Below are 131464 nucleotides of genomic sequence, written 5' to 3' on the forward strand. Positions count from 1 at the left end.
TTGCCCAAATGGCCAGCGCTAGGCCAACCTGAAGCCAGGAGCTTCTTCCAGGTCTCCCACACAGGTGCATGGACCCAACTACTTGGGCCATCTTCCACTGCTTTCCCAGGCCATAGCAGAGAGCTGGATTGGAAGAGGTGCAGCTGGGACACAAACCGGTGCCCATATAGGGTGCTGGTGCTGCAGGTGGAGGCTTAGCCTACTAGGCACATATACAATTTGAAAGCTACTTCACCAAGACCTAAAAGGAAACTAAGGCAGAACTCAGCAGGATCTTTCCTTAAGATTGTACTCTGCTGGGAAACAGTGATGACCAAGGGAGGCAGTGGTGATGGCTCAAGTACTTGAGTCCCTGCCACCCACGTGGGGATCTGGATCAAGTTCTCAGCCCCTGCTGTTGCTGGCATTTGGGGAGTGAACCAATGGGTGGGAAAATCCACATTGAGGAACAACAGAGCAAAGCTTCAGATCACCAGAACCCAGGAAAGGATCCTAAAAGGCACCACAAAGAACTGACAGATTGCTTCTAAGGAGCGATAGTCAGCCTGACATCTCAACAGCGACCATGGAAGCCAGGAGGTAATATGCTAAAAAGAAAATAGCTGCCAACAGAATTCTATGCCCAGAAAAATAAAGACATATTCAGATAACCAAAAACAGAACTTGCCTCCAAGAGGCTCACTAAGGGAAATCCACAGGAAGTGATCCCGACAAGGCAGAGAAGCAAGGAAGAACAAAGGCGAATGTGGATAAATCCAAATGAACATTGACCATATAAGACAATGTCTTATGATGTAACCTAGAAACTAAAATTAAAGTACATGTTAACAATAACACACAAGTAAGAATGAAGTCCTTCCGTAATCTGGGAGGAGGAGAACTTGAGATTCCGTGATGCTATGTATAAACACTGTGGTTGGTACAGTCACCCCTAGGAGAAGAGAAACAGAAAGCAACATCCAAACAAAGGGAAATGGGATGATGATAAATATTTTCTCCAAAAAGGGGCCCAAAAGGAGAGATAAAAAAGGCATAGCAGGTAAAGCCACTGCCTGCAGTGCTGGCATCCCATACGGGCTCCGGTTCAAGTCCCGGCTGCTCCACTTCCATTCCAGCTTTTTGTTATGGCCTGGGAAAGCAGAAGATGGCCCAAGTCCTTGGGCCCCTGCACCCACGTGGGAGACCCGGAAGAAGCTCCTGGCTCCTGGCTTTGGATCAGCGCAGCTCCAGCAGTTGGACCAATTGGGGAGTGAACCAGCGAATGGAAGACCTCTCTCTCTCTCTGCCTCTCCTTCTCTGAGTAACTCTGTCTTTCAAATAAATAAATCTTAAAAAAAAAAAAAAAGAAAGAAAGAAAGAAAAGAAATAAAGACCAGCAGGCCAATGAGAAGGCACAAAATGAGATATAAATCTAGCCTTTAAAAAATGCAGATGGACTACATGCTCTACTTAAAAGGCAACTATTTTCAAATTGATTTTTAAAAAAGATTTGTTTACTTATTTTAAAGACAGGGAGAGAGAGAGATTGGTCTTCCATCCACTGGTTCAATCCCTAAATGGTGGCAATAGCCAGGTCTTGTCAGGCCAGAGCTGGTCTCCCACATGGGTGGCAGGGACCCAACTACTTTGGGCCATCTTCCGCTGTGCATTAGCAGGCAGCTGGATAAAAGAGGAGCAGCCAAAACTGGACTCTCTAGGATGGGATGCTAGTGTCACAAGTGGTGGCTTAGCCCACAAACCACATTTTTTTAAAAATGTAATGATAGGTTGTCTATACAAATTTCTTTCTTTTTTTCTTTTTTCTTTTTTTTTATAGCCAGAGTGGATAGTGAGAGAGACAGAGAGACAGAGAGAAAGGTCTTCCTTTTTGCCGTTGGTTCACCCTTAATGGCTGCTGCAGCCGGCGCATCTCGCTGATCCGAAGCCAGGAGCCAGGTGCTTCTCCTGGTCTCCCATGGGGTGCAGGGCCCAAGGACTTGGGCCATCCTCCACTGCCTTCCCGGGCCATAGCAGAGAGCTGGCCTGGAAGAGAGGCCACCGGGATAGAATCCGGTGCCCCAACCGGGACTAGAACCCGGTGTGCCGGCGCCGCAAGGCGGAGGATTAGCCTGTTAAGCCACGGCGCCGGCCTATACAAATTTCTACATAAGACCTCAGGATTCAAAAAGGCTGCAAGTAAAAGAGATGAAAATATGTATCATGCAACTATTAACAAGAAGGACATTTGCATGACTATATTCCTAATAAAGCTAAAGAATAAAAATTATGACTAGAGGATAAAAAGTGTCCTTTCATAAGAAAATATTTCCAATATATCAATAACAATTCCAATGCATACGTACCTAATATTAAAATGTATCAAGCAAATATGATAACATGTAAAACAGTAATGAGAAGAAATTAGACTAATTCCACATAGTAGAAGATGTAAAAACACCTCTTCCAGTAACCATTACAGTTGGAACAGTATGTGGCTCTGCAAAATCATGCAGACCTTAAACCCCAAAGCCTTATGTTTACAAATAATGGATAACATCAGTGGTTGATAGCTTAGGGCGTAGGCTTGATCCAATCCCTGTATCTGAAGGTGGGGCCACTGGAAAGTGATTGGATTTGACTACATTGCTAGGGTGGAGCCCCACCGTTACAGGAATTCGGAGTCTGTCCTTTGTCTCACAGTAATGAAGAATTACCACAATGAAGAAGGGTGAGCAAAGCAAATCAAAGTAGGAACAAGACTCTTGTTTACCAGGCGGGGTGCCCAAGGGAAGGGACCGTTGAGGTCCTGGCACTGGGAGCTTACACAGAGGATGCATATTGATCGATCAGATCTTTTACATAGTTTCAAAATGTCAAGGGTTATTTGTTTCTTCTGTTCTGTTGCACAGTGGCCATGGTTCCTGACTAGTTAACAAATGCAATTATGTTGACCATTTGGGAGATGTGAAAGGATGAGTTATTAGGGTTTTTTGTTTTTTGGGGGTGTTTCTATTTTTTAGATAATTAGTGTTGGAACAAAGAGTATCCACATTTTAAAAAGGTAAAAAGTGAATCCTACCATACATCAAACTTGAGATCAATTCCAGGTTAACAAAAAATGCAAGGATGAAAGGCAAAGCTATAAGGGTTTTAGAAGAAATACAGAATATTTCCTAGATCAAGGTAGAATGTCTTTGTTGATATCATATGAAAGCAAAAAAATTGATAAATTTGACTATGTTAAAGTTAATAGTTTCTGTGAATGCCAAAAAAAGAGAATGAAAAGTCACAAGGGGAAGAACATATGTGTAACACACATAATTGGCAAAAAACTAGAGTCAAGAATATGTAAAGAATGCCTAAAAATTAAAGAGAAAACAATAGATTACCTAATGTTTAACCTAAGAGATATGATCAAACACTTCACTAAAAAAGCAATCAATAGACATACGAAAAGATGCTCAACTCATTAATAATCAAGGAATTATAAATTGAAATTGGAAAATAAAATATTCATTTGACAAAAATTAAGAACATAATACTAGTTGAATTGAAAATTGTATCATATAATTACATGTGACAAATTTCCATGACTTGTAATAAACTTTCATGAATTTGTAAGTAGTGCCTTTTTATGTGGTTAAATAATAAAAATCTGCCATTTTGGCCACTGCAAAGTATACAATTCAGTGGCAATAATTACATTCACAATGTTGTACAATCACCACCATGTATTTTCAAAAATTTTTCATCAGTCCAAATGGAAACTCCGACCCATTAAGCAATACCAATCCATTACCCTCTCCCTCTGGCCCATTAACCTCCAATCTACCTCCTGTCTCTTTGAATTTGCTTATTCTAAATATTTCATGTAAGTTGAATTTTATATTTATTCTTTTGTCTGGTTTATTTCACTTAGCATAGTTTTCATTATGTATCAGGACTTTATTCCTTGCCATTTTCACAGCACTGAAAGTTTTCCACTGTCCTTGTTCCCGTTGTTGTAATTGGAAAATTAGCTGTCCAATTTTTGACTCTGTGCGTGGTATTATCTTTCTAGTTGCTTTTTTGTTTAAGATTTTATTTATTTGAAAGAGTTAAGAGAGAGAGACAGAATCATCCATACACTGGTTTACTCTCCAAATGGCTGCAACAGCCACAGCTGGGCCAAGCCAAAGCCAGGAACCAGGAGCTTATTCCAGGTCTCCCATGTGGTGCAGGGGCAGCTGGGCCAACTTCCGCTGCTTTCCAGGTGCACTGGCAGAGAGCTCGATCAGAAGTGGAGCAGCCAGGTCTTGAACTGGCACCCACAACAGATGCTAGTGTCACAGGCAGCAACTTCACCTGCTACGCCACAACGCTGGTCCCTCTTTTTTGTTTGTTTTCTAAGATTTATTTGTTTGAAAGTCAGTCAGAGAAGGAGAGGAAGAGGAGGGAGAGAGACATCTTTCATCCACTGGTTCATTCTCCAGATGGCAACAGCCAGGCCAAAGCCAGGAGTTAGGAGCTTCTTCCAGGTCTCTCACATTAGGTGGCAGGGGCCTAAACACTTGGTCCATCTTCTGATGCTTTTCCTAGGCCATTAGCAGGGAGCTGGATCAGAAATGGAACTGCCGGGACATAAACTAGCACCTACACTAGATGCCAGCATTGTAACCAGTAGCTTCATCTACTATGCCACAATGCTGGCCCCTATGTGAAAATTCTTTAAAATTTTATGGAAAGTGCATATTCTGAAAAAAAATTTAAAGATTTTATTTGAAAGTCAGAGATACATACAGAGAGGGAGAAACACAGAGATCTTCTATCTGTTGGTTCACTCCCCAGGTGGCCCAACAGCCAGTGCTGGGCCATGCCAATGCCAGGAGCTTCTTCCAGGTCTCCCAGGTGGGTTCCAGGGCCCAAGCACTTGGACCATCTTCCACTGCTTTCCCAGGCCATTAGCAGGGAGCTGGATTGGAAGTACAACAGCCTGGACACCAACTGGTGCCCTTATTGGATGCTGGCATTGCAGGTGGTGGCTTTACCTGCTATACCACAATGCCAGCCCTTGACCAAGTGTCTTGTTAAGATTAACAACTCATTTTCCAATTCTTACTCCATTCATCCAAAAGTCAGTCATTTTCAATTCTGCTTGTTTGGTTTCAAGGTCATTGGTAGAGTCACATTAGGGATGACTGAAATCATTCCAAAGGAGCTATGCTGGAGTAGCTACAGATAAATGCATTTGAAATAGTATGACATAAAACTGCAATAAAATGGAATCTCATGTACTTACAAAAATTCTGAGTTTGTAAGTTACCTTCATTTTTTTGTTTTGTTTTATTTGTTAAGATTTATCTATTTGAAAGTCAGAGTTACAGAGAAGGAGAGGTAGAGGCACAGAGAGAGAGAATCTTCCATCCACTGGTTTACTCCCCAAATGGCCACAACGGCCAGGGCTGGGTCAAGCCAAAGCCTGGAGTCAGGAGCTTCTTCTGGGTTTCCCACATGGGTGCAGGGGTCCAAGCACTTCCTCCCCTGCTTTCCCAGACACATTAGCAGGGAGCTGGATCAGAAGTGGAGCAGCCAGGACTCGAACCAGCACCCCTAGGGGATGCCAATGTCACAGGCTACATTACATCACAGTGCCGGCCCCAAAGTTACCTTCATTTCCTTAGCATCAAATGCTTACATTAGTCAGATGCTGTTTTCCCACTGGAAAAAAACAGAAACAAACCTGAAACATCAAGCCACAGTGCTAGCAGATCCTCTCCCCTACCTAGAGGCAGCCTTTAGCATCTGTATCTGTTACCTTTCTAGTGCTTTCTTACTTTCCGCTTCTGTTAAATCCTTTATTTCTGTACAACTCACCTACCTGTCTGCGGTCAGGCAGTCCTTCTCAGTTCTGAAGAACTCTCCTTCATTCCTGGGTCCAAAGCAATCTACACAACTCTCCCTGCTCAGAAAACAGCTCACAATAATTAAATCAGTAATGTTGTGTCAGTGAATTCCGGATTCTCAGGCCAGCGTATTATCTCACTTCACTTAAAACACAAAAACAAAACAAAACAGAAAGACTTCATGTGTCAAGAAATTTCAAAATTAACTTTTTTTCAAACAAAGAAATGCTTTCAACTTTAGTCACAACACATGGGTCCAAGTTAACAACCAAGAACAAAAGATGGGAATTCCACAAAGATTTCTCATAGTTCCTAGGTTTCTACACAGCAGCAATGAGAATAAATTAAAATCAATATTCAGTTTTCATTTTTATTCAAAGGATAAATACAAAATTAAGAGATAAAATTCAAAGCAAATATGCTCAACATTTCAAAACAATTGTACATACAAAAGCCAAAAGAAGAAAAAGCAAAAGCCCCCATAAATCACACTAGCTAGACACAGTCAAGTCCAACAACAAGGAACTCAAATTGAATGCATTACTATTTCTCTTGCCTATAAACAAGACTTTATTACCTCAGATAATAATTCCCCCATCCCATAAGGGTCTTGTTTGAAGACAATGGATCAAGGCTTCTAGTGAGTTAATCTCACATTTGACTTGCCATAGAAACCACCGATTGATGCACTCATTGTTTACAAGCTCCATTTCTGGTTCTCTATTTTCAACTACACTTCCATGCCTCATATCCAAAATCTCTTAGAAAATACGACTCTATGACAGCTTTCTCCGGGAGAAAATACCTAAGTGAGCCTTGGAATCTGAGTTACTGAATCATGTTACTGTAGCGCTCACAAATGTGACTTCCAACCTTGGAGATACTCTAGTGTGGACACACTGACCAAGGAGGGCATGAACCACTCTTACTGTACCTACACTGCCTGGGAAGGGCTCAGCTGATAGAACAACTAAACTTGATCACCTTTCTGTGAGTTATCCCAAGAGTAGTCTACAGCTCCAGGATGCTCGTTAACTAGCAAAGTTCCTAAACCATGTAAAAAAGATTAAGGAAGGGGCTGTTACTGTGGCACAGTGGGTTAAGCCACAACCCGTAATACTTGCATCCCTTATGGGTGCTGGCTCAAGTCCTGGCTACTCCACTTCTGATCCAGCTCACTATTAATGCACCTGCAAAAGCAGTGGAGGATGGCCCAAGTGCTTGGGCCTCTACACCCATGTAGGAGACCCAGATGGAGTTCCAAGCTCCTGGCTTCTGCCTGACCCAGCCATAGAAGTTGCGGCCACTTGGCGAGTGAATCGGCAGATGGAAGCTCACATGCACTCTCTCTATATGTATCTCTGCCTTTTAAATACATACATAAATCCCTTTAAAAAAGAAAAAAGGTAAAACTATTTACCATTCAGATTAATGGTAGAAATTTAGCCTTTACTTCTTTCCTGCATCCCCCCCCAAAAAAGTTAAAAGAATGTATTTTTTTCTAAATGCCACAGCAATAAAAAGTGATCTCTTAATTTTTAGGGAAATTATTTCTTGGTCTTTATTTAGGAAGCACTCAGTAAATTCTGACAACCAACGGAAGATAATTTGCTGAGAACTGTTCACTAGAAGTAAGGCTGAACTTTATGTCAAAAATGCAGCCTGAGAAACAAATACTCCATGCTGGTGGGGCAGCCCAGGCTTTGCTGCAGAGAGCATGAGCAGGAGCCAAAGGCAAGGCAGTGGGACCTGGGGCTGGGGGCAGGTGTCACCGCGGCTTGGGGTAACAGCAGTTCTACTCACTCAAACCGCCCTGGTCTACACATTTCCTGCAAACCCAGTAAGTGCTACAAGCAGCAGGGACAGGAATCCCACTGCTGTTTATAAAGGACATCCGTGAAGGGATTCTGTGTCCTCTATCAGCAGGTGGCCAGACACAAGAGAACTTCAGGCTGTCTTGCTAGTCACTCACTTCAAGTATCTTTCTTCTGCAACTATCACTGCATAGCCTGGAAATGTACCACAAACTACACATGATTGCAAAAAAATGGTAAAAGACTTGAGAAAGTGTCTGACCTCTGAGCTGTGTTAGCAGCTTTTCTCTGATGACCCTTTGTGAAAGCACGGCAAGTATGGTTAGAGACTTGTGGCTCTGGGACTAGTTCTCTGGTCATTTCCTCCGTTTAAAAGCAACAATAATGAGTAGGCTTTTGGCATCAGCAATGTTCATTAACAACTACCGCAAACACTGGCTACATTCTGATCACAGTACCACTGCTAACACAACTATACACAGGACATGCTCCAAACACTGGCACACTGCTTCAGAATGAAATTCTCAGCACGTTTTTGGTAATTTATTCACAGTTCAGGCTTAGAGACACTGGACTTAACAACACATGAGGACAAAATGACAAAGTGGCTCAGGAAACTAAACATTCATTTCAAAGAACCAAAACTGAAACAGAGCAAGGATGATTCTAACATTTCCACCTCACGAGAAGTATAATTTAAACAAATACCAAAAGGCTTCTTTAAGCAAAAACACTTTCAAGAACAGAACATTCAAACAGCTAACAGGATCATTTCTATATTCATTCTGAAAACTAATACAGTAAGAAAGGTAATCTGAGAACGTCCTAAGATATTCTCATTAGCCACTATTTATGGTATATTACATAACATTTTGATATCAAGCTGGTATAATTTTACAGTCTTGCTAGTTAACTGACTCTTATTTTAACCCTGGATATCACTGGTTTGAAGCGAATGTTTTCAGTCTGACTGGGGGTCACTGCCACAGATTTGGAGATATGTTTAAATTAATCAGCCTAGGAAGATATTGAAATATTAACAATCTCTAAATATAGTAGGGAAAATCTGATTCATGTGTTACGATTTCTATACTTGAGACTCTAATAGTAAAAACAAAGTAATCTGAACTCTGTTTCCATGGGTAAAACACTCCAATCAGTATTCTTGTACACAAAATTTACTAAATGTGTGGATATCATGAAACTAAAATACCTTCACCATTTCCTTCAATTTTCTTTGGTCTTCACAAATTCAATGTGAGCTATGAAATCTTTTTCAATAAATAATTTTCAATGACATTGTGCTTTTTTAGGAAAAAACACTTAAGTTGTAGCATGCAATAGTTAACAGCAGTCTTTCTCTTTTATTGCTATAGTATATCCTAATTTTAAAAAACAGTAAGAGAAAAAAACTGACCCTAACAGACTTTTTAAAAAATATGCTTGCTAAAGAAAATACTTCAGCTGGTTTTCTTATTTGAAGAGAAACAGAAATAAATGTCAGAGGCCAAGAAGTGAAAACCAGTACCAAGAAGCCAAAAACAGGCTCCTTTCCTCCCAACACAGACCTAACTAGTGCCAAAAACACCTGTATTCAAACAGATAAGACAACTAGTCGAGAGGATTTTGAATGAACTCAATACAAAGAAACAATGAATGAGGTGATGGGTGTGTCCCAATTACCCTGATCTGATCACTGCACACTGTACACTTGTAACTGTCACAGTGGACCCCATAAATATGTACATATTGTGTCAATTAAAACTTTTTTTTAAAAGGATAAGACAATATCATGTTAGAAATAACCTTCCAAGAAACCTAGGAGAGAAAGCCTGTACTGGCTCTCTTAACCAACAGCCCTACTGGCATGCCACCGTGTGTCAGTTCCCTTTCAGGAGCAGCAGGTTTGATTGGTTTTCAGCTTCACACATTAGTCAGCAACAGCCAGGGCTGGGCCAGGCCAAAACCAGGAGACTGGAACTCCATCCAGGTCTCCTACATGAGTGTTAAAAGCCCAAGCATTTGACTTATTACTTGCTGCGTCTCAGGAAGCTGGATCAGAGGCAGAGTGGCCAGGACTCAAACCAGCACTCCCATTATGGGATGCGGGTGTTCCAAGCAGCAAACAGCTTAACCGCTGCACCACCATACCCACCCCCGCAGTACCACACATGTATGTATCTGTGCAGTCTGTGAAACAGTATACTTTGCAAACATTTCACTTTTAATGAACATGGTTATGCCTCCAAATCTGAGCCATTATTTATGTAAACAAATGCATTCACCCAAAGCACACCCCAGCTCCATTCCCTCTCTTTCCACTTCCTCACCTTGTGTCTTCCCAACAGACCTCACCCCCTCAAGTGACAAGTCCACCTGAGGATAGACAGAGAGTGCTCTGAGGAAGATGGAATTTTCAATGCCTAGCACAGTGACTTGCCTGTAATGCGTATTAATAAGCATTTGCTGACAGTTATAAAAACTGTTCATTTTTCTCTTATCCTTTACTCCTATGGCACAGGTGATTTCTTTTCAAAAAGACTGAAAAGCTGATCCCAAAGTAACAATCATTTACTGGGCCATGTGTCAGATGCTGCACACACCCCCTGACCAAGAAAGGCTCAGGTACGAGGACCTCTAAGCTCATGAGTGAAATCTGAACTTTAAATGCACTACTAGAAGTTTACATAAATGGCCGGCGCCGTGGCTCAATAGGCTAATCCTCCGTCTATAGCGCCGGCACAGCGGGTTCTAGTCCCGGTTGGGGCGCCGGATTCTATCCCGGTTGCCCCTCTTCCAAGCCAGCTCTCTGCTATGGCCTGGGAAGGCAGAGGAGGATGGCCCAAGTCCTTGGGCCCCTGCACCCGCATGGGAGACCAGGAGAAGCACCTGGCACCTGGCTCCTGGCTTCGGATCAGCACGATGCGGCGGCCATTGGAGGGTGAACCAACAGCAAAAAGGAAGACCTTTCTCTCTGTCTCTCTCTCACTATCCACTCTGCCTGTCAAAAAAAAAAAAAAAAAAAGTTTACATAAAGGACTCTTATTGTAGAACATCTATTCTGAAAAATCAGATTCCCTTACCCTATATTATTTTGGTTTTAATTGGATATGCTCACTTATTGGTCTGCATCACTGCGACAAGATTGTTAAGAATTTATAAAAGTATTTAAAAATTACTGTACCAAATGGGGTAAAGAGCAAGAAAAAGAAGAGGGAGGAGAAACCATGTTGGCTCAGAAAATATCACTTTGTTCTTCATTTAGGCTTTCAATATTCAGCTTAGAACTTACCTAGTCATGTGTATGTGTAAGAGAAACAAGGAGAGAAGGAGAGGAGAAAATGCAGTAATGAACGATTTAGCATATTATTTTAACGTGGAACGCTGAACCAAACTATAGAGTGAGAAATGCCACATGATCTCACTCCTGTGTGCAATCTATTCCAGCTGAGCTCACAGAAGGAGAGCAGTGCAGTGGTTACCAGAGGTGGAGGAGAGGAAAGCAGATGAGGAGATGGGGAGATACTGGTGAAGTGGCGCAGTCACAGCCAGATAAGAGGGACGAGTTCTGATGTTCAACTGCACAGAAGGGTGAGCACAACCAACAATATTGTATAATTCCAAAAAAGTACATAAGAGGATTTTGAAAGTTCTCATCATGAAGAAATGATAAACATGTGAGATGAAGGATAATCTAACTATCCTGAGTTGATCATTAGACAACACATAAACGTACCGAAACACACTGTACCCTACAAAGAAAGATGCACAATTACTATCTACTAACTTCAAAAATAAAAAGAAATGCTACAAACCCATACAAATCATGTGTGTAAAATGCTAATATACTGAACATAAGCAATTATACTACACACATACTAAATCTAGCAGGCTTACAGAAAGTATTCTTAGAAACTAAGATAAAAACCACCAAAGTAATTATATGTAAATAGTGACCGCATTTTACTTTTGAAAACGGGTTGCTAGTCAGCATCTGTAAGAGTCCTTCCAAATTCCTCAAACTACGCCAATCTTTCTGTAACCCTAAAACACACACAGAACACTATGCACGTCTTGCAGCCATCACAGCTGTTCAGAAAACCTTAACCTAATTAAGAAGTTCGAGCACAAATAAGGAAGGAAAAGACTGGATTAAAAAATTACTGCTGAACAGCTCACCTTCACAATTGCAAAGTGAAAATTTCTAAAAGAGAAGGACTTAACCAAAACATACACACACTCTCCTACAGCTCACAAGACCTGTCCCAAAAAACTCTGCAAGGAAATCATTATTCACAATTTTTTGGGTATCAAACTAATATTTTACTTTAAATATTTTAATCCAAATTGTCAACTTCTATTTCTTACACTAGCCAGCTGAAGGCACGTCAATACCCTTTTATTTATAACTTCTTCATTTGTAAATAAATTTCAAGGGTAGAGCACAGAAAACACAGACAGGAAAAGTGATCTGAGGTGACCCTAGATGATGCCATCTGTCACCCATAGGGGTAGGAAGCACCCTGTTCTTGCTAACCAGGCCCTCCTTAGACATCGGGAGACATAGAATTAGACAAAGACTTGCCAGTCTTCCCAACGACTGCAAAGAACTTCCAGACTGGCAGTAAGGGTGCCAGTCTTATGCAACAAGGCCATGAAGGAAAGCTTGAATTAACTGCAGGAAATTCTCCCTTCCTTGACATACACTGAGCATATCAAGATTGATTTTATTTGAGACCTATGACAGCAACTCTCTGCTGTGATTTCAAAGAACAAGATAAAAGATGTGCTCCACAGTTAAGAAATAAAAAAGACTACAGATACAAAGAAACAGAAACCACTTTTAGGAGAGCAGAACACAACTTCCATCTCAACTTTCCAACTTCAAATTTAAAATCTTACTGTCAGTTGTCCAAAGCAGCTCAAATGTAAAGTTTATCTACATAACTGTGCAAATTACGTTGTTAAAGACTGGAGAACACTTATGCCCTATTATAATATTTTGCCTCCTAAATTAGCTTCTCCTACAGAAAACAGACAACAGGTTTGAGAAACTAAGACTAACCAAACTTAGAAATAAATTCCACCAAGAATAGTGTTCAGCTTTTTGTTGTACAGTTTGATGTAAAAACAAAACAGAAGCAGGCTTCAAAATCAATTACAGCATCTTCTATTTATATGTAACTTAGCAAAGCCTTCAGTAAATATCCAAGTATCAGCAAACTTTGCCACGGGCTTTAGAGGCTACAACTAAATGCACTACTCTTTCATTGGTCTGAATGAACAAAGCAAGGTAAAACCAATGCCAGTTACTTTTAAAACACAATCCTCTTGGACAGAAGTAGAGGACCCAGAAATTCAACACCCAGCATTCTTTACAGAAAACAACAGCTGAAATCTTCTGCATATATTCCATTATTTAAAACACCCCAATGATTACTGGAAAAAATTTAAGAGGTAATTTCACAAAAATCACAAACTGAGTAGACTAATCATAACTGATATATAAATAAGGATTTACTAAAAAAGGCTTCAAGGAGTGATATTTCAAATCAAAGTTTTAAATACAAAAGGTGTCTTGTGTTGCTTAATCGTCCAGAGTTTCTGATGTTCCTTACTCTACAGTTACAGATTTGGCAAGATTCCGTGGGAAATCAACCTGCAAAACAAATTTTAAAAGCACAGGAATAAGGGAGAACCGCTATAAGCAAGTTATTTTTGTTTATAAACAGTAAACAGTATGTTCATTAACCACCTTTATCACAGACTACAAAAAGTTAGATAATATAATCCTATAATACAACTTAAAAAAAACTGAAATAACTAGGAAAAAGAATTCTCAAGGCAGCAGTTCACACAGGAAGACCTACCACGGTCCTCTACCAAGGCAGCAGCCCTTGGAGGGGATGCTAGAAATAAAAGAGCCATGTGTTTTGGGCGCCACAAGTGCTGTAATGTGGGCGATAGTTCCTTATGAGAATAAATTGGCCCTCTATCCCACCCTAATGCCAACAGCTACCCCATTTAGAAACACGGGGTAATGCTAAGAAAACAGATGGAGATTCCCCTAAGCGGGTCATGTCTTATGGGTAAGATGTTGTGAGGAACTACAAATTTGGTCATGAAAATACAACAGGTGTCAATCATGTATCTAATGGGTTTCTCAAATGCTCCTGTTAAAACTTTAGGGGGAAACTATCAGAATGTGCCCAAGGAAGAAAGCATCCCAAGACTTCTGTGGATTCCCGATGCCCACTTACATCATAGCCTCTCAACACAGCAAGGTGGAAAGCCAGTAGCTGCAAGGGGATCACGCTGAGGATGCCCTGCAAGCAGTCCACCGAGTGGGGCACCTTGATGGTTCTCTTGGTGTTCTTAATGGTCTCCGTGTCCTCCTTATCACAAATCACCACGGGGCGCCCCTGGAAAGACGATCACACACACATACACACAATATGACCGTAAGCAAAAGCAGAGCGACGGCACATGAACATTAAACTGTGGGGCGACCTGTGCACACGGCCTCCCTGACAGACCAATTTAAACTCACAGACCTGGGGGTGAGTCTGATTGATGTCACTTAGGTAGAGAAGGAAATCGAAGTTTTTGGAGATTCGGTAATTTTTTTAAAACTCAGGAGATTAAGAAATTCCAGCCTGAGTTTGTGAATTCAGCTATGCCTATCTTCAAAGCTCAAGTTCACTACCACTACATTGTACTTAGGAAGCAGTACCTTTTGGAATTTCTATAGATATCCAGTGGCTCTAAAGAAAACTCCTATTGATGTAAAATCTAAATGTTAGGTTTCTCCTGAGCTATATTTAACAATCTAAGTTTAGAAAGAGCGGCATAGGTTAACTGATAGAAGACAGGATCCAGAGACCAAGAGCTCAGTTTCAGTCTTGGTTCTGTCTAACCTCTGAGCTGGGTCCTGTCAAAACTCTGCAGATATGATTTCTCCCCTGTGAACCACGATGTCTATTCTACAAAGCAAATGAGTTAGTGAGTTTCCCAAGTCAGATCCCTAGCACCAGTCTATCACTTTAAGTGTCACAAAATTCAAATAAGCTCTAGTAAGTAGGCTCCTAGGTTCCCAAGGTGTCCTCATGGCTGCTCCTGACTTACCTGCCGAGCAACCACCTGCTGGAGAGCATTCTGACACTTGGCGTAAGTGTGGTCTCTCATGATGATCATGATGACGGGCATCAGCTTATCCACCAAAGCCAGGGGCCCGTGTTTCAACTCACCAGCGAGGATGCCCTCAGAGTGCATGTAAGTAATTTCCTTGATTTTCTAATAGGAAAGAACAAGGTGAGTCTTCAGTACATTTTTCAAAAAATCCATATCCTTAAGTCAATATTACAGAAAATATCTGATATGTTAAGTTACTGTCTACTTATCTACAAGTAGTAAAGAACCACTGATCTGTAAATACAGCTAAGAAGTTAACAGATCCTGATTTCTGTAATATCAACAATTGGACATTTAAAGTCCCACAAGAACCTTCTGTCTAAGACTTTATATTATCAAGAATACATGCATATTTCTTTTAAGTTTTTCCTATTTGCTGCATGTTTTACCTCAAATTTCTTATTATCTAAAAAACTCACTATCTTATCCATAGACGGACAACAAATTAACACCAACACTAGATAAACTCAACTTATCATGCTAAACCGTATCATATTCTTCTTGGTTTTCACCTTTGGACTAAGTTCTCTGTTGTACTTTATCAAGATAAACAAAGTACACTACCCACTTCACTCATTCAACCTGAAAGCAAGACTGTGTGTCAGGCCCAGAAGTCAACAGACCAGAATTCACTGCACGTGAGCCAACTTACCAGCGCCCCTTCAAGACAAGTGGCGTAATGGTAGCCTCGCCCCATGATCAGGACTGACTTCTGATGATACAGTTCTGTGGCCAGCTTCTGAATCTCATCGTCCATGCTGAGTACCTCCTTAATCAAATCTGTGAGGAAGGAAGAGCAAACTCGATGACAAAAGACAATAAACTGAACTGGTGGCAATCTACTGAATATTAAACACAGTGTTCTGTGCTTCTGTGGTATCAGCGTGAGATTTCTTACCACATGGATCAAAAGCAGAAAGATCTTACAAAACAGCTACACAACAAACTTCAAGGCTAAGAACAGAATGTGACCCAGCATCCACCCCTTTAGAGAACAAGGACTGATCCGTGAGCATCTTCGTACCCGGCAGCCGTTTCAGGCCAAGCATGATCTCTTTGCGTCTCTCTTGCATGGAGATCCTGTCATCGCACATCATGAGAGCGAACATCACAAGCGACACAAACTGGCTGGTGTAAGCCTGAAACACCAGAACAAGCAGCAGAATGAGGTGCAGTTGCAGTTTGGTAATTTAAATTAAAACAAAAAAAGATGGAACGAAATTAAAATTAAATTAAAACAAAAAAAGATGGAACGAAATTCTCATTAGTTTAACAGTACATGTCTTATAAACACTGGTAACAATAAAACAAACCAGTACTTGAAAAATTATCACTATTCTCCTTTACTGAATCTTGAACAAATGACCTAATCTTTACTTCCCACACAAAAGCTAATACCTTATCATCATAGGATGCTTATGAATTCTCTAATAAATCCAAGAAATGAAGGAAAAGAAATATGCCAAAGGAAAGAGAGCAGACAGCAAATCTGCATATGCTAACCAAGTTAAGTTCCTAGTGTCTCAAAAAAGTCAAGGGCTAGAAGGACTTGCACTGGTATTGCCGGATTTATTTCTTTTTTTTTTTTAAAGATTTAATTATTTATTTGAAAGTCAGAGTTACACAGAGAGGAGAGGCAGATAGAATATTTAATTTCTTTAGATTTGATTTTTCAGCCTTGCCTAATGCTTGTTCCTCATCCCCATTTTTCTTTTATAAACAAAAATTTTGCTAAAATTAAAAGAAAGTTCAACTGTAGAAAAATGAAATGGAAATGAGAATAATCTCCAATCTTATTAATAGGAACAACTGTATTACTAATATACTATTAATAACATTTGTGAACACTACCTCTGAGTTTTAACCTTGTTTTCTTTCTTTACCTTGTTACAAAAATTAATTATTAACAGGCATAATTTTATAACTTGCTTGTACTCCTAATTAGCATGGTAAGCACTTTCCTAGGAAGGAATTCTCTCTTTCTAGTGTGTGACCTTCAACAATTCTCTTTAGGCCTCAGGTGCCCCTCTGGTAAAGGCACATGGGACTTAGAAAACCATGATGAGAACTGAGACATCAGTCAGCAAAATACTTGATATATAAATTTCAAACATACAGGATTTTATTGACACATGAACTAAAAGACATTTATTTTCCTATGTTATACAACTGTGAATATTTTTAAATGTGTGGTCATGTGGCCCAGACTATTTTCATTCTAATTAGCTATATACAACTTTAAGATGTACCTGTTCTGCCACATTCTATGAAATACGAAAAATTATCTTTTTAGCAAATATTTACCACTTTGTAGGACAATGGGCCCTCGGCGCTACTATACAATGCACATTTTTAATCCAAAAAATTAAGATTATTTTCATGTTTGTTCAGCATTTGTTTGCTCTTCTGAGAATTGGCTTTGATGTTCTTCATCTGTTTGTTTTCTTTTTAAAGATTTTATTTATTTATTTGAGAGAGAGAGAGTTACAGACAGTGAGAGGGAGAGACAGAGAGTGAGGTCTTCCATTCTCTGGTTCACTGCCCAAATGGCTGCAATGGCCAGAGCTGTGATGATCCGAAGCCAGGAGCCAGGAGCTTCTTCCGGGTCTCCCACGTGGGTGCAGAGGCCCAAGGACTTGGGCCATCCTCCACTGCTTTCCCAGGCCACAATAGAGAGCTGGGTTGGAAGAGGAGCAGCCAGGACTACAATCGGCACCCATATGGGATGCCGGCGCAGCAGGCGGAGGAGTAACCCACTGCACCATGGTGCCAGCCCCTTCACCTGTTTTACCTGTTTTTTAATTTGGGTTTTTACTGATTTGGTTGGTTTAAAAAGACTTTTTTTTTTTTTTTTTTTTTTTTTTTTGACAGGCAGAGTGGACAGTGAGAGAGAGACAGAGAGAAAGGTCTTCCTTTGCCGTTGGTTCACCCTCCAATGGCCGCCGCGGTAGGCGCGCTGCGGCCGGCGCACCGCGCTGATCCGATGGCAGGAGCCAGGTGCTTCTCCTGGTCTCCCATGGGGTGCAGGGCCCAAGGACTTGGGCCATCCTCCACTGCACTCCCTGGCCACAGCAGAGAGCTGGCCTGGAAGAGGGGCAACCGGGACAGGATCGGTGCCCCGACCCGGTGTGCCGGCGCCACAAGGCGGAGGATTAGCCTAGTGAGCCGCGGCGCCGGCCTTAAGAAGACCTTTACTGTTATGCTTCAAATAGTTTTTCTCGGTTTGAGAGGTAGAGTTATAAAGAGAAGGAAAGACAGAAAGATCTTCTATCCTATGGTTTATTCCCCAAATGATTCCAATGGCTGGAGCTGAGCCAATTCAAAGCCAGGAGCCAGGAGTTTCTTCCAGGTCTCCCACATGGATGCAGGGGCCCAAGCAATTGGGCCATCTTTCACTGCTTTCCCAGACCATAAACAGAAAGCTGGATCTGAAGAGGAGCAACCAGGACACGAACCAGCACCCATATGAGGATTAGCGTACTATGGCACAGTGCTGGCCCTGGAATACTTTTTTTTTTTAAGACTTATTTATTCATTTGGAAAGAGTTACAGAGGGAGACGGAGAGACAGAGAGAGAGGTCTTCCATCCACTGATTCAGTCCTCAAGAAGCCAGAAACCAGGAGCTTCATCTGGGTCTCCCAGGTAGGTGGCAGGGGCCGACACTTGGGCCATTCTCTGCTGCTTTTCCAGGCAATTAGCAAGTAGCTGAATCAGAAGTGGAGTAGCAAGGACTCAAACTGGTGCCCACATGGGATTTACAAACTATACCACAACACCAGACCCTTAGGTATACTTTTAATACTGGTGTTGATTGGAACAGAATTTTTACTTTTTAACTTTTATACAGAAGTTTAAGACATTTTGTATTTATTTGAGAGGCAGGCAGACACACAAACACACACACACAGACACATATACAGTCACATAGAGACTTCCCATTCACTAGTTCACTCCCCAAATGCCAAGAAACCAGGAACTCAATCCTGTTTCCCACGTGAGTGGCAGGGACCCAACCACTTGAGCCACCACCTGCTGTCTCCCAGGATATGCATCAGCAGAAAGCTGGATTGAAAGCAGTCAGGACTTGAACCCAGGAACTCTGACATGAGACGCCAAGCATCTTAACTGCTGTGCCAAACACCCAATACTTATAGAATTTTTAACCTTAACCAATCCTTCCACATCCTAACATCAGTTATTATTAAATTTTCTGGAGCCAGCATTGTAGCACAGCAAGTTAGGCAGCCACCTGCAATGCTGGCTTTGGTGCCAGTTATTATGGGTGCCAGTTCGAGTACTGGTTGCTCCATTTCCAATACAGCTCCCTGCTAATGTGCCTGAGGAAAGCAGTGGAATTGGCCCAAGTCATTGGGACCTTGCACCCATATAGGAGACTGAGATGAAGCTCCTGGCTCCAATCTGGACCAACCCTGGCTGTTGTGGTCATTTGGGGAGTGAACCAACAGATGGAAATCAACCTCTCTCTAACTCTGCCTTTCAAATAAATAAAATAAATCTTTAAAAAAATGCTTTTCTTAGTTTTTTTTCATTGCTCCTTTTTGCTATTTTTTCAAGGTGTTAACTTCTGTTTTTATTTTTATAAAGTTTCTGCCCATTCTTTCTCTGTTGGTTTGTGACATTTTCTACAGTCCAAGTTCTTTGATGTACTAGTTATATTGCAGGACTACTAACTCTGTCTCAAAGATATGTCATTTCTTTACAAAACAATACTCTCATCCCCAAATGTGGTATTTTCACTAATCTGTGCTAAGAATTTAAGTCAATAAAGTTAGAGTTTTCATCTACTCAACAAATATTCACATTCTATCTTACATATTTTTTGCTAAGGCTATTTTTATAGCTATCGAAAACAGAATTTCCTTTCTGGGGCCGGCGCCGTGGCTCACTTGGTTAATCCTCCACCATATGGGTGCCGGGTTCTAGTCCCAGTTGCTCCTCTTCCAGCCCAGCTCTCTGCTGTGGCCCAGGAGGGCAGTAGAGGATAGGCCAAGTGCTTGGGCCCCTGCATTTGCATGGGAGACCTGGAGGAAGCACCTGGCTCCTGGCTTCGGCACGGCGCACTGGCTGTAGCGGCCATTTGGGAAGTGAACCAACGGAAGGAAGACCTTTCTCTCTGTCTCTCACTGTCTAACTCTGCTTGTCAAAAAAAAAAAAAAAAGAATTTCCTTCCTAAAACACACCCCCACATAGGTATTTTCCACTTACAGAGAACTCTTATATGTTTTATGTAAAGCATTGACTAAATTCCTATACCAACTAGGTCTTTTAGTTAAATAAAGAGAATTTTGTGTCATCTTTTCCCATTGTTTTACTCATTAAATTGGATAGAACTTCTAGAACAGGGATAGCCAAAACTTTTGGGGGCTTTTTGTAAATTTATTTGTTTACTTATTTGAAAGGCACAGTGAGAGTCAGAGTGAGTGGAAGTTGAGAGTGTGAGAGAGAGATGTACATCAATCTTCCATCTACTTGTTCACTGCCTAAATGCCCATAACAGTCAGGGCTGAGCCAGGTCAAAGCCAAGAGCCAAGAACTCCATCAAAGTTCCCCACATGGGTGTCAGGAAGAGGCTGGGTCATCAGCTGCTGCCTCCTGGCCACATTAGCAGGAAGCTGGATTGCAAGAGGAATAACTGGGATTCAAACTGGCACAATAATCAACACCCACCCAGCAAACATGTTATGTAGAGCCAGCACCAGCCATCAGAAGTCACAGTAAAACACATCATGTTGAGCAAGAGTCTAAGTCCATCTTGTTTGCTTCTGTATCACAGATAAAAATTCTTGGAAGGTTTCAGAAGAGTAGCTGAGGCCCACTGACATGAAGGTCTTAAAGTTTTCTGTTCTGTTTTTTTGTTTGTTTCTTTGTTTGTTTTTTCCCATTTTTCTCTATCTGTCACATTCTGTTTCATTAGGTTTCTACAGGCTTGGCTCATTTTCTCTCTGAGAATAAAGGATTATAGAATTTACCTCTTGGAGTAGGTGTTGGGACACCTACATGCCACATTGGAGTACGTGGGCTGGAGTTATGCTCCAACCCCAATTCCAGCTTCCTGTTAACTATGCATCCTGGGAAGCAGGAGGTGACGGCCCACACTCCATGTGAGAGATCTGGATTTAGTTCCTGGCTCCTAGCTTCAACTCTGGCTCAGAATCAGACAGGTGTTGGGGAGCAAAGCAGCAGTTAGGAGACTGAGATCTCTGTCTCTGTCTCTCTCTGCCTTTCAAATTAAACATTAAAAACATTTTTAGGGGCCGGCACTGTGGCACAGCGGGTTAATGCCCTCGCCTGAAGCACCAGCATCCCATATGGGCACCCATTCTAGTCCCAGCTACTCCTCTTCCAATCCAGCTCTCTGCTATGGCCTGAGAAAGCAGTGTAAGATGGCCCAAGTCCTTGGGCCCCTGCACCAGCATGGGAGACCCAGAAGAAGCTCCTGGCTCCTGGCTTCAGACTGGCACAGCTCCAGCCGTTGTGGCCATCTGAGGAATGAACCTCTTTCTCTGTCTCTACCTCTCTGTAACTGTCTTTCAAATAACTAAAATAAATCTTTTTTAAAAAAGCATTTTTAAAAAGGAGTTAACTATTTATCCTACAACCACACTGTGTAAATTTTTATAATACTGTTCATAATCTTTTGTAACACAAACACATCTCATTCTTAATGGTACTTCTAACTTTCTAACCCAATAATATATTTATGTTTCAAGCATGAGGCTTTACTTACATGTTTATTATTAAATCACAAGAATTACTCTGCTGTGATCAGCTACATTGTTATGTATAATTCTAACTTTAGGAACTTTATTGTTTTGTGGCTACTTGCTGACTTTCTATTACTTTTCTCTGGACAGGGATTGCTTCATTAATGAATATTTCCTTATCATAATGTGGATGAGACCACCTCTATAATAAAATCACAGTCTGACAAGGCTCCTTACCTTCCCAACAGTTATGTGAAACTCCTGTTTCCTCTGGCTGGACCCTCCAACTTTCAGCTGCCCATAAGCTCTCCCCTAGTACCTGTCCCCACACTCCTGTGATGGTCCACTAGCAGACTGGAGATGTTCCCTTATAATGCAAGTAGATTTGGACTCCCTTGCCTCCAAGTCTGATGAACACATTATATTCCAACTTCCAGTGGCTCTCATTCTACTTGTTCCTACTACAGTTTACCTTTCAATAAACCAATTAATCACAAAACATACTATCAGTGCAGAGGGAGAGACCCAGTACATTCGTTTCCTAGGATATCCAAACAGATCAATCAGAAAACAAGTATTCCAGGTCCTCCAGCCCTTAACAAAAAATGTTATTCTGCAAACCAGTGTCTCTTGGTTCAGACTGAAAACATCTCAAAACCAGTCACATATAAATATTAAAAGAGAGCAATGCAGGCATTTTTCCATTGCATTGCTATTACAGCTTAATTTCCAACTTCAATTTGATATTTTTAATTTCAATATCAATAGATACCAGGAAACCAATTATAAGAAAAATAAGTTATACCACACATTTAGAATGTACTGAGGCTTGAAAGAATTTAGCAGGAAAATGTTGACTCTGAACTTTTAAATTTGGTTCTTTTTTATTCAGCAAAAAACAAAGTTATATTGGTTTATTTTTAAAAATCAACAATAGTCAGCACTGTGGTTAAATTCTAAACACCTGCAATAACATACAAAAATTGCTGAATTTGCACACTTATGCCCATCAACCCCTGCAGAAATATCAAATTGTCCATAGTCTGGTATTATGAGCAAGTCTACAACATCCCTCTAATCATGACAGTTTTTCAGGCAAGGTTGGAATTCATAAACAAGATCATCACTGGGCCATGGGACCAGGATCAAAGATCTTTAAAGTAAGTAGCATAGGGGCCAGTGCTGTGGCGCAGCGGGTAAAGCCGCCGCCTGCAGTGCTGGCATCCCATAAAGGCGCCGGTTCAAGTCCCAGCTGCTCCACTTCTGATACAGCTCTCTGCTATGACCTGGGAAAGCAGTAGAAGATGGCCCAACTCCTTGAGCCCCTGTAGCCATGTGGGAGACCCAGAAGAAGCTCTAGGCTCCTGGCTTCGGACAGGCCCAGCTCCAGCCGTTGCAGCCAATTGGGAAGTGAACCAGAGGATGGAAGACCTTTCTCTCTCTGTGTGTGACTCTGGCTTTCAAATAAATAAACAAATCTTTATTCAAAAACTATTTAAAAAGAAAATAAGTAGCATAAAATGATGTCTACTTTCTCATATAAGATTTAACCACTGGGGGAAACTGAGTGAAGAGTCCATGGGGCATCTCTGTACCATCTTTGTAATTTCTATAAATCTATATTTCAAAATAAATATTTTTTAAAGGAATACAAATAAAGAACTACTGATACAAATAAAAATATGAATGAATCTCAAAAACTTTATCCTTTGAAATGAAAAAAGCCAGACAGAAAAGCCATATATAATTCCATTTGTAAGAAATTTCTGGAAAATGACATAATCAAATATGAGAATGCAATAATCACTAGGAGTAAGGGTGAAAGGCAGGAGTAGAGATTCACCATAAAGAAGCATAAACAAATGTGCAGGTGACTGAAATGTTCTAAAATTGAATTGTGGCCATAGATGCACAGACAAAAAAAAATTTTAGCAAAACTATATACATGGGGCCGGCACTGTGGCGTGGCGGGTAAAGCTGCTGCCTGCAGTGTCGGCCTCCCATATGGGTGCCAGTTTGAGTCCTAAGTGCTCCATTTCTGATCCAGCTCTCTGCTATGGCCTGGGAAAGCAGTAGAAGATGGTCCAAGTTCTTGCACCCCTGCACCTATGTAGGAGACCAGGAAGAAACTCCCGGCTCCTGGCTTCAGATCAGCCCAGCTCCGGCCATTGCGGCCTTCTGGGGAGTGAACCAGCAGATGGAAGACCTCTCTCTCTCTCTCTCTCTCTCTCTCTGCCTCTGCCTTTCTGTAACTCTCCGCCTTTCAAATACAAATAAATCTTTTAAAAAAAATGTATACTTAATATTGGTGAATTCTATGGTTTGGAAATTGAACAACTGAAAAAAAAGTTAATGGTAGAATCCAGGTGGTGGCTATATATGTTAATGTAAAATTTAAACACTGTTGTATGTTTGAAAATTATAATAACAAAATGTTGAAGAAATTTTAAGTTCTCACAAACAAAAGAATTAGAAATCAAAAGAAGGAGCTGGTGCCAAGGCACAACAGGTTAAAGCCCCGGCCTGCAGCAATGGCATCCCATATGGGCACTGGTTCAAGTCCCGGCTGCTCCACCTCCAATCCAGCTCCCTGCTAAGGTGCCTGGGAAAGGATGGAGGATGGCCCAAGTGCCTGGGCCCCTGCAACCAGGTAGGAGCCGAAGAAGCTCCTGGCTCCTGGCTTTGGATCAGCTCTGGCCATTTGTGGAGTGAACAAGCGGATGGAAGACCTCTCTCTCTCTCTCTCTCTCTCTCTGGCCATTTGTGGAGTGAACAAGCGGATGGAAGACCTCTCTCTCTCTCTCTCTCTCTGGCCATTTGTGGAGTGAACAAGCGGATGGAAGACCTCTCTCTCTCTCTCTCTCTCTCTGGCCATTTGTGGAGTGAACAAGCGGATGGAAGACCTCTCTCTCTCTCTCTCTCTCTCTGTCTCTACCTCTCTCTCTGTAACCCTTTCAAATAAATAAAATACATCTTTAAAAAAAAATCAAATGGGCGCCGGGTTCTGGTCCCAGTTGTTCCTCTTCCAGTCCAGCTCTCTGCTGTAGCCCGGGAAGGGCAGTGGAAGATGACCCAAGTGCTTGGGCCCCTGCACTCACATGGGAGACCAGGAGGAAGCACCTGGCTCCTGGCTTCGGAATGGCACAGTTCTGGCCGTGGCGGCGGCCATTTGGGGGGGTGAACCAATGGAAGGAAGACCTTTCTCTCTGTCTCTCTCTCTCTCTTACTGTCTAACTCTGTCTGTCAAATAAATAAATAAAAAAATATCAAAAGAATATCTCCCATGACAGCTCACAGTTCAAGATTTTATAAAAAGGTAAGTCAACAGCATGCATTCAGTTGAGTGATCCCATAGCCCACATATACCGTCCTGAAGCCCTTGTTGCACAATGTACTGAGAATAAAGGGGCCTTGGGACTCCAGACCCCCATCAAAGCTGTCTCTTTCCACAATGATACAGACACCCACGAGCTGCCACCAGGGAGGGTGGCTGGTTATTCTTTCAACCACAGGAATGGGAACCCTCATACTAACATCTTACAGATTTTGATTACTATATAAGAAAACTCAAGTTTCAGCTACCTGTAAATTATGACGTTAGCAATATCAAAATACCCAAGAAAGAAAAACCTCACTTAGGGCTTCTAGAGAAAAATTACAAATTTTCCACACACACACAAATTTCTTTAAGGAAAAAAATTCGAATGTGCTTACATACATATTAACATCATCTTCCACAAATTTTTAATTAGACTCAAATCCACCAATACCCAAATATCTTATTAGACAATCAGCAAAAATGTTAAACTTAAGCAGAAAAACAGATAATGTGGAACTGAAACTGAAACTTAAATCCTTAAAATACATTCATAGATAACATCTTTTTCATTTATACAACTTTCTAAGATTCTAAGTGTCTTACTATAATAAATTCATGCATATTCTCATTTAAGAGTAATAGTCTCACTAAGCCTTTTTTAAAAACGGAAAACACTGTTTTCCCAAATATCTATTTATTTATTTGAAAGGCAGAGTGACAGAGAGGGAGAAACACAAAGAGAGATCTTCCATCCACTAGTTCCTTCCTCAAATGCCCCCATTAACCAGGGTTGTGCCAAGCTCATCAGGAATCAAGAACTTTAACCTGGTCTCCCACATGGGTGCAGGGACCCAAGTCCTGGGCCATCTTCCACTGCCTTCCCAGGTGCATTAGCAGGAAGCTGGATCAGAAGTGGAATAGCCAAGACTCAAATCAGTACTCCAATAGAGGATGCAGGTGTACCAAGTGATGCCACAATGCCCATCCCATTTGAAAATACTATTAAGTATTAAGCCACTGCAATATCCAAAGAGAAACACATATTGTCACACAATACTCATTAAAAAAATTTTTAATCCTTCTTTATAATGCCAAATTTTACACCAAAGTGTACTACTCTTCACCAACTTTCAAAGGTAGTATGTATATTCTGATATATTTATAAGAAGTCAGGAATGTGTAAGTAAAAATAAGTCCAAAATTATTAGAATTTAATAATTTGTTACTTTTCTAATTGCTGACTTTACTTAATAAAAGGAGACGTTATACAGTTACCATGAATCCCACTGTACCTGGCAGGAAGATTTGAAGTTAAGATGCCAGGAAAGACACTTGCAATCCCATAACAAAGTACCTGGGGTTAGCATCCAGCTTCCTGCTATGGACACCCTGGAAAGCATCAGTGATGCCTCAAGTGAGTGGGTTCCTGCCACCCATGTGAAAGACCTGGACTGAGTCCCTGGCTCCTTGCTTTGCCCCAGTCAGGGGCAGTTGGGAGCATTTGGGAAGTAAATAAGTGGATGAGAACTCTTTCTCACTGCCTCTCAAATAAATAAAATGGATGAATGGGGGTAGCCAGCAGAGACTTTTCCAAGGTGAACTTACGTTATAGACATTTGTCCTTTTAAACTTAAAACTCTATGAGTAGGGGGAAGGAAGGGAAAATAAGTCTTACTTATTACTGACTCGTAAGTCTTACAATGATTATATTTGAGTAGATGTTCTACAACTGCTAACACACGAAAACTAAGTTGCAAACTAGTCCATGGACACCACGATTAAATAATCACCAAAGAAATAAGCCAAGACGTCACCTTTGTACTGGCCACGCCAATTTCAGGACCAGCATTGATGTGAACTCCACAGTCTGTCTCCCTTGAAATAGAACTGCCAACTGTATTTGTGATTCCCACAGTTAAAGCGCCTCTCTCCTTACAGTACCGAAGACCCATCAGGGTATCTGCTGTCTCACCTGTGCAAAAAAGACCACAAATGTAACACACAGAGCACTTTCCATGTAAGCCATTTCTTAAATGCAAAAACAAACTGACCACATTGTATTTTTTATTTAATCAATTAATTAAGTTTCGTTTTATATGAAAGACAGATAGAGATCTACCATCTACTGGCTCACGTGCTAAATGCCCACAATAATCAGGCCTAGGGCCAGGATGAAGCCAGAAGCCTGGAACTCAACCTGGATCTCCCATGCAGATGGCAAGGACACAGCTACTTGGGCCATTTCCTCCTGCCTACCAGGGTAAGCATTAGTAGGACACTGAACTGGGAGTGGAGGAGCCATGACACAAACCAGACACTCCAATACGGGATGTGTGTGTCCCAAGTGACATCTTAACTGCTGCACCAAATGCCTGCCCCAAATTGCCACACTTTCAATAGTATCACTTTTTATATATAAAGCATAAAACATGCATTTAAAATTGGCTTTTTAGGATCTCTTTTCATACTCTACCTTTGAAAATTCAGCTCTTTTCTACTAATTCATAAAGAACTAAGTAATATTAAAATAAATGTCATGTCATTTGCAATACCAGTTTATCTTTAAACATCAGTTTTTGATACTCTAGAATAACTACAAATAATGACTTCCCTTCCCTTCCAGTCTTTAAAATTAATATACCTCTGGGCAGATGCTTGGGCTAACAGTTAAGACACTACTTGGGGGGCCGGTGCTGTGGTGGAACAGGTTCATGCCCTGGCCTGAAGAGCCGGTATCCCATATGGGCGCTGGTTCTAGTCCCAGCTGCTCCTCTTCTGATCCAGCTCTCTGCTATGGCCTGGGAAAGTAGTAGAAGATGGCCCAAGTCCTTGGGCCCCTGCACCCACGTGGGAGACCCAGAAGAAGCTCCTGGCTTCAGATCGGCGCAGCTCCGGCCGTTGTGGCCGTCTGGGGAGTGAGCCAGAAGATGGAGGACCTCTCTCTCTCTGTCTCTACCTCTCTTCTGTAACTCTGTCTTTCAAATAAATAAAATAAATCTAAAAAAAAAAAAAAAAAAAAAAGACACTACTTGGGATACTCATGTCCCATACTGAAGTGCCTAGATTCGAATCCCAGCTCCACTTCCAATCCAGTGCCCTGCTAATGTGCACCCTGGGAGGCAGTGGTAAAGGCTCAAGTAGTTGAGTCTCCTTCACCCACGTTGGGGAGCTGGATAAGGTTGCCAGTTCTCAGCTGTTGTGGGCATCTGGAGGTGAACCAGTAGACAGCAACTCCATATCTCTATTTCAATCCTGGCCTCTCTCTCTGTATCTCTGCCTTTCAATCAAATACGTTTTCAGAAATAAATTTAGGGGCCAGCACTGTGGCGTAGCGGATACAGCTGCCGCCTGCAATGCCGGCATTCCATATGGGTGCTGGTTCGAGTCCCAGCTGCTCCACTTCTGATCCAGCTCTCTGCTAGGGCCTGGGAAAGCAGCAGCAGATGGCCCAAGTCCTTGGGCCTCTGCACCTGCGTGGGAGACCCAGAAGAAGCTCCTGGCTCCTGGCTTAAGATCGTCCCAGCTCTGGCCATTGTGGCCATTTGGGGAGTGAACCAGCAGATGGAAGACCGCTCTCTCTCTCTTTCTCACTGCCTCTACCTCTCTGCAACTCTGCCTTTCAAATAAATAAATAAGTCTTTAAAAAAATTTTAAAAAATGAACACACCTGACTGACTAATGAAAAAGCAAACATCATCTCGAAAGACTGGTGTGTTTCTATCCAAGAAGTCACTGGCCAGTTCCACCATCACAGGCAACTCTGTCAGCTCCTCCAGAACTTGACGTGTCTGCAGAGAAAAGATGACTTGGTCACACAACTTTCCTTTAAATGCTCTTCTTCACCAGCCCTCTTTGGACTTAACATATAGTCTTCACTGTCTGATCATAAAAATGATACATGAGTAATGTCAGAAAATACAATGTAGATTAAAGCACAAAAAATAAAATAATCAAAATCTTCACACTCAAGACAGAAGCAGTTAACACTTTAATGCTGTGTAGAAAACAATCAATGCATACATTCTTACATACAAACACATCCACACATGTAAAACAAGTTGAAAAAGACACTGTGTCAGCTGGTTTGTTATCTCTAACATCTCAATTCCAAACTTGACAATGAAGATTCATTTGATACCAGAGTCACTGAGGGATTTAATTGAGATGATAGGTGAAGAAATATTCAGTGAAAATTTAAATACTGTAAAAATGTACCATATTCATAAAAAGTACCTTTTTCTAAAACAAGTCAATGCATTTCAGAAACTCTGTTTAACAGGGTATACAGGGGCTGGCATTATGGTGTAGTGGGTAAAGCCACGTCTGCAGTGCCAGCATCCCCTATGGGTGCCAGTTCTAGTCCCGGCTGCTCCACTTCTAGTCCAGCTCTCTGCTGTGGCCTGGGAAAGCAGTAGAAGATGGCCCAACTCCTTGGGCTCCTGCAGCCATGTGGGAGACCTGGAGGAAGCTCCTGTCTCCTGGCTTCGGATCAGCACAGCTCCAGCCGTTGGGGCAAATTGGGGAGTGAACCAATGGATGGAAGACCTCTCTCTCTTTCTCTTTCTGCCTTTCCTCCTCTCTCTGTGTAACTCTGACTTTCAAATAAATAAATGAATCTTTAAAAAAAAAAAAAAGAGGGCATACAGTTTTCAAATTCTGTAGCATAGGGAGGAGGGACTGAGGTAGAGGCGAGTGTGCTTCTGTTCAGAGGGCTCTTAATATTCACTTCTTTAAGTTTCTACCTAACTAAATTTTTTCTTTGAACTCTAAACATCAGAAATTTTAAAACAGCAGAAAAATACACTGAGAGAGCAAAACCTTCATGCCCCATAGACGTATACAGCTGGTGCTGCTCCCAGCGTTGGAGACGGCCTCTCCTGATGGCCTTCTGCCAGTCTCTCCAGCCAGACAGCCCCACCCATCTCCACCCACTCTGCTCTCCTCCTTCACAGCCCTTTAACTGCTGCCTGCACACAAACATAAACAGAGCTGTTTTATTCTAGATATTAGGTAATTGGTTTGGCACTTTTTAAACAACTATATATACCTTCATGTACAGAAAGTCTTTTTTAATAGAATCCTATTTTTAATTATCCTTTTCCATTGATGCATTTTATCTACTAATCATACATAAGTTATTGACATTAAAATATTAAATGCTCTCCCTTAAACAAATGTAAATAGCCACACACACACACACACACACACAGAGTTTATAATATAACTTTTACACTGGAATTATACTCTTCAAAATAAAAAAAGAAAGATACAAATCTGGCAACTTACCAGATATCTTAAAATAATACACTCCAAAAGTGTCATCTCAAGATAACCTATGCTATTGAACAGTTTTTTCTTTCAAAGGAAACTACTTGTTATAAACACACAAAATGACACATTTTCATTGTAACAGAAAGCAATGCTATAAATTCTATTGCAGGCTGCTGTAAAACTCAGAAACACACTTTTTTTTTTTTTTTTTTTTTTTTTTTTTTTTTAGGATCTTAATAACAGTTCTTTATTGAGTTAAGCAAACAAAAGCTTAGAAAACAACATATGGGCAAATGCAGTTTAAAGCACAGTAACACAGAATGCCACAGCAATACAACCAAGACCAAGCTCCAGCCTCCTGGCTTCCATAATTCCAGAAAAAAAAATCCAGTAAATGTCTGAATAAAATGACTTGAGTGCAGGCAGTTATCAGGATACAGAGGATATACTAGAAAATGTCATGCAAGTCTGTCATTCACACTTGACTCCATCAAAAAACAAACATGTAGGACAGAATTAATGAATTAAATGGCACCATTTTGTATGACAAATGGCAGAGGGGATTTCTGATCTTTTTTAACTACAGTAGTCTTCTCATCCACGAAATACAAAACAAACTTTTATTACATCATATTCAGACATGATATAGGAATTAGAGAATTCTAACGTATCATATAATTCCTGCCCCAAAATTTAGGCCTAGCATTAGATGAAGCAAATAATGAATTTTTTAATTTCTGAATAGAGGGCTCATTCAACAACAGATGTATGCCACCACTGAATGAGCTCATCCTTTCCTTAGTTTGCACTCAAGTCTTCTACTCATTCTGCTTCCCATGCTCTCAACAATAACCTCCTTAGACCTCTCCCTTCAATATTGTACAGACTTTCCTTTTAGGACCATGTAATTTGGGGGCAGGGGTGGCCTCAGAGAAGAGCAAAGCTTGTTGGGATGCAAGGGTGGATATCTACACAGTTCTACAACTCACTAGTTCAATGACTGGCTCCTACAAGGGTATGATAATAAATATTTATGCCCCAGCAAATAAAAAATGACTATGTCTGAACTTTGGGAATCAATCCCAGAAGCAGAAACTGAATGAAAAGGTCTTCTATCAACAGCACAGAAACTGGCTCTTTATAAGGAGATTACATGTGATCTGATTCATTGGACTACAGATGATCATATTCCAATGCTTCTGCACTGACAATCAATACACATCTTTGATACAGAATTTCAGCTACTAAAGTAACAATTTAAGAACAAAGCCTGACAAAAAGCAGGCTTCTTTTCTTTGCCGAAATGCACCCATGATCCTGTTGAGGATCACACGTTACTTGACCATCAGTCTGGGGCAAATGAACAATGCCCAGCAAAATGCAATGACTGCTCTTACACAAGCAGGCATGCTCTGCAGGCCGTGAGTCTAGGATGGAAGATGCAAAGGCTCTCCCTTCCAGAGCTCCCGTGAAGTCAGCTGCACTGGTCCGTCTGCGTATCTAAGGACTTCTCCACAGCAGACCTGCCACTGTTGATCACTCTAAGCCGCTCTTTGCATTTCTCCCCCTCCCTTCCAGATTTCTGTCTATGCAAACATGAAAAGATAACTTTCAACAAACAACAATATTACCCGGCATGTTTCTAGAGGTACTATCAGTATCAGACTGCAGACATCTCCGAAGCCCCAACACAACATAATTAAACTTCCAGGAAGCCACTTACCGCGACTCCAGCATGGTAACTCGTTCCACAGGCAATAAGGATCAGACGCCGACACCTCTGGATCTCCTTAATGTGATCCTTCAAACCACCCAGATTCACTAAAATAGAAGTAAAAGTTTGTGTATATAGTTAGTTAGGAAAGAAACATATGAAACAGGCAATCGCTTTTCATGAGTTCCACTGTCAATACAAGAAATTACACTGCCATTTTAAAGACTTCAGATTCCTTTTAGGAAACATAGTTCCTCACAGTTTTGAACAGGTCACAACTTAACAGCCTCCCCCACCAAAACATGTAATTAAGCTTTCTCGCCACCACAAAATCACCCTCAGTTACTGTATTTTTGACATTCCACTTTGTTTAGTGATTTTTTTCCATCCTTCTCTTTGGATTAAAGGTTATCTTAAAGGCAAAACAGACAAAAGATAAACAGATGTGGAAGGCTGGAGTGGGGAGCAGTGGACACAAAGGGGCAAGGAAATGGCTGGCCAGATGCAGGTGCTGCACAGCTCGCCTGGGAGAGGGCACCACCTTGTGAACACCCACCTTGTGGTTATCCGGGTCAAGCACTGAGTGACTAACAGGGTTCCAGACTCGCTCAGTTCAGGGCCTGGCTGAGCAGAAGGTCAAGTCCAGCCTCAAGGATGTCCTCCTCCACCTCTCTCACCTCACCCTATCTACTCTGCCCCCGCTCCCTTCATCTCCCTACCCCTTTTTCTACCCTAATTAATTAAACTATTAAGCCATGGTAGATGTTCTATTTTTTATCTTCTCAATAATTTTATGTTCTCCATTTTAAGTTTAAATAGTAAGAAAGGTCATATTTCTTTTTTTAAAAACAGTAGCAAAGTGGAAAACAAAATAAAACAATAACAAGAAGTGTACTGGCTTCCCAAATTACTTCAAATCCAACCCAAAATCTTTCTTATGACCTTCAAGTCCCTCATAACCTGTCTTTTGCTTAATTCTGACCTAATCTCCTATATAGCCCCTCTACCAGGCCACGCCAGTCAGACTGGCCTTCTGCTGTTCCTACACTAGATAGACCAAGCCTGATTTGCATCTCTGTCAACTTTCCACAGAGCTTGGCCCACACTGCAAAGGTTTAGGAACAAAGGAAATAATAACAGTAAGAGGTTCGGTCAGGGTCATACAAAGGGAAACCATTCTGAAATTGACTCAGGATAAAAGCAGACTTAGAGGGGTTGGCGCTGTAGCACAGCGGGTTAAGCCACTGCCTGCAGCACCGGTGTCCCAAATGGTTCAAGTCCCAGCTGCTCCACTTCTAATGTGCCTGGGAAAGCAGCAAAGGATGGCTTAAGTATTTGGGCCCCTGCAACCACATGGGAGACCTGGATGAAAACCCTGGGTCCCAGCTTCTGCCTGGCCTAGTCCGGGCTGTTGCAGCCATTTGGGGAATGAACAAGGCATGGAAGAATGATCTCTCTTTATATCTCTTCTCTTCTCTCTCTTTCTCTCTCTCTCTCTCTCTCTCTCTCTCTCTCTCTCTCTCTCTGCAACTCTTTCAAATAAATACAACTTTAAGAAAAAAAAAAAAAAAAAGCAGGCTTAGAAGAAGAGAACCCTATATTGCAGATGATGAAATGAAAGGGAAGCAAAATGGTGAGATGAACTAGCCACAGGTTCCCCTAAAATCAGTACTAGAAAATTCCCTGGTGGGCAAGGGGGTTTGGGACAGTTTTGGAAGGAGAGGCCCAAGGTCTGAACCGATGAGCCTTGCAGCGAAGTCTCATTTTGGTAAGTTTGGTCCTAACCACCAGAGAAGGCAAGAATGCCTAATAGATGGGGGAAGGGATGGAGAGAACTCGGGAACAGCACTGAACATATGCAGGTTAGTCTAGCTCCACAAATGACTACCAGTGTGACCTCAACTCATTCAAATCAACAAGAGCTTTGACTGCCTCACTTTAACAACAAAGAAGAGAATGGTTATCCTGTTTTATATACTACTTTTACACACATAATAGATAAAAGTGTTTTTTTAAAACCATGAGTTTTTTAAGGTTTATCTCATCCTCTCCCCCCTCTTACAAAACCTGACCTCGGGGCCGGCGTTGTGGCATAGTAGGTTAAGCCTCTACCTGGGGCACCAGCATCCCATTTGGGTACCAGTTAATGTCCCCACTGCTCTTCTTCTAATCCAGCTCCCTGCTAATGGTCCTGGAAAGCAGTGGAGAATGGCCCAAGTCTTTGGGCCCCTGCACCCATGTGGGGAGACCTGGAAGAAGCTCCTGGCTCCTGACTTCAGATCAGTACAGTTGTGGCCTTTGCAGCCACTGTGACCATATGGTGAGTGAATCACCGGATGGAAGATCTCTCTCTCTCTCTGTAACTCTGGTTCTCAAATAAAAAAATAAATAAATCTTAAAAAAAAAAAAAAAAAAAAAAACCTCGACCTTATTTTCACAAGTAACATAAATGACTTTTACTGCTTACACTGTTCCTGTTGCCCTCCTGGTCCTCGCCTCTCTCCTCGACCCCCACTGCTGTACCCCAAGCAAGACAACATCTGGACAACTGCGCCTCAGTCTCTCCTCCTGGCACACTGGAGACGGGGGCCACTTCACCACAATAAAGCACAGCTACAATCATCACTGGCTCCTAAGGCTTCCATTATCTCACCATTTCTACAAAAGGAGGCACCCCAACCCATGTCAGAATGCAGTCACGGCCACCCACAGTAGTTTCTGTCACCTTCTTTCCCAACACATCCCTTTCATTTCTCTTTAAGTACTAGACAGACATAGCAGACAGATTAGACAACATAATATTCCATATAGAGCTTTCTAATGGTTTTCCTACCACCTCCCCTTATTTAATGCTCCTCTACCCAAATAAGATGCTCCCATCTGTTCTTCGCCAACTGAAATCTTCCAGACCTTTCCAAACCCATACCTACCTACTTCACCAAGTCTTCCCTAAACCCAAAACCCTTCCCTACAGATTCATTCTCTAAAGCTGACAGGAAACTTTAAGCACTTTAACACTGAAATGTGTTCTAGTGCCATTTATAATATTTTACCTTTCTTTGAACAGTCAACGATCTATTCACCCCCCTCTTCTGGATCATTAGAATCCCAACAGCAAGACTGTATCAGAGATAACTTTCCTATAGCCCACTCTTGGTTGAGAGATGGGACTGAGATTGACAGTGTGTGGTCACAAGATGTCCACAAACTCCTGTGACACAAGGTCTAAACAGAATGTCCACAAATACAATTAGTGTCGCACTCTCACCTCCACCTTAAAAATGCAGAAAGATACAGGTTAGCCCACATGGTATCAGCATCCCCCGAAAGACCTGTGGGGAAGTTCACGTCTTTACTTACCCTATAAACGAGAAAGAAAACCTAGGCTGGGCAGATGTACACAAGATTCCCAGCAAGCACGGAGGTCTCATTCTTAGAATCCAGTGCCCAAGACAGTCCCTGCCTGGTATACAGCAGGAGACCAATACAGAAAACTTACCATGTTAACTATTCGAAAGCATACAACACAGTGACACTAAGCACGCTCACAATGCTGTACTACTACCACCATTATGCATCTCCAGGATTTTTAAATCATTTCAAACTGAAATTTTGTACCCACTAAATGCTAGCTTTTCATTTCCCTTTGCCCAGCCCCTGAAAATCACTAATCTATTTAATCGACTTTCTGTACCTATAAATCTGACTATTCTATAAATCTCATAGAAGTGAAATCACACAATGAAGGCTCTTAAAAGATGGTTGGTGGGGCCAGCACTGTGATGCAGTGGGTTAAAACCCCAGCCTGCAGTGCTGGCATCCCATATGGGCACTGGTTCAAGTCCTGGCTGCTCAACTTCCAATCCAGCTCTCTGCTATGACCTTGGAAAGCAGCAGAAGATGGCCCAAGTCCTTGGATCCCTGCACCTGCATGGGAGACCCGGAAGAAGTTCCTGGCTCCTGGCTCCAGATCAGCTCAGCTCTAGCTGTTGTGGTCATCAGGGGAGTGAACCAGTGGATGGAAGACCTCTCTCTCTGGCTCTACCTATGTAACTCCATCTTTCAAATAAATAAAATAAATCTAAAAAAAAAAAGAAGACGACGACAGCTGGCCTCCACTGATAGCTGGCAGCCACAGTTGCTCTACAAAGCTATAAAGGATCAGGTGGATAATGGTATTCCCACAGGAGACTTTGAAGTAATAAAATAACTCATACATACTAACCAGTATAGTCATCAAAGTTGACTCTTCCTCTCATTGTGTTCACCACGGACTCTGGCTGCTCAAAAATTTCCTTCTGCATAAATGAACTGAAGTTGCCTAGAGCAATGGAAATTATATTAATGAAACAAAATTTAACAAACCAGAGAATAAGAAATTTGCATACTACAAAAAGTCTACCTCCAAAATAATCCCAGTAAATTAAAGGAAACAAAAGGCACTTTTATTTTATTTGCAGTTATAGTAAAACAGATAAATAAGACAAGCTCAAGTTCTGGAGTCAGATCTAGGTTTGCACTATAATTCTATCCTTTACTATATATGCTGTGAAATAAAAATAGCAATTACTTCACGGTGTGGACTATGATATGGGTTAATATAGCAATGAACATGACGTTATGCAATACCATTAGCTTTTATTCCAACCACAGTCCCATCAGAAAGAAAGAGAATAAATATCAAAGTCATAAAATTATAATAGTTGGTAGCAGCAAACATGATGGGAAGTGCACTAAGTGTCAAACACTGTTCTACAGGCTTTAATACACAGCCTCTTAATCTTCAAAACAACCTTAAAGACGAAGGTTCCATAATTCCCATTTTATATTAGAAAACTAAAGCATACAGATAATGAGAGAGGAATAAGGAACAAAATACAAACTGTTTATAAATATCTTAAAAATATCATGTACTATTGGGGCCGGTGCCGTGGTGCAGGTTTATCCTCCATCTGTGGCGCTGGCATCCATATGGGTGCCATATGGGTTCCGGTTCGAGTCCTGGCTGCTCTTGTTCCAATCCAGCTCTCTGCTATGGTCTGGGAAAGCAGTAGCAGATGGTTCAAGTCCTTGGGCCCCTGCACCCATGTGGGAAACCCAGAAAAAGCTCCTGGCTCCTGGCTTCAGATCAGCACAGCTCTGGCCACTGCGGCTATTTTGGGGAGTGAATCAACAGAAGGAAGACCTTTCTCTCTGTCTCTCCCTCTCATTGTCTGTAACTCTACCTCTCAAATAAATAAAATCTTTAAAAAATATATCATGTACTATAAAACAGGGGATCTCATTTTTTATAATGTCAGAAATAAACAACCATGAATTACTTTGAGATTTGAGTCCCAGCTGCCCCACTTCTGATCCTGCTCTCTGCTATGATCTGGGAAAGCAGTAGGAGATGGCCCAAGTGCTTGGGGCCCTGTACCTGAGTGGGAGACCCAGAAAACTTTCCCGGCTCCAGACTGGCCCAGCTCTGGCCGCTGTGGCCATTTGGGGAGTGAACCAGCAGATGGAAGAACTCTCTCTCCCCCTTTTTCTCTCTCTAACTCTGCCTTTAAATTAAATAAATAGATCTTAAAAAAAAAAAAAATTATCCCTTATCTGGGGTTGTCTCCTCACTAATCATGTGGAAGACTGCCCTCAGCACCATAATTAGACTCACTAGCGCAGGAAGTAGAATGGCTCCCTTCCTTTAAGTCAGGGGTGGAGGACTTTTTTCTGCCAAGGGCCATTTTGATATTTATAACATCATTTACAGGCCATGCCATTTATCACCTTAAAAACTAGCCTGCTATATAGATTTATTAAATTTCAGGTCCCACCTTGTGGTTGCCTGGGCAGGGCCATACCTAATGCAGCCTGCATGGGCTGGATGTTCTCCAGCCCTAAAAAAGGACACTAAGCTGTAACATGACAAAAACATTCACCCTTCATGATCTGCTGGAGTTCCATCTGCAGGGTTTGCACAGCTCGTCCAGGGTGATCTCCTGCAGTCCGTTTAATTCGATGGATAGAAAGACGGCCATCCACCACTGCTGCGACATCATCATCTTCTAGAAAGATGACGCGGTTGGTATGTTCTATGACAGCACTACAAAATATTCAAGGATATATTACCATAAATAATCAAGGATCACTGTTAAAAATTAAACTATCATTAGAAGACAAGGACCAAATTTAAATGCAAACTCCATCATGCTGCAGTATCCTGCAGATGACTTTCTGGTCATCAATGCCAGCCCCTTCAGAGAGAAGGGGGAGGTAGTCACTGCAAACAATAAAGGAAAAGATCTCTGTGCAGTGAGCTAAACCAAATCAGGTTAGATCAGAAAGCATAGCATTCCCTTCTCATTCCATCCATCACCAAATCCTAACATTTCACATACTAAACATTTCTCAAAGCTTCTCTCCATGTCCACCATCACAAACCAGTTCAAGCTGCCGTCAGCTCTTTGGCTGGACTACTGCAGAACCGAACATGTCCACCACCTTCTCTCCTACCTCCCTCTATCCATTCTCCATTTCTACCAAAATGGTTATCAAAAGGCAACTCCAATCAAAATTTCTCCCTCACCCAGCATGCCATTTGACAGCTTCCCTTTGGCTCTAAGGAAAATGATCAAATGCCTTATCCTGACCTCTATCTCTGTTCCAATCTCCCTATCCAAACCTCCTATTTTCTCCAAACACTCATAGGCTAACCACTGAGAACAAATGTTCTTCCCTCCACTACTTCATAGTTCCTAAACTCCCCTTAAAGACATTTATCCACAAGAAGGTAAATCACGCTGTTGTAAGTGTTCTGTAGCTCTTGTCACAGCTGGAATTCTACACTTATATGGTTACTGTTTCTAACTTGTCTCCTTCATTAAAGAAGAGCTCATTGAGGGCAAGCAGTATTTTTATTTTCTCACCACAGTCCCCTGAGTTAGCTAATGGCTTTGCTCAGTGTTCAATGTGAATACATGAATGAATGAAAGATGGGTGCTGTTTTTCTGCAACTCCCAGTTTATTTAAGCATAACTGTCAGCTCTGTAACAAATCTACTTTATGCCAGCAATGACCCATCTGAGCACTGACTACACATCTTATCTCTCCACAGAAATTGAAAATAGAGAAGCTTATTTGCTTGCTGAGAAATAACATTCCCTGAAATCCAAACGGCATCATCTTCTCATTTGGATTACTTTCTCTTATTTACTCAAATATTTGTTGGCAATTTGAGTGGACCCATTTTACCCTCATTCCTATTAGCATCTCATTTATACATGCATCTAAAAATCTGTTGCATTTTCTCTCAAAAATGTCTTAACCTAATACTATTCTTTTATAAAAGTGATTATGCTACAATTAATGATAAATGTAAAACATATAAGTATTCACATTAGAGTATAATTCTAATGTTTTAGCAACAACAATAATGCCCCCCTTATCTGCAGAGGTTCTGTTCCAAGACCCCTGGTAGATAGTAACTGGACAGTAAAAATACTACAGACACTACTTTTTTCCTGTATGTGCCTAGGAAAAAGTTTGATAATTAGGCATGGTAAGAGATCACAACTAGTAATAAAATACAACAATTTAATATAATAAAACTGATTCATAACAAATTCATTTCCAAATCTTTTTAAAATTTATTTTTTAATTGACATATAATAAGTATACATATTTATGAAGTACAGTGTGATATTCAAAACATGTATACAATGTGTAATGATCAAATCAGGGTAATTATTATTTCCATTTCCTTAAGTATTTGTCATTTCTTTGTGTTGAGAGCCTCCAACCCCTATCTTTTTGTTCTTTATGAAACATAATTCTAAGTTATTGTTATCTATAGTTGCCCTGCTGTACTGTAGAACATCAGGACTTTTTCTTCCAACTTGACTGTATTTTGGTATACATTACCTACCCTCTCTATCCTCCTATCCTTCTCAGCTTCTACTAGAATGTGTGACTTATTCCTAGAACTTTCCATTTAATATTGTCAGACCTTGGCTGACTACAGGCAACTAACACTGCAGAAAGCCACACCGCGGAGAGGGAGACGACTCAACACTGTAACTCGCAGGATGTTAAAACCTACTCTGCAGTTGAAATCTCTCTCCCTACAAACCTGGTGAGGCTTCTGAAAGGAGGAAAAAAATATTAAGAGCCCTAATGTAAATACACTGAAACTGGAAGGATCTCAAGGAATATATGTTCTTGTGACCTACGTGGTTTAAAGTAAGAGAAAAAGTGATCTTCTAGCTCAACTCCAAAAAGGTCACCTGCATTTGCTTAATTTAGAAAGTTCTATTACACAGCACGACTAGATTCACAAAGATGACTTCTTGGCCCCTATACATGAAAAGTTTTACAAAACATTCTCTTTGAATCAACTAAGGAAGCTTACCTTGCATCAGAAGCAAAGTAATATTCCACTGCTTTTTCTTCAACAGGGAAAAGGCAAGTTGTGCTGTCCACACGAGAGAGATTGCAGCTCCCCTTCTTGTCTTTGCCTAGAGCATCCAGTTGACATGAATCAGCAAATGCAGAAGATCATGAATACAGAAATATACGTAACTTTATAAAACCAACAAAAAACCATAGCAACACAAAATAGTTTCAGCAACTTTAAAATGCCAGGTAAATCACTTTATTTCCATGCAATAAGCCAATAAAAACAGACAGAAAAAGTAGAGTGAAACAGCAACTATCATGAGTGCATGGCAGATAATAGTGCTATATTATTAACTTTTTTTCATTAAAAACTTCTCTATGTAATATTTATTTGCCAGGTAAAAATAAACTATTTTGTGAATATTATTTTTTATCTGAAAGTATGTATAGACTAGTCTGATTTTTTTAATTTTTTTAAAAAAGATTTATTTATTTGAAAGGCAGAGTGATAGAGTGAGAAAAAGAAGGAAACAGAGAGAAATATTGCTGGTTCATTCCCTGAATGGTCACAACAGCCAAAGCTGAAGCCAGGAGCCAGGAACTCCATCTGAGTCTCCCATTAGGGCAATGGGGCCCAGATACTTGAGTCTTCATCCACTGCCTTCCCAGGTGCCTTAGCGGTAAGCTGGGTGGGAAGCACAGCAGCCGGACTTGACCCGAAAAGCAATGTCTTAACCCACTGCACTACAAAATGCTGGCTCCATACAGACTATCTTAATTTAACTTTATACAAAACTTGATGGACTAACCCATGTAAGTTAGTGTACCTATAGTTATCACCAAAAAAAAAAAAAAAAAAAAAACCATTTAAAATATCAAAATTGTGCAAGGAAAAATAAAATAGATTAATGGCAAATTGATCATCTCCTAAAAAAAAATCTCTAGATTTTAACAGCAAATCAGCATAACAAAGGAAGTTGTACTCTTCACTAATTCTGACTTAAAGACAAAGATACATAATACATTCTACCTGGTATATCATATGTGGCACTAATAGCTAGAGACAAGGATTACTATAAAACAGGAGTATCTGCTTACTGAAAATTAGGTTTTCTTATATTTCTTTTAAGCTAGAATTAAGGTCACTCCTTTTGCAATAATTTTTTTTTAAAGATTTATTTATTTATTCGAAAGTCAGAGTTACACAGACAGAGAGAGAGAGAGAGAGAGAGAGAGAGAGAGGTCTTCCATCCGATGGCTCACTCCCCAGTTGGCCACAACGGCTGGTACTGCGCCGATCAGAAGCAAGGAGCCAGGAGCTTCTTCTGGGTCTCCCATGCGGTTCCAGGGGCCCAAGGACTTGGGCCATCCTCTACTGCTTTCCCAGGCAACAGCAGAGAGCTGGATCGGAAGTGGAGCAGCTGGGACTAGAACCGGCGCCCATAAGGGATGCTGGTGCTTCAGGCCAGGGGGTTAGCCCGCTGCACCACAACGCCGGCCCCCTTTTTTTTTAATTTTAGCATTTCAAAATCCTGGTATCTCTAGTTAATAATTATCAAGTCACTGATGAATAATTTTTTCTTTTTGCTCAATCACAACTAAAATCAAACCTGGAAAGCATACTGAATTATGTCAAATTAGTCAAATATAGAAAAAAATCGATTAGCTGAAATCTATATAAATGTCCCAGAGACAAAAAAGCATTTTTCTCTAAGGCCAGGATACAGCAGTTCTTACAGACACAATAGTCAGAGAATATTATAAATCTATTTACAAAAATTCTATACTGTATCTATCCTCTAAAATGCATATGTAGGTCTTGGTAACAATTATTCTTAAAAATGTACATCCAAAGTTCTCCACCATTTGTGATTATCTGATATATTTTGGACATGAAAACAAAATAGCTCTTCCCATCCAAAAACAGTAGTGAAGATTCTGAACTTTAAAAAGTAACTGTAAGATGACACCTCCAAAAAGGTGACACTCCAGAAAAAATCACAGATCAGTGTTTGCTTGGGCTAGGAATAGAACAAGGAAAAGACTACAAAGGGAAGCTTGAGGGAACTTTCTTAGGAATGGAATTGTTGGGTATCTTGGTAGTGAGAGTGCTTATACACCCATTTTTGTTTGACAAACTCATGAAAACTGAAAAACTGGCAAAGAGTAAATTTGGGGAATGGGTATTTGGCTTAGCAGTTGAGACACTGGTCAGGACATCTGTGTCCCACATCAGAGTCTAGGGGTTCAATATCCAGCTCTGCTCCTGAATCTACCTTCCTACCAAGGCAGACTCTGGGAGGTAGAGGTGATGACTCAGATAACTGAGTGCTGCCACCCACGTGAGAGGCCTGAGTTGAGTTCATGGCTCCTAGCTTCAGCTCCAGCCACAGGTCACTGCAGGCATCTGGGAAAGTGAACCAACAGATGGGACCCTTCCCTTTCTCTCTCAGCCTCTCTTTCTGCCTCTCAGAATAAATAAATAAATTTTGTTAGTGTATCAAAAAAAGGGGGGGGGAACTAAAAATAGGTAAAAGCACCTATATTTTTAAAATAAATAGAACTAGCTTTTGTCATAAAATGTCCTAATTGGGTTTAGTTTCATTCCAAATAATTGATAATTTTATTCTTCAAGTAACAAAATATATTTAATTAAAATATTTAAAAGATTTTGAGGTATCACTGCTATTTAAATGAACACCATTACCTGACACTAGTACAATCTACAAAATATTATCCTAGGCCGGCTCCGCAGCTCACTAGGCTAATCCTCTGCCTGCAGGGCCGGCACCCCGGGTTCTAGTCCCAGTCGGGGCGCCAGATTCTGTCCCAGTTGCCCCTCTTCCAGTCCAGCTCTCTGCTGTGGCCCGGGAGTGCAGTGGATGATGGCTCAAGTGCTTGGGCCCTGCACCTGCACGGGAGACAGGAGGAAGCACCTGGCTCCTGGCTTCGGAGAGGTGCAATATGCCAACCGTAGCAGCCATTTAGGGGGTGAACCAACAGAAGGAAGACCTGTCTCTCTCACTGTCTAACTCTGCCTGTCAAAAATAAATAAATAAATAAAATATTATCCTATGTATAGACTATCTCATTTGACTTGACCTGAGTGGAACACAGGTGAACAGCCCTGTCCCACAGACAACAGACTTCATTTTGTCAGTGGCCACATCTAGAGCACATAGAAGCTTGAAAGTCCAGAGTTCTCTCCTTTACAGCGCATCTTCAGTAACAGACTATTTCTTCTAAGGAAACTTCACTGAGCTACACATTACCTACACAGTAATAGCTATAAAATTGAGGACTCAAACACAGTGCTTCATCTCCAAAAGCTCTAACTCACACTGACAATTTTTCCTCCAACTTCATAAGGTCTTAGTCAATGTTTTTCCATTATTTCTAAAAGTAGCCCAAGACAACATAAACGTAATGTCAAAGATAATTTGAGCAGAATTATTAATAAAATATAATATATATTTTAAAAGATTTATTTGTTTATTTGAAAGTCAGAATTACAGAGTATAATAAATATATATAAATATATAATAATATATTACATATAATATATAATATGAGCAGAATTGTTAACAAAATCTGGAACTCTGAACATAAAGTCTATGTTCTCACTGAGGATGAGTTTTGAAAAGAGGAGATGGGATAAGAAGAAATTCTCACCTCTTAGGATTGAAGGTTGTTTACAGAAATAACTTTCTGCTCTGGATAAAATGGTGAAAGCAGTCACCATCCAAAGATAGATAGGCTTAAAGCACTTTGCTGAACATTTTTCAAGAAACCAAGAATTACATATTTATAATATGGTTTTCAACTTCATGAGCCTATTACTCCCTATCTTTCAGGTAGAAAGCTTTTAGTAATAAGTAAAAAGAGTACACAGTTGTGGGTTTTTTTTTTTCTATGTAATTATATCAATAAAACGATCTAGAAATTGTGTAGTTGAAAGTCCTATTAAAAAAGAAACTTCAAAAATGAACAAAAACACAGATTCCAAATTCAAATAAAGCCAATGAAGATATTACGTGTCATGTGTAAAATAAAATATCATGCATAAAGACTACTTAAACATTTTTCAGTTAAAAGTTAACCTAAATTATTCAAATAATTAGCATTTAGTTCAATCTACAATAACCTAGCATACAATGCTTTTTTGCTAATCTAAGCATGTATCCTACATGATTTTAAAACAAAGAAAAACAAACTTTACAATTTCAACTATTTTCTCAAATCTGAGATTTTAATGAAACAAATTATTAAAAGCAGTTTTCTAAATGGCAAAAGCAGACAGACAAAATATACTCTGCAAATTAGAAAAATAATGTGAAAATATATTTCCCCATAAAATAAGCATATTTTTAGAGGCCCAGCACATTCATTCACTCCAAGAACAAAGAATTAGTAACAAACAAAAGAGGCTAAAATTCCTCCCCACCCATGCACAGTGCATTTCCCACCTCTTTCTCCCTGTGATCCCCACCGTGTGTATTTTGATCCAATCTGAGTCCTAGCTAAAGATATACAACAGAAAAAAATTCTACTTGTCAGAGAACTCACAAAAACAAATCTTCCCATGTCCAGACAGAACTATATATGCACGAGGATCTGACCAAAGGGGCATTTATTCCAACATAAGGGAAATCATTCTTTCTATTTACTGCACTCAAGTTGTACATTCTCCCCATGGCATGATGTAGCAGTCGTTTTACCTGTTCTGTACAGTATTGGAATGTGATCAGTAGAAAGTTTATGTTCACTCCGTACACCAATCAGCAGAGGGCTACCTCGCCTGTAAATGCAAGATCAATCAAAATTAAACCATTTTAATAATGGTTAATTTTTAACCTTTATTTAATTAAAATAATTATTCTAATAAATAATGTACTAACAATATAAAATTTAAATTTAATGAGCCAATTCTATTCAAATAACGTTTAAATTTTCCCTCCAGGGATGGCTACTGTGGTACAACAGGTTAAGGCTTCCAAATCCATATAGGACTCCCAAATCCCATATTGGGGTGCTTGTTTAAGTCCCAGCTAATCTGCTTCTGATCCAGCTTCCTACAAGGCAGCAGAGATGCTTGGCCCCCTGCCAACTACATGGGAGACCCAACTAGAAGTCTGGGACTTTGTCCTGGCTTAGCTCTGGTTGTTGTGGGTATTTGGGGAGTAAACTAACACCCAATTTAAAAGTCACCACTGTCCATGCAACCAAGGTTACTCAATAAATACGCTTAGTAGGTAGAGGACAGAATTAGAAAAAATGCTTAGTATCAATATCTTCTCTGTCTCTCTCTCTGTGTCTCTGTTTTGCGCTTTCAACTAGATAAAAATCAATAAACATTAAAAAAAAAAAACCTCTTAAAATTCTTCCTCCTAATTCAACTTCAGATACACAAAAGAACTGTACTCAGAAACTAAGACCCATAGGCCAGGCTATCTATTTTTGTGAATTAACTTTTTTATCATTATTATTTCTTTTACTCAACAAATTAAAATTGTATCAAATAATGTTTTATTGAAATACACCAGGCTCATTTTTTTACATATGTTCTACAGTTGCTTTTACACTGTAACAGGAAAGTTGAGAAGTCACTAGAGAGGCTAAATGGCCCAGAAAGCCTAAAATATTTATTATCTAACCCATATCAGAAAAACTTTGCCAATCCCTGTTCTATACCAATGCATTTAAAATTTTTTTCCCTTTTAATACCAAATGGATACTCTTAATTGCACACAGAATATCAATGTGTGAATGTTTAACAACTTGGCCTCTGTCAGTTATCTTTAGCTTTATGGTATCTCTCTTTTACCAGATCTTAAGGAGCCTCACCACTCTTCAAAGTACTTCATAATCAGGCCTAGATACCCAAGCAAAAGTAGTGATGCTACAATTATCTAGGAATCTGCCCACAGTAAGTTCCCAAAAAACAGAAAGATAATGTTTGGGGCCTGAAATTAGAAAATATCCAATAAGCAAATTCACAAAAAATGTCGATCCCTACCAGAGACAAAAGGCCAATTATAAATGCCAAAATGGACTTGTTTTATTCAGGGATTCTGTTAAATGGAAGAGTGCTAAATCCATAGACGAGAAAGGGCAGACCATTTACAGAAAAGGGTCATGTACAGTATACAGAGAATAAACGTGTAGCTCAAATATTTCAAAAAATGTGTTAAGTATTAGTCATTATTAGATTTATATGTACCTTGTGCCAACTGCTTGTCCAGGAAAATGAACGCTTTTAAACACAAGCGCAAAAGCACCTTCCTATGGAGAGAAAAAAAATGCATTACCAATATTTATTATAATCAATTATCAAATGTGAAACGTCAAAAACATACTTGCCTCAGCAAAGAAACTTTTTGCTCACACAGTGCTCTTTTGCATTACTTTCTTAACAGGTGTAAATTTTAGGTAGACACTCCTGAGCTTTGGTATAAACAGGATTCAATTTTTTAAACCAAGCCCACTCTCAAAATACAAGTATGTTCAACAGATAATAGCTACAAAAACAGACCACTTTCTTTAAAGCTTATTTATTTTTATTTATTTGAAAAGAAGAGTGAGAGAGAAATCTTCTATCTGCTAGCCAGGATCCTGGAACTCTATCCAACTCTCTCGCATGGGTGGTAGAGGTTCAAGTACTTGAGCTGCCTCTCAAAATATGCATTAACAGGAAGGTAGATCAGAAACAAAGTACCCAATATGGGATGCCGGCATCCCAAGGGGTGGCTTAACTCACTCTGCCACAACACCCACTCTCAACCATCTAATTTGTCACTATGTACATGTTACCATGATTTCTCAGCAGACTTTTTTTTTTTTTTTAATTTTGACAGGTAGAGTTACAGAGAGAGAGAAAGAGAGAGAGAGAAAGGTCTTCCTTCCATGATTCACCACCCAAATGGCCGCTACGGCTGGCACTGCGCCAATCCAAAGCCAGGAGCCAGGTGCTTCCTTGTGGTCTCCCATGCAGGTGCAGGGGCCCAAGCACTTGGGCCATCCTCCACTGCTCTCCCAGGCCACAGCAGAGAGCTGGACTGGAAGAGGAGCAACTGGGACCAGAACCCAGAGCCCATATGGGATGCCGGCACCACAAGCAGAGGATTAACCAAGTGAGCCACGGTATCAGCCCCAGCAGACATCTCTTAGACTATGAACTAGTTACGGTTGAACAGAATTAGAAAGGATCCCAAGCTCAATATCTAAAATTCATTCTGTGCCCTTGTAGTTATATTCCATTTATATTATATATTCCATTGTTATACTCCATTCTTTTTGACCTTGACATCAGAAATATAACTATACAAAACCATAGTCATGCATACCATACCACCCCATCAACCCAACCTCTTAGAGGACAAGGCCTAAGGAAATCAAGAATGGGTATAGAAAGAAAACAAGTTAAGAAAGGAAGACACAAACTGGATTACAAAATGAAGAGAACAGAAAACCAAGTAGAAACTAGACAATGCTTGGAAGGCACACTACTCTGATGTGGCTAAAGAGAAGGCACTGGCCTTTACATTCCGCAGCTCCCTACCTCCTTCTGCTGCAGCCATCATAAGACTGGGGTGCATATGGGAGTTGAGGGTTATACCTTAGTAGGAAAGTAAAGAGCTTTTAAATGGAAAAATTGTGGGGCTAGCATCATGGTACAGCAGGTTACACTGCCACTTGAGATGGCCGCATCCCATATCAGAGTGCCTAGCTTGAGTCCCAGCTGCTCCACTTCTAATACAGCTTCCTACTGATGCATCAGATCATCAACAGAGGGAGGCAACAGATGAGGGCTCAAGTACTTGGGCTCCTGTCGCCCATGTGAGAGACCCAGATGGAGTCCCAGGTCCTGGCTTTGGCCTGGCCCAGCCCTGGCTGCTGAAGGGATTTGGGGATCAAACTAACAGATGGAAGATCTCTCTCTCCCTCTCTGTTACTCCGTCTTCCAAGTAAAATAAATAAACATTACAAAAAAATAATGGGAAAACTAGTGTTATGAGTGGAGGTGGGAACAGACATCACTATGAACTTAGAATTTTGTGGATCTTTAATGTCTTCAATCTTTAATTCTGGCAACTGAGATAGGATGAGAAAATTGTTTTTCTCTTGGGATGGAAAATACTTTTCTGTACAAATACTTTTCTTAGCCAAGGAGGAGTCACCAAAAGGAAAAATAAGGAGTAGATTAGGCTGGTTCAGAGACATGCAGGTATTATACCAGAGTTTTTAGATAAACCTCAATTTTGGATTAGTTTTTGTTCCCATGACACTAAATTACAGTGAAATAAGTAGAATTTTAAGTGCACGTGGGTGAATAAGTTACATAATCATTATTAAAGGTGAACAGTTACATATATGGAAAAGAAAAGCTAAAAATACTCAGGAAATTAGCACAGCTCCTGCTTATGAAACTTAATTTCAATAAAAATTTCTTATAATTAGCATTGCCATGATTATGTTTTAAAATGTAGTTTAATACCAGTTGTTGGATAACTCTCTCCACCAAGGTAGTAAAACTGATATCTTGACTTTCCCGATTGTCATACATATACTTAACAAGCTTGGCAATTGTCTCTGTGTCTGTTTCAGATTCAAAATCATAGCCTTTGCTCTCCTGTAAGTAAAAGAAAAAAAATGGCACACTTAAGGAGATATTCATGCTATTCAAATATATCCCACAAAACCTTTTCCCTCAAAACTCTCATTAATTTCTAATATTTTTTGAACATCATATCCCATTATCCATTGTCTATAACTAAGAACACCATCTGATTATAGTAAAACCAAAAGTATGGTATTCTATGAAATGAAACATTCACTTAAATATAATTTGGGGCTGGCATTGTGGCACAGAAGGTTAAACTACTGCCTACAACCATATTAGTGCTTCTTTAAGAGCCAGCTGCTCCATAGCCAATCCAGCTCCCTGCCAATGTACCTGCAAAAGCAGTGGAAGATGACCCAAGTACTTGGGCCTCTGCCACCCATGTGGAAGCCCTGAATGTAGTTAAGCTCCTGGCTTCAGCCTGGCCCAGTCTCAGCTATTGCAGCCATTTGGGGAATGAACCAGTGGATAGAATCTCTCTCTCTCTCTAACTAAAAACCTTACATAAATCTATATATGCCACATATGAATAAACTTTAAATAATAACACACAAAATACTAATACAATGAATATAATGATTTGCTTTGATAATAATACTTCAGTATCCAATAAAATATCCATTAACTGTGTGTGCCTTTTTAAATTCAGTTAAAATTAAATAATATCAGAGCTGGCATTGTGGCGTAGCAAGTAAACATGCTACCACCTGCAGTGCCGGCATCCCTTATGGGCACTGGTTCGAGTCCTGAAATCCAGCTCTCTGCTATGGCCTGGGAAAGCAGTAGAAGATGGCCTAAGTCCTTGGGCCCCTGTACCCGCGTGGGAGACCCAGAAGAGTTCCTGGCTCCTGGCTTTGGATCAGCGCAGCTCTGGCCATTGTGGCCAACTGGGGAGTGAACCAGTAGATGGAAGACCTACCTCTCTCTCTCTCTCTCTCTCTCTCTCTCCTCTCTGTATAACTCTGACTTTCAAATAAATAAATCTTTAAAAAATTTTAAATAATTTCGTCCCTCAGTCATATTAATTCAACTGTCCCTGTGGCAATGGCGACTTGCACTGAACAGCAGACAAGCAGAATGTTTCCATCACTGCACGAGGGTCAACTGCAACAGCCTGAGGTGCACTCACTAAGATCACCAGTTCCCCCTATACAGTGTACAGCTACACAGAGCCTTCACTTACTCCATCCTGACTCTTCTTACATGTCCTAGAAGCTGACAACTGACAAACAGGATCATTAACAACATAAATGATGTCTCCCCAAATTCCTATTTTATTTGGTCTTTTGGTCACCAGTAATTTAATAAAATCAAGTAATGATCTCCTGGGGCCAGCTGGCGCTGTGGCGTGGTGGGTAAAGCCGCTGCCTGCACTGCCGGCATCCCATATAGAGTCCTGGCTGAGCCACTTCTGATCCAGCTCTCTGCTATGGCCTGGGAAAGCCGTGGAAGATGGCCCAAGTCTTTGGGCCCCTGTACCCGCCTGGGAGACCTGGAAGAAGTTCCCGGCTCCAGGCTTTGGATCAGCCCAGCTCCAACCATTGCAGCCACTGGGGAGTGAATATCATGGGATGCAAGACATCTCTCTCACTCTCTCTGTCTCTCCTTTCTGTATAACTCTGCCTTTCAAATAAATAAATAAATCTTTAAAGAAAAAAAAAGTAATGATCTCCTTTCCATACGAAAAAGAAGTATCCTATGTTAATAAAGAGAAGTCCAATATACCACTCTCCTCTCAGAACTGCTTAGGAATTCCCTCATCATAATTACATGGTGCTACACATCCCAGCAAAAGGCCTCAGCACATCAGAAGTATCCCCAAGGACCAATGTCTTGAGGTCACTTTACTTACCAAAAACTTTTTCAAGTCTTTGTAGTTAGTGATGATTCCATTGTGAATAACAATAAATTCTAAATGAGATAAAAGTATGGATGACAAAAAATTAGAAGTCTGATAGATGCTGTAAATTGTTACTATTGTGAACAGGTTTTTCTCAGGTGAAAATAATATGCAACATGCTAAACACTTCCAGGTATAATTAAGCATCAAGTATTTCTCATGAGGTTTTTAGCAACAAGTAGAGCAGCAGTATTGTTTATGCAGCTTAGCAGAAGCAAACAGTTCTAGGGAAGTGCAAACTGGGAGGAAACACAATAAAATCACAGCCTAGAGACACCAATTCCAGCTGTGGTTAAACCACCAACCCAATGGTACCCGATGCAGGGAGCATCTTTACAGGGCCTGAGTCCTCTTCGGCAAAATGAAAGAGCTAAAATAAATAGCTACTAACCTCATTTCTCTATTCACTCATTCCTGAGTATCAGTCTAAAGAGAGGCCTGTCAAACTGTAACAGTGATCCTCAGGTGCACTAAATGAATTTAAGAACTAAAATGGGAGCCAGCGTGGTGGCGCAGTGGGTTAAGCAGCTGCCTGTAACACTGGCATCCCATATGGGTGCTGGTTAGTGTTCCAGCTGCTCCACTTCCGCCCAGCTCCCTGCTAATGCCTGGAAAATGAAGAATATGGCCCAAGTACTTGGGCCCCTGCCATCCACATAGGAGAACCAGATGAAGCTGCTCACTTCAGCCTCGTCCAGCCCTGGCCATTGCAGTCATTTCTCTCTCTCTCCCCTCGTCCACCACTACTGTCTGTAACTCTGACTTTCAAATAAACAAACAGATATTTAAAAAATAAATAAATAAACTGAAGGCATTTACTAAGAAAAAACCACAGCTATTCAATGTACAAATTCCCTTGCTTGAGGTCCACATAATTCCTAAAATGTCACATAAATGAATGTTAAAATATAATTCCGGCATTATGGCATGCTTCGCTAGGCATCCACCTGTGACACTGGCATCCCATATGGACACTGGTTTGTGTCCCAGCTGCTCCACTTCCAAACTAGCTCCCTGCTTGTGCATCTGGGAAAGCAGTGGAGGATGGCCCAAGTGCATGGCCCCCGCCATCCATGCAGGAGACCCAGACAAAGCTCTTGGCTTTCACTGGCAGCCACTTGAGGAATGTACCAGAAGATGTAAGATCTTTCTGTCTCTCTCTCTGTAACTCTGACATACATAAATACATAAATCTACTATATGTAATTCCAATAGCAAATGAATAAGATCTTGGGAATAATTTTCATCTTTTATAATTAAATTCCTTTGAAAAAATGCAAAAATTGGATAATCAAGAGTTAATAATGCTATTATTTGCAGTCAACAATGGTATATACAAAACTACCAATGTGAGTTGCTTTAAGGCTCAGTTAACTCATGAGAAAAATTATTACTAAATGAAATTTTACATTAAATTATCAAAATGTTTTTACTTAGAGACCTGCATAGCAGGTTAAGCCACTGCCTGAAATGCCAGCACCCCATATGGGTACAGTTTGAGCTCTGACTGATCCACTTTCAATCCAGTTCCCCGTTGATGTGCCTGGGAAAGCAGTGGAAGATGGCTCAAATGCTTGGGCCCCTGCACCCATGCAAGAGATACGGACAGAGTTCCAGGCTTCTTGCTTAAGCCTGGGCAAGCCCCAGCCACTAAAGTCATTTAGGGAGTGAATCAGTGGATGGAAGCACTCTCGCTCTCGCTCTCTCTCTGTGTCACTTTGCCTTTCAAATAAATAAATAAATCTTTAAAAAATATCAAAAGGGGGGACAGCTTAGTGGTGAAGCTGCTGTCTATAGTGCCAGCATTCCACATGGATGCCAGTTTGAGAACCTGGCTGCTCCACTTCCAATCTAGCTCTCTGCTACGGCCTGGGAAAGCAGTAGAAGATGGTCCAAGTGCTTAAGCCCCTGTACCCATGTGGGAAGCCTGGAAGAAGCTTCTGGCTCCTGGCTTCAGATTGGCCAGCTCGACATTGTGGACATTTGGGGAGTGAACCAGCGGATGGAAGATCTCTCTCTCTGCCTCTGCCTGTTAACTCTGCCTTTCAAGTAAATAAATAAATCTCTAAAACAAAAAATCAAAAAGGGAGTATACCCACATTATACATATATGCATATTCAAACATATGTATTTGCTTATTTTTTAAAAAAATTTATTTATTTATTTGAAAGTCAGAGTAACACAGAGAGAGGAGAGGCACAGAGAGACAGAGAGAGGTCTTCCATCCAATAGTTCACTCCCCAACTGGCCGTAACAGCTGAAGCTGTGCTGATCTGAAGCTAGGAGCCAGGAGCTTCTTCCAGGTCTCCCACGTGGGTGCAGGGACTTGGGCCATCTTTTACTGCTTTCCCAGGCCATAGCAGAGAGCTGGATCAGAAGCAGAGCAGCCAGGTCTCGAACTGGCGCCCATATGGGATGCAGGCGCTTTAGGCCAGGGCGTTAACCCACTGCACCACAGCGCCAGCCCCATTTATTTTTAAAGTTAATTTATTTCTATTTATTCCAAAGATAGACAAAGAGAGGCAGAAAAAGACTTTCCATCCACTAGTAGACTTCTTCATGTGCCCACACCAGGGGCAGGAGTTGTGGCATAGCAGGTTAAGCTGCTGCTTAAGACGCCTACATCACGTATCAGAGTGCCAGTTCAAGTCCCGGCTGCTCCACTTCTGATCCAGCTCCCTGCTAATGTGCCAGGGAAGCAGCAGATGATAGTTCAAGTACTTGAGTTCTTGCTTCCTATCTAGGAGACCAAAATGGAGTTCCTGGCTTCTGGCTTCAATCTGGCCTAGCCCCAGCTATTACAGACATTTGGGGAGTAACCAACAAATGGAAGATTGCTCCCTGTCATCCTGGCTTTCAAATAATAAATAAATAAGTCTTTTTTAAAAAATGCCCACAATATTCAGGGCTAGGCCAGCTGAAGTCAGGAGCCCAAAACTCAACATGGGCTTCCCACGTGGGTGGCTGGGACCCAGCTGCTAGAGCCATCACCTGCTACCTCAAGGAAGCAGGAATTGGAAGCAGGACCAGGACTCAAATCCAGATACTACGATATGAGATGCAGGGTCTTAGCCACTGCACCAAATACTCGCCCCATTTGCTTGTGGAAAAACAGACCCCCAAAACTGGTTAAATGATATATATAGGGACAGATGAAATAATAGAAAGCAAAAGGATAGAATCTACATCCAGCTCTCTGCTATGGCCTGGGAAAGCAATGGAAGATGGTCCAAGTCCTTGGGCCCCTGCACCCACCTGGGAGACCCGGAAGAGCCCCTGGCTAGATCTCTCTCTCTCCCTCTTCCTCTCCCTCTCTCCTTCTCTGTCTTTATCTCTGCCTTTCAAATTTAAAAAAACTTAAAAAAAAAAAAAGCGAGGTATTAATATGACACTGGTTAAATTAATAATTAAAATAATGAAAATGAAAGCGTCTTCCCTGTTCTCCCATCACCAGCCCTTGGCAATCATTCCAAAGCATGTAGAATCTATGCATACCATTATTTTTATCAGAGCGCTGTGGGTGGCTATTGACAGGATTAGGTTCTCCATGTGTTGCCCAACGGGTATGAGCTATTCCAAGGTGCACATCAAATTCTATATCCAAATCCATATCCTGTTGTTCTGAGAAAATAAAATGAAAAAGTCCAATTTTAAATCATACTATAAGCTATATTTAAATATAATTACAATAACCCCACACTTTTCAACAGAGGATACATTCCAAGATCCCCATGGATTCTTGAAACCCCAGATAATACCAAGCCCTACATGTGCTATGATTTTTCCCTGCAGTATTACAATGCTGCTCACCTGGAATATACAAGAATTAAAACTAAAGATCAGGCATATAAATATCCAAAATAGTAATTAAAAGACTTAGAAGTTAATATAGCTGAAATATTTAGGGCAAATGGTTTCAATAACAACCAAAAGCAGTACATAAAGAACATACATTTGCTTTAAATGTGACATATTAACAATTGGTAAACCTAGATGATGTTTATGTAGGTAATTAATGTATGTATGAGTCTTTCAAATTTACTAGAGGGTTGAAATTTTTCAACCTCAAGAGTTGAGGACAAAAAAGTTAATCTAGTTTTTAAAGTCTGTATTTTATTCTTGCCTGAAAAAATTATAATCATTCATATTAGACATGTGAAAATAAATTCATTTTCTTAATGCCACAAACCTTATGACTGAAATTTCTCCTGACTCCAGTGACTATAAACACATTTCACAACATAAACTGCAATTAAGGCAAACTTCCAAAATCAAACATGCTCTTCAAAACAGAACAACACTAAATGTATGAGGTTACTGGGAAATAGGTGTAGGCAAATGTTGAAGAGCAACTGATTCTTTTTTTTTTTTTTTTTTTTTTAACAGGCAGAGTGGACAGTGAGAGAGAGACAGAGAGAAAGGTCTTCCTTTGCCATTGGTTCACCCTCCAATGGCCGCTGCAGCCGGCGCCCTGCGGCCAGCGCACCATGCTGATCCGAAGCCAGGAGCCAGGTGCTTCTCCTGGTCTCCACAGGGTGCAGGGCCCAAGGACTTGGGCCATCCTCCACGGCGCTCCTGGGCCACAGCAGAGAGCTGGACTGAAAGAGGAGCAACCGGGACAGAATCTGGCACCCTGACCAGGACTAGAACCCAGTGTGCCGGCGCCGCAGGCAGAGGATTAGCCTATTGAGCCGCAGAGCCAGCCAGAGCAACTGATTCTTAACTTCTTTGCCCTATACGCCATCTCTTCTTGCCTTCCACAGCGAAAAAAAGGGAAAGCTCTAGTTATTAATCAGTAATGCCCTCCCGCTAAAACCAGCTACAAAGCTTATCAGAATTAGGTCTAAATTAACAGCAAACTGTTCTGAAGTCTAAACAGGAAAACCCACGCACTTTAGCATATCACAGTCTTTAGCAGTGTAGACTGACCAATCAGAGGTCTTTCTAAAACACAAGTCAGACCAAGAAACAATGCTTAAAATCCTTGACTAGACTTCCATTGCATAAAAAGTGGCTGGCTACCCTCCCACACATATGAATCAGCCTAAACCTTTTCACAAGGATTTATAAAAAGATTCTCCTACTCAAACATATACCCCAAGAACCATTTTCTCACAAGATAAAGCCCCAAAGCCTTTCCCGGCATATGAGGCCCTTCATTATTTGGTCTCCGCCCACATTTCCAACCTCATCATACTCCTCACATACTCCTCACAGCTCACAATAAACCTTTCACAGAAAACAACAGATTACTTCCGGCTTCCTACCTCTCTACCTACCACCGCAGCCCAAGCCACCACCATCTCCAACCTGGACTACTTCAACAGAAGCCTAACGGGTCTCCCTACAGTTGAGATTTTGCACACCAACCCAAGCAATCCTTTCAAAACAGAAGTGACATCATAACACCCCCCTAGGCAAAACTTCAAGTGGCTTCCCAGGATACATACGGTGAAATCCACTATTCCAAAGCCACCATCCTAAAGCTCCTGGCCCTGTCCCCAGACACCTCTACAGCCTCATCTTCTCCAAGTCCACCCCTTACCCCGGCCTCAGTGCTCTAGCCCCACTGACTCTCTGCCACAAACAGGCCAAGCCTACACCAGGTCTTTGCATTTGGCATCCCTTTGCCTAGAGCCCTTCCTTCAGATAATTACATCGTGTCTGCTCAAATGCCACTTCCACACTTTTTCTTCACAGTACTAATCACTATCTAACATTATACTTGTGTTACTAGAAAGTAAACACAGGCAGAGTGTGTGTCTGCTATGTCCTCAAGACATAAAAATATGCTGGTGTGTAACAAGTACTCAATAAATAGCCATTTTATTATTGAATCCTCATACCACTCTTTGAGAGGAGTATCAATGTTCCCATTTTACAGATAAAGAAACTGAGGTACAAGGAGATCACTGAATCTCACAGCCAACAGAAGTCAAAGCTATTAGTTAAAGCTAACAGGAGGAAACAGAATTAGAATCCAAGACAGTTTGACTCCAAAGCCCAAGATTAAAATCACAACAATAGGGGCTGGCGCTGTGGCACAGCGGGTTAACGCCCTGGCTTAAAGCACCAGCATCCCATATGGGCACTGATTCGAGACCTGGCTGCTCCACTTCTGATCCAGCTCTCTGCTATGGCCTGGGAAAGTAGAAGATGGCCCAAGTCCTTGGGCCTCTGCACCCGCATGGGAGACCTGGAAGAAGCTCCTGGCTCCTGGCTTCGGATCGGTGCAGATCCGGCTGTTGTGGCCAATTGGGGAGTGAACCATCGGATGGAAGACCTCTCTCTCTCTCTGCTTCTCCTCTCTCTGTGTAACTCTTTCAAATAAATGAATAAATCTTAAAAAAAAAAAAATCACAATGATATACACTGCTGAACTACTACATACTGTCAAACCAGCTTCCATCAGAATTTGAGTTCTACAGAAGCAGTAATTTACCTTGAATCCTCAGCATTAAGAGGCTATACAGCAAACATTTTTAATCATGGCTCAATCAATCAACAAAATCATGCACATGGGGATGGGTATTGTGGCACAGCAGGGTAAGCTACCACTTTGGACACCCACATCCTGTACAAGAGTCCCAAGTACTCTAATGCTCCAGCTTATTAACACATCTAGGAAGGCAGCAGATTACGGCCCAAGTACTTGGGTCCTTGCCACCCACATGGAGTTCTGGCTTCAGCCCAGCCCAGCTCTGACTGCTGCAGGTATTTGGGGGTGAACCAGCTGAAAGATTTATCTTTAAAATAAATAAATAAATAAAATTTTTTGGGGCCGGCACTGTGGTCTAGCAGGAAAAACCACTGCCTGCAGTGGCGGCATCTCATATGGGCACCGGTTCAAGTCCTGGCTGCTCCACTTCCAACCCAGCTCTCTGCTATGGCTTGGGAAGCAGTGGAAGATGACCCAAGTCCATAGGCCCCTGCATCTGCATGGCAGACCCAGAAGAAGCTCCTGGCTTCGGATCTGCTCAGCTCCAGCCATTGCAGCCATCTGGGGAATGAACCAGTAGATGGGAAACCCCTGTCTCTCTCTCTGCCTCTCTGTAGTTCTGCCTTTCAAATAAAAAAATCTTTTAAAAAAAAACTTTTTAAAAGGTGTGTATATGTTGTTTCCTGGCTTAACTATGTTCAGAATATTTAAGGTGATCTGATAAATGACCGCCAAGAAATTAAGAATTACAGTTCACCGTTAATTAATAGGCTAAGGCAAATAACGAAAACATTTCTTCAACTAACTTATTTATGCTATAATTGAAGCAATATCTTCCTGAACATGCTGGCAGGCAATACTGAAGACAGGCACAAGATTCTGTAAATTCAATGCATTTCAAATTCATGGTAATTACCATACCTATTTCACTGCTGCCTAAGGAACATTACCAAATGTCTAATAAGATAAAAATCACCACTATGATAACGAGCAAAACAAACCTTCATGTCAAGTACATAAATTAATCATGAGTTCCAGTGCTTGACTGCTTCATTCGTTGTTGGTCTGCTACCCTTCTTCTAAAGTCCTGTTGTCAACTTTAAGCCTAGATATCCCTATCTTCAGTTTCTATCCCGTCTCTCTGCCCTGCCAAGCACTCTGAAGAACAACACAAAATTCTGTGAATTAAGTCCCTTTCAAATTCACAGTAATCAGCATATCCCTACCACTGCTGCCATTTAAGGAACATGTATCCCTACTCTTCCATTAAGCCAATATCCCAGCAGCTCATCACATTTTTTCTATTCTTCTTAAGCTCTGATCCTACAGAGAGCCCCTCAATGTCCACTTTACTCGATTTTATTTAGCTTTTCTTTTTCTTCGACTCCTAGTTGGTAACCTTCTCCAAAAAGGTTAACTGCCTACCTGATCTTCCTGAGCTACCAGCCTTTTTTTTTTTTTTTTTTTTTTTTTGACAGGCAGAGTGGACAGTGAGAGAGAGAGAGACAGAGAGAAAGCTCTTCCTTTTGCCATTGGTTCACCCTCCAATGGCCGCTACAGCCAGCACACAGCGGTGATCCAAAGGCAGGAGCCAGGTGCTTCTCCTGGTCTCCCATGGGGTGCAGGGCCCAAGCACTTGGGCCATCCTCCACTGCACTCCAGGGCCACAGCAGAGAGCTGGCCTGGAAGAGGGGCAACCGGGACAGAATCCAGCGCCCCAACCGGGACTAGAACCTGGTGTGCCGGCACCACAGGCGGAGGATTAGCCTAGTGAGCTGCGGTGCCGGCCAAGCTACCAGCCTTTAATAATCTACTGTGTGGTGGGCCAGCACTGTGGTGCAGCAGGTTAAGCCACCACCTGCAATATCAGCATCCCACATGGCTGTCACTTTTGTGTCCCAGCTGCTCCACTTCTGATCCAGCTCCCTGCTAATATGCCTGGGAAAGCAGTAGAAGATGGTCCAAATGCTTGAGCCCCTGCACCTGCATGGGAGACCAGGAAGAAGCTCTTGGCTCCTGGCTTCAGATCGGATCCAGATGTTGTGGCCAACTGGGTAGCGAACCAGCAGATGGAAGACCTTTCTCTTTCTCCCTCTGCCTCTCCTTTTCTAACTCTTTCAAATAAATCTAAAAAAAAAAAAAAAAAAAAAAATCAGCAAGGTGATGTTGGACCTATAAAGGCATTAAACTATTACCTGCAGTTTTACTGTCAATCTCAAAACATATCCACTGGATCACACCCTAATCGGCCTCAACAGCCAGATCTGTGCCAATCCGAAGACAGAAGCCTGGAGCTTCTTCCAGGACTCTGCACGCAGTGCAGGGGCCCGAGCACTTGGGCCGTCTTCCACTGCTTTCCCAGGCCACAGTAGAGAGCTGGATCGGAAGTGGAGCAGCTGAGATTCGAACCAACGCCCAAAAGGAATGCCAGTGCTGCAGGCAGCGTCTTTACCCACTATGCCAGAGTGCCAACCCCAACCAATTACCTCTTAATCTACCAATCCAAATGCCTTTTTTCAGATGTCTTCTTCCCCTTTTCAATAACTCAAGCATACTAAAGATTTGTTGGGAACCATAAAATAACCACCACAAATATCCAGATTCCCAAACCCACAGTTAACAAATAATAACATCTGATAGTTTGGGTTCTAGGTCTTCTTTAAGCTCCACAATGTAAAACAAGCAGTTGATGCCTCCTTTGTACACTGCACCATCCCATTCACATCCTTCCCAGAGGATTTTCAAATGGATGCAGAGCCTTCCTACTCATGCCCTTAAACTTATGAGGACATGTCCCCATAAATGATGGCACTGGTTTTTCAAACAGCCCTATAATTTACACTCCAGGAGTCACCCACATGTCCAAATACAAAACAAGATCTATTTCACTCCTTTCAAAAGTTGCATACTGTCAATCACTGTCATATATACTATTCTTCTTTTATCTTATTGCAGTTAGGATGTTTCTCAATTTTGCCAGAGTAAATCTGGCTGTCATGTCTCCTCAGCATAGTCTTTCCTACAAGTACATGCCCAAAAGTAGAAGTGCTTTCCTCTGGCCACAGGGCTGCTACCTACACAATGCCAAATTGTTCTTAGAAGTAGTTTACCAGTTATAAATTCACCAGCAATGTCTACAAGTTCCCATTTCTCCATTATTTCCCCACTTCACTGCAGAAGGAGACACATTTCAGTACGTTGATCATCAAAGATGGTAGAGGGGGCATTAGACCTAGTGATCAGGATGCTTGTATCCCACATTAGAATGTCTGGGTTTACCCAGCTCCTCTCCTTAGTTCAGCTTCCCCCCACCGGTACAGGCTCAGAGAAGCAGCTGTGATGGCTCTATTAACTGGGTCCCTACCACACACATAGGAGACTTGGACCGAGTTCCTGGCTTCCTGGCTTAAGTCCTGGATATGGCCACTGCAGGCATTTGAGAAGCGAACTGGCAGGTGGCAGCTCCCTCACTTTATCTCTCCATCTGTCTGTCTCTCAAATAAACAGAGGCGGATACTACAACACAGTGGATTAAGCCACTACTTGGGATGACTGCCTCCCCTATTAGACTACCCGGTTCAAGTCCTGATTACTCCGCACTCCGGATCTAGCTTTCTGCTAAGGTACCTGGTAGATGATGGCAGATGATGGCCCAGATACTTGGGTCTCTGCCACCCATATGGGAAACTCAGATGGAGCTGCTGGCTGCTGGCTACAGCTTAGCCTAGCCCAGGCTGTTGCAGGCAATTGGGGAGTGAACCAGTGGATGGAATGTATCTATCTATATCTTTCTTTCTACCTGTCTCCCCCAACTCCAGACTCCTGACACTCTGCTTTTCAAATAAATCTTTAAAAAAATAATAAGTTTTTTGATGATGATGCTGGGGTCAGCACTGTAACAAAGCAGGGTAAGCATGCGTGGGAGACCAGGAAGAAGCTCCTGGCTTCGGATTGGCGCAGCTCTGACCATTGCAGCCATCTCTCTCTCGCGCGTGCACTCTCGCTCTCTCTCTGCCTCTCCTTCTCTGTGTAATTGTGACTTTCAAGTAAAATAAATAAATCTTTAAAAAAAAAAAAAAAGGCAGGTAAGCAGCCAATGACAATGCAGACATCCCATATGAGCACTGGTTCAAATCCTGGCTGCTCCACTTAGAATCCAGCTCCCTGATAACATGCCTTGGAAATCAGCAGAACATAATCCAAGTGCTTGGGTCCCTGCCACCCACAAGGAAGACCTGGCTCCTGACTTTGGCCTGGGCCAGCCCTGGCTGTTGTGACTATTCGTGGAATGAATCAGCAGATGAAGATCTTTTTATCTCTCCTTCTCTCCCTTTCTCTCTGTCACTCTTTCAAATATATAAAATATAAATCTTTAACAGTAAATAAATGATGAAGCTGGTCACCATCTGCTTCTCTAGCCTCGCATATTCATCTGACAATAAAGCAGACAGAAAGGACCACTAACCATTTCATCGCCAATCCCGCTTTCCCTACTCTTCTCTTTACCCAAGTTGTTCTACAAACAGTCCTAACTTCTCATCATTACTGCCCAAAGATAATCAGCAGCCTTTCCCTACACAACCCCAATCTCCCCAACCTGTAGGATCTCTCTCTCCCTCTCTCTTTCTCTCCTGAATCTCAGCAATTTGTTTGTTCTCTCTATAGAGCTCATTCTCATCAGCCTGGGATACAGGATGTAGAATTCACAGTAAACTGATTATTGATACCATGGTTTTCTAAGTACAATTATTTGGGTATCTGTTTTATCCCTAGCTTATCTTAACCACAATACATACAAGTAAGTACTGACTGACTGTGAAAAAAGTACTACAGAACTACATGTATGATTTATTTCAAAAGAAAAACTGACAAAATCCCATCCTCTTCTGCCTATGCTCCTGCACAACAATTACAGTGGCAGCCATTTGAGTTGTTGCATAAACACCAGGTCTTTGTGGAGGATTTTAAAAATACTTTTTTGGCCGGCACCGTGGCTCACTAGGCTAATCCTCTGCCTGCAGCGCTGGTACACCGGGTTCTAGTCCCGGTCGGGGCGCTGGATTCTGTCCCGGTTGCCCCTCTTCCAGGCCAGCTCTCTGCTGTGGCCTGGGAGTGCAGTGGAGGATGGCCCAAGTCCTTGGGCCCTGCACCCGCATGGGAGACCAGGAGGAAGCACCTGGCTCCTGGCTTCAGATCAGCACAATACGCCAGCCATGGCGGCTATCTGGAGGGTGAACCAACGGAAGAAGACCTTTCTCTCTGTCTCTCTCTCACTGTCTAACTCTGCCTGTCCAAAAAAAAAAAAAACCCTTTTTCAATCAACCTACTTTGAAGTGTCTGGTTTTCAATTTCTTCAGAAAAATAAGCTATATAAGCATAAAACTCTGAACTAAATACTGAGAAGTAAATTCTCTTTAATAAAGCATACACAGGAGTGGGGGTGGGGGTGAAAAGTCCATGGAAAATTCATATTATCCTGTAACTTCATCTGCCCATGTTCTGAAACCCCGGCATATCTCTGAGTACTCTGTGCCCAAGAAGAAAAGAGTGAGGAAAAAACACACACTTACCTGACTGTCCGACATTCTTAAAGGGCAACATCTAGACCAGCTGCACATGCAAGCTAGCCATTCAGTCCAGAATGAAGACCACCAAGTGAGACACAGGAGCAGGAGCGCCAGTGAGCAGGCAAGAGCGGGGGCTCCACAGCTACTGCACTCTAAGGCACTGAGCTTTCTGTGAGCGCAGTACACCTACCAATTACCCTGGTCTACTCGCCATGATCAGTTTTTCAAAGCTCAGATGCCTTTTAAAACCAGTCTACACAGCAACAAAACTACTTTTGTTCCCTCCTTTCAACTTCCAGAATCATTGTCCTAAAAATGAGCCCAAAACACAGGATTTGGGGAGGGTGATCTGATGAGGAAGGGGAAAAAGAGGAGAGAAGGGGCTGGGGGACAAAAATCAACCTAAGTACATTACTGTGGACTTCTTCATCCAGTGCCTTAACTTTTCCTTTCTTCTTAATGAGCTGGATTTTGCAGGCATTGGCTTCCCAGTCTTTGTCGTTGCCTCCATCAACTCCCACACCTAAATTGTCAAGATAGAAAAGCAAGATTGTGAAACTGGCTATTGCTAAAATTACCAACGTGAGACAAAAATTTCCATTTAAAAAACTGTACTTTCATCTAATTAATCAATTCAACATTTACTGAAAACCTACTATGTATGAAGAACCTCAAGAGCTGCTACAGATAAAAATGAAAACAACTACCTCTTTGCCTCAAATTTTATTTCTAACAGTCTATTAAAAAGACAGACGGGGAAGGGGCTGACATCATGGCATAGTAGGTTAAGCTACCACCTATAACACTAGCATCCCGTATGAGTGGCAGTTCGAGTCCCACAGCTCCACTTCCCATCCAGCTCCCTGCTAATCCAACTGAGAAAGCAGTGGAAGATGGCCCAAGTACGAGGACCCCTGCTACCCATGTGGGAGACCCAGATGAAGCTCCTGGCTCCTGGCTTTAGGCTAGCCTACCCCGGCCTGGCTGCTGCAGCTATTTGGGAAGTGAAACAGCAGATCTAAGATCTCTCTCTCCCCGCTCTCTATAATTCTGCCTTTCAAATAAATAAATAAATCTTACCGAAAAAAAGAGGACAACAATGACAAAGAAGGCTGGATGTTTAGCACAGCAGTTAAGTCACTGCCCGTGACACCCACACCCTGTACTGGAGTTCTTAGATTGAGACCTGGCTCCACCACTTAATGAGCCAGCTTCCCACTAATGTGTACCTTGGGAGACAAGTACTTGGCTCAAGTACTTGAGTCCCTGTCACATATGTGGGAGACCCAGACTGAGCTCCAGGCTTCAGCCTGACCTAGTCCTTGCTATTGTGAATATGTGGGGAGTAAACCAATGGATAAAGATTTGTCTTTCTCTCTTTCAAATAAAATGAAAAATAATAAGTAAAAACACATGTATGAGAACTATGACATGGGTCAAGACAACATTTTAATAAAAAAGGATATAGACAAGGAAAACAAAATTGCAATACAGCATGATTACAAATTATAATAAAGTGTTAAATACTTTTGCAACTGCAGTACAATGGAAAAATGCAGAAGATGGGCACTCACCACAGGAGGTCAAGGAGGAAAGGTCAGGGATCATATCTCTTGAGATTCTACTGAAGTTGCTTAGGAATTTGAAAAAGTTACCCTGAAGATACAGGGAAAACACCAAGTCGTTTCATGCAGAAAGAGACTTGGTAGAAACACTGAGCAAGCTCTCTGCAAGCAGTGTCTAGGATGGACTGGAAAAACCAGCTGTCAACAGCTACAGCTAAGCTAAAGTAAAGAGGGCTTGAACTACACAGTGTAATGAAAACAGATAGGTGATGGGGAACACAACCTGCTGGATGTGAAGTGAGAAAGCAGAACAAGGCTGGGATACTCCTAGGCTCAATGGACTTGGTGAATGACAGTAGAAAAAGGGACATGGAAGGAACATATGGGGGAGTGAGTGAGGACTGCAGTGTAGGTAGTTTAATGCCAAATATGCAGTTTATAACATCAAGGCCTATTCAGAAAGAAATTTCCAGAGGCAGAGGAAAATATGTAACTTGGGAAATACATCTGGACTAGAAACACATCTAGATTTTAAGTCACCAACACAGAGGAAGTTGATGAGTTCCAGAGCTCACCTATGAGGTAACAAATCAGAAAAGTGGGCCTAGGGAAGAATACTGAAGAATATTTCAGCAGCAGGTAGAAGAACATGAGCCTCCAAAACTGACAAAGAAACCAGAATGGGCCTTTGGTGCAGGGATTAGTCATCACTTGGGATGCCTGCATCCCATACCAAAGCACCAGGTTCAAATCCCAATTCCTCCACTTCCAACCCAGCTTCCTGCCAGCGCACACCCTACTTAAGTACTTGGGTTTCTGTCACCCATGTGAGAGACACAGATTGAGTTACAAGTTCCTAGCTTCAGCCTGTCCCAGCCTCAGCTGTTGTGGGCATTTGGGGAGCAAATGGAAGATCTGTCTCTGTCTCTCTTTCAAATAAAATGAAAATAAGTAAGAATTTTAAAAGGAAGAGATTGAGAAGATGCACTATCATAGAAACTAAAGGAGAGAATTTTAGGAACAAATGATCTGAGGAACTCACTTTCCATTACAAAGAAAAGTCTGGGAGGATAAATGCCCTTCCGGTGGCAATGTTAGGCACACAGAAGAGTTACACAGCAGGTCTGACATGGCTAACCTTAGGCCTCTCTCCAAGGTTGGCCCTAAGCTGGCATCTCAGAACTTGGACGCTGGGAATATTCCCACCACCCTAACTGAATAAGAGTGGCTTATGATGCCTATGCTGTGCAAACAATGGGACTGAAGTTGAATGCCTGCTTTTCCCCTAAGAGTCTGGAACTTTGGTAGGTACTAAACAGACAGTGCCCACACGACCAGACTCAGTAAAAGCCGCAGCCTCCGAGTCTCTACTGAGCATTGCTGGGAGACAACACTTCACAAATGTCCTGACGTCTCACTGGAGGCGTTAAACACATCCTGAATGACCACCAGGAGGGGGCTGGTAGAAGCTCATGCAGGCTTTCTCCAGATTTCACCTCATGCACCTCTCCCCTTTGCTGATTTTGCTTTGCACTGGAATCCATCGTAGCCCTCGTGTAACACACAGAGTCTCAGGAGTCTTCCAGCCTGAGGGTGGTCCTGGGGAACCCTGACACAGGGCAGCCAGAGCTCAACACAACACTGCCAGAACATTATATATTTTTATTTGTTTAACAAATATAGTAGACTCTCAGGCAAGTTTCCAAGCCAAAAGCATGGAATTCAAAGAGAAAAAGAAAATAAGCTTACAGGAAAGAAAAAAGAACTCATAAAGCAGGACCTTCGACATTCTACCATGAAAATGCCCTAAGTGTCTTACATTAGCAATGTTCTTCATACAAGCTGACTGTTACAAGAAGCAGTACTCCACTTAAATGGTAATACTGTTGAAATTTCATAGACAAGCCCTTTAAACATAAGACAAAAATTCTTTAGATTTAGATTTACTAAACACCAAGACAGACATTACTAAAAAGTCCAACCTCCAAAAAGAAAAGAAAAACGTTCTCTATTTCGGTTCAAAAGTCATACAAAATTCACAATATTTTTTAAAAGAAAATACCAGCAGAATCGTATCCTCTATATTCCAGTCTCTGAAGGCCTTTGATTAGAGTCTCCAAGATTTCTCGTCTTGTGCGCGGAACATGGTAGTTTAAGTAAGCAAAAATACCTGCAAACAAACATTTAATGAGAAACTTCAATTAAATAATTAAAATTGATCTAGAGTGTGCAAAAATCTGACAGTAGATTAGATTCCCTCTTTAAAAAAATTCCTTGGCCAGCACCATGGCCCTGCCAATTAAGCTGTTGCTCGAGATGCTGGTATCCCATACCAGAGCCCCAGTTCAAGTCCCAGCTGCTCTACTTCTGATCCAGTTCCCTGCTAATGAGCTGTGGAAGGTAGAAGAAGATGGTCCAAGCACTTGAGTTCCTGCTACCCATGTGGAAGACCAGATGGAGTTCCTGCCTCCTAGCTTTGGCCTGGCCCAATCCGGGCCATTGCGGTCACTTGGGGAATGAACTACTAGATGTCTCTCCCTCTCTGTCATTCTGTCTTTCGGATAAATAAATAAATCTTTTAAAAAAGAAGAAGAAGAAAGAAGGAGGAGAAGGAGGAAAGAGGGAGAAGGAGGAGGAGGAGGGGCAGGAGGAGAAGACAACGAGGAAGAAGAGGAGGAAGAGGAAGAAGAAGAAGAAATAAAAGTATTCATATGATGTAAACTGAACCTAAAAAGTAAAGAGGTAACAGGAGATGGTAAGGGAGTCCACATTTATGACCAGCAGCATAGACATCAACTGAAGTCCTCTATGACTGTGTTTCAGTAACGGTGGAGTCAGCCCACCTGCAGAAAATCCAAGACCACGAAGATGTAAATTCAAACTTATTTGTGAAACAATTGTCCTTTCACTTAACTACATTTCACTATGATTCTACAGACTCATAAAAATTTAAGTCAATTCTGTGGAATAGAACTCCAGAATGACTACTCTTCATTTCCTTCTGAAAAAAGATTTTCATTTCTATAAAAAAGCATGGTGCTATTTAAACATTTCAGCATACAAAAATACCACACTGTTAATATCCAACATAAAAGCCATCAGAGGGGCCGACGCTCTGGCAAAATAGTTAAAGCCACAGCCTGCAGTGCTGGCATCCCATATGGGTGCTGGTTCAAGTCCTGGCTGCTCTACTGCTAATCCAGTTCCTTGCTAATGGTCTGGGAAAGCAGTGGAAAATGGCCCAAGTCCATCATGGGAGACTGGGAAGAAGCTCCTGGCTCCCAACTTCGGATCAGCCCAACTCCGGCCGTTGCAACCATTTGGGAAGTGAACTAGTGGATGGAAGACCTCTCTCTCTCTCTCTCTCTCTCTCTCTCTCTCTCTCTCTCTCTCTGCCTCTGCCTCTGCCTCTGCCTTTGCCTTTCAAGTAATAAATAAATAAATCTTAAAAAAAAAAGCCATCATAATGTATACACTGATCACCATGATCAGTACAGTAACATTTCCTCAAATAAACCATCAGGTCCCAAGAAAAGAAAGAAAATCTACACTTTAAAAATCAAAATCCGGCCGGCACCACGGCTCACTAGGCTAATCCTCCACCTGCGGCGCAAGCACACAGGGTTCTAGTCCCTGTCGGGGTGCCGGATTCTGTCCCGGTTGCCCCTCTTCCAGGCCAGCTCTCTGCTATGGCCCGGGAGTGCAGTGGAGGATGGCCCAAGTGCTTGGGCCCTGCACCCCGTGGGAGACCAGGAGAAGCATCTGACTCCTGGCTTCAGATCAGCGCAGTGCGCCGGCCGCCGCGCATCAGCCGCGGCGGCCATTGGAGGGTAAACCAACGGCAAAAGGAAGACCTTTCTCTCTGTCTCTCTCACTGTCCACTCTGCCTGTCAAAAAAAAAAAAAAAAAAAAAAATCAAAATCCAAAACAACCTGAAACAACTGTTTGAACATCTCCCCCAAAAGGGAGTATCAAGCCAAAGATTTATAGAAATTGTGTATTTCATTCATTTGAAAAAAAAAAAAAAGGCTTATACTTGGAATTTTTTTTTTGATTGTCATGTGTTGTGCAATCATTTCATTTCCATAGTACCACAATCCTGTAAGAGAGGTAGAACATCTATTTTATAGATTCAAAAATAGAAACTGGGTTAGTCAAAATCCCAGAGATAGTTAGGAATAGCAATCTCAATCTCCAAGCATAGCAACTAAGATAAGGATACAAAACTACACTGGTTAACTGTTTCTAGGGTTAGAGTGGCAGCAGCAGAGCAGTGTGCACTTCATCACCTCTAGAGGGCAGAAGACGAAACTCCAAGACCAATTGTCTACTCAATCTAGATGCATGAGGTCTGGGTTTTATTATTACTGCTGTTCCCTCGAAAAGGACTGGCAATATGCATCAACTAAACCAACAACCAACATGCAACTTAAACTTTTTTTTTAAGATTTATTTTATTTATTTGAAAGGCAGAGTTCAGACAGGGGGAGGGAGGGAGGGAGGGAGGGAGGGAGGGAGGGAGGGAGGGAGGAAGGAAGGAGGGAAGGAAGGGGGAGAGAGAGAGAGAGAATCTTGATATCTTCCATCTGCTGTTTCACTCCTCAAATGGCTGCAGCAGCTGGGGCTGGGGCTGGGGCTGGGCCAGGCCAAAGCCAAGATCCTGGAACTCCAAAGGGGTCTCCCACATTGGTTACAGGAGCCCAGGTACTTGGGCCACCTTCCACTGCTTTCCCAGGTGCATTAGCAGGGAGCTGGATTGGAAGCAGAGCAACAGGAACTTGAAATGGGATGCCATACTACAGTGCTCGAGTTCCAGTCCTAGCTCTGATTCCAATGCCAGCTTCCTAATGATGCATACTCAGGGGGGTAGTAAACTGATGGTTCAAGTCCTTGGGTCACTGCCACTTATGGGAAAAACCCAAACTGAGTTTCAGCCTCCTGACTATAGCTTGGTCCAGCCCCAGATGTTGTGAGCATCTGGGGAACAAATCAGCAAATGGAAGACCTCTCTATTTCTCTCCATCTATGTCTCTCTTTCAAATAAAATGAAAATAAAAATTTTTTAAAATATTTTTTAAAGATCAATATAGAGACCAGCATTGTGGCACAGCAGGTTAGGCTCCGCTACGATGCCAGTAATCCATATCAGAATGCCAGTTTGAGTCTCGGCTACTCCACTTCCAACCCAACTCCGTGCTAATGCACCCAGGAAATCAGTGGAAGATGGTCCAAATACTTGGGATCCTACCACTCAGGTGAGAGACCTAGATTGTGTTCCTGGCTTCAACCAGGCTTAGCCCCAGATGTCATAACCATTTGGCGAGTTAACCAGCGGATGGAAGGTGTCTTTCTGTCTCTCCCTCCTTCTCTGTCACTTTGCCTTTAAAATAAATAAAATCTAAAACAGAAGAAGAAATGTAGAGCAGGTGTTTGACACAGTGGTTAAGACACTGCTTAGGACCACCACATTTCACATCAGAGTACCTGGATTCAAGTCCCCGCTCCACTCTGAATTCCAGCTCTCCACCAGGGTAGCCTCTGGGGGCAGCAGGTGATGACTCAAGTAGTTGGGTCTCTGCTGCCCATATGGAGAATATGGAGACCCACAATGAGTTCTGGGCTCCTGGCTTCCGCCTATTGCAGGCATTTGGGGAGTGAACCAGAAGATGGGGTATATCTCTCTCTCAATTTTCAAATAAATATTTAAAAAACAAAATAAATTTAAGTCTGACAGAAGTAATACATTCGGAGATTTAAAGATTAAGGATAGTAATATAATGCCAGTTTTTAAAAAAGATTTATCTATATATTTATTTGAAAGCCAGAGTAACAGAGGGAAAAACAGAAAAAGAGAGAGAGAAATATTTTTCTGTGTGCGGATTCATTCCCCAAATAGCTACAACAGCCATGTATGGGCCAGGCCAAAGGCAAGAGCCAGAAACTCTATCCTAGTGTCCCAATGGTAGCAGGGGCCAGAGTATTTGGGCCATCTTCTGCTGCCTTCCCAGGTACATTAACAGGGCACTGGATCAGAAGCAGAGCAGCTGGGACTCGAACTGGCACTCTGATATGGGATTCCAGCATCACAAAGAGCAGCTTAAACTGCTACACAATGCCAGTCTAAATCTAACACCAATTTTAAAAACAATTTAAATGCTAATGATATAAAACAAATTATTCTTAAGATAAATTATAGATTCAACACTTCTGATGATTCAGAATGACGCAAAACAGACACGCTGTTTCTGATACATTAACTCAATAACGTTCCGCTTGACATTGCTCCTAACTTCAATCTCCCGGGTTTACACTGGCGCACTAGTGGAGCAAATTTTGAGATCCTGAGTTCATTTCTACAGAAAGGAAAGAGATCTTCTAAACCAATACTCCCCTTCAAAGTTATATATTCGTAACCATCTGATAAACTAACAAATTTACACACTAAACATGTGTTAGCTCATAAAAAAGCACTCTTGTGTGAATAAAATCCTGTAAACTCTTAATTCCTGTGTACCTTCAAAACTTTCCACTATAGCATCCCAGCTCAGCCTCCTCTTCTTTTTTTTTTTTTTTTTTTTTAATTTTTATTTTTGACAGGCAGAGTGGATAGTGAGAGAGACAGAGAGAAAGGTCTTACTTTGCCGTTGGTTCACCCTCCAATGGCCGCTGCGGCCAGTGCATCTCGCTGATCTGAAGCCAGGAGCCAGGTGCTTCTCCTGGTCTCCCATGCGGGTGCAGGGCCCAAGGACTTGGGCCATCCTCCACTGCCTTCCCGGGCCATAGCAGACAGGTGGCCTGGAAGAGGGGCAACCGGGATAGAATCCGGCGCCCCAACCGGGACTAGAACCCGGTGTGCCGGCACCGCAAGGCGGAGGATTAGCCTGTTAAGCCACGGCGCTGGCCAAGCCTCCTCTTCTATGAAAAGAACGGCTTTGGCTGAGATGGTAAAACAGATTTCCCAGCAAGCACCAGTGAATTATTAGTTGGTAGTGGCTGTAGAACACCACTGAAAAGGATTCAGGGGTCCCATTTCCTAAAGAGAAAAGAAAACCATGACTGCTCAGCACCATCTAATTCACGTGGAGGAACAAAACAAGGGTCAAATACCTCCTACCTCCAACACTGGAGGACACCTACAGTCCCCCCAGCTCGTCATTCTACCATTCCTCACGATTCTTCTGCTTGCTCAGAGCCATTCCTGACAGGAGTGACATTTTTAAACACCCATACAGGGGCCAGCCTTATGGCCCAGCGGGTTGAGGCTCTGCCTGTGATACCAGCACTTTATAGGCACTGGTTCAAGTTCTGGCTTCTTCGCTTCTGATCCAGCTCCCTGCTGACCTATCTGGGAAGGCAGTGGAAGACGGCCTGCGTGCTCGGGCCTCTACCACCCATGTTGGAGACTAGGATGAAACTCCTGGCTTCATTGCAGCCATTTGGGGAGGGAACCAGCAGATGGAAGACCTCTCCCTCTAACTCTGCCTTTCAAATAAGTGGACAAATATTTTAAATGAATAAATAAGTACCTCTACAGACTATAATTGTCTAGGTCTCATTTCTTTGTTACATTTACATGATTTTGTTTTGTGTATACTATATCAAATTAAAACTGGAATCCTAGGGAAAAGCTTTATTTTCAAAGTATATTATTAAGAATAGGGACGGCGCCACGGCTCAATAGGCCAATCCTCTGCCTTGCGGCGCCGGCACTCCAGGTTCTAGTCCCGGTTGGGGCACCGGATTCTGTCCCGGTTGCTCCTCTTGCAGGCCAGCTCTCTACTGTGGCCCGGGAGTGCAGTGGAGAATGGCCCAAGTGCCTGGGCCCTGCACCCGCATGGGAGACCAGGAGAAGCACCTGGCTCCTGCCAACGGATAGCGCAGTGCGCCAGCTGCAGCGCACCGGCCACGGTGGCCATTGGAGGGTGAACCAACGGAAGGAAGACCTTTCTCTCTGTCTCTCTCTCTCACTGTCCACTCTGCCTGTCAAAAAAAAATATATATATATATACATATATATATATATATATAAAGAATAAAAGCAACGAAAGCATGAAATATTCAAGACATTTTTCTTTTTCTTTCTTTCTTTCTTTTTTTGAAAGATTTATTTACTTGAGAGGCAGTTTCAGACAGAGAGAGGTCTTCCATCCGCTGGTTCACTTCCCAAATGGCCACAATGGCCAGCGCTGGGCAGATCTGAAGCCAGGAGCCAGGAGATTCTTCCAGGTCTCCAACGTGGGTGCAGGGGCCCAAGCATTTGGGCCATCTTCCGTTGCTTTTCCCAGGCTCACTAGCAGGGAGCTAGATTGGAAATGGCACAGCCAGGACTCGAACCAGCGACCATATGGGATGTCAGCCAAGCAGGCGGCTTTACCCGCTAAGCCACTGTGCCAGTCCCCAGGATGTTTTTCTACAAACCATATTATCACACCTATGAAAATAATGGTGCTCTATCATCACCTAATACAATGTCCACATTCAAATTCTCCCTATTATTTTTTTTAAAGTCTTTCACAGATAGTTTGTTCATTCTAGCATCCACTTAAAGATCACACCTCACACTTGACTGGTATGGTTCTTGGGTCTCTTTGAATCCAGAATGGTATCCCCACTGCTTGAGCTACCTTTCTTGTTTAATGCCTCACTTTCAGGCTGGGTCTGTTTCCACCTAGCATGGTCTTATCAGTTCCTCTATCCTATAAGCTGGAAAACAGAGTTAAGGCTTAACTGAGTTAGGTTAAAAATCTGGGGCAATAATAGGCATTTAATCTAGGAGTTAAGCCAGTCTTGCATTCCATACCACAGTGCCTGGGATTGATTCCCTTCTCTGGCTCCTGACTTGAGCTTCTCACCTATGGAGACCCTAGGAAGTAGAGGCAATGGCTCAAGTAACTGGGTTCCTGCCACTCATGTGGGAGACACAGATGGAGTTCCCAAGCTCTAGCCCTTTGGGCCCAGTGCAGCCCCAGCCATTGTGGGAGAAAGAAACTCAGTCCCACAATACTCCCTTCCCTCTGTCGCTATCACATGCCACCCTCCTCCTTTCAACCTTCACATACGCAACTTCTCCAATGACTTCTTTATAACCAAAGGCAATTAACTTGTCTCTGTGATATTAACATGAATGATCCCTTTCTACTTTTGCAGACTTCCAAGGCAATATACTACCCTGGAACTCTTGCCTCTAACCATTGTTCTTTGATCTCTCTTCCTGGCACTTCTATTTCAACACTACTGGCAGTAGTATTCAATCTATTTCTGCCTCCATCCAGTGATGAGTAACACATGCCATGAATGCTCACCTCTCCTCATGCACTAATTCTCTACCAGCTGACACTACTCCTCCACCTAAGAGAACTGTCCCATCATCCTAACCCAGACGCCCAGCCCAGAGCTCTCTGGTCTCTGAATTTCTACTCATTCCACTTGTGGTTTATGACATGGCAATGAACAAGGACTGTGAATTATCACCTATAGCTATTGCCTGTGCATTCATTTTATTTCCTCTGACCAGACAGCAATTCCTTAAAGGTAACTCCCTTACTTTAGTTGTCTCTTCAAAGGAAGAGTGCCAAGTATAAAACCATCACTTTAAATATCTCCAAGTATCCTCTAACACTTTCTAGACACCTTAAATATATTCAAACAAAAATTCCCAAATCACAGAAACACAACATTGTTTCACAGGATGCCAAAAAGGGATGAGGTAAAGAAATGTTTCATAACTAAAAGTTTAAGAAATACTGGGGAGAAGTTAACATTTATTTTTAGAACTTCCTAGAATTTCTGATCTTGCTAATTGTCAATCTCCAGCAGCAGAATTTCCCAAACTTGTGTTACCAAACCCCTTCCTACCTTCTATTGCTCATTAGCAAAACCTATTAACTTCTTCCTTTCCAGGGAGTACAACTGCGGAAATGCTTATTAAGCAATTAATTATTTTCTCTCACACTTCTTTATATCCAGTATGAGTTCTAAGGATATATTAACATTACTGGTTTTATGACTAATCCTAGCAGCCAGTCTTGGCACCCCTCAATTATCCCCAAAGCTATTAGACAGTATTATGACCCCCTCAAAAAAAAAAAAAAAAAAAACTTTCTTAAGGACTTAGTTCAGGATTTTAAATTGAAAATTCTCCTACTGCTTTTAAAAAGGACCTCATTTACAAAAATCCCATTTATATACACCATCAGATCAAAAAGGCATAACTCCATTATAAAACAGCAAAATGTGCTAAACTTGCAGTATAGCTTAAGTGCCCTGACACCCTCTCAGCTAAACCAAAGATATCACAAATAAAAAGGATACAGTGCACTCCAAGAATAAAAGGAAGATAAAATAAATTTGGAAAAGAAACACCTAATTTTCTGGGAGATTCACAATGCTTATTATTACCACATTAAAGAGTGCAAGAATCCTCCAAGTTTAAAAAGAAAAAAAAACACTATTTAATCTGTTGCTGCTGGGATTTACCTGACTACAGAAAAATTTATGTTCCAATAAACTGATAAACATTGTAGCAGTTTTATCAGTATATCCAGATGTTAAAAAGCACATCACAAAACAAGTTACCTATCCCACCCTTCTGAATGGTTTTTTTGTTTTATCATGAGCAAGCCAAACAGGATAAAGGATTATAAATCAGGTCTTTTGTTGGGTTTTGTCTCTGCCTTATAACTGAATGTCAATCAAAATTGTGCTTAAAAAGTTGACTGCCAAAGACCACTTCCGGTTTGTTCCTCTCTTGGAAGCCCCATTCCATGCCACTCTGCCTGGAGGTCTTTGACTCTAATAAATCTTGCTTTTAAATCTTAAAAAAAAAAACACACACATCACAGTAACTTCAGTCCTCATTCTCTGCTTCAACATTTTGCAATGTTCAAACAAAATAATCTTTTAGGAAAACGACTGGCAGAAGGTAATCAGGAGGTAAATCTTTAAATTTTTCCATTTAATTTCATGTCCACTCCATTTCTCTACCTAGAAATGTTATTTCAATTATTATGATGTGGGAAAAAAGTAACAAGGATAAAGTCACCTTCTCAACTGCTAACTTCCAGAGTTTACATTACATTAGAGAGGAAATAAATTATGATCACCATTCTTGGAATCATGCAAAAGTCCAGTCTGGATTAAAAACAGGATCTCAGAAATGCCTCAAATACTGGGCTTTTTAAAATTTATATTCTATAACCTGTTTGTTTTTTTAAAGACTTATTTATTTATTTGAGAGGCAGAGTTACAGAGAGAGAAGGAGAGACAGAGAGAGAGCTCTTCCATTTGCTGGCTCACCACTCAGATGGCCTCAATGGCAAGAGCTAAGCTGATCCAAAGCCAGCAGCCAGGAGTTTCTTCTGGTCTCCCACAACAACTTGGGCCATCTTCAACTGCCTCTCCAGGCACATTAGCAGGGAGCTGGATCAGAAGTGGAACAGCCAGGACTCAAACAGGCGCCCAGATGGGATGCCAGCACCGCAGGCGGAGGCTTAACCTATTATTCTACAGAGCCAGCCCCTATAATCTGTTTCTTTAGCAATAAAATTCTGTGGAATGGAGCCAGCATTATGGTGCAGTGGGTTAAGCCACTGCCTGGGATGCCAGCATTCCACATGAGTGCCGATTAAAGTCCCAGTCCTCCACTTCCGATCCAGCTTCCTGCTAATGTGCCTGGGAAGGCAGCAGAAGATGGCTGGCCCAAGTCCTTGGGCCCCTGAACCCATGGAGGAGAACCAGATGAAGATTCTGGCTGTTGCAGCCATTTGGGGAGTGAACCAGTACATAGGAGATTCTCTCTCCCTCGCTCTCTCACTCTTACTCTCGCTCGCTCTCTGCCCTTCAAATAAATACATTTTTAAATAAAAAAAAATACCCTCTGGAATGGATATGCTATATTGACTAAGGGAAAACTCCCAACATTTGGCCTCTACCCTAAAAGTCTCACCCTTGTGTGTTCCTTTTTGAAATCGGATCTGCTTTTTTAACTTCACAGTACTTTGACTCCCCTTTTTCCTGGACGAGATGAGGAAATGAACTGCAACAAGAATGTCAGGTACTTGACTAGGCACATACCTCATCATTTAGGAACAGCTAATTACCAAATAAAGCACACCCGGGGTTAACTGGTTTGCAAATTCAGTATTTCACAGCAATAAAATAAATGATGTGCTTTGTGGAACCATTCTACTAACTAGACATAGGAAAAGTAATAGATTCTGAAGTCAGCTCTCCTCTAATAATTTCAGTAAGCTATTTATAGGTGTTTCTGTTTTTATGTGGGTTTTTTTTTTTATCTAATCTAAATTTAAACCAGCTCCTCATTTTCAGAAGCTGAAATGAGCATAAAGTTAAACACAGGAAAAATATACACCAATGAGTACAATTTACCTCCTGCTCAGTTCCTTCACGCAACAGGCTGCAAATTAGCGTCCAAACAGCCTGAACTCCACCACAGTCACATTGCCCTTTAAAAAGTGTTCATTTTTCCAGGGGTAGAGTCAGTTGTGAACTTCAATAAGAAAAGTTAGAATAAAATTCTTTTTCTTGACAATGGCCAAGTTAATTCCAATTTTGGAGTCCATCAATCATACCAGACATAATACTCACAATCCCTTTTACTAACACTTCCAGGTAACAATAAAACGACTAACCCTCAAAACAGGGAATAAAAGGACCGATTTTTTAACTGTTTCATGAAAGACATTTGTTAAATTTTTCATAGCTAGTATTGTAAACGGCGGCACACGCAAGTGACAAATGATTAACATTTTTCATAGCATTTTTAAAGAGCGCACAGGCAAGTGATTTGCGATGTAGGATCTAGCGCCAGGGGCATTTCCCGGCCTTTTTCACCAAAGGACCATTCACCAAGATATTGATCAGCAATGGTTTCTGTTGGGGGGCGGGGGGGGGGGGAGTGACAGGAAGTAAGCTTCTGTATAACGTTACTGTACTAGCTCTAGCTTCAGTCTGAGCCCAGAGAAAGCAGCTAAATATATGCACGTATACTGAAAAGTAAATCCTAGAAGAATGCAAGGTAAGTTCAAGAGACTGGACCCAATGTTCCACAGGTGGCCTCACTCACCTGGCGCAGGGCTGAAGGCACCCCTGCGTGCCTCAGTAGCTTCAGCTCTCCCCTCCTCCTTCAATACCGGCAGCTCTCGCCCCCCGCCCCGGGCTTCTTCTCCGCCCAAGGCGCCCCCGGGCGCTCCCGCTCCCCCCAGGGCCCGCCCTTCTCTCAGGTGCCCTCCTCGGAGCCACCCCCTTCCCCGGCCAGCACCCGCAAGCGCCGCCGGACGCCCCCCTGCCCATCACGCAGACTTCACACTCTCCACACCCCGCTCGCCACGGGCGCCTCGGGCCTCCGCGGCGTCCACACCGCACCCCAGCACCGCCCCGCAACACGCCCCCCGCCCGCGGCCCCCTTACCGCACATGATGGAAGAGGCGCGCTCCGCAAGGCAAGAGACCAGCTGCTGGCGGGGTCAGGCACACAGACACGAGCTCCGGGGGGCGATCGTGGGCTCGGGGGCCGGGGCAACGGCGACACGACTCCCTGGGGGATGCGACGGCCGAAGCAGCGACAGGCTTCTCCACCTCCCTGGCTCGGCCAGCAACCGCCGCCGGGCCCCGCCCCGCGGCGCGCACCGCGCCGCCGCCGGCACGCCCCATTGGGCCGCGTCGGCGCCGCTCACGCGTAGGTCCCGCCTCCCAGCGCCGCCCCGCCCCGCAGGTCCACGCAGGCGCTGGTCGGCTGGCGGCGGAGACGTGGCAGCGACTCGTGGCTGCCTGCATCCGCCTCAGGTTCCTGGAGCCGCCCGCTCTGGGGCGAGCCGTGGGAGGGACCGGACGGTGCGGGAGAACGGAACTCTGAGCCTGACAGGGGAGGGAAAGAGGAGAATGGAAAGGTTATCAAGCTCCGGCCCCCCCCCCCAGGAGATCCTGGGGCGGGGCGGGGATCAAGTCAGGGTGGAATAGAGAAAGACGGCTGAGGAAAGACTGCAAAAAATTGCGTGAGGTTGGGGAGGAGGTGCGCAGATTCTCGACGGCTCAGCGCCCTGCAGGCTCGGGGCAGCCCATTCGCTCCTAAGCCCTAGGTAGTGTGCCTGGCCTCCCAGGGCCCTCCGCACCCGTCCCCACCCCCACCGTGGCCTTCCTAACCCCAAGGACGGGGAGGGAAGGAATGCGAGGCTTCCAACCCTGCCCCTGGGCTCGGGAAACTGATGGCCCCAGAGGACTAGGAATTGCCCAGCTTTGACAGTCGTGCGCGTGACTCATGAACGATTAATTCTCTGAATTAAAGTACCACCCTGCCAAGACAGACGTGATTAGAGAGGGATGATGTTTCCCAGCATGTATTACCTGCCTGTTTCCTTAAGGAAGGTTTAAACGGCATCGTTAGTCTAATGTAGATGGTTATCAGAGCCCTATCAGCAACTCTGCACTAGGCTCAAAACGCTTACATGCCATGCCGGGGCTGTGGCATAGCGGTTAAGCCGTCACCAGTGGCCTGGCCATCCCATATGGACACCGGTTGGAGGCCCGGCTGCTCCACTTCCGATCCAGCTCCTTGCTAATGCGTTTGGGAAAGCAGCCAAAATGGCCCAGATCCTCGGGCCCCTGCACCCACCCACGTGGGAGGCCCGAAAGAAGCACCTGGCTTCTGCCTGCTCCAGCCCCCGCCTCTGCGGCCATTTGGGAAGTGAACAAGTGGGTGGAAGATCTCGCTGCGTCTCTCCCTCTCTGTAACTCTGCCTATCCAATAAATAAATAAATTTAAAAAAAAAAAAAAACTTCTTACATGGTGCACAGAAATCCTGGAGCTGTGACCCTTCTTAGACTAGCGCTGTACTGCACCACCTTGCAGCTGTGTCCACTCCAACAAGGACCAGGCAGCTCCTCAACAGGGCCGACATTCCAAGTTTTAACATTGTATGGGGCCGGCACTTCCCATCCTGCCAATGCGCTAGGGAAAGCGGCGGAAGATGGCCCACTGCCACCGACTTAGGAGACCTGTAACTCTGCCTTTCAAATAAATAAGTCTTTAAAAAAAAAAAAGTAAATGCTGCCTCTTCTGGAAAACTTTAAGTTTCCACCTGGGGCAGATTTAGAGACATGCATTAAACTTTTTTATTGCGCTGCCCCATTCCAATCAATATGCTTTGACATTTTATGAGTTTTATAACTATTTCTCTGGGCCAGCGCTGTGGCTCACTAGGCTAATCCTCCGCCTTGTGGCGCCAGCACACCAGGTTCTAGTCCCGGTCCGGGTGCCGCATTCTGTCCCGGTTGCCCCTCTTCCAGGCCAGCTCTCTGCTATGGCCCGGGGAAGGCAGTGGAGAATGGCCCAAGTGCTTGGGCCCTGCACCCCATGGGAGACCAGGAGAAGCACCTGGCTCCTGCCTTCAGATCAGCGCGGTGCACCGGGTTCTAGTCCTGGTTGGGGCGCCGGAGTCTATCCCGGTTGCCCCTCTTCCAGGCCAGCTCTCTGCTATGGCCCGGGAAGGCAGTGGAGGATGGCCCAAGTCCTTGGGCCCTGCACCCGCATGGGAGACCAGGACAAGCACCTGGCTCCTGCCTTCAGATCAGCGAGATGCGCCGGCCGCGGCGACCATTGGAGTGTGAACCAACGGCAAAGGAAGACCTTTCTCTCTGTCTCTCTCTCTCTCACTATCCACTCTGCTTGTCAAAAAAAAAAAAAACAAAAAAACAAAAAAACAAAAAAAACCTATTTCTCTGGCCGGCACTGCGGCTCACTAGGCTAATCCTCCGCCTGCGGCGCCGGCCAGCTCTCTGCTATGGCCCAGGAGGGCAGTGGAGGATGGCCCAAGTCCTTGGGCCCCGCACCCACATGGGAGACCAGGAGAAGCTCCTGGCTCCAAGCTTTGGATCAGTGCAATGCGGTGGCCATTGGAGAGTGAACCAACGGCAAAAGGAAGACCTTTCTCTCTCTCTCTCTGTCCACTCTGTAAAAAAAAAAAAACACACACACACACACAACTATTTCTCTACTAGATTTTAAGTTTCTTGAGGCTAGAAGAAGTCTTTGGATGCCCAACACAAACCCTAGCACAAAGTCAGGTGTCAAAACATATTCAGTGACTGAAAAAGCCCTGTATCAGAATTGACCTCTGACTGGTTACATAATGGAGTGAGCAAAGGACTTAAGAGTTTTTCTTGGGGGAAAAAATTGCCTTTTTTACCACTTGTTTTAGAGAACCTGAAAAGTTCACCTTTAACTATCAAATGTATTTCTCACTGAAAAGCCCTTTGATATTTCAAGCTCTTATACAGGAACCTAGATGACTCTGAGCAAAGTTAAACAGTGAGCTGTTTGTTATTAGGCAACACATTTTTTAAAATTTATTTTTAAGAGAGATTTTCATCTGCTGTTTCATTCAACAAATACCCTCAATGTCAAGGGCAGAGCCTGGCCAAAGCCAGGAGCCCATAACCTAATCAGGGTCTCTAATGAGCCATTGTCTGCTGCCTCAAAGGGTATGAAATCAGCAGGAAGCCAAACACAGAAGAAGATCCAGGACTCAAACCCACACACTCTAAAATGGGATGTGGGCATTCAACTTCTATGCCGAACATAGAGCAATACATTTGTTAATTTGAAGAAGTAAAGCCTTAATCCAGTCTTTTTGCTATGTGCACCCTGGGAAGCAGCAGGTGATGAGTCCTTGAGACCTTGATGGAGTTCTGGACTCCTGACCTTGCCTGGAAGCTCATTTCTCTCTCTCTCTCTCTCTCTCTCTCTCTCTCTCTCTCTCTCTCATTTATTTACTTATTTGAAAGGCAGTTTCAGAGAGAAACAGATCTTCCATCTGCTTGTTCACTTCCAAAATTGCCACAACTGCCAGGGGTGGGCAAAGCTGAAGCCAGGAGCCTGGAATTCCATCTGGGTCTCCCACAAGGGTGGCAGGGGCCCAAATATTTGGACCATCTTCCACTGCTTTCCCAGGAAAGCAGTGCAGGGAGCTGAATCAGAAGTAGGGCAATCTGGGACTTATATGGATTTATATGTCAGTGTCATAGGCGGCAGCTTGACCCACTGTGCCACAACACCAGCCCATTTCTTTGCCTTTCAAGTAAAATGAAACAGGCCAGTGCTGTGACGTAGCAGGTAAAGCTGCCTTTTGCAGTGCCAGCATCCCATATGGATGCAGGTTTGAGTCCCAGCTGCTCCACTTCTGATACAGCTCTTTGCTATGGCCTGGGAAAGCAGTAGCAGACGGCCCAAGTCCTTGGGCCCTGCACCTGCGTGGGAGACCCGGAAGAAGCTCCTGGCTCCTGGCTTCAGATTGGCTCAGCTCTGGCTGTTGCAGCCAGTTGGGGAGTGGACCAGTGGATGGAAGACCTCTCTCTTTCTCTCTCTCCTCTCTCTCTCTCTGCCTTTCCTTCTCTCCCTGTGTAACTCTGATGTTCAAGTAAATAAATAAATAAATCTTTTTTTAAAAATGAACCTAAATATTTTTTTAAGAAAGAAAAGAGGGTCAGCAATGTGGTGTAGCTGGTAAAGCCCCTGCCTGCAACAGCAGCATCCCTTATTGGAACGGTTGTGTCCTGGCTGCTCCACTTCTGATCCAGAGCCCTGTAATGACCTGGGAGAAGCAGCAGAAGATGGCCCAAGTGCTTGGGCCTCTGCCACCCACGTGGGAGATCAAGAAGAAATTTCTGGCTCCTGGCTTCTGTCTGGCCCAGCCCCAGCTGCTGTAGCCATCAGGGGGGTGAACTAGCAGATAGAAGATCTCAATCTGTTTCTCTCTCTCTCTCTCTCTCTCTCTCTCTGTGTGTGTGTGTAACTCTTTCAAATAAATAAATCTTTTTTAAAAAAAGAAACAAAAGCCTTTGTGGGTACATCTTAGCCCAAGAGCCATCACCTAAGAGGTTCAGGTAGAACTTCAGTGATATTGCCAAGGAGTTGACGTAAAATTCCAATGCATAAGCAATACCTCTGTGCACTGGCAGCACATCTGTCGATGCCACAGAGAAAATGCCAGCAGTTCCACCAACGTTCTCATGCTCCAACTATAATAATCTGCTGAAGCCTTCGCTTTCCCTTTCTGCCTGCTACTCCATTACAGTGACTATCAATCTGCCTTACCCACCTCCATTCTACAGCTATTTTGGAAGGTACTTATGCACCAGTTGGGAGGAAGAAACTTTAAAAGGCTAGTATTTTCCCAACCCAGCCTTGAACAACCTGATTAACCCACCACAACAAAGAACCCTTTGTAACCATGTGCCAGTCAAGAACTAATATGGAAGAACTTTGTCTGACCACCGTCTACACAGAGCTCTGTCTTAAATGAAACCTTCAGGAATAAAGCCTGCAGGAAAAATAAATAAATAAATGATCTGCAAAGCAAAGGAGGCATCTGGGTCTAATTTGAACATCTGAGGAAATACAAGAGTACTTCAAGAAGTTCATAGGAAAATAGAATTAAAAGTTCATTTCAGTGCAATAAATTTTGAAATTTATGCATAAGGTTTTTCATAATATGCATTTTAAAAATATTTATTTATGTGTTTGAAAGTCAGGGTTACACAGAGAAGGAGAGGCAGAGAGGGAAGGAGAGGCAGAGAGAGAGAGGTCTTCCATCCAATGGTTTACTCCTCAATTGGCTGCAATGGCCGGAGCTGTACCGATCTGAAGCCAGGAGCCAGGAGCTTTTTCCGGGTCTCCCACATGGGTGCAGGGGCCCCAGGACTTGGGTCATATTCTACTGCTTCCCAGACCATAGCAGAGAGCTGGATCAGAAGTGGAGCAGCCGGGACTCAAACTGGCGCCCATATGGGACACCAGCACTGCAGGCGGTGGGTGGCCTTACCCGCTATGCCACAACACCAGCCCCATAATATGCATTTCCGTGTACTTTTTGAAAATCCCTCATATGCATGGATTTCAACATTTGTTGGCACCAAAATCAATTCATCTTTTAATTCTATTTTTCACGAGCCCATTTGAAAGAATTTTCCCCTCTGATCAAAAAGTTTTGAACTACCTTAAACAAAAGGGGGAAAAAAACCAGTAATGATGGTAAGGGAGTATCATTCATCATCTCCTTATGTCATCTACTTCCCCGTTCAGAGGTTTAGCCTGGTCAGTTCAGAAAGCTCTCAGCACCCACCTTGCCTTGCAACCTGAAGGCCTAAAGTCCAGCAGGGTTCCAGTTGCCATTCCTAAAGAAATCAAGAACCATGGCTAAATCAGCTTTATAAGACTTCTAAACATTCCCATGCCTGTGATTTTTGTTACTCCTTAATTCCAATAATACATATCAATAAAATTATTAAAATCATAAAAACCTATAAATAATACAGGGGCGGGGGGAGGGGACAGGCATTTGCACAGCAGTTAAGACACCACTTTAGAGGTCCACATCCCAAATTGGGGTGTTTGGATTTGAGTTCCTGTTCTGATTCCAAGCTCCAGTTTCTTGTTAATACACACTTTGGAAGGCAACATGTGATGGCCTGCTTGAATCCTTGCCAGCCATTTAGGAGAGCTAGATTGAATTTCAGGATCCTGGTTTTGGCCTGTCCCAGCTCTGACTGTTCCAAGCATTTGAAGAGGAATCATCTGATGGAAAATCTGTGTCTTAGATATATGAAATATAACAAATATATATATATACACATATATATATCTGCCTTTCAAATAAGTAATTTTTTAATAGTAAAAATATGAGAACTTAGGGTATGTATGTATACCCTGCTTTTTAGGGTGTTTTGTGGATAAATATACCCCAACAGAGAAGATCCTGGCAAGCAAAGGAAAAAAAAATAGGTCAAGTCTCTAAGGCATATGAAAAGGAAGAAATGAAGACAATAATAGAAGGCATCAATCATTCTCTCTGAGACGCCTTTAGTGAAACTCTGTGGTTCCACCACCACTCCAATTCATGCTATACACCTTCACACCAAAATAATCTTTCAAAAATACAAATCTGCTCCAGTTTCTTTCTGCTTGAAATTCAGTGGGTACCCTTCACCTGCAAGATGAAGCCCAGACTTCCCGGCGTGCACCACTGTCATTCAGGATCTCCTGCCAGTTTGGTCAACCCATCTCCCATCACTCTATTCCAGAATCTTAGGGTCCAGCTATAATCACCTAATGAAAATTCCTGAAAGCAGAGTATCATCTCAAACTTCTATGTCCCTATATTTGCCCTTTTTGAAAAGAAACATTAAACAGGGAACAAGGTGAATGGTTGGGGCTTGATTATTGTAGACTAGATAGCCATTTAGGAAATGGGACTGTAAGAGAACAAGAAAGTTATCTTGTCAAAAATTATTTCCATTCCCTACCTACCTATTGCCTACCATGGGTGTTGAACATCTGGACCACGAACACCTGGTCCATGAACCCATTTGGTCTGGCCCCACCAAGGCAACTGCAGGTGGGACTCAAAATTCAATAAATCTACAGCAGGCTAATTTTTAAGTTGATAATGTTGTACAGCCCATGAATTATGTTATTAATATCCACATGGCCCTTGGCAGAAAAATCTATCTGTATATTTAAGGCAGAAAATTCTCCCATGACTTCATGATAATGACTTCATTAAGTCATTATCAACTATTAACACTTTTGAGTTAATAGTTTAATTAATACTATAAACTATTTATAGGATTACTTTTCATTTGGATAGCAATTATGAAAAGGTCACTGGGAAATGGGAGTTTTGTTGGGGATGAGATTAGACAATTCTGAAATCAGGAGAAGGGCAGACCTGAACAGACTGCCTGGAGAAAGGGGAAATACAAATGCATGTGGAATTGAGTACGCCGATGTGGTGAGGGGCCCCAGATGCAGAACTTCATGAGGCTGATGGTGTGGCACAACTGCTGCTTATGGCACCAGGATCCCGGATCAGAGTTCTGGCTGCTCTGCTTCCAACACAGTTTCCTGCTAATGCACCTGGGAAGGCAGCAAATGATAGTTCAAGTACTCGGGCCCTTTCCATCAATATGGGACATCAGGAGGGAGTTCCTGGTTGCTGGCTTTGGGCAAGCCTTGCCTAGGCCACTGCAGGCATTTGAGGAGTAACTCAGAAGATAGTAGATTATGTGTGTGTGCGCGCATGCTCTCTCTCTTTCTCTCTCTCTCTCTCTCCCTTTCAAATAAATAAATGTTTTTTTTTTTTTAAAAAAAGGGAAATTGGTAATGAAAGCTGACTTTATGCACTGTGGCAGTTCATTCTAATATGTCAACTTGATTGGGACATGGTGACCAGATATTTGGTCAAATATTATTCTAGTTGTTCCCAGGAGGGTGTTTTTGGATGAGCTTAACATTTCAATTGGTGGATTTTTAAATGTTTATTTCCATCTACTTGACAGAGAGAGAAAGAGAAAGACAGATCTTCCATCCGCTAATCTACTTCTCCTCCAATGCCTACTCCTCCTCCAATGCCTGCAATAGCCAGGGCTGGATCAGGCTGAGGTCAGGGACTCCATCCGGGTCTCCCACATGGGTGACAGGGATCCAAGCACTTGAGCCATCATCCATTACCTTTCAGGATGCATTAGCAGGAAGCTGAATCAGAGAAGCAGAGAGATTGCCCTTCATAATTTGAGTAGGCCTCATCCACTCAGTTCAAGACTTGAATAGAACTAAAGACTGCTCTTCCTCAAGCAAGAAGACATGGTCTTCAGCTTTGAACCATAACATGCAACAGCGGTTCTTCCCTGGGTCTCCAGTCTGATAGCCTACCTTGTAGATTTTGAACTTACCAGCTTCCATAGTTGCATGAACCAATTCCTTAAAATCAATTCCTCTCTCTCTCCCCCTCTCTCCACACATACAAATATACACAGTCATGCATCACTTAATGATCAGTATGTTCTGAGAAATGTATCACTGGCTGATTTTGTCCTTGTGAAGAAGAAATCACACAAATCTAGATGGTGTAGGTCAATCACTCGACATGGCCTCTTGATGCAATCAAGAGATGTTGTCTGAGACTGCTGCCAGTGTAACATGGCAAACTTTATTTTTAATAAGGAGTACATTCTAAACTGGTGCTAAAAAGTTAAGTAAATACATAAACCAGTAACACAGACCATCATCAAGTGTTATGTACTGTACATAATTGCATCTGCTATACTTGAATACAACTGACAGCATAGGTTTGTTTATACCAGCATCACCATAAACACATGAGTAAGGTGTCCTCTAGGCAATGGTGTAGTTTTCAATTCCATTTTAATCTTACAGGACCACAATCATATATGTAGTCCATTGATAACAGAAATGTTGTTTTGCAATACATGAACTGTTATGCATGTGTATAATAGTTTCTCTTTATCTATGGTGGATATGTTCCAAGGCCCCCAGTACATACTTGCAACAGTGAATAGTACTGAATACTATATATATATATATACTGTATTTTTCCCATTCATCCATCCCTTTAATGACATTTAATTTTTAAATTAGGCATAATAAAAGATTAACAATAAACTAATGATAAATAGAACAATTCTAACAATATGTTGCAATAAAACTTTTATGTGAATATAGCCTCTCTCAAAATACCTTATTGTATTGTACTCACCCTTCTTGTGATGATATGAGATGAATGACATAGGCACTGCGACAGTATTGGGTTACTACGGACTTTCTTTTTTTAAAGATTTATTTATTTGAAAGGCAGAGCAACAGAGAGACAGACAGACAGAGACAGAGAGATCCTCCACCTGCTGGTGCACTGCTCAAACAAGGGCTCAACAACGGGAGATAGGCCAGGCTGAAGTCAGAAGCCAGGAACTCACACAGGTGGCAGAGGCCTAAGCACTTGGACCATCATCAGCTTTACTAGCCATATCAGCAGCTGGGAGCTGAATCAGAAGTAGAGCAGCCAGGACTCAAACCTAAATACAACATGGGATGTCTGTCACAAGCAGTAGCTTAACCAGCTGTGCCATATGCCAGCCCCTACTACTGACTTTCTGACAATGCCAGAAGGATGATAAGTCATGATGATGCCAACAGACTTCAAGTAACTAAACCAGAAGAAAAGGAAACTGAGGATAAGGGAGAACTACCATACGCAAATGAGAGGGTCTTGAAAATTTTCATGAAAAACTATGCATGGATTTCAATATTTTTTGTACCAAAATAAACTTACCTTTTAACTCCATTTTCCATGAATGCTTTCAAATACCTTCATATATATCACACACACACACACACATATCCTATTGTCATTATTTCTATGTTAATTCTGAATACATTAATGTATTCATCAATAATCAATACACTTTATTTCCCCAACATTCATTACACCTGTTTTAAATTTCTAAAGGGCACAGCTTTCACTGACAAATAATAGAAATCCACTTTACCTGGATGAAGAAGGGGATTCATTGGTTCACTCGAAAAGACAGGGCTGCAGCCAGCTTTAGATACATCTATACCAGGAAGCAGCTCTAGAGTCACATCTTCATGGCACTGCAGAAGAGGCAGAAGCCACTCCTCCACCCCCACTCTATATTCTAGGTGAGGACTCTGAAGAGTCAAGAGTAAGGTACATGCCCCGTCCTGTGGCAAAGAAGGTGGGCACAGGGACTGGACAGCTCCACAAGAGCCATGTAGAGTCGGCGAGGGGAAGCAGTTTTTCAAAGGGGAAGGTGTTGCTAAAAGAACGAACACCACGAAGGTTCAAACAGAAGGTAAGTGCTACATGAGGTGAACATGGCCTCTATGTCCCACAGGAAACCTCAGGCCTGAGGACAAATGATAACTCCAGGTGGAAGCAGGACTTTCTCAGCATGCCGCTCCCGGATGGTTCCAAGTTTTCCCAGCAGGTAGAAGCTGGGGCAGTTTCCAGGCTAAAAATTCATTCTACTGCCAAGAAAGTCAACAAATTGAAAACCATGAGATTAACTGGCCCTATCTTTAACCTACTATTTCTGTCCTGTAAGACATGATCAGGGCCAGGATAAGGGGTGGGCCATTCAGAGCTACCTAGAGTTGAAAGGTCACTAGAAACTGAAGATGACAGAAAAATTCCTTGTTTCAAGGTTTCCTTTCAGGGGACCCAGAAGTCGTCCTGGATGGCCTGTAAACGCCTGTGGAGTTACCACAGATAAATCTGATGTGGGGAAATGGAGTATAAGCCTGGGTTTCCCAAAAAGCACGTAGATTCCCCCCAGGCTGAGAGTAGCCAGCTTCACATTCCTGAACACAAAATGGACACAGGTGCACACACAGCGTTTTTGGCCTACTGTGGTTCTGGATTCAGTAAGAGATGGGAGCCTCCTGCCCACTGGAAAGCACCTACGAAGCTTCTCTCCTCTCCGAGGGAGGAATGCTCAGGAGGTGCACTCGGCCTGGGCCTGAAAGCACAGCGGTATAAACAGCAGCAAGGAGGTCTGTGGCCAGAATTCCAGGCTTGGTGTTCTCAGCTTTTCCGCTTAAGCTGAATGGCAACAGAAAATGTATTTCTCCTCCCTGTGCCTCTATCTTCCAATCTATAAAAATAGAGACAGTTACCACTCACACAGGATATGGCTTCATAAATGTAACATGCTACAACAGAGTGTTTGTTATATAGTGAATGATCAATGAAAGTTTCTGATTTTATATATTTTGGCCCATATAACCTTACCATTGTGCAGGGCTTCATTCTAATTTTTTTTTTTTTTTTAAGGCAGAGTGACAGAGAGGGGAAGGCAGAGACAGAGATCTTCCATCTGCTGGTTCAATTCCCAAAACGGATACAACATTCAGGGGTGAGCCAGGCTGAAGCCGGGAGCCAGCAACTCCATCTAGGTTTCCCACATGGGTGGCAGGTGCCCAGATACTTGGGCCATCTTCCACTGCTTTCCCAGGTGTTTTAGCAGGGAGCTGGATTGGAAGCAGAGTACCCAGGTTCAAACTGGTGGTCTGACATGGAGTGCCTGTGTTGTAGGCAGCAGCTCAACCCATTGCACCACGCCCAGCCTCTTCATCCTAAATTTTGCTTAGTGAAAAATCCTCCAAGTCCTTGGTTTCTTCTTTTTTGTTTAAAAAAAAAAAAAAGTATTTACATGCGAGGCAGAAAGAGATAGACAGACATAGATCTCCCATTTGCTGGTTCACTTTCCAAATACCTGCAACAGTCAGGCCTGGGCTGGCACGAATGCCAGGAGCCAGGAACTCAATCTGGGTCCCCTATGTGGGTGGCACAGAGCTGACCACTTGAGCTACCATCACTAAGGTACAGATTAGCAGGAAGCCAGAATCAGAAGTGGAGCCAGGACTTGAACTTAAGCATTACAACATCGTGTATGGGCATCTCAACTAGAATCTGAAGGACTAAGCCAAATGCCTGCCCCCATATTTATTTTTATTTTTGAAAGGCAGAGAGACAGATCTTCTATCCACTAGTTTGCTCCCCAAGTGCCTGCAAGAGCTAGGGCTGGGCCAGTCCAAAGCCAGGAGCAGGAAACTCAATCCAAGGCTTCCAAGTGGGTGGCAGGGGCTCAAGTATTTGAGTCATCATTGCTGTCCCCCATGAGGCACATTAGCAGGAAGCTGGAATTGGAAGCGGAGCCACAACACAATCTCGGGTATGGGATGTCTGTCGATATTCCAAGTAGGGTATTAACTGCTACACCAAATGCCTGCCCCAGTGCCTTTTTCTTGACCATTAATCTTAGTTCCAATTATCTGTTGAAAGGGCAGGTATTGTGGTATAGCAGGTGAAGCCATTGCCTGGGACATCTGCATCCCATATAAGCACTGGTTTGAGACCCAGCTGCTCCACTTCTAATCCAGCTCCCTATTAATGGCCTGGGAAAAACAGGAGAAGATGGCCCAAGTGTTTGGGCCCCTGCCACCCATGTGGGAGATATGTATGAAGTTCCTGGCTCTTAGCTTTGGCCTGGCTCAGCCCTGGCCACTGCAGCCATTTGGGGAGTGAACCTGCAAACGGAAGATCTTTCTCTCTAACTCTGACTTTTAAATAAATAAATAAATAATTTTAAAAGCTTTATTTATTTATTTGAAAGGCAGAGTTGGCTGGCGCCGTGGCTCAACAGGCTAATCCTCCGCCTAGTGGCGCCGGCACACCAGGTTCTAGTCCCGGTCGGGGTGCTGGATTCTGTCCCGGTTTCCCCTCTTCCAGGCCAGCTCTCTGCTCTGGCCCAGGAGTGCAGTGGAGGATGGCCCAAGTCCTTGTGCCCTGCACCCACATGGGAGACCAGGAGAAGCTCCTGGCTCCTGCCTTCAGATCAGCGCGGTGCGCCGGCCGCAGCAGCCATTGGAGGGTGAACCAACGGCAAAGGAAGACCTTTCTCTCTGTCTCTCTGTCCACTCTGCCTGTCAAAAAAAAAAAAAAAAAAAAGAAAAGAAAAGAAAAAGAAAGGCAGAGTTACAGAGAGGGAGAGGCAGAGAGAGAAGTGTTCTATCTGCTGGTTCACTCCCCAAATGGCCACAATGGCTGGAGCTGGGATGATCTGAAGTCAAGAGCCAGGAGCTTCCTCCAGGTCTCCCATGTGCGTGCAGGGGCCCAAGGACTCAGGCCATCTTATTCTGCTTTCCAAGGCCATAGCAGAGAGCTCGATAGGAGGTGGAGCAGCAAGGGCTCAAACCAGCACCCACACAGGATGCCAGCTTTACTATTACGCTGCAGCGCCAGCCCCAATAAATTTTTTTAAAGTTATCTGTTGAAATGTCCTATATTTATAAAGCGTTTTCAAGAATGTTTTCTGTAAAAATATTCTGTATCTTTTGGGGGAGTTAATTTCTATTTTTGTTTTAGAATGACTATTTTCTTTCTTTGGGATCACACACTGGAAATGAATTAGAATTTTTTTTTTTTTAAAGATTTATTTATTTATTTGAAAGTCAGGGTTACACAGAGAAGGAGAGGCAGAAAGGGAAGGAGAGGCAGAGAGAAAGAGGTCTTCCATCCGATGGTTCACTCCTCAATTGGCTGCAACGGCTGGAGCTGTGCTGATCTGATGCTAGGAGCCAGGAGCCTCCTCCGGGTCTTCCCATGCGGGGGCAGGGGCCCAAGGACTTGGGCCATCCTCCACTGCTTTCCCCAGACCATAGCAGAGAGCTGGACCGGAAGTGGAGCAGCCAAGACTCAAACCAGCACCCACACAGGATGCTGGCACTGCAGGCGGCAGCTTTAGCCACTAAGCCACAGTACTGGCCCCTGAATATAAACATTTAGAAATTCCAACTATTACCTGATTAAACTATCACTAATAATCTTTGATTGAACAAGGTTTAATTAATTGAAATACATGTTAACTTGTTTTAAGATTGATACCTGGCAGTCTGCCAAAAATAAAAAGGCAGTAGGAGTAGGCATGTAGCCTATCAGTTAAGGTGCCTGTGTTCCACATCAGAGTACCTGGATTCAATTCGCAGCTCTAGCTCCTGAGCCAGCTTCTTGCCAATGCAGACCCCAGCAGGCAGCAGTGATGGCTCAAATGACTGATTCCTACCACCCTCATGGGAGACTTGAATTGCGTTCCTAGCTTTTAGCTTCAGCCCAGCTCAGCCTCAGCCTTTGGGACATTTCAAGAGTAAAGTGAACCAGTGATGGGAGACCTCTGTTTCTCTTTGCCCCCCAAATAAATCAAATTTTAAAAAGCAGTAAGATCAGATGGATCTTTGGTGTAGTGATTAAGTTACAACTTGGAATCCCGTATTCTGTATTGGAGAGTCTAGTCAGAGTCCTGACTCCCAAGCTTTCTGATCCAACTGCCTGTATTTAATGCACACTCTGGCGCTATGGCGCAGTGGGTTAATGCCTTGGCCTGAGGCGCCAGCATCCCATATGGGCACCAGTTCTAGTCCCAGCTGCTCCTCTTCCAATCCAGCTCTTTGTTGTGGCCTGGGAAAGCAGTAGAAGATGGCCCAAGTCCTTGGGCCCCTGCACCCATGTGGGAAACCCGGAGGAAGCTCCTGGCTCCTGGCTCCTGGCTCCTGGCTTCGGTTCGGTGCAGCTCTAGCCATTGCAGCCAATTGGGGAGTGAACCACCGGATGGAAGATCTCTCTCTCTGCGTCTCCTGTCTCTGTGTAACTCTGACTTTCAGATAAATAAATATTTTTTAAAAAATGCACACTCTGGGAGGCAGCAGATGATGGCTAAAGTACTTGGGTCCCTGCCACCTACATAGGAGACCCATTTGAGTTTCAGGCTTCTGGCTTCAGCCTGGCCCAGTCCTGGATGTTGTGTGAACAGCCAATATAAAATGTTTGTCTCTTTGTCTCTCTTTTTCTCTCCTTTCAAATAAAATAAAAATTTAAAAAAATAATAATTTGGGCCGGCGCCGCGGCTCAATAGGCTAATCCTCCGCCTTGCAGCGCTGGCACACCAGGTTCTAGTCCCGGTTGGGGCACCGATTCTGTCCCGGTTGCCCCTCTTCCAGGCCAGCTCTCTGCTGTGGCCAGGGAGTGCAGTGGAGGATGGCCCAAGTGCTTGGGCCCTGCACCCCATGGGAGACCAGGAGAAGCACCTGGCTCCTGCCATCGGATCAGCGCAGTGCGCCGGCCGCAACGCGCCAGCCACGGCGGCCATTGGAGGGTGAACCAACGGCAAAAAGGAAGACCTTTCTCTCTGTCTCTCTCTCTCACTGTCCACTCTGCCTGTCAAAAAATAAAAAAAGAAAGAAAAAAATAATAATAATTTAAAAGCATCAAAATTACTTACCAAGTCCTTTGCGATTTACAAGTCTCTGCTAGAATGCAATCAGCTTTAAGCTTTAGAATATCTAATAGTAGCTAAAACAAGAAAAACATTTATCTCACACACTGTAAACTCTGAAGGTGAGTGGATCCTGGGCTGGCTCAGAGGTCAATGAAGTCCTCAAGGTCCAGGCCCTTTCTTTCTTCCTTACAACTCTCAGTGGCCAGGCTTTTGTCATAATTATTAATCAATTGTCATTGCTCTGGACATCGCACACTGCAGTACACCAAAGCAGGAAGAAAAGGAATGGAAGAAAAGAGCCTTCTTTCCAGAGATTAACTCTCAAGGAAGAAAATCTTTCTAGAACTCTCCAGCAGGTATCTCTTGCAGTTCACTGGCCAGGACTGGGTCATATTTCCACCCTCTAGACTTACTGAATGGCAAAGGGAATTGGAGTTGGAATAACTGGCTTAGCCAAGCCACAACGAAGCCCCTGGTACAAAGGTGGGACCTACCTTCCCTGCAATCAGCTGACAAGTGAGAGGGCCTCTTTCAGTAAGAACTGAGGGTATATGCTGGGTGGGCAGCCAAGAGTGTGTGCAGCACTCCCCACTTCTGTACGATTTCCAACCAAGCACATCCACTTTCCACTCAAGCCACACTTAGCTTCTTGCAGTTCTCACATACATTTCACACCTTTGATTCTGAATAAACTGCTCCTTATGCCTAGAATCTCCTTCCCTCACCATTCCTCGCTGTTCTTCACAGATGCTTCCTTTTGCTGAAAATCTTCCCAAAACTTTGGCATCTCAGTCCTATGATCTCCTTTCTTCAAATAGTCTAATACTCTATTCACCTCAGCTACTTATTTCATGGCCATATCTAAGACTTATCATTAATTGCATTTCTTCCACAATCTCAATTACCTGTAGCTTTAACTAAAGGACAAGTTAAGGTATCTACCTTGCAGAGCAACTCCCAGTGTCTAGTCTGAATCTATTATAGCTCAGGGAAATAATTCTCCAATCCTAACTGCTGGTGCTGTGAATCCCAGGATAAAAATATGCCCAGCACTCACAACTGCTGAAGCTGTTCCTGTTTCCATTTCTCTCTTGGTCTTTGGAACTAGGACTGCAGAGACGCTGGGTATCGCTGCTATTTCCTCAACTTTCCTTTTCTGGGATATTCTGTCAAGAGCTGTCTCCGCATTACTATGAAAAATGAGAAAAGCTTAATTTGCTATTGTGGCCATTTGAAAAAGCAGTATCCTGATTGTATAAAGATAACTGTCCAAATGCCTGGCATGGCTCAGAAACTAGTGTCAACTAACATAACTTAAATTTTTAAGCAATTCTAATTTAAATAAAAAGAACATGTGCATAGATGATTCAGGTGTTATAAATAACTCCCATGAGGAAAAGCAATATGGATCTCTGAGTTAGTAAGAACCAATGGAAAAAGGACTAAAACAACCTTTGATCTGTTTTTTCAGACTCGGTTTCATGAAGTAAAGTCTTAAAAGCATGCTGATGCAATGGTTTTCTATTTAATTGTCTTACAACCAACTGCATTTCTGTAGATTCTGAAACATACTTCTTGGGGTTTTAGCATTGCTATTACTATTTTTATCTTTCAGTGAGAAGTTATGTGCTACGACATTGGGAACTACTTCTCAGTTCCCACCCTTAAACCTAATTGCTTTTTTTTTTAAAATATGGTGAACACATCAGTAAAAAAGTCTCAGACATCTCACAAAAAGCTAAGCCATTTTAGAATATTTAAAAAGCATTCTCCCTATTTGCTTCTATATTTAATGAGAAAGTAAATTATATGGGGAAAATGTATTTTATAATGTTTCACACATTAGGCAAAGAAGGAATCATGAGAAATGAGGAGCAAAAATAAAAATATCCCTGGATAAAATCCACGTGTACAGAAGATGATTCAGGATGTTATAAATAACTCATATGAGGAAAAGCAAACATGCAGTAATTATATATCATTCTCTGAAGAAAGGACGCTTTATTAATCCTTAAGTTCCTGAACATATTAATAATAAAGGCTTATTATATATTATTAGCAAGTCCAACTTCTGTACCCAAAAAAAATCCAGGGTATTTAAGGTGAGTTTGCTTCTTTTTCATCTGATTCATCTTCCATAACCTAAAACCAAAAGATGAAGAGAACTTAAGAATTAGAAATTGCTGTATTTCTGATTTTCATGTTACTTGTTTAAAAACGCTACTCCAGAACAATGCATGGCAATCTAATAAAAATAAATGAACAGTCCAAAAACACAAAGCTTGAATCACAATCTTGGTATCTCAATAATGTAAAAGCAAACTAAATATTTGCAAATTTATTAAAACCTGGCTCTCTCTTCCTTCTCTTAAAAGATGCTTCCAGTAGCAGAGCCTCAGTTGAGAGAGAATGGAGCTGACTTTTTTTCAAAAGCATCTTATTTATGTAAACACATCTGAAAAGCTAAATGAAAGTATTATTATAAGAATATTTATTAGAAAAATGAATCCCTAAAAAGAGTAAAGAACAAAATACTATATAGTAACTAATTACTTTGGCTTTATTCAGATAAAAATAATTTTTTATCTTAAAAAGTGTTAAGACTTTCAGTTAAGAACAATATTAATGAATACTTGAAAAAAAAACAAAAAGATTAATATCTTTTCATGAGTTAATGTATTACTCAGATAATAAAGACCAACTCCTTTAGAGAGGAAAGAACTTTATAAACTCAAGAATGTTTTATTTCCTCACCACACCTTCTGCAATTAAATACCAATTCAAGTTCATAATCTGACAGCCAATTTCTTGCTCCACCCTGGCCAAGTGAAATGATCCTTTGTCAATCCACCAAAGTGTCACCTAATATAATTTTTTAAAAAGCTATAAGGAGATTGGGTCTACACTGTGGTGTAGGGGAATAAGCTTCCACCCGTGGCACTAGAATCCCACATGGGTGCCAATGAAAGTAACAGCTGCACCTCTTCTGATACAGCTCTCTGCTATGGACTGGGAAAGCGGTAGAAGATGGCCCAAGTCCTTGGGCCCCTGCACCCTTGTGGGAGACCCGGAAGAAGCTCCTGGCTCCTGGCTTCGGATTGGCATAGCTCCAGCCATTGCGATCAATTGGGGAGTGAACCAGCAGATAGAAGACCTTTCTCTCTCTGCTCCTCCTTCTCTCTCTGTGTAACTCTGACTTTCAAATAAATAAATCTTTAAAAAAAAACTACATGGCAGCAATGGACATTTAGCCTAGTGGTTAAGACCCGAGTTAGGACACTCATGTCTGACGCAGGATGCCGGGGCTCAAGTCCCAGCTCCTGATAACAGCTTCCTGCTAATGTAGACCTTGGGAGGTGGCTGGTAATAGCTCAAGTGGTTGAGTTCCTGTCACCCATGTGGGAGACCTGGATTGAACTCCTGGGTCCCAGCTTCAGCCCCCTGGCCATCTTGGGCAGCTGGGAGCAAACCAATGGATGGGAGCTCTCTCTATCTGTCTCTCTCTCAAATAAATAAAAACAAAAAACTGCATGATGTTTTAAGTCTTCTGTTTTAAAAAGATTTACTTATTTATTTATTTGAGAGGCAGAGTTACAGACAAGGAGAGAGAGGGAGAGGTGGGGGAGGTGGAATGAGGGAGGGAGACAGGGAGGGAGAGATATGTCATCCATCTGCTGGTTCACTCCCCAAATGGCTGCAACAGCCAGAGTTGGGCCAAGCTGAAGCCAGGAGCTTCCTCAGGGGCTCCCATGTGCGTCCAGGGGTCCAAACACGTGGGCCATCTTCCACTGCTGTCCCAGGCCACTAGCAGGGATCTGGATTGGAAGTGGAACAGCCGGGACTTGAACCGGTACCCATATGGGATGGCAGTGTCACAGATGGAGGCTTAACCTACTACACCACGGGGCTGGACTCAATCCTCTTTTCATAATTTTTTACGATCAAGCAGCCATATCCCCTGAGTCTGTTTCCTTATGCATTGTGGCACAATAGGTTTAAGCTGCTGCTCTGGACACCCACATACCCTATCAGAGTCCTTGGTTTGAGTCTTGGTTATGCCACTTCCAATCCAGCTCTCTGTTAATGTGCCTAGGAAGCAGCAGATGATAGCTCAAGTACTCGAGTACCTGCCACCTGCATGGAATTCCTCTCCTAGTGGCTGTTGCTGTCATTTGGGGAATGAACCTGTGGATGGAAAAATTTCTGTCTCTCGCTCTGTCACTCTCTGCCTTTCAAATAAATAATTTTTTTAAAATGTGAATGACTTACTTAATGAACTATTATTAGAAGATTAAATGAGGTAATATTTATAAAAAAGCTTGGCACATAGTAGGCTCTTTAACACTAAAAGGTACTTTTATTCTTTTAAAGATTTATTTATTTATTTGAGAGGTAGAGTTATAGACAGAAAAAGGCAAGACAGAGAGAAAGGTCTTCCAATCACTGGTTCACTCCCCAAATAGCCACACATAGCCGGAGTTGGGCCGATCCAAAGCCAGGATCCAGGAGCTTTTTTGGGTCCTCTACATGGGTGCAGAGGCCCAAGTATTTGGGCCATTTTCTACTGCTTTCCCAGGTCATAGTGGAGAGCTGGATTGGAAGAGGAGGAGCCAGAATATGAACTAGCACCCATATGGATGCCAGTGCTACAGGTGGAGGCTTAGACCACTACACCACAGCACCCGCCCCACAGAAGGCACTTCTAAGATAAGGAGGCTTCAGTATGATGAAAATTGCAACACAAAGATTTATTCCTTGAAGAAAAAGACAGGATATGAATTTCTTTTCAAATAATTACTTTAATATTAAATCCAAACTGTCATATAATATTGGCATACCTGTTCTACACCTTCTACTTCTGGAATATAAAACTGCAGCATGTTCTGAATTCCATTTTTCAGAGTAATGATAGAGCTGGGGCAGCTGGTACAAGAACCCTGGAGTTTGAGCTGTACAATGCCATCTTCAAAGCCTTTATAGATTACATCTCCTCCATCTTCCTGCACAGTCGGCCTGTGATCACAGAGTGTTTGCGATATATTTAAAAGTTTTCACTGACAAAACATAACACAGCTTGGCACTTAGATTTTACATCGACAAAATTCACAGTTAAAACCACTTTTATGATAGAGAACACTAACTATAGATACATTTTGTAATTTCAACTTTTTCTACTTTCAGAGAAAATGCCAAAATTCAATCATACAATTTATTACATTTTATCACACCTTATAATTTTTAAGCACGTAAGATTTCAAACTGCTTAACAATTATTATGACTACCTAAGATGTACTCAGTTTATTGAGAAAAAGAAAAGATAGATTCAGAAATGCTGGCTTCTTTTGTTTTCTGGCAAACTTTCCATTCAAATATGATACCAGTATAGATAAATACATAAATCAGGTTCACACCATTCTTTTAGTGGATTTTCACAAAGTGAACTTGTATTTGTATCTATTACTGAAACTAAGAAACAGAGCAAAAGGACCTAAAAGTCTCCCTTTGTGCTATCTTACAGTCATTGGTCCCTACCAAATGTAACCAATCTACTAATTTCTATTGCCTTTGATTAGCTCTGTTTTTATACTTTATTTGGAAATCACATATTATTTACTCTTCTGAATCTGTTTTTATTTCCACTTTGTGAAAAATCATCCACATTGATGAGTGTAGCAATAGTTCCTTCAATCTCACTGTTGCATAATATTCCATTAAATGAATATGCCCAGAATTTATGTATCTATCTGAACACCCATGAACATCTGAGTTAGCTTTTACAAATAGTTTAGCTATCAAGATTCTTATAAATGTCTTTTCATATACATAATTATTTCTACTGGAAGCAAACCTGAGAGTGAATTGCTGGGTAAAGAGTATGACTATGGGGGCTGGTACTATGATATCTTCCGCCTGCAGTGCTGGTATCCCCTGTGGGTACCGGTTCTAGTCCTGGCTGCTCCTCCTCTGATCCTGCTCTCTGCCATGGCCTGGGAAAGCAGCAGAAAATGGCACGAGTGCTTGGCCCCCTGCACCCAAATTGGAGACCCAGAAGAAGCTCCTGGCTCTTGGCTTCAGATCGGCCCAGCTCCGACCATTGCGGCCATTTAGGGAGTGAACCAGAGGACAGCAGACATTTCTGTCTCCCTCTCTCACTGTCTGTAACTCTACCTCTCAAATAAATAAAGAAAATCTTAGAAAAAAAAAAAGAGTATGAGTATGTTTAGAGTTAGCAGATTCTGCCTGGGGATTTTCCAAAGTTACATAAACTTGTGTTCCCACCAGTGGTGCATGAGAGCTGTTGTTGCTCCACTTCTTCACCAACAACTCGTACTGCCAATCTTAATCTTTTTAAGATTTATCTACTTATATGAAAGGCAGAGTTAGAGGAGGAGACACACAGACACACACAAAGAGAGAAAGAGACAGTGTCTCTCTCTCAACCATCTGCTGGTTGAGAGAGAGAGAGAAAGAGAAACAGCGCTTCCATCTGCTGGTTGAGAGAGAGAGACAAAGAGAAAGAGACAGTGCTTCCATCTGCTGATTCACTCCCCAAATGGCCACAATAGTCAAGGCTGGGCCAGGCCAAAACCAGGAGCCCAGAGCTACTTTCAGCCTCTCACATGGGTGCAGGGGCCCAAGGTCTTGGGCCATCTTCTGCTGCTTTCCCAAGTGCATTAGCAGAGAGCTGATTCAGAAGTGAAGCCGCCAAGTCTTGAACCACACCCACATGGTTTGCCAGCATCGCAGGTGGAGGCTTAACCTGTTACACCACAATGCCGGCCCTTAATCTTACTGGCTTTAATCATTCTAGAGAAATTTCAGTGATCCTACATTGTGCTTAAAATTTGAATATTTACAACTAATGAGATTGAGCACATTTTTATATAAATATACATAAGTCTATTTATATACTTATAAATATACATAAGTCTATTTATATACTTATAAATACACATAAGTATATTTATATACTATATATTTATATAAATATAAATAAGTATATGTATATTTATATATAAATATATATATACACACACATATACTTAGTGGCTATTTAGCTAATTTTTTTTTTTTTGACAGGAAGAGTTAAGACAGTGAGAAAGAGAGACAGAGAGAAAGGTCTTCCTTTGCCATTGGTTCACCCCCCAAATGGCTGCTACAGTCGGTGCGCTGCACAGATCTGAAGCCAGGAGCCAGGTGCTTCCTCCTGGTCTCCCATGAGGGTGCAGGGCCCAAGGACCTGAGCCATCTTCCACTGCACTCCCGGGCCACAGGAGAGAGCTGGACTGGAAGAGGGGCAACCGGGACAGAATCCGGCTGCCCCACCGGGACTAGAACCCGGGGTACCGGTGCCGCAGGTGGAGGATTAGCCTAGTGAGCCACAGCACCGGCTAGTTACTGATTTTTTGTGAAGTGCCTGTTCTAGTGATTATCTGACTGGTTTTTCCCCTAACAATTCACAGTTTTTTACATGGTCATGCACTGTAAATATCTCCTACTTTGTGCTTTGCATTTTCATGATAAATGCCATCTTTTGCTAAAAAAATAAAGCTTTAATTTTACTATAGTCTGATTTATGTCTTTCCCTTTAAAAAAAAAATTGGGGGCTGGAGCTGTGGTGTAGTAGATTAAGCCATTCCACACAGACACTGGTTTGAGTCACAGTTGCTTCACTTCTGATCCAGCTCCCTGCAAATGGCCTGGGAAAAGCAGCAGAAGATGGCCCAAGTGCTTGAGCCCCAGCACCCACAGATGCCTGCTTCCTGGCTTCGGTCTGGCCTAGCCCTGGCTGTTGTAGCCATTTGGGGAATGAACCAGGAGACAGAAGACTTTCTGATTCTGCCTCTCACTCTCTGTAACTCTGCCTTTCAAATAAATAAACAAATCTTTAAAAAAATATATTTATTTGGGGGGGGCAACATTGTGGCATAGCACACAAAGCCACTGCCTACAACACCAGCATTCACTATGGTTACCAGGTCATGTCTTGGTCACTCTACTTCCAATCCAGCTCCATGCTATTGGTCTAAGAAGAGCAGTGGAAGATGTTCCAAGTGTTTAGGTCCATGTCACCCACGTGGGAGATCCGGTTTGAAGCTTCTGGCTCTTGGCTTCAGGCTGGCCTAGTGTCAGCCATTGCAGCTATCTGGGGAGTGAATCACCAGCTGGAAAATCTCTCTGTCTCTCCTTCTCTGCCTCTAACTCTGACTCTCAAATAAATAAATACATAAATTTTTTTTTCTTTTTTTTATTTTTGACAGGCAGAATGGACAGTGAGAGAGAGAGAGAGAGAGACAAGGAGAAAGGTCTTCCTTTTTGCCGTTGGTTCACCCTCTAATGGCTGCCACGGTAGGCACGCTGCGGCCGGCGCACCACGCTGATCCGATGGCAGGAGCCAGGTGCTTCTCCTGGTCTCCCATGGGGTGCAGGGCCCAAGCACTTGGGCCATCCTCCACTGCACTCCCTGACCACAGCAGAGAGCTGGCCTGGAAGAGGGGCAACCGGGACAGGATCGGTGCCCTGACCAGGACTAGAACCTGGTGTGCCAGCGCCGCAAGGCGGAGGATTAGCCTATTGAGCCGCGGCGCCGGCCTCATAAATAATTTTTTTAAAATGTATTTGATGAGGCCAGTGTGGTGGCACAGTGGACTAAGCCACCAGCGTCCCTTATGAGTGCTGGCTGAAGAACCAACTGCTCTGCTTCCCATCCAGCTCCCTGATAATGTGCCGAGGAAAGCAGCAGCAGATGGGCCAAGTGCTTGGCCCCTGCCACTCACGTGGGAAACCTGGATGGAGTTCCAGACTCTAGGCTTCAACCTATCCAAGCTCCAGCTTTTGTGGCCATTTGGAGTGTGAATCAGCAGATGGAAGGTTTCTGTCTCTCCCTCTCTGTCTGGAATACTGCCATTCAAGTAAATAAAAGCTTTAAAACTTTTTTGAGAGGTAGAGAGAGAGTACTCCTATCTGCTTGTTCATTACCCAAATGCCTTCAAAGAGCCAGGGATAGACTAGGGCTAAAGTTGGGAGTCAAGAACTCAATCCAGGTCTCTCACATGGGTGGCAGGGATCCAACTACTTGAGCCATCACCTGATGCCTTCCAGGGTATACAATGATAGGAAGTTTTAACTGAGAGCTGGAGCCAGGAATCAAACTCAGGCACTCTGATATGGGATGTGGGCATCCTGACGGTGTATTAATCACTAGGTCAAACACCTACCTATTCTGTATGTCTTTTCCTTGATTTTTGTTTATCTGTTTGCTTGTGTCCTGTTTAAAAAAAAAAATAAATACTTGCCTCTAATGCAAGACATGCAGACTTTCTCTTATTTTAAAATACCTTGATGAGTTCTTTGTTGACCTGTAGGTCTAAGTTTCTTTATTTGAAAGTCAGAGTGCCACACAGGGAGGAGAAAAAGGAAGGGGGGGGGGGGGGAGAGAGATCTTCCATCCATTGGTTCACTCCCCAAATGCTTGTAAATGCAGAAGCTAGGAGCCCAGAACTCTATCTAGGTCTCCCATGTGAGTAGCAGGGGCTCAAGCACTTGAGCCATCATCTGCTGCCTCCGAGGGTGTGAATTAGCAAAAAGCTGGATCAGAAGTGAAGGTGCTAGAACTAGAAATGGCACTCCAGTACTGGATCTGGGTGTCCCAAGGGGCAGCTTAACCTAGTGCACAACACCTGCCTCTCACAGTTCTTTGTGAAAAGCATTGTTTAGGTCCCAAATATATGTGGATTTTATATTATTTCACCTGATCTTTTAGCCAAAAGGCTGAGAAGCAATAGTTATTATTATTTTTTTAAAATATTTGTTTATTAATTTGAAAGTCAGAGTTACACAGAGGGAGAAGAAGAGGCAGAGAGAGAGAGAGGTCTTCCATCCACTGGTTCACTCCCCAATTGGCCACAACGGCCAGAGCTGTACCGATCTGAAGCCAGGAGCCAGGAGCCAAGAGCTTCCTCCAGGTCTCCCACGTGGATGCAGGGGTCCAAGGACTCAGGCCATCTTCTACTGCCTTCCCAGGACAGCAGAAAGCTGGATCCGAAGTGGAACAGCTGGGTCTTGAAATGATACCCATATGGGATACCAGCATTGGAGGCGGCAGCCCAAACCGCTACATCACAGCACTGGTCCTGCAATGATTATTGTTTAATAACTGATGTCTAGCTTAATTTCACTGTAGTCAGAGAATAATATTTTCAATAACTTCATCCTTGAAATTTGTTGCGGGTTACTTTATAATCCAGCATTTAGTCTATTTTGTACATTTTCTACATATACTTGAAAAGAATACTCTGTTCTTGTTGAGTGCAACATTCTATATATGTCAATTTAGTCAAGTCTGTGATTCAGGCATTTAAAACTCTCATATCCTCACTGATTATTTTTAGGGCTTGGTCTATTTGTTACCGAGAGAAGTATGTCAGACTCCCACCATGACTATGGATAATCTATGTCTCAGTTTAGTCTTGTCTGATATTCTTCATTAATTTTGAGGTTCTATTACCAGTTGTATACAAATTTTACACTAGTATATATTCCTACTAAAAATTATCTTTTGGTGGCAGGCATTGTGGCACACCTGGCTTAAATGCCATTTGGAAGTTTACATCCCATATCAGATAGGATGGAGTCCTGCCTCTGCTGCTGATCCAGCTTCCTGCTAATGCACCTTGGAGGCTGCAGAGGATGGTTCCAGTACTTGGATTCCTGTCACTCATATGGCAGATCCAGATGCAATTCCTGACTCCAGGCTTCAGCCTGGCCCAGTCGTAGCTGTTGAGGGCATTTGGGATGAACCAGAGGATGGAAGATCTCTCTTTCTCTGTCTGACACTCTGTGTCACTCTGCCTTTCAAATAAATAACATTTTAATAAAAAATAAATTAAATTTTTATTATGAAAGATCCCTCTTCATCTGTAATGTCTTTAACTATAAGGTACATTTTGTCTGCTATCTGTATAGAAACATCAGCTTTCTCTTTTTTATTCTTTAAATGCTACAGATTTTTTATTTTAACTTTTCTGTATTCTTATATTTAAGCTATATATCCTTTTTATAAGAAAGAGAATTAACTTTTAAAAAATTTATCTTATTTATTTGAAAGACAGAGTTAGAGAGACAGAGGGAGAGACAACGATCTTTCACCTGCTGGTTCACTCCCAAAATGGCCACAACAGCCAACACTGGGCTGGAAACTTCATCCTAGTTACTCAAGTTGGTGCAAGGGCCCAAGCACTTGGGCCATCTTCTGCTACTTTACAAGGCACATTAGCAAAGAGCTAGATAGGAAGAAGAGCAGCCAGGCCTAGAACCAGTGCTCATCATTGCTTAACCTGCTGGTCCACAATGCTAGCTCCCAAGCTGTGTATCTTATAAGCAGCATGTAGCTGTGCTTTTTTAAATTTTTCTTTTTTTTTAATTTGGAAGGCAGAGTTAGAGGGAGAGGGAGAGGGAGAGAGATAGTCCATCCACTGGTTCACTCCCCAAATGGCTGAAACAGCCAAGGCTGAGCCAGGCCAAAGCTAGGAACGAGGAATGTCATCTGGGTTGCTCAAGTGAGTGCAGGGACCCAAGCACTTGAGCCATCATCTGCTGCTTTTCCAGGCATATTAGCAGGGAGCTGGATCTGAAGTGGGACAGCTGGGACTCAAACCAGCACCCATATGGGATGCTTGTATTACAAGCAGTGACTTAACTCATTATACCGCAATGCCAGCCCCATTTTTTTTTTTTACATCAATTGAAAATGGTTTTTTTTTTTTTTTTTTTTTTTTTTGGACAGGCACAGGCAGAGTTAGACAGTGAGAGAGAGAGAGAGAGACAGAAAAAGGTCTTCCTTTGCCATTGGTTCACCCTCCAATGGCCGCTGCGGCCAGTGAGCCGCAGCCGGCACATCGCGCTGATCCAAAGCCAGAAGCCAGGTGCTTTTCCTGGTCTCCCATGCGGGTGCAGGGCCCAAGGACTTCAAGGACTTGGGCCATCCTCCACTGCACTCCCGGGCCACAGCAGAGAGCTGGCCTGGAAGAGGGGCAACCGGGACAGAATCTGGCGCCCCGACTGGGACTAGAACCCAGGCTGCTGGCGCCACAGGCGGAGGATTAGCCTAGTGAGCCGTGGCGCCGGCTTAACAATGTTTTAAAAATGTATTTATTTATTTTTATTTGAAAGGTAGAGAGAGAAAGAGAGAGAGAGAGCAGGAGATAGAGATTCTATCTGATGGTTCACTCCCCAAATGCCCTCTGCAGATGGGCAGGCTAGGCTGAAGCCAGGAGCCTAGAACTCAATCCAGATTTCCTCCATGGGTGACAAGGATCCAGCACTTGAGCCATCACCTGCTGCCTCTCGATGTGCATAAGCAGGAAGCTAGAATTGGAAATGGATCTGGGACTTGAACCCAGGCATTCTGATACGGGATACAAGGGTTTCAAGCCATGTCTTAATGTCTGTGCCAAATGTCTGCCCCTAGTCTGACAATCTTATCTTCTGTTAACCAATCTATGTACATTTAAACATAACTACTAATATATCTGAGTTTGTGTTACCATCTCATTATTTGTTTCTTATTTGCATTCTTTTGGATTGACCAAGTTTTTGTTTTTATTATTACTATTCTATTTCTCCCTCTATACAGTTGTTTGCTACACAATGTTTTATTCTTCATTGTTTATCCTATCAGACGTCCACTTTATCTCTTAGATTTTACTGTAAATCAGTACTTTGCCACTTACCAAATATGCCAGGCCTTAGGACATCTCCTTGTATACCTACCAACTTTTTGTAGTTTTGTCAAGCTTTTAACTCTAGATATGTCTAAAACTTTACAGGATGCTGTAAGATCTTGTCATTTACTTTGTCTCTCATGCCCTTTTCCTGTGTGTTCCATGCACTTTCCTCTCTGTGTTTCAATCTGCATAATCTGTATTCCAGTATGGTAATCTACTGGTCCAATCTGATGGTAAATTAATGAGTTAAGCTCAGTTATTATATTTTTTAGCTTCAGAATTTTTCTCTTTTTTAATAGATTTCAGTCTTCCAATGAAATTCTTCATCTGACCTACATAAGGCTATCTGTGGATCTGTTTTATTTTCTCTTGCTATAGATTCTAGGTGTGCCTACTAATTTTTGACTGACTGATGAACTCAGTGACTTGGAATTATATTACATCAGAAAGGACTCATCTTATTTTCTGGCAATAATGAAGCTGACTCAATACAGGGAACCTAATCTCTGGTCTTCCCTCATTTTGAAGGTATAATTCTCCAGAAAGCCCAAACATGGACCTGGATGTTTTTTGAAGCCCAAACTTCTTGACAGATTTTAAACTCCAATTTTTGTTCCTCACCCCACACCATAAAACTATAAAGCTCTGCTCTGCTTTCTAACTGCTTTTAGGTTTCTTAGCCTCTTTCTCTACACAGCTAAGAATAAGCAAATGCCTTGTTAAGAGAACTTCTCAATGTTAGGCTTATTTTTCTATTAGTTATTTTTAGTTGACAAAAATTATGTATGTTTATCACATAAAACATTATTTTTTTAAAGATTTATTTATTTATTTCAAAGGCAGATTACATTGAAGCAGAGGCAGAGAGAGATAGAGAGAAAGTCTTCCATCTGCTGGCTCACTCCCCAGATAGCTACAAAAGCCGGAGCTGGATCTGAAACCAGGAGCCAGAAGCTTTTAACGGGTCTCCCATGCAGGTGCAGGGGTCCAAGGACTTGGGCCACCTTTTACTGCTTTCCCAGGACACAGCAGAGAGCTGGATCAGAAATGGAACAGCCGGGACTCGAACTGGAGCCCATATGGGATGATGGCACTGTAAGTGGTGGCTTTACCCATTACGCCACAATGCCGGCACCTCCTAGTGATTTTTAAGAATGCAGTATGGGTCGGCGCCATGGCTCACTAGGCTAATCCTCCGCCTTGTGGCGCCGGCACACCGGGTTCTAGTCCCGGTCGGGGCGCCAATCCTGTCCCGGTTGCCCCTCTTCCAGGCCAGCTCTCTGCTGTGGCCAGGGAGTGCAGTGGAGGATGGCCCAAGTGCTTGGGCCCTGCACCCCATGGGAGACCAGGAGAAGCACCTGGCTCCTGTCATCGGAACAGCGCGGTGCGCCGGCCGCAGCGTGCCTACCGCGGCGGCCATTGGAGGGTGAACCAACGGCAAAAAGGAAGACCTTTCTCCTTGTCTCTCTCTCTCTCTCACTGTCCACTCTGCCTGTAAAAAAAAAAAATAAATAAATAAATAAAAAAAAAACAAAGAAGGTGATATAGATTATTAACTACATACCCATACTTTTCTTAACTTCCCCACTCTCTGAGATTGTGGCCCTTCAAATCAAGATCTCACTGGTAACTCAGAATTTTTTGTCTTCCTTTCTAAACAAACTTTCAGGAAGCTTGATGGTTTCTCTGATTCTCAGAAGATGCCCTCTGCCCAGCTTCTCCTACCATAGTTCTATACCAAAAATAAGCAAACTTGTTCCAAGGGAAGCCTCAGTGAGCTGCTTCTCACCAGAAGTCTGGCACCTCGAAACATGGTTGTTTGGGAGCTATTTAATGCTTTCAAACCAAAGTTCACAATGGTATTTTATCTAGGTTTTCCAAGAATTCTCAGAAGGACAAACGGTCTGCTACAGGCTTAAATAGAAGCCTGCTGTTCTCCACTCATTTAAATTCATTCTTTATGAACAACAGCCTGAAAACAGGGATTCCTTCTTTCTTAATAACCCTCTCCAACACTGTTTATTTTTTTTTCTAAGAAACTTGATATTGTAATAATAGCAAATTGAAGTGGTGACTGTGCAAGGTAAATTTCTTCCTGGGGCTAAACAAATAGTGTGCTTTAAAATTTTGAGTGAATGTAGAGAAAGTAAAGGTTTTAAATTCAATTCTTAGTTACTTATTGTGGTTTACATTAACCTGTACTTATTTTGGAACTCTAATCACAGGCAACTAAAACTATATGATTACAATGAAAATTGCCTCTGTAGCCTATGAATTCAGATAGAAAGGGAGACATACCGTATTCTAGTATCTAACAATTCCTTAATCATTGCCACAACTTCATCATCTTCTTCAGATCCTAGAAAGATTACAAATAAAAAAAATCAAGAGTATAAATTTTATATCCATGTAAATACAAGTACTTATAGAGCATGGGGCAGGTGTTGTTAAGTGGGTTAATCTCCCCTTGGGATGCTGGCATCCCATATCTGAGTGCAAATTCGAGTTCTGGCTCCTCAGCTTCCAATCCAACTTCCTATTAATGCATCCTGGAAGGCAGCAGATGATGGCTCAAGTACTTGGGTCCCCACCACCCACATGGGAGACCAGAATAGAAGTTCTGGCTCCTGGCTTTGGCCTGGCTCAGCCCTGGCTGTTGCAGGTATTTGGGGAGTGAACCAGCAGATGAATGACTCTCTCTCTGTCACTCTACCTTTCATGTAAAATTAAACACTTTTTTAAAAAGATTTATTTATTTTACTTGAAAGGCGGAGTTACAGAGAGGGAGAGGCAGAGAGATATCTTCCATCAACTGGTTCACTCCCCAAATGGTTGAGACAGCTGGAGCTCAGTCAGTCCGAAGTCAGGAGCTAGTAGCTTCTTCTGGGTCTCCTATGCAGGTACAGGGGCCCAGGGAGTTGGGCCATCTTCCACTGCTTTCCCAGGCCATCAGCAGGATGCTGGATCAGAAGTGAAGCAGCCTGAACTGAATCGGCACCTATATGGGATGCTAGCACTATAAGCAGTGGCTTAAACCTGCTATGCCACAGTGCCAACCCCAAATTAAATTTTTTAAGAAAGGCTGATTGGCCAGTGCTGTGGCTCAATAGGCTAATCCTCTGCCTGCAGCGCCAGCACCCCAGGTTCTAGTCCCAGTCAGGGCGCCGGATTCTGTCCCAGTTGATCCTCTTCTAGTCCAGCTCTCTGCTGTGGTCCGGGAGTGCAGTGGAGGATGGCCCAAGTGCTTGGGCCCTGCACCCGCATGGGAGACCAGGAGAAGCACCTGGCTCCTGCCTTCGGATCAGCGTGGTGCACCGGCCGCAGTGCACCGGCTGCAGTGGCCATTGCAGGGTAAAGCAACGGAAAAGTAAGACCTTTCTCTCTGTCTCTCTCTCTCACTGTCCACTCTGCCTGTCAAAATAAATAAATAAAATAAAATAAAGGCTGATTATACATGAAACTTAAATAAAATTTTAAAAGGATAATTTTATTTTAATATCTCATTTAAAAAAAACAGCACAAAACATGTAACTTGGTGTGGTGATATAACTGATTTTGGAAAAATGGAAAAATAATCATTCATCTGATTCCCTGGAGACAATTTAAGAAATACTGATCCACATACTATTTAGTGATTAAAATACTGTACTAAAATACATTGACCTATTAATCACGGTAGGGCTTAAAATTTTTGGTCAATAAACATGTAACTTTTCATCATTCTCAAGGATTGAAGAGTAGCAGAAAGAGATTAGATGAATTTTGATGAAAACTTTGAGACAAAAAGGCACGCCTATTCTAAGTTAAGTTACATCTTTAGTTTCTCAACTTAGTAGTTTCCCAAAAGAAAACTATACTATATATAGATGTAAGCCATCTGGAAATTTCTGAAATGTTCTAGAAATCTGAACAAAAGTGGGGCTGTCTTCTTTTAAAAATGTTAAAAGTATTTATTTATTTGAAAGGCAGAGAGATAGAGGGGTACAGATAGATGGATCAACCAGCCAAATTCTTTTCATGTCTTTTACTCTCCATATGCCCACAACAGCTGGGGCTGGGCCAAGCCAAAGCCAGTAGCTGGGAACTCAATTTAGGTCTCCTTCATTGGGTGGTAAGGACCCAACTCCTTGAGTTCTTGCCTGCTGCCTCTGAGGGTATGCATTAGCAGGAAGTTGGAATGGGGACAGGAGCAGGGACTTGAACCTAGGCACTCCAGTATGGGATGCAGCTTAATTACTGAGCCACATACCTTCTGCCAAGAATTGGTTTTTCATTTTGTTTAATTTTTGTTTTTGCTTTACTTTGTAGGGTTATATACTGATATTCACCAATGACTTTCTATCAGTTTTTGGAAATTTATTTACTTTTGGGAAAAGTAGAATTACACAGAATTCAAATTATACTGCAGCAAACACTAGATTTCTGGCAACCAATAAATAACAACTATTACCAGTAACTTTGAGTCTTTTTTAATAAAAGAAATAAAATATAATGCTAAAATTCTCTTAGATCAGCAAACCTAAGTTCCATTCCCCACCATCCCTGCTGTAGGCAAACACCATCATGAAGTTTAGTGTATATCTTTCTACAACATTTCCATGTGCAAATTTACACACATGAAATCACACTAGAGACACTGTTCAACACCTTACTTACTGAGCTCCATGTGGTGTCACTTTTCCAAGAGTTTTACACTAAGTAACTTATTAAAAATAAGGTACAGTGTCTGGCGCTGTGGCACAACAGGTAAAGCCGCTGCCTGCGGCACTAGCATCCCATGTGGGAGCTGATTCAAGTCCCGGCTGCTCCACTTCAGATCCAGCTCTCTGCGATGGCCTGGGAAAGCATGTAGCCTGCAGCACCAGCACCACACATGAGTCCCGGCTGCTCCGCTTCTGATCCAGCTCTCTGCTGATACAATTGGGAAAGCAAAAGAAGATGGCTCAAGTACCTTGGTTCCCGCACCCATGTGGGATACCCAGAAACTCCTGGCTCCTGGCTTCAGCCTGGTCCAGACTTGGCCACTGCAGCCATTTGGGTAGTGAATCAGCAGATGGAAGACCTCTCTTTCTCTCTCTGTCTCTGCCTCTCCCTCTCTGTTAACTCTTTCAAATAAATAAGTAAATCTTAAACAAACAAACAAACAAAAAATCAATACTATATATTCTTTGCAGAAACTTATATGTGTAATAAAAGTATAAAAACAAAGTTTACATACATCTGTGGAAACAAAGGGCAAAAGAATGGGAGTATAGGGATATCAGCTATATCTTTAATATTTTATTTAAAAATGAATCTAAAAACCTACAGCAAAACATCAATATTTGTTAAATATGCACAGAGAGAAAAATCCATAAGCATTATATTATTTTCTGCATATTTAGAAATTTTTTAATAATAGAAAATTTTAGCTCTATATAATCAACCCAATTTATATACACATTTTCAAAAATGATAGATAAAATAGTATATGTGAAGTTTTGGCCCTCCTGGAACTGGTTCCAGAGCTAAATATACTGAATAATGAAAATTTACTTTCCTGGGGCAGGTATTGTAGTGTAGCAGGTTAAATCTCTAGACACTTGGGATGCCTGTATCCTGTACTGGAGTGTCTGGGATGGAGTCCCACCGCTACTTTTGATCTGGCTTCTTGTTATGCACCAGGGAGACAGCAGACAACGGCCCAAGCACTTAGGGCCCTGCCACCCACAAGAGAGACACAGCTGGAGTTCCTGGCTCCTGGCTCCTGGCTTTGGCATGGCCCAACCCTGGCTATTGCAGGCATTTGCATTTCTACGAATTCTTGAATCAAGACAAAGGAGAAGAAAGTAGAAAAGTCTAAAATAAAAGGCCAAATACTAATTATTAAATATAATATGTTACCTGCTTCTCCTGAAGATGTTTCCTCAGTTACTAGGGGCAAGCCAGATGCAAAGAAGTCCATGATAGTTGCATAGATATCTGGTTTCAGTAAATTCCAGTCTAATTCTTCATTATCCTATAAACATTTGAAAAAAGAAGTTACATTTCCAGCCAACAGCAATGACAAATATAGAACCTCATCTCGCATCTCCCCAGAATCTTTCCCTATACGTATTCTGTAGTGTGCAACAGCACTCATTTCTGGAGGGTCTCACAGGGTCTCAGCTTAAATGACTTTAAGAAGACACAATCTTAGAAGATCCTCCATTCATTCAGTCACTCACCTAACTTTTATTAAGTGTGGTGAATGTACCATGCCCTGTACAGAAGCTAGTAAGATTTTTTCTTTTCATGATGTGAGAATTTAAATATTAAATAGATTAGTATCTTTAAAGAGAATGATAATGCTTAATCAAACATACAGAACATTCCAGAACTATTCAAAACATTCAAGTCAGATATATTAAAAATTATTGAAGAAATTCAATGATGTTACCATAGAAATAGTTACTCCGCATAGTTACTTTGTGGATGGTCAACAAGATTGGTATCCTTAAGAAAGACTCAGGGGTAGGCACTTGGCCTAGCATTCTACATCTAACCACACAGCTCTGGCTCCTGACTCTAGCTTCCTGCTAACGTGGACCTGGGGAAGCAGCAGCAATTATTCAAAATAGTTGCACCAATATGGAAAACCTGGATTGAATTTCTGGCTCCTGGCATTAGAAAGGTTTCAGTCCCTGCCCAGGGGTATTTGGTGAGTGACCAATAGATGGGAGTGCTCCTTCTCTCTCTTAAATTAAGCAAACAATCTAAAATATATATATATATATATATATATATATATATATATATATATTCCATAACCTTCTCAACTGTATAACTGGTCAACTAGTTGTTTCCAGAAATAAAAAGATAAGATTATTAAATATCTAAATATTACCAACACCTAGAAAAAAGCAATGTTTTATTTTGGTTTTTATTTATTTGAAATGCAGAGTTACAGAAACTGGAGGAGAGACAGAGATCTTCCAGCTGCTGGCTCACTCCCCAAATGGCAGCAACAGCCAGGTTGGGCCAGGCCAAACCCAGGAACCAAGAGCTTCTTCCCCCAGGTCTCCCACATTGGAGCAGGGGGCCAAGCAGCTGGGTCATCCTCCACCGCTTTCTCAGCTGTACCAGAGGGCAACTGGTTCAGAAGTGGTGGCCTGGTCTCAAACCAGTGTCCATAAGGGAGGCCAGCATCACAGGCAGAGACTTAACCACTACACCACAATGCCAGCCCCTTTAATTTTAGTTTTTTTAAAGAAAGCTCTTCAGGAAGAAAAGACTATTAAATACAGTCTATTTAGACTCTCATGATGCTTTTAACTACAGTTTACATTTAAATACTATTAAAAATTGAGTCAACATGGATAAAAGATAATCTTAAATTTCTTATTAATATAAAAAGAATAGATTTTATGCTTTCCATAGATACAGTTCCAAGAGAACACCACACTTCCCTTACTCCTCTGCTCCTCCTCGGCTCCTCCAAATCTCCCTCTTTCCTCCCCTCTCATCATCAGTTTTTGCAAAGCCATACTTTTAATCCACTCTATATTCACAGGCTTAATTTGCCACTAATCTAGTATTCAACAAGTAAAAGCAGGAAGACCACAGCTCCACAGGAGTATAAACAAGGGCTGAAAACAACAATTATATCCTAAATGACCATTTAATTCTATACCTTTTTTTGTACTTCTATATTAACTGTCACATACCAGAGAAAACATACTACATTTGTGTTTTTCAGACTGGCTTAATTCATTAAGCATAATAGTTTCCAGTTGTATCCATTTTGTTGTAAGACTTCTTTTTTATGGCTGTGTAGTATTCCATAGTGTATATATACCACATTCTCTTTATTCAGTCATCAGTTGATGGACATCTGGATTGATTTCATATCTTAACTATTGTGAATTGAGCTGCAATAAACATGGAGATACAAATAATCCTCTCATATGCTGATTTCATTTCATCTGAGTAAATTCCCAGGCGTGGGATGGTTGGGTCAAATGGTAGATCTATTTCAGATTTCTGAGGAATCTCCATACTGTCTTCCATAATGGTTGTACTAGTTTACATTCCCACCAACAGTGGATTAGGGTACCAATAAGAGGTACTACTTTTGTCATGGGATTAAAACCCAGTTTAGAGGGGCTGGCACTGTGGTGCAGCAGCGTAGGCAGCCACCTGCAAAGCCAGCATCCCATAGTGGAGTTCTAGCGCCAGCTGCTCTGTTTCCAACCCAGCTTCTTGCTAATATGGCTGGGAAGGCAGCAGATGATGGCCCAAGAACCTGGCCACTGCCATCCATATGGATGACAAGGATGGAGTTCCTGGCTCCCGGCTTTGTTCTGGCCCAGACCTGGCTGTTGTAGCCATTTAGCAAGAGAACTAGACAGAAGATCTCTATCTCTCTCTGTCTCTCTCTCTCTGTCTCTTTCTGTCACCTGGCCTTTCAAATAAATAAATCTTAAAAAAAAAATTCATAGACACATGAAATAACATGTAAGACAAACGGATATGGGGTCGGCACTGTGGTGTAGTAGGCTAAGAACCTGCCTGAAGTGCCAGCATCTCATATGTGCACCAGTTCATGTCCCAACTGCCCCTCTTCTGAACCAGCTCTCTGGTATGGCCTGGGAAAATAGTGGCAAATGGCCCAAGTGCTTGGGCTCCTGCACCCAAATGGGAGACCCGGAAGAATCTCCAGGATCCTGGCTTCAGATTGGCCCAGCTCTGGCCACTGTGGTCATTTGGGGAGTGAACCAGCGAATGGAAGACCTTTCTGTCTCTCCCTCTCTCTATCTGTAACTCTACCTCCCAAATAAAGAAATAAAATCTTTTTAAAAATATATAAATAGGCACTGCTATGGATATAAGATATTGTAAAATTAGTAAGATAGGGGCCAGTGCTGTGGTGTAGTGGGTAAAGACACTACCTGCAGTGCCAGCATCCCATATGGGCGCCAGTTGGAGTCCCAGCTACTCCACTTCCAATCCAGCTCCCTGCTAATGCACCTGGGAAAGCAGTGGAAGATGGTACCAGTCCAGGGGGCCCTGCACACACATGCTAGACCCAGAAGCTCCCGGCTCCTAGCTTTGGATCAGTCCAACTCTGACAACACAGCCATTTGGGGAGTAAACCAGCAGATGGAAGACTTCTCTCTCTCTCTCTGTCTCTTCCTCTCTTTCTCTCTGTAACTCTGCCTTTGAAATAAACAAGTCTTAAAAAAATTAGCAAGATAACAAATTCTAAGTAATATCACAACAAACTATTTGGAAGATGGGTAGACAGTCACCTCACATCTTTGGTAAATAGTTGGTTCTTACTAAGTATGGAAAGATTGGTAATAGAAAAAAATAGGCCGGCGCCGTGGCTCAACAGGCTAATCCTCCACCTTGCGGCGCCGGCACACCGGGTTCTAGTCCCGGTCGGGGTGCCAGATTCTGTCCCGGTTGCCCCTCTTCCAGGCCAGCTCTCTGCTATGGCCCGGGAGTGCAGTGGAGGATGGCCCAAGTCCTTGGGCCCTGCACCCCATGGGAGACCAGGAGAAGCACCTGGCTCCTGCCATCAGATCAGCGTGGTGCGCCGGCCGCAGCGCGCCAGCCGCGGTGGCCAATGGAGGGTGAACCAACGGCAAAGGAAGACCTTTCTCTCTGTCTCTCTCTCACTGTCCACTCCATCTGTCAAAAAAAAAAAAATAATAAAAAAGAAAAAATATTCTGAGTTGTCTGAATGAGAAAAAAGCCAGCAATATAAGCTGTAAACACATATACATTTAAAGAAAAATAACAAAAGTACATGCAGAAGTCTATCAATTATAAAACATAAAGTGAAAAGGCAATTGTGGAAGAAATCAAGTAAATGTGAATGTGACAGTCCATGACAAGAAAGAAAATAAATCAAATCCACCATTCTAGCTACCAAATTTCAATGTGTGTACTAACGCAGAATACTATCTATTGATTATGTCATTTCAGTTAGAAAACAAAGGGAAGCTAGTGCAATTTTAAAAAAGAAAAATTAAATAACAGAGGGGAAGGGAAATAAAAGATGACTTAAATCAAGAAAAAAAAACCACGCAAGATTTAATAAATATTTTCACCTCAAAATTTTATATGATATATACTGTAAGCAAAATAATTTAATAAAATGTTCAAAAATAAAATTAAATGGGCAGATGTTCGGCACAGCAGTTAAGACACAAATTGCCAATGCCACATCCCATATGCCACCCACATGGGAGACCTGCATTGAGTTCTTGGCTTCTGGCTTCACCCTATCCAACCCAACACTTGTAGGCATTTGGAGAGTAAACCAGTGGATGGAAGATCTTTCTCAATCTCTGTCTGCCTACCTTTCAAATAAGTGAATTTTTTTTTTTTTTTGACAGGCAGAGTGGACAGTGAGAGAGAGACAGAGAGAAAGGTCTTCCTTTGCCGTTGGTTCACCCTCCAATGGCCGCCGCGGTAGGCGCGCTGCGGCCGGCGCACCACGCTGATCCGATGGCAGGAGCCAGGCGCTTATTCTGATCTCCCATGGGGTGCAGGGCCCAAGGACTTGGGCCATCCTCCACTGCACTCCCTGGCTACAGCAGAGAGCTGGCCTGGAAGAGGGGCAACCGGGACAGGATCGGTGCCCCGACCGGGACTAGAACCCGGTGTGCCGGTGCCACAAGGCGGAGGATTAGCCTAGTGAGCCGCGGCGCCGGCCAATAAGTGAAATTTTTTAAAAAAGCAGTTCAGTGATAAGTGTAATAAAGAAATAAAACAAGGTAACGAGCGCCTAGAGAGAGTATCACTGTAATTAAGGTAGTCAAGAAAGGGCCTTCTGAGAATTTAGAACAATTAACACATTAAACAACAGGTAAGAACATTTTATAATGAGGATATTTGCTAAAATATCCACTGTCATTAGGACTGTCATCAAGGAGAACGCTCAACTGGATCTAACACATTGCTAACCCAGCATATCTACTTTCAAGACACACCAAGACCTCCCAATAGGGGCCAGCACTGTGGCGCAGTAGGTAAAGCTGCCAGTGATGCTAGCATTTGACACGGGCACCAGTTGATGTCCTGGCTGCTCCACTTTCGATCCAGCTGCCTGCTAATGGCCTGGGTAAAGCAGCAGAAGATGGCCCAGTTGCTTGGGCCCCTGCCACCTATGTGGGAGACGCACATGAAGTTCCTGGCTCCTGGCTTTGGCCTGGCCCAGCCCTGGCTGTTGCAGCTATCTGGGGAGTGAACCCGTACATGAAAGATCTCTTTCCCTCTAACTCTGACTTTCAAATCAACCAATCAATCTTAACAAAACAAAACAAAAAAACACCTCAGAGTAGCCCTTTCAAACTGCTGAAGGGGAATTTAGTGAATACTTTGATTTTGAAACACTATCAGGCAAGTGATTAATTTCAGTAGACATACATTAATTAACAGATTTAAAAGGCCCCATAGTTCACATTTAAACAGTGTATTTTCCAATTATCTAGTAGACTTAAAACCAAAACAGCCTTTTCTAGTAGATGATGCTTCAATTATTGAAATGGGTAGTATATATTTAATTTGATTCTTGACATTTAGAGTTTAACCAAGTGCTGTAGAATTACACAGTCCGATCCTGTCCCGGTTGCCCCTCTTCCAGGCCAGCTCTCTGCTGTGGCCAGGGAGTGCAGTGGAGGATGGCCCAAGTCCTTGGGCCCTGCACCCCATGGGAGACCAGGATAAGAACCTGGCTCCTGCCATCGGATCAGCGTGGTGCGCCAGCCGCAGCGCGCCTACCGCGGCGGCCATTGGAGGGTGAACCAACGGCAAAAGGAAGACCTTTCTCTCTGTCTCTCTCTCACTGTCCACTCTGTCTGTCAAAAATTAAAAAAAAAAAAAAAAAAGAATTACACAGTCCACTGTTCTTTATCTGTGAAGCACTGAAGTATCACTGCTGGATGGTGGAGATTACATATGTATAATTTCTTTCATATCTCTCTCAACCAAATGTATATGTATCTCCTTTCAAAATGGGTACTTACATTATGGCATCTGACAAATAGTCATATGTATGTAACTGTTTATACAAAATACATGTGAACAATTTGTTCATTTATATTTATTTGATTTCCTTTTTACTCTATCAATGCAAAGTAGGTTCCAGTAAAAATAATACTTGGAAGTTTAAATTCTAGTTCTGCTAACATTGAGTCTTGCTATAAGCTAGCTAATCTTAGATACTCTCAAAGTCTCTCAAAGTCAAGTTTTTGTTTTGTTTGAAAAACGAGGGGGGCTGGCACTGTTTCACAGTAGCTTAAGCCTCTGCCCGTGGCGCCAGCATCCCGTGTGGGGACCTGTTTGGTTCCCAGCTGCTCCACGTCCAATCCAGCTCCCTGCTAATGGCCTAAGAAAGCAGTGGAAGATGGTCCAACTGCTTGGGCCGCATTTCCTGCTTGGGAGACCCAGAAGAAGCTCCTAGCTCCTGGCTTCAGATTGACCCAACTCCAGCCATTGCCGCCATTTGGGGAGTGAACTAGTAAATAGGAGATCTCTCTGTCTCTCCCTCTCTCTGTAACTGTACCTCTCAAGTAAGTGAACAAATCTTTAAAAAAAAGAAAAAGAAAGAAAAATGAGGACCTATAGCTAATTTCAATTTGAAAATTCTATTGAATAATTAACTTGAGAAAAACAGAAAGGAAATTTTAACAGTATATGTAAAATAATTTTTAAAAATAGTTCTTCCCTCATCTGTTTTTTTTTTTTTTAAGATTTATTTTATTTATTTGAAAGACAGAGTTACACAGAGAAGCAGAGACAGAGAGAGAGGTCTTCCATCCGCTGGTTCACTCCCCAGAAGGCTGCAACAGCCAGAACTGTGCCTATCCGAAGCCTGGAGCTTCTTCCAGGTCTCCCACGTGTGTGCAGGGGCCTAAGGACTTGCGGCATCTTCTACTGCTATCCCAGGCCATAGCAGAGAGCTGGATCGGAAAAGGAGTAGCTGGGACTAGAACCGGCACCCATATTGGATGCCGGTGCTTCAGGCCAGGGCTTTAACCTGCTGTATCACAGCACTGGCCCCCTAAAATACACTAGGAATAAATATTCTGGAGGGGGAACTGGACTCAGAAAAAACTATTTCAAGTCTTTTTTTTAATATAATCATATGTATACCTTCGTGACAGTGATGAAATCTGGTCCAAAGAAGACGCTTTTTACTCCTTCAATCCGAAATAGCTGCCTGTGAATTAAAAAAAGATAGTAAAATATTCCATTATGGGAAAGTTTAACGTATTCAAAAGTAGAGAGAAAAGTGTATGAATCTCTATGTATCCATCACCAGCTTCAACAATTATCAGCTCAAGATCAACGGAGCTTCATCTTCTTTTCCTAGGATCTAGCAATCCCACCCCTAGGTAAGTTACTCAGAAGCAAAATCAGATGCTCCACAAAGACTTGTACATGAATCTTTACAGCAGCTTTATAACTACCAAAAATATCTGGAAATATCCATCAACAGGTGAACAAAAAAAAGACTGTGGTATATCCACGTAACTCTACATGACATCAGAGGAATGAACTACTGACACGCACCAAAAACAGGATGAGTCTCAAGTTCTCCTGAAGTAAAATACGCTGCCCATTTATTCATTTAATTATTTACTTAACAAATATTTAGATATCTTTTGAGCTGTCAGCCATTGTACTAAGCACTAGGGATACAATGATGAGCAGGACAGACCAGTCCCGTCTCAGGAAAGCTGACATGCCAGCTCAGTGCAACAACTTTCTCAACTAACAAGACAGTTTCGTTTAACTGAAGATAGTAAATGTTGTGAATCCAAGAAATAGGCTTTCTTTCTTTCTTTTTTTTTTTCCCGACAAACAGAGAGAGAGACAGAGAGAAAGGTCTTCCTTTTCCATTAGTTCACCCCCCAATGGCCGCTGTGGCCGGCGCGCTGCAGCCGGCGCACTGCACTGATCTGAAGCCAGGAGCCAGGTGCTTCTCCTGGTCTCCCATGGGGTGCAGGGCCCAAGCACTTGGGCCATCCTCCACTGCACTCCCTGGCCACAGCAGAGAGCTGGCCTGGAAGAGGAGCAACCGGGACAGAATCTGGAGCCCTGACCAGGACTAGAATCCGGGATGCCAGCACTGCAGGTGGAGGATTAGCCTGTTGAGCCACAGCACAGGCCAGAAATAGGCTACTTTCAAAAGGTGATCTGAGAAAGGCTTTTGCCAACTCAGCATCTGACAGAAATATTCTCCAAAAAATCTATAATTGAATTAATTATGGCTTTTTAACCTTTATATTTCTTTTAAAGATTTATTTATTTACTTGAAAGTCAGAGTTACACAGAGAGAGGAGAAAGGAAAGGCAGAGAGTGAGAGAGTGAGAGAGAGATCTTCTTTCCACTGGTTCACTCGCCAACTGGCTGCAACAGCCAGAACTGTGTGATCCGAAGCCAGGAGTCAAAAGCTTCTTCTGGGTCTCCCACACGGGTGCAGGGGCCCAAGGACTTGGGCCATTTTCCACAGTTTTTCCCAGAGCTGGATCGGAAGAGGGGCAGCCCGGTCTCGAACCAGTGCCCATATGGGCATGTCAGCACTGCAGGGGGCGGCTTTACCTGCTACACCACAGCACTGGCCCCATAACCTTTATATTTTCTTTTACAATTTTTTTTTTTTAATTTGACAGGTAGAGTTATAGACAGTGAGAGAGAGAGAGAGAGAGAAAGGTCTTCCTTTGGTTCAACCCCAAATGGCCACCACAGCCGGCACTGTGCCGATCCGAAGCCTGGAGCCAGGTGCTTCCTCCTGGTCTCCCATGCTGGTGCAGGGGCCCAAGCACTTAGGCCATCCTCCACTGCCCTCCCGGGCCACAGCAGAGAGCTGGCCTGGAAGAGGAGCAACCGGGACTAGAACCCAGTGCCCATATGGGATGCCGGTGCTGCAGGCAGAGGATTAACCAAGAGAGCCATGGCGCCGGCCCCTAGCTGTAAATTAAAAAGAAGTTCATTCTAACAATTTTATAAGTTGTTTTTATCAATTCTGACATATATTTAAACAAGTCTTTAATGAATCAAAGAACTGTCCCCCACTGACTCATTTTAAAAAAATCATGCTAGGGCCAGCATTGTGAAACAGAGGGTTAAGTGGCTGCCTACAACACCAGCATCTCATATGGACACCAGGTGGAGTGCCAGCTGCTCCGCTTCCAATCCAGCTCTCTGCTATGCACCTGGGAAAGCAGTGGAAGATGGCCCCACTTGGGAGACCTGGAGGAAGCTCCTGGATCCTGGCTCGGCATGGCCCAGCTCCAGTTGCAGCCATTTGGGGAGTGAATCAACAAATGGAAGATACTCTCTCTGTAACCCTGACTTTTGAAATAAATCTTTAAAAACAGTGTTTTAAATTTTAGAATAACTTGTCAATTTAATGGATTTTTTTTCCTCAAGTAAAAATACAGATTTTTATTTATTTATGCTGTAGGACTCTCAAATATATCACTTTTCTTTACCTTGTACCTAAAAATAAAGTCAATTATTCTCTACACTACAAAAATAAAGTACACATAAAGATGCAATAGCTTAACAAGGCTGTTACCCTCAAAGTCAGTTATTTGGTTAACAAGATGAAAACAGTATATACCTAGCCAGAGGGGAGCGAAATGCTGAAGCTGGAGTGGGAAAATCCATGGTCCTTGTCTCAAGAACTGGTTTTCCTGGTATAAACTTCAAACTGTTGGGATTTGGGGTATCTTGTGTTTGAATAAACATGTGTCTCACTAAAAAGAAGAAGAAGAAAGAATGTTATTCCAGAATAAAATTGTAGTTAATAAGTTTATGGTCTATGAATTTTCATTTTCTTTTTTTTTTTTTTAGAAAGCTTTTATTTAATGAATACAAATTTCATAGGTACAGCTGTAGGAATATAGTGGTTCTTCCCTCAGTACTTGCCCTTCTACCCCCACTCCCAGTCCCTCTCCCATCCCATTCTTCATTAAGATTTGTCTTTAATTAACTTTATATACAGAAGACCAACTCTATTCTAGATAAAGATTTCCACAAAGAAGTGCTCATTTTCAAAGAAAGAAGAAGGAAGAAAAATTGGGAAAAAGATAAGAAGTCTTTAATGCCCAACTGACATATATAAGAATTTATAAAAACAAGAAAGAAACATACCAAAATATTTAGGATAACTACATGGATTGTATATTAGCACTCTGATTATTTAAGTAACTGTTACCCACAGATTCCATTTATCCCCTGCAGGTACACAACAAGGCACATCACCATTCAGGAGTCTTCTGTCTTATTCATATCCTTCTTGGGATTGTGGTGCCAATGGGTATTGTAACCATAATCATAGGTCATTATCACTACATTCTTAATATAGTAAAAGGTAATATTCTCTACTTTCCAAAATGCCACCAATATTTTAAAGACAATAAAGTTAGCCACTTATAATAACAAATATTTATTATTGGCTTATTACATGCTAGCTACTTACAATAACAAATATTTATTATTGGCTTATTACACATCAAATGCAGATTCAAGTACTTTAAATGTATTTCTGCCTTTAACAACCCTATAAAGGTACTATTACTGCCATTTAAAATTTTTATTTATTTATATTTTAAAGGCAAAGAGACAGAGAAGGAAAGCCTGAGACAGATAGATATCTTCCATCTGCTGGTTCACTCCCAAATGCCTACAACAGGCAAGCCTGAGCCAGACCCACGCCAGGAGCCTGGAACTCAGTCTGGGCATCACATGTGGACGACAGGGATCAAAGCATGTGGACCACAACCTGCTGCCTCCCAGCATACACATTAGCAGAAAGTTGGATTAGGAACCAGAGACAGGGCTCACACTCAGACACTCTGTCACAGACGGGGGAGTCCCAAGCAGCATCTTAACAGCTGTACCAAATGCATACTCCAAGACTAAACTAAATAGTTATTTAACAAAATCATTCCAATTATAATCTAAATTGGGTTTAATTAAATATTTCAAAAATGACCCCAAGTCCATTGTCCAGAAAGATGTTTCTAAAGTGTCATGAGTTATGAGAAGATATATAGTTTTTCTTATTATGTTTGGTAATAACTAACAGGTACTTCAAGGTAGGCATATGCTCCCCAAAATATAGATTAATATGATAGATATAATATAGATTAATGATGATTAAAGTCAGTGTCAGCTAAATGAGTGGGTTTCCAATTTGAAAGTCCAGATGGCAATATATTTCAGTCCTACAAAATTTAAAAATTCAATAAAGTTGTTTTCTCCATTGAATTACTAAACATTTACAAGTAAACTCTTCTGTGACCCTGGGAGACACACAAGCCTACAGGCAAACACTTGCCTCAGTCTCCAGAAAAGATAGTCTCCATCCTAATTCAGCTCATGCCCCGGGCCAGTCAGCCACCTTCCAGAGTATGGCCACAGGAAGATGTTCAAGGCATTGCTGAAACACTAGGCTCAATGCACATGCTTCGAGCTCCACCACCACACACAGGTGTGCATTTACACACACACACACACACATACACAATCACTCTGTCCCCAAGCTTCCCTAACCACATTACAGTAGTTATGTTTCACATCATTTTCAGGGGCCAGTATTGTGGCACTGGCATCCCATTTGGGCACTGGCTCGAGTCCCAGCTGATCCTTTTCTGATACAACTCTCTACTATGGCCTGGGAAAGCAGTGGAAGATGGCCCAAGCGCTTGGGCCCCTGTTCCCGCGTGGGAGACCCAGAAGAGCTCCTGGCTCCTGGCTTAGGATCAATGCTGCTGTGGCCACTGTGGCCACTTGGGGAATGAACCAACAGATGGAAGACCTTTCTCCCTGTGTGTGTCTGTCTGTCTCTCCCTCTGTCTGTAATTCTGCCTCTCAAATAAATCAATAACTCTTCTAAAAAAATCATTTTTGGGGCTGGCACTGAGGCGTATGGCCCAAGTGTTTGGGCCCCTGCACCCACATGGGAGACTCGGAGGAGGCTCCGGGCTTCTGGCTTCAGAATGGCGCAATTCCAGCTGTTGTGGCCAATTGGGGAGTGAACCAACAGATGGAAGACCTCTCTCTCTCTCTGCCTCTCCTTCTCTCTGTATAACTCTGACTTTCAAATAAATAAATAAATCTTAAAAAAAAAAAATACTGTGCCTTAAAAAAAAAAAAAAAAAGAGAGAGAAAATCAGTAAGATCTGCACCAGTGCTGTGGCATAGCAGGTAAAGCTGCCTCCTTGCAGTGCCAGTATATGGACGCTAGTTGGAGTCCCGGCTTCTCCACTTCCGATCCAGCTTTCTGCTATGGCCTGGGAAAGCAGTGGACAATGGCCCAAGTCCTTGGGCCTCTGCACCCAGGTGGGAGATCCGGAGGAGGCTCTTGGCTTCTGGCTTTGGATTGGCTCAGCTCCAGACATTGCGGCCAATTGGGGAGTGAACCAGAGGACAGAAGACCTCTCTCTCTCTCTCTGCCTCTCCTTCTCTCTCTGTGTAACTCTGACTTTCAAATAAATAAAAAAAAACAGAAGATCAGTAAGATCGTCAACAAAACCCTGGAAATTAATTTTGACAAAAAAAAAAGAAAATCCTCCATTCTAAGATCTGGATGAAAGCCAGAAATTTACTAATTTTAGGGGGTATTTGTAGCAAAATAAGGAAAGCAGTAGCTCAAAATACAAGATTCTTTGAAACAAATCCTCTGTCAATTTTTTTATATTTTCATTTCAGAAATAAATTACTGAGCAACTCTTGACTTCCACAGGTATATTGTACAAGACCCTGAAATTTCACAGACCCACTAGACAACGTTGTCACAAATAATTGCAGTAAAATGTGGTGTTACAGTTTTAAGATACAGGTTTCTGAATAGAAAATTTACAAAGCCCCATTTTTTTTGACCCACAAAATCCTAGCACAGCTCTGTTTCTGAAACATGATTTGCTCTAAAAGATGTAAAAATTTACCTGAATTATTACATAAGGCTGCAGGCAATGGGAAAATAGGTTTTCGGACAAATTGATGCAGAGGCTTTTTCTTAATGATGTATGGATTCATCATCACATGACAGAATCTACATTTAAAGACAATAAATGGCATTTTAAGAGATCTCATCTTTTAGTTACTACTGATCCCCAAAAAGACATATGTAAAATTTAAGCCTAACTAGCAATAAAAATAGTTACAGACCTGCTTTTCACTTTATATTAACATCTTTTCCACTTAACTAGGTAAGCAATATGTACAATGAATTAAAAAACAGTACTCAAATGGAAACTCATAGCCTTGATAACTGGGTCTACACAGGATAGTATTAACATTCAGATGCAAGAACAAATGCATCTACATTTGTCATTTACAACCTATAGTCCCACACTCCTAGCTATGGATAAAGAATTCAAAGAACTTTTAACTTTTATTTCATCTTTAAGAAAATTTAAAACTAACAAATAGAAGCACATGGTTTAAAACTGATAAGGAAAGGATGTATATTACAGTGAAGTCTTCATGGGGGGGTGGTGAATAGTAGTTGAGACACTGCTTGGGACATGTGTATGTCATATCAGAGTACCTGGGTTTGAGTCCTGGCTCTGCTTCTGATTCCAGCTTCCTGCTAATGTGCACCTGGGAGACAGCAAATGATGGCTCAAGTCATTGGTTCCTGGCTACCCACAAGGGAGACCCAGATTGAGATCTGGGCCCCTGGCTTCAGCCTGGCCCAGCTGGCTATTTCGTACGTTTTGGGGAGTAAATCAGCAGATGGAAGAAAGTATCTCAATTCTTCAAAAAGTCTAATAGAAAGTGCACTTTTGCCCTCCCAACTGCTAGAGCAGTCAGCAATCTTTACAAGCTTTTAGACTGGAAACATTAACCTCGTGTTCTTATTTCATTCTGCTAAGAAGCGTCAACTATTTTTCATAGTTTTGACAAATTAAAAACAAAAGGAGAGGCCGGCGCCGTGGCTCAACAGGCTAATCCTCCGCCTTGCGGCGCCGGCACACCGGGTTCTAGTCCTGGTTGGGGCACCGATCCTGTCCCGGTTGCCCCTCTTCCAGGCCAGCTCTCTGCTGTGGCCAGGGAGTGCAGTGGAGGATGGCCCAGGTGCTTGGGCTCTGCACCCCATGGGAGACCAGGATAAGCACCTGGCTCCTGCCATCGGAACAGCGTGGTGCGCCGGCCGCAGCGCGCTACCGCGGCGGCCATTGGAGGGTGAACCAACGGCAAAGGAAGACCTTTCTCTCTGTCTCTCTCTCACTGTCCACTCTGCCTGTCAAAAAAAAAAAAAAAAAAAAAAGGAGAAAAGAAAAGCAAATGTTGCCAGAAAAGGAAATAAAAAGAGAATTTAGTAGTGAAAAACTCTAGAACCCTGATGTAAAGTTGCTTTAAAAATCAGTTTAGACCGGCGCCGTGGCTCAACAGGCTAATCCTCTGCCTTGCGGCACCGCCACACTGGGTTCTAGTCCCGTAGTCCCGGTCGGGGTGCCGGATTCTGTCCCAGTTGCCCCTCTTCCAGGCCAGCTCTCTGCTATGGCCCGGGAAGGCAGTGGAGGATGGCCCAAGTGCTTGGGCCCTGCACCCGCATGGGAGACCAGGAGAAGCACCTGGCTCCAAGCTTTGGATCAGCGAGAATGCGCCGGCCGCAGCGGCCATTGGAGGGTGAACCAACGGCAAAAAGGAAGACCTTTCTCTCTGTCTGTCTCTCTCACTATCCACTCTGCCTGTCTCAAAAAAAAAAAAAAAAAAAAAAAATCAGTTTAAAATGCTATCTTTTTTTTTTTAATTTAACTTTTTTTTTTTAAAGATTTATTTATCTATTTGTAAGGCCGAGTTATAGAGGGGCAGACGGGGCGGGGGGTGTGTGTGTGGAGAGGACGGGGAGAGGTCTTCCATCTGCTGGTTCACTCCCCAAATGGCCACAACGGCCAGAGCAGTGCTGATCGGAAGCCAGGAGCCAAGAGCTTCCTCTGGATCTCCTATGCGGGTGCAGGGGCCCAAGGACTTGAGCCCTGTTCCACTGCCTTCCCAGGCCCTATCAGAGAACTGGATCGGAAGTGGAGCAGCCGGGACTCCAACCAGTGCCCACATAGGATGCCGGCACTGCAGGCAGCAGCTTTATCTGCTACACCACAGCGCTGGCCCCTAACTTTATTTTTTTTAATATAGAGAGAGGAGAGAGACATCTTCCACTTGCTGGCTCACTCCCCAAATGCCCACAATGCTGGGCCAGGCTAAGCCAGGAGCCAGGAGCTTCTTCCTGATCTCTCATGGGGGTGCAGGGGCCTAAGTACTTGGGCCATCCTCTGCCGCCTTCGCAGGCGCATCAACAGGAAGCTAGACCAGATCAGAAGTGGAGTAGCGGCAGGCGCCGCGGCTCACTAGGCTAATCCTCCGCCTTGCGGCGCCGGCACACCGGGTTCTAGTCCCGGTCGGGGCACCGGATTCTGTCCCGGTTGCCCCTCTTCCAGGCCAGCTCTCTGCTGTGGCCAGGGAGTGCAGTGGAGGATGGCCCAAGTGCTTGGGTCCTGCACCCCATGGGAGACCAGGAGAAGCACCTGGCTCCTGCCATCGGATCAGCGTGGTGCGCCGGCCGCAGCGCGCTACCGCGGTGGCCATTGGAGGGTGAACCAACGGCAAAAGGAAGACCTTTCTCTCTGTCTCTCTCTCTCTGTCCACTCTGCCTGTCAAAAATAAAAAAATAAATAAATAAAAAAATTATTAAAAAAAAAAAAAAAAAAAAGAAGTGGAGTAGCAATGACACGAACCAGCACTCCATATGGGATGCCAGCTTTGCAGATGTCAGCTTAGCTCATTGTCTACAATGCCAGACCCAGCAACAACGTTTTAAACTGGGGCCGGTACTGTGGTGTAGATTAAGCCTCTGCTTACAGGGCCGGCATCCCATATGGGCACCAGTTTGTGTCCCTGCTGCTCCACTTCTAATCTGATACAGCTCCCTGCTGAGGTGACTGCGAAGGCCCGAGTGCTTGGATCCCTGGCACCCACATGGGAAACTGGGATGGAACTCCCGGCTCCTGGCTTCCTGGGCCATTGTGGCCATTTGAGGAGTGAACCAGCAGACCAAGGATCTCTCCTTCATTCTGCCTTTCAAATAAGTACACAGATCTTTAAAAATATATATATTAATATCCACTACGACTGACACTTCACAAAAGCCACAGAAAAATTTTAAGCACAGGAGTCACTTTTGTGAGAATACACATAAGCACTTCTTAAAATCTTTACTTATTTGACAAAGCGGAAGAGTCAGAGAGAGAGAGTTCCCGACCACTGGTTCAATATTCAAAATGCCTGCACTGGCCTGGAAGGGGCTGGCTGAAGAAAAAATGTGGAATTCAATCCAAGACCCAAGTGAGTGTCAGGAACACAATTTCTTTTATTTATTTATTATTTTGTTTATTTGATAGGTAGAGTTATAGACAGTGAGAGGGAGAGACAGAGAGAAAGGTCCTCCTTCCGTTGGTTCACCCCCCAAATGACTGCTACGGCCAGAGCTACGCCGATCTGAAGCCAAGAGCTTCCTCCTGGCCTCCCATGCGGGTGCAGGGGCCCAAGCACTTGGGCCATCCTCCACTGCCTTCCAGGCCACAGCAGAGAGCTGGACTGGAAGAGGAGCAACCAGGACTAGAACCCTGAGCCCATATGGGATGCCGGCGCCACAGGCAGAGGATTAACCAAGTGAGCCACGGCGCCGGCCCCAAGGAACCCAATTTCTTGAGTCATCACTGCTGCCTCCTAGCGTCTGCATTAGTAGGAAGTCAAGAGTTGCTGGTGGGCATCAAACCCAAGTCACTGATATGGGATGCAGGCATCCCAGCCACTAGGCCAAACACCTATAATAACCTCAAAACACACACACACACACTTCTCTATTATAGACAGGAAGTGACGATCGGGCTACATCACTTTTTTTTTTTTTTTTTTACAAAAACAGAATACTGTTTGTTACAAAGGAAGAATAAGTACCACTTAAGTGGAATACAGATTACCTAAAATTTTTTCCTACTTTTAGTAATCTTTAAATGAGATTTATAAACAAAAGGCTCCTTTACTGGCACACTGTGGTACCATAACCATAGAAAGTTTCCTAGATGTTGCTGGAGCGACTGAAGGACTGGCACTGAGAAGTCACAACAGAGACAGCATCAGTGACATCATGGAAACAACACTGGAGGGGAATTACGGACTCTGCGAGGCCTCCCTCCCTCCCTCTAGAGAGCTGGCCGCAGCTAGGTAGGACACGACTTTAAATTATAGGACTCTACGACAGGGCTCATTGTTTTCTCATTTGTCGTTTTGTTTTTTGCTGGATTGCAAGCTCATTAAGGGAGAGAGTATCTTCCTGTGTTCCCAGGTACTAGCACTCCGCCTCATTCCTCACAGCTGCCTCTTAAAGGCTGGGATGACAGCTCCTGGAGTCCATGTGCAGCGCTTACACCAGTGCCAGGCCTTGCAGTCCGAGTTCAGAAACGGTAGCTGCTACCGTTGTCACTCTGTGCAATCGCTGCTTGAAACGCCCTTACTTGCACTCGCGAAGGCTCTCTGGGCATACTCTGGAACTTGGAAACACACTGGAAGACCAGTATTCCTGCCCCTTCAGCCCACGGAGAAGGCAGCAGAGTGACTACATAAGCACATTCGGACAGAGAGAAGTTGAAAGTTTTTCAGAAAACCGAGTACAACTAGTCAAGGAAGATACCTACTGATACATCTGAAGGGCAGACTGGGTAACCAACAAAATTCCCGCAGCTAAGAAACGCACTGAAACGGCAAGAGCAGCGTTAGCACTGGTCAAGAGGCCAAACTCCCTGTTGTTTTTTTTTTTTTTTTTTTTGACAGGCAGAGTGGCCAGTGAGAGAGAGAGACAGAGAGAAAGGTCTTCCTTTTTCCGTTGGTTCACCCTCCAATGGCCGCCGCATCGCGCTGATCCGAAGCCAGGAGCCAGGTGCTTCTCCTGGTCTCCCATGGGGTGCAGGGCCCAAGCACTTGGGCCATCCTCCACTGCCTTCCCGGGCCATAGCAGAGAGCTGGCCTGGAAGAGGAGCAACCGGGACAGAATCCGGCGCCCTGACCGGGACTAGAACCCGGTGTGCCGGCGCCGCAAGGCGGAGGATTAGCCTGTTGAGCCGCGGCGCTGGCCTCCTGTTTCTCTTTAAGTAAAAATCACGACCAGACACCCACACATGTCCTCGGACTGATGCTGACCGGCGTCTTTAGGAAGCAAAACTCCTAAAGGGACCAGGGCAAGGGGAAAACAAAGGAGCGGCGTGGGCTTAGGGGAGAGGGGAGTTTAGGGGTCTCGAGTCGCCTTGGAGTTGCAACCCTTGCAAGCTAGGCTGTGTGGCTCTGGACAGTCACGCCCCTCTCTGGGCCTCACCGGGAAGTGAGGAATGAGACGAGGTGTGTTCTTTTTGATGCGACATTCTGATTTCGTGTTTAAACACGACTCAAAACCAGCTCCTGCCCTGTGTCCACACCCGGCTCCGCGGGCCCCCGGGCCCCCCGAGCGCAGGCAGTGGGCCGCAGGTCGGAGCCCGAGGCGAGGCGCGGCGCCGTCCCACCGACAGCCGTGCCCCTCACCACTAAACCCCGACCTGCGGCGACCGGGGGAGGCGCCATCAGACGCGCCCCGTCCCTGCTCCCCGACCTTGACACGACCGGCGAGGCGGCGACCGCTCGGCGGGACAGGTGCAGAGCCACGCCTCCTCCGAGTTCCCGGCCCATCACCTACCGACTGCGCAGCCCCGCGGCAGCAGCCGCAGCTCCCCAGCCCCGCCTGGCCGCCGCCGCCGCCGCCGCCGCCGCCGCCGCCATCTTAGTCCACGAGTGCGCAGGCGTGGACAGGCCTCACCCCTTCGCAGCGGGGCAGAAGCCGTGCGCAGGCGCAGGCCAGCCGAGAGCGGGGCGAGCACTGGGACGAGCGCACCCTACAGGCCTTAGGTGGCGCTGCTGCGAGTGAGCAAGGTAGGCGTGGACCGGGAGGTTTGCAACCAAAGCCAGCCTACAGCGAGAGCCTGAACAAGGGTGGGGAGCTCTTTGCTCGGCTTGCACAGGCGCCTTCCGTGAACCTGTACGCTCTCCGCACGTGTGTGCAGATGCTTACTGTACTTTCTTCTACCTGGGTTCTTCGCTGGTGCTAGTCCTGCTGACAGAGCGCCGTTCTCCACCTCCAAACTGCCCCCATACCCTCATGAGGCAGCCTGCTTGCTCTCCGCGCCCGGCTCAGTGATTGCTCCCCAAGGCTCCCGTAGCATCTCTGAAGAGTTCTTGCCTTGCCCCTGCCTTCCTCCCCTGGGCGGACGCAGGCCTGGGCGTTAATCCTGTAGGCTGCGCTTGGCCCTCCTGGACTAACCCGCACAGAGGACACACCTACCGCACTGCTGCCCTTCTCTGGTAAGAGTGAATATTTACTACTTTCCAAAGTAGAGTACAGAAGCCCATGAACCGCTCTTCTAGAACCTTCCTGGGATAGTCAGTTATTTTCTAGGACAGTGGTTCCTAGACTGGGGACTGGGACGCGCTGTAACTGCTCATTTCCAGGAATCAGCTTAGACCTCCTGACTCAGAATCTTTCTGTATAGAGGGGCCCGCGGTCTGCTTTAATAAGCCCTCCTGGTGACCGATGCAGACTACACGGTGAGAACCGCTGCTCTGAAAGAATGAACAGGTCGATGCCACACCCCAGACAACCCCAGTGCCTCTAGGGTCCAGAGACACATGGGAGAG

General features: G+C 43.0%; 2 protein-coding genes across 3 annotated transcripts; both read right to left on the reverse strand.

Moving 5' to 3' along the window:
• Positions 1–6211: 6211 nt before the first annotated feature.
• Positions 6212–77975, reverse strand: GFPT1 (glutamine--fructose-6-phosphate transaminase 1). Its single transcript, XM_062209571.1, has 19 exons — positions 77793–77975; positions 66427–66534; positions 63215–63322; positions 54289–54414; positions 50745–50803; positions 48767–48901; positions 46493–46554; positions 44991–45070; positions 40286–40391; positions 37818–37981; positions 36122–36217; positions 31906–32003; positions 28579–28699; positions 26726–26883; positions 15891–16005; positions 15519–15646; positions 14801–14968; positions 13936–14097; positions 6212–13334 (listed from the first exon to the last, which is right to left on the reverse strand). Exons 1-19 carry the CDS (start codon positions 77797–77799, stop codon positions 13290–13292), a joined length of 2046 nt encoding a protein of 681 aa, XP_062065555.1. The 5' UTR covers positions 77800–77975; the 3' UTR covers positions 6212–13289.
• Positions 77976–95009: 17034 nt separating this feature from the next.
• On the reverse strand, positions 95010–130543 carry NFU1 (NFU1 iron-sulfur cluster scaffold). Of its 2 annotated transcripts, none has more exons than XM_062208701.1 (8): positions 130470–130543; positions 124687–124793; positions 121356–121491; positions 118880–118946; positions 111638–111752; positions 108053–108113; positions 97867–98041; positions 95010–95170 (listed from the first exon to the last, which is right to left on the reverse strand). In XM_062208701.1, the coding sequence occupies exons 2-8, from the start codon at positions 124778–124780 to the stop codon at positions 95126–95128; spliced, it is 693 nt and encodes a 230-aa protein (XP_062064685.1). In that variant the 5' UTR covers positions 124781–124793; positions 130470–130543; the 3' UTR covers positions 95010–95125. The 2 variants fall into 2 exon arrangements, with proteins under 2 accessions (XP_062064685.1, XP_062064686.1); XM_062208702.1 differs by lacking the exon at positions 130470–130543 and adding an exon at positions 125292–125336.
• Positions 130544–131464: the final 921 nt, after the last annotated feature.

This window comes from Lepus europaeus, chromosome 13 (assembly GCF_033115175.1).
Source record: "Lepus europaeus isolate LE1 chromosome 13, mLepTim1.pri, whole genome shotgun sequence".
NCBI classification, from domain to species: domain Eukaryota; kingdom Metazoa; phylum Chordata; class Mammalia; order Lagomorpha; family Leporidae; genus Lepus; species Lepus europaeus.

What these genes read in the sequence shown, in the direction of transcription:
- NFU1 (XM_062208701.1), bottom strand. Translation starts at nt 124,780, where the DNA reads ATGATGAATCCATACATCATTAAGAAAAAGCCTCTGCATCAATTTGTC. An exon ending in AGCCTTATGTAATAATTCAG is followed by an intron (nt 121,492 to 124,686) that starts GTAAATTTTTAC and finishes TCTTCTTTTTAG; the next exon opens with TGAGACACATGTTTATTCAA. An exon ending in TTGTTAGATACTAGAATACG is followed by an intron (nt 98,042 to 108,052) that starts GTATGTCTCCCT and finishes CTGTGATCACAG; the next exon opens with GCCGACTGTGCAGGAAGATG.
- GFPT1 (XM_062209571.1), bottom strand. An exon ending in TACTTTGCTTCTGATGCAAG is followed by an intron (nt 37,982 to 40,285) that starts GTAAGCTTCCTT and finishes AATATTTTGTAG; the next exon opens with TGCTGTCATAGAACATACCA. An exon ending in CTTGTCTTGAAGGGGCGCTG is followed by an intron (nt 14,969 to 15,518) that starts GTAAGTTGGCTC and finishes CTTTCCTATTAG; the next exon opens with AAAATCAAGGAAATTACTTA.